The sequence below is a fragment of the Antedon mediterranea genome, chromosome 4 (genome assembly GCF_964355755.1).
Source record: "Antedon mediterranea chromosome 4, ecAntMedi1.1, whole genome shotgun sequence".
NCBI lineage: Eukaryota > Metazoa > Echinodermata > Crinoidea > Comatulida > Antedonidae > Antedon > Antedon mediterranea.
The window spans coordinates 18,099,792-18,209,718 of NC_092673.1; the positions used below are offsets into that span (position 1 = coordinate 18,099,792).

Consider the following 109,927-nt stretch of genomic DNA (forward strand, 5'->3'; position numbering starts at 1 on the left):
TTTAATTTCAATCAGGGTATCGGCAATTCGGGAAAATTCGTGGGACGTTTTAGGCTCTCTTTCTTTGATTAGGGAAGCAAGTGGGAAGGGGAGTTTTTGGATCGCCTGATCTAAAAGAAAAAAGTCAAGAATTTCCTTGGGGTCTTGTAGGTTAACTTTTGCACTTCGGAGCCACCTCGTCATGTCTCGATCAAGTTTTCCAACCCACACTCTAGTGGACATTGAAAGGGGTTTGGGGGTTTGTCTAAATTGTTTCCGATATGTTTTGGCTGTGAGGTGGTACTTCAGGATAGCATCTTTAAGGTCGTTGTATGTGAAGTTCTGTAAAGGCATATCGTTGTAGACCTCCCTGGCTTTACCAGTTAATTTTGGGAGAAGGTGTAGGGTCCAATTTTCAGGGGGAATTTGGCACTGTGCTGCAATACGCTCAAAGCATGACAAGTAGATATCAATGTCATCCTTCTGTGATTTTAGGGATCTTATTAATTAAGCAATCTCCTTCAGTGCGATCCTAGTCAAGCTAAGAAGCTAACCCAGTCAAGGAAGCCCTTCAACAGTCGGACCCAGCATATATTTGGATGCTACTGATGTTATACTCTCAAGAATCAATACCCAAACTAACTAACTTAACTACAAAACATATATTTATATTAAGGGGACAAAAGTATGACTAATTAAATGGTACCACATCCTGATTCCATTCCATTCCTGTTACAAGTTAAGTAGACATCGAGGAGAGTAAGGGGTGAATAGCCTGTGCGACTAATAGGGTTTGGTCCCACCATGTTACATTAATACTGAAATTTATTACAAAAATTCGAGAACTTGCAATGCACATAGAGTATGACCATGGACCTATCTAATTTATAGGTCCATGGTATTATAAAGAAATTGGTACACTATTTAAAAAGTGTAATAAGGGATCGCCTCACAGTGTGTTGATTGACTTGGTACTGTACACCATGCACTGTGGCTGCTGTGTACAATCTCACAGTGTGTTGATTGACTTGGTACTGTACACCATGCACTGTGGCTGCTGTGTACAATCTCACAGTGTGTTGATTGACTTGGTACTGTACACCATGCACTGTGGCTGCTGTGTACAATCTCACAGTGTGTTGATTGACTTGGTACTGTACACCATGCACTGTGGCTGTTGTGTACAATCTCACAGTGTGTTGATTGACTTGGTACTGTACACCATGCACTGTGGCTGCTGTGTACAATCTCACAGTGTGTTGATTGACTTGGTACTGTACACCATGCACTGTGGCTGTTGTGTACAATCTCACAGTGTGTTGATTGACTTGGTACTGTACACCATGCACTGTGGCTGTTGTGTACAATCTCACAGTGTGTTGATTGACTTGGTACTGTACACCATGCACTGTGGCTGCTGTGTACAATCTCACAGTGTGTTGATTGACTTGGTACTGTACACCATGGACTGTGGCTGCTGTGTACAATCTCACAGTGTGTTGATTGACTTGGTACTGTACACCATGCACTGTGGCTGCTGTGTACAATCTCACAGTGTGTTGATTGACTTGGTACTGTACACCATGCACTGTGGCTGTTGTGTACAATCTCACAGTGTGTTGATTGACTTGGTACTGTACACCATGCACTGTGGCTGCTGTGTACAATCTCACAGTGTGTTGATTGACTTGGTACTGTACACCATGCACTGTGGCTGCTGTGTACAATCTCACAGTGTGTTGATTGACTTGGTACTGTAGACCATGCACTGTGGCTGCTGTGTACAATCTCACAGTGTGTTGATTGACTTGGTACTGTAGACCATGCACTGTGGCTGCTGTGTACAATCTCACAGTGTGTTGATTGACTTGGTACTGTACACCATGCACTGTGGCTGCTGTGTACAATCTCACAATGTGTTGATTGACTTGGTACTGTACACCATGCACTGTGGCTGCTGTGTACAATCTCACAGTGTGTTGATTGACTTGGTACTGTACACCATGCACTGTGGCTGCTGTGTACAATCTCACAGTGTGTTGATTGACTTGGTACTGTACACCATGCACTGTGGCTGTTGTGTACAATCTCACAGTGTGTTGATTGACTTGGTACTGTACACCATGCACTGTGGCTGCTGTGTACAATCTCACAGTGTGTTGATTGACTTGGTAATGTACACCATGCACTGTGGCTGTTGTGTACAATCTCACAGTGTGTTGATTAACTTGGTACTGTACACCATGCACTGTGGCTGCTGTGTACAATCTCACAGTGTGTTGATTGACTTGGTACTGTACACCATGCACTGTGGCTGCTGTGTACAATCTCACAGTGTGTTGATTGACTTGGTACTGTAGACCATGCACTGTGGCTGCTGTGTACAATCTCACAGTGTGTTGATTGACTTGGTACTGTAGACCATGCACTGTGGCTGCTGTGTACAATCTCACAGTGTGTTGATTGACTTGGTACTGTACACCATGCACTGTGGCTGCTGTGTACAATCTCACAGTGTGTTGATTGACTTGGTACTGTACACCATGCACTGTGGCTGCTGTGTACAATCTCACAGTGTGTTGATTGACTTGGTACTGTACACCATGCACTGTGGCTGCTGTGTACAATCTCACAGTGTGTTGATTGACTTGGTACTGTACACCATGCACTGTGGCTGCTGTGTACAATCTCACAGTGTGTTGATTGACTTGGTACTGTACACCATGCCAACTCGTACCCACCAACTCGTACCCAAATTTTGGCTTACTCGTACCCAAAATTTTGGCTCACCCGTACCCATCATTATTGGCTAACCCGTACCCATCATTGGCTGGCCCGTACCCAAGTTTAATGCTATTTAAAGTATATTTATATAGGCCTATTACAGTTAAACCCAGTTTTATTACATTTTTAGATCATATGTTCGATATTATAATGGCAAAAACTATTTACCTAAGTATAATTTATGTACAGACTCATACGAAAAAAGCACAGCTTTCATCGTATTTGGGTCGTAGTTAAATTAATACTTGAGGGCGCTGTTTTACATGGAAGATGTCAGTGGTCGGCTATGCTGCATTCTATTTTTTTTCATTTATGAATAGTTATTGATCGATCTATTATTTACTACGAATAGCCTGTACACACTTTTCATTTTATTTTACAGATAATGAAGTAATGTGCTTTTTGAAAATCGTTTTAAAAATGGTTTTTGTTGTTTTGTTTTAACATTTCGAAAATATTTAATACATTTTTAAGTAGTCACTCGTATTTTAAAATCATGAAACTATTGTGGATACCAGCCTCATTTTTGCTGCTAAGGACCATTTTAGAATAATGAATCTAAGTAGATTATTGCCGTTTTTAAAACAAATTCCCTAGGACATGATGGATGTGAGAATAATAATAAAAGGTAACCTCCAATAATTTAACATTTAATTACAAACGACAACATTTGCTGTTATTACGTTTTCATTTTATAATGATTATTACTGTATTATTATGACTAAAAACCGAAATAAAATACTACTAAAACTAAAAAAAAATCATCTTATCGCTGACAGATACGTATGTACACAGACACGTGTAGGTAGGCCTTCAGAACGTTTATATTATTTTAGTAAATAAGACGACATCCGTTGCCATGGAAAAACGAGTGTGGGTCATTTATTTGTAGAATATTATAGAATGCGTATTTTTTTAAAAAAGGGAATCCCTCGTCAGCAAAAACACGTAGCTGTTATTGAGGAAACATCTACCAAAAATGTTTAATTGCTGTAAACAAACAGATAATTTTACTGAATTATTTAAGAAAAAAAAAAATAGAAAACGATCGTTTGGCGTTGTCTATTTTTTTTACACACTGTAGCTGTTATAGAAGAAAATCTGCCAAAAATGTTTAATTGCCTTAAAGTACGTGTATATGATCATTTCACTGAATTATTAAGAAATAAAATATATGGAAAACGATCATACGTCATTACTGAGTCGTCTCTTTGACGCCCTATAAATGCGTGTTTTTTTGTAATAAAAGGTTAATCCCGGTCAGCAAAAACACGTAACACGAAATCTACGCCCCATAGCCCTGCAGGCCTTACAGTACGTGTATATGATCATTTCACTGAATTATTAATAAATAAAATATATGGAAAACGATCATACGCCATTACTGAGTCGTCTCTTTGACGCCCTATAAATGCGTGTTTTTTTGTAATAAAAGGTTAATCCCGGTCAGCAAAAACACGTAACACGAAATCTACGCCCCATAGCCCTGCAGGCCTTACAGTACGTGTATATGATCATTTCACTGAATTATTAATAAATAAAATATATGGAAAACGATCATATACGTCATTAATGAGTCATCTCTTTGACGCCCTTTAAATGCGTGTTTTTTTATAATAAAAGGTTAATCCCGGTCAGCAAAAACACGTAACACGAAATCTACGCCCATAGCCCTGCAGACTTTACAGTACGTGTACATGATCATTTCACTGAATTATTAATAAATAAAATATGGAAAACGATCATACGTCATTTTTTTTATAATAAAAGGTTAATCCCGGTCAGCAAAAACACGTAACACGAAATCTACGAGTAATTCGACCCCATAGCCCTGTGGGCTTTTTGATTAAAACAGGGCGTCGTTACTTCAACCAATTTTAAATATACCAATACAATAGAAACAATAATTACTTGATCGAATCATGGAGGTATACCTCCATGATCGAATGTAATCAGGTCAGCATACAGGTCATCTTCATTCAGTATCACCATCATACAGGTCATCTTTATTCAGTAACACCAGCACAGGTCATCTTCATTCAGTAACACCAGCATACAGGAGTCATCTTCATGCAGTAACACCAGCATACAGGAGTCATCTGCATGCAGTAACACCAGCCATTCAGTAACACCAGCATTTATACAGGTCATCTTCATTCAGTAATATGCAGGCATACAGGTCATCTTCATTCAGTATCACCATACAGGTCATCTTCATGCAGACATAACACCAGCATACAAGTCATCTTTCATTCAGTAACACCAGCATACAGGTCATCTTCATTCAGTAACACCAGCATACAGGAGTCATCTTCATGCAGTAACACCAGCATACAGGTCATCTTTCATTCATTTAATGCAAAGGTTTCTGTCTGATGGAATTTATGTTTTACATTTCATACTTTCAGAAGAGAATGTGTAGGCTTACTTTTACACTAGAAGCTATCGGCATTAATAATTGTTAAATGAAGACACTGTATTTTTGCAATGGAAAGGTACGTTTTTAACAATTATTTCAAACAAAAATAACCAGCTCCAATATGTGTTGATATTATTGAAATATGCAACTATTAAAAACAAATTAAAATGTTTGAATAGTTATATTGACATACATATATACATAACATACTTTATGATCAGAATTTATAATTCAAACAAAAAGAAAACACTTTGATTTTAAGATATTCTTTTGAGAAAAATACTTCAAACTTTCTTAAAAGATTATAAAATCCAAAATTATGAAATCATAAATATTACAATTAAAGGGCTTATTCTCATTAAATATAATATTAATAATATTTCCATCAATCATCATTCTCATTAAATACACGGGTATAAATGGATTATTTCTTACATTTTGACAGGAAACATTTGGTAGAAGCTTTGTTAAGGAATGATTTGAAAACAATTAAACAAATCTGTAAGACGCAACCAGGTCTTCTGAAATCTATCAATGAGGTATAAAAACAGATATATTTTTATAATATTATCAAAGAAGAAATTCTTTTCATTAAAGTTTAAAATTATAGAGGATGTAATTTTATTTAATAGTTTAAAGCTTTTTTACTTAATGAATTACAATTCTTTTGCATTATCACACTGATGATGGAGGTATAACCTGCATGTACTGATTAACCACATTAGGCTAAAAATAATAATATAAATACACACTGATGATGGAGGTATAACCTGCATGTACTGATTAACCACATTAGGCTAAAAATAATAATATAAATACAAACTGATGATGGAGGTATAACCTGCATATACTGATTAACCACATTATACACACTGATGATGGAGGTATAACCTGCATGTACTGATTAACCACATTAGGCTAAAAATAATAATATAAATACACACTGATGATGGGGGTATAACCTGCATGCACTGATTAACCACATTAGGCTAAAAATAATAATATAAATACACACTGATGATGGAGGTATAACCTGCATGTACTGATTAACCACATTAGGCTAAAAATAATAATATAAATACACACTGATGATGGGGGTATAACCTGCATGTACTGATTAACAACATTAGGCTAAAAATAATAATATAAATACACACTGATGATAGGGGTATAACCTGCATGTACTGATTAACCACATTAGACTAAAAATAATAATATAAATACACACTGATGATAGGGGTATAACCTGCATGTACTGATTAACAACATTAGGCTAAAAATAATAATATAAATACACACTGATGATAGGGGTAAACCTGCATGTACTGATTAACCACATTAGGCTAAAAATAATAATATAAATACACACTGATGATGGATGTATAACCTGCATGTACTGATTAACCACATTAGGCTAAAAATAATAATATAAATACACACTGATAATGGGGGTATAACCTGCATGTACTGATTAACCACATTAGGCTAAAAATAATAATATAAATACACATTGATGATGGAGGTATAACCTGCATGTACTGATTAACCACATTAGGCTAAAAATAATAATATAAATACACACTGATGGGTATGGCAAGCCTCAGCTGTCTGGAGTATTCAAAATATTATATTATTATAATAATGATAATTATGATTTTATCACATTATTTAGCAGCAATTGTTGTTGTTTGTAAAAAAAAACCAATGTCTGTTGTCAGTATTTATAAACTTCATTATGATTCCTTTCCAGAATGGTGACACTCCATTACATTCATATCTGAAGAGTGGTGTATATGCACCTACCTTAGAAATAGTGACTTGTCTCATTCAGCATGGGGCACCAGTAGCATTGCAAAATAAGGTATTGTACAGGGATTTGCTAGTGTAATAGGCTAACATTGTATAGATATGCTGTGGTAAACCATTCTATTTTGTTCTACTCATTTATTAATAATGATAATTATGATTATTTACCACAATATTTAGCAGCAATTGTTGTTGTTTGTATTGACAAAAAACAAACAATTTCACATAATGTCTGTTGTCAGTATTATACACCAGTAACATTGCAAAATAAGGTAATGTACAGGGATTTGCTAGTGTAATAGGCTAACATTCTATAGATATGCTGTGGTAAACCATTCTATTTTGTTCTACTCATTTATTAATAATGATAATTATGATTATTTACCACAATATTTAGCAGCAATTGTTGTTGTTTGTATTGACAAAAAACAAACAATTTCACATAATGTCTGTTGTCAGTATTATACACCAGTAACATTGCAAAATAAGGTAATGTACAGGGATTTGCTAGTGTAATAGGCTAACATTCTATAGATATGATGTGGTAAACCATTCTATTTTGTTCTACTCATTTATTAATAATGATAATTATGATTATTTACCACTTTATTTAGTAGCAATTGTTGTTGTTTGTATTGACAAAAAACAAACAATTTCACATAATGTCTGTTGTCAGTATTTATAAACTTTATTATGATTCCTTTCCAGAATGGTGACACTCCATTACATTCATATCTGAAGAGTGGTGTATATGCACCTACCTTAGAAATAGTGACTTGTCTCATTCAGCATGGGGCACCAGTAGCATTGCAAAATAAGGTAATGTACAGGGATTTGCTAGTGTAATAAGCTAACATTATATAGATCTGCTGAAGTAAACCATTTAATGAGAGAAAAAAGTAAGCACATTAACAAAAATCAAATTTTATTAAAACAAACCAAATAAAAAAATAACTAAATAGTTATATTTGATTTATGATAACTGATTTAAAGTGTACAGTTACCTATCATATAACATAAATCTTTAATTTTCTTAATGAACAAAAAAATCTATTTTATTTTATATATTCAGTCATTAATTAACAATTATTGACAATGGTCTAATTAATTGTAAATATGAAATAAAATGCGACAACTACTAAACAACTAAAAATGTTTATGTTAAAAAAATTAATAGAATCTGATTTTAATAAAAAATAATTATTAATTAATAACCTGCTCCCTCCCTTACCTTAAAAAAATGCTTCTGTCATTCTATCCAGCTAATTATAAACATGGCCTTAAACTACATCTGGAGATCCTTTTCCAACCTAGGATCTTTTTGTTCAAACATTTTGCCACAAAATGAAGAGAAATGTACACAATGTTTTGTTAGTTTTCAAAATCTAAATTGTTTGAGTAATGCAATTTAAAAAGAAAGGTACAGTAATATGAAATTATTCTTTTCAAACTGAATGCTTTTAAGAAAAGTTCTGTCTCTTTATCTTATGACTTTTTTGGAAATATGATTTCTTGTTAAAATATAATATACTAGTAAGTGCTCACAGATGCTTTTTGAATACATGAACTTTGGTAGATAACTGAAAATTGCACTGTACACAAAGCAAATGAATACAGATATGATGGAATTTATGTAGTCAAATATAATTGTCATCCTGAGAATTACCTTCATTTTGTTTATTACATGGTATTGTTCACCAAATTCCTGTCTTGGTACATTTGATGATGGGATGGTATCAGGCTTCATGATATGATATGATTTTCATTGAGGCAAATGGTTTAAACTAAATTTGTTATCGTTAATATCTAACTTAACTTAAATGATATTGGTTTCATTGGGTGTTAAAAATCAGTACTAAAAGGATGTACCAACTTTCTCTACCATTGAGTATAAATTCTAGAAGTTGCACTTAATTTACTGAAATTTCCCATTACCTAAATTTATATATAAATTCATTTAACTGCTTATTGGTCTCATATTGTTAACATCTAAACATTTGTTTGTACAATTTTATGAAATATGTATTTTATTAATGTTCAAATTTTGTGATTGATATTGTACAGTAAGTAGATTTTAATGATTACTTACATTAAGTAATAGGCTAACAATCACTAGATCTGAACCATGGTAATATATTATATTTATATTTTGTTTTCATTTATCAATAATGATAATTAGGATTTTATCACATTATTTAGCAGTAATTGTTGTTGTTTGTATTTACAAAAAAAACCAATTTCACATAATGTCTGTTGTCAGTATTTATAAACTTCATGATTATCATTCCTTTCCAGGGTGGTAACACTCCATTACATTCATATCTGAGGAATCGTGGATATACAACAACTATACCTACCTTAGAAATAGTGACTTGTCTCATTCAGCATGGGGCACCAGTAGCATTGCAAAATAAGGTAAATGTACAGGGATTTGCTAGTGTAATAGGCTAACATTCTATAGATATGCTGTGGTAAACCATTCTATTTTGTTCTACTCATTTATTAATAATGATAATTATGATTATTTACCACAATATTTAGCAGCAATTGTTGTTGTTTGTATTGAAAAAAAACAAACAATTTCACATAATGTCTGTTGTCAGTATTTATAAACTTCATGATGATTCATTTCCAGTATGGTGAAACTCTATTACATTCATATCTGGAGAGTGGATATACACCTACCTTAGAAATAGTGACTTGTCTCATTCAGCATGGGGCACCAGTAGCATTGCAAAAGAAGGTAATGTACAGGGATTTGCTAGTGTAATAGGCTAACATTCTATAGATATGCTGTGGTAAACCATTCTATTTTGTTCTACTCATTTATTAATAATGATAATTATGATTATTTACCACTTTATTTAGCATTAATTGTTGTTGTTTGTATTAAAAAAAAACCCAATTTCACATAATGTCTGTTGTCAGTATTTATATAACATGATTTTGATTCCTTTCCAGGATGGTGACACTCCATTACATTCATATCTGAGGAGGCAATATAAACCTACCTTAGAAATAGTGACTTGTCTCATTGAGCATGGGTCACCAGTAGCATTGCAAAATAAGGTAATGTACAGGGATTTGCTAGTATAATAGGCTAACATTCTATAGATCTGCTGAAGTAAACCATTCAATGAGAGAAAAAAGTAAGCACATTAACAAAAATCAAATTTTATTAAAAGAAACCTAATTAAAATAATAACTAAACAGTTATATATGATTTATGATAACTAAATCAAATAACATTTATCTTTTTTCTTAATGAACAAAAACAATCTACTTGTAATTTGTTATATTCAGGTGAATCAGTATAATTTTGTTTAAATACTTTGTACCATAAAATAAATATATATTGCTCATATGTAGCTGTAAAGATAACAACAATTGAAAATGGTCTAATTAATTATAAATATGAAATAAAATGAGGCAACTACAGTATGTTCACAAATAATAAAATAGCAAACAAAAATGTTTGTGTTATTGTTAACAAAATTAATAGAATCTGATTTTAATAAAAAAGAATTAGTAATTGTTAATAACCTTGCTCCCTCCCTTACCTTCCAAAAAAAATACTTGCGTCAGTATATCCAGCTAATTACAGTTTGAATATGGCCTTAAAGAGATCCTTTTCCAGCATTTTTTTTTTTTGCAAACATTTTGCCACAAATGGAAGAGAAATGTAAATAATGTTTAGTTTATAGTGGTTTCCAAAATCTAAAAATGTTCGAGCAATGCAATTGGACATTTTTTTATATTCAGGTGAATCAGTATAATTTTGTTTACATATTTTTGACCGTAAAACAAATATAAATTGGTCATATGTAGCTGTAAAGATAACAATGATTGACAATGGTCTAATTAATTGTAAAGATGAAATAAAATAGGACAACTACATTGATTAATAATAAAATAACAAATAAAAAATGCTTATGTCAAAAAAATAATAGAATCTGATTTTAATAAAAAAATAATTATTAATTAATAACCTGCTCCCTCCCTTGCCTTACAAAAAATGCTTCTGTCAGTCTATCCAGCTAATTATAAACATGACCTTAAAGAGATCCTTATCCAACCTAGAATATTTTTGTGCAAAAATTTTGCCACAAAAGGAAGAGAAATGTAAATATTTTGTTAGGGCGTGTGTCTATTGAAAAATAAAAAAAGAATGGTTTTTTTTGGAAACCGGTTTCGGCAGTTGTTTATAAATAAATATCGCGTTGCAGCTCAATTTTTACTCCAATAAAACCGGTTCCGTCCATGTGCGTTATGAATGATGTCATTATACACACCACAATGCAGTTCGTTAGGCGGAGGCGCAATTGGATCAAGGTCATGTTTACTTTTCCAAGAATTGCATCCATTTCATAGAAGGAGGCAGGTAATCCTGTCATTATTACCTGAAACGTTATTGTGGTCCTTGGTTAAAGTATAGGTAGGCCTACATCACACCCTCCGATATTGTCAAGTTGAACTCGTCTAGCTTTCACACGCTTTACAATATTCCTAAAAACATGTACGCAAGTCTTTCTTCCGACTCTCGGCAAGTCCCCTCACCGTTTTTTTGTGGGGACTCATTTCTGCTGGCAAGAAAAAACCGTTCTTAAAAAGAACGGTATTCAAAACCGTATCAATAGAAACAGGCCCTTAGTGGTTTCCAAATTTTAGCAGTAATTGTTATTGTTTGTATTGTCAAGAAACAACACAATTTCACATAATGTCTGTTGTCAGTATTTATAAACTTCATGATTATGATTCCTTTCCAGGATGTCGACACTCCATTTTTCTCTTTTTACATGTAGCAAGTTGTTTGGATGTAAATATCAAAGTAGTCTACTATTGAACAGTTCCAGCTTTTTTTTTTTTTTTATTTCATTGGTATTTGAATAATATCCAAATATTATTTGCTGTGACATTTTGGTATTTATATTATTGCTCAAACATTTTAACAAATCTTCCTACTGTTCCAAAGTAAACTTGTATTCAATTTATCTCTCTCTTCCATCTTTCAATGTTGAAGGCGGTAGACGATAAACGGCAGCGCTCAAGTTTTGATACAGAAGTTATAGGTGGCGTTTATTTCTATTCACATCCTAATTTACAACCAATGTTAAAAAATAGTATATCTACGTGTTATCATGTGATGCTCTTTCATCCAATCGCTAGATGGTAAATGTTTGAGCCATGATATAATACTGTATGTATGTGATGCGTAATTGAAGTGTGTTATATTGTATATCAATAATTTCTCAAAACTACTAATAACTAAACCCATTTTTTTAATAGGATGGAAATACACCTGTCTCTATTTTAGAAAGTAACAGGCTGATAAGTGACCAAAGAAAAACTGAAATTTTAAACTTCTTAGAAGGTAAGTGAAGTTTTAATTATTGAAATTTTAGGATCAACTAGTTTCATTGCAAACGATAAAGATTTGATTTCTCATCAAGTGAAGAAGAATGTCCAGATAAAGAAAATTAACATTTATGATATATCATTCACAGGTTTATTATAGATTAAATGATTCAGTGGGATAGTAGTATACATGGAAGTTGTGATATGTTGCAAGATGTAAATTATTTTGCTATTAATACGATAAAAATAACACAAAAACGCACACTTTAAAATTCCTTTGAAATAAAAATATTAAATAAATCATTTTTCAAATCAAATCAATCTCTTTATTCAATACATCAAAACAGTACACATAACAAAAATAAAGAGATTTTAATGATGATGATGATGATTTTAAGATGAAAGGGACCTCCAATAAACCTCAAGGGGCTTGTGATAGGAGGCCCACTTTAAACTAGTTACAATAATCGTATAGACGAATAGGCCATGGATCAACAGGGGATGCGCATTGTTAAGGAATATTTGAACTTTATTAATTGCACATAAATGTAAATGTAGATTTTTTTTTTTTTAATGTAATCTATTTTATATATAATGCTATTGTACAATTGGTATTCGCATTCAAGGCAAACAATTTAAGATAGGAGGAGATAAATATTGAATATAAAAATCCAAATTTCTTGTTAAATCCCATTTTTTGTTTCCACAATGGATGAATTTCCTTCACACACTTTAAAGCCAGCTTAAGAATACTATTTCTCTGTATGTAAAATTAAACATCATGCATAATGTATTTTACCTTCACTCCTACAATTGTATTATCTTATACCAGGGGTGGATCTAGTCAACTTTATTAATTGCATATAAATGTAAATGTAGATTATATATTTTTTTTTAGATTGTCGATATGGGACAAACACATTTTTTTTTTCTTGACGCCCGGAAATAGCATCTGAAGCGTTTTGGCTGGTCGATTCTTGTCATATAATTATCTAAATATATGTTGATATAAAGTTTGCGGTACACCATGTATATAAGTTTTGAAAAGAACTGTTGAGTTTCTTGATGTTTCGATCAATATTCTTTGATCGTCCTCAGGAGAGAGAATGCAGAAAGTCCAGGAAACTGGGAATATAAGTGGAATATGATATATAAATATAGTTTGGTTTTAAAGCCTGTTTTCTTGTCGATGCAGCGAGTTTCGTTGATTTGCGTTGAATTTTTTTTTGTTAAAGTTGAAAAAAATAATAACGATGATCGATCCGGATAGGTAATATTTACACATTTTTACATAATCGCGTTCATAGTTTCTTGGATCTCGTGAGCGTTGAAGTGACACGCGGATGTGAAGTTTTGCAGAACCAAGACCGTCCACAGCAGCCGTGGTCGAGTGAAAATTGAAAAAGTTACAGGTTTTGATGCTTCAATCCAGCCTAGGACATGTTTTCACTTATTAATCTAGGCTTTACACTAAAGACACATTAAATTAAATTGTTTTTATATTTTAATTCACAAACTGTGATGACATAATTTGTGAACTATTTGATTGGTCAGTTGAAGTTGAATTCAGGTCAATGATTAAAGATTTTAACGTTTTTACCTCATCTTCCTGTAAAATTGTTGTATGTAAATGGGTGGCGTGTCAATGACATTTAAAAGAATATAAAACCCCCCACACCCCCCCCCCCCCCAATTTTCCCCTGTATATAACTTCCAAGCAAATTGTAAAGCAATACATAATATTTGAGCAGTTAAATTATTGAAAAATACACACAGAATAATAGAATATTATACAGGTATTGCCTGCTTAGAGGTTAAATATAAGATTTGACATCCCCGAGGGAATGTTCGAGGGAATATATATTTCCCGAAGCGCTAGTTCTCAAGAACATAATATCATTCCCAAGGGGTTGTCAAATCATATATTTTACCGATATAAAAGGCGATATCTGTTATATTACATAGCCAACAACAAGTTGAATATCTACTGCTGGGTCGGGGTTAGCTAGGCCTCCTTTGTAATAAGCCTGACTAGTTAAGTGTTGCATTCACCTTACCTTGCGAAGAATAATATAAAGATAATTACTAATTAATGATTCCTTGGCAATAAAATATTCACTTAGGCCTATGTCGTTTAAATTACCAGAAGAATTTTCATCAATAAGCCTACATTAATGATAATAATATTATTATCAGGTAGGCCGCAAAAATAATAATTCGTCTTCTTCGAGGAGCCGAATCACCGGATGTTCAGCGCGCCGTTGTATTGTGATGATGGACAAATCATCGCGAGTTCAAGTCTCAGTAGATGACTTTTGTTTATTTATCGCCAAACGCGAGTGTTGCCACACGAAAATTACACAGTCAATATCATCGTACTCAAGAATTTGCTGGATTTTATATGTTTAATGACAGGGACACGATAACTACGCGAAAATTACTCAGTCAATATCATCATACTCGAGGATATATACAATTTATGATCCTCGCAGCGGTAGTCATGTGATGCAGTTTCAACCAATCACGTGAACGTATTTACATAGGCTAATTAATTTCTTCAAGCAAGTTGCGTAGCGCTGCAGGTAAAACGTTGTCTCGTGATGATGTGGGCTAATCTTCGCGAGTTCAAGTCTCAGTAGATGACACGAAAGTTACACAGTCAATATCATGATACTTGAGAATTTTATTTATTTTATTTTTATTTTATTCAGTTGACAACCAACAGCAATGAAACCGCCACTAACAGGTTGAATCTAAACATGATAAACTATAATAATACTCAAATAAGCAACAATAACATAAACAAAGATTGGAACATTATAGAGATTGATTTTTAATTAACCTGCAAACAAAAATGTAACTTACTACGCCAATAAGGTTGATGTTTATATGCCACAACTCTACAGATCACACATAGACCGATGTAATGCGAATAATGTATTTTAATAACTGTCAATCACTCAATACAACAACATGGGAATCAAAGCAACAACGAACGAACAACGCCAGCCCATGAGGGCGCACTGGCGCTATCTATCAAATCTCCTAAATCCCTTTGAAAATTGACACGGATTTTATATGTTTAATGACAGGGACACGATAATTACTCGAAAATTACTCCGTCAATATCATCATACTCGAGGATATATACCATTTACAATCCTTGCAGTGCTACTCATATGATGCAGTTTCAACCAATCACGTTCACGTATTTACATAGGCTATGTAATATAAATAAATATTTAGCCTTGCCTTGGTGGTACTGTTACTAGTACTAACTAAAAAGGGAACCATACCTGAATGTGAAAGTTGACAAACTTTTATAGGCTAAAACCAATCATATAACACTTAAGTCCAATTATGCGCAATTGCAGTTGAGTTTTTACAAGTAGTGTTAAATGCAATTCAACTTCAGTGGAAATAGAATGTACTGCACTTAAGTCAAATGTATTGCACTTAAGTCAAATGTATTATACTTAGTTGAATACAATTGTACTTCAATGCAATGTATTGTATCAAGGTAAATTCAAGGTATTTGTCTTAAGTTTAACTTGGAGGTAACTGATAAAATTGCTTGCCATAGCAGTGATGCTTCATCTTTGGTTCGCATATTGTTATACTGAATTCTATGTGTATAATGTTAATATATGTTGTGAATTTTCAATTATGTATACAGTTCAAATATGAGTGGGATATTCTTGTTTTTGTATACTGGTCCCCCTTCCACAATACTTGACCCCTCTCAAATTTAGCATTAGATGCGCCCCTGCTTCAATAGGATCAAATCCCCCTTGTCATTCCCCCTCTCCAATGATCTGTGTCATGAATATTTAAAAGTGTTGCCAAGCTGACGTGACTTTTTATATAGTTCTTTTATTTTAAAAATTATATGTAATTGTTTTGTTTTTGGTAATTTTTCAGATTTACCAAGTCCTGTTAGTGATCAATTTGAGAAACTAAAGGTTGAAAAACAGAATGGTGAGTTTAAGAATCATCATCAGAATTTACTTTTCATTGAATTATAAAGTATTCTACTATCCTTCTAAACAGGACTGTCTGTATGTCAACCAATGCATATCTGTAGATACCTTGGCTTACTACTAGTAACAATTTCTCTCTGAAAGTTCATTTATTGGGCATCAGACATTTGCAAACACTAAGTAACTAATTGATAATATAATAATGTTGATTAAAAATCCAAAAAATCCAATATGCAAAAAAAATAAATAAACAAAGCAGAAACTGTTGGCCTACACTGTAGCTATCCACAGAATAATAGAGTATTTCAAAAAAGAGTTTGAGGGGAAAAAGTGCTTAATCAATTCAATTTCTTTTATTTCATTCTTAAATTTCATCCATACCAACAAACGTACAAACAGAAAAAAGAAAATTTGCAAACTCTAAGCTTAAATATATATGATATTTCTCCATCTACAATACATATGTTTGCAAACACAAGCAACAAGAATTTTACAACTATATTCAACATACATTGCATGAAACCTTAGATAGATTTTAGCATATACTCATTAAGGGAAAGGACACTATGTTCAATAAACATCATACTGATGGCACTACTGATTCTAGAGACATTCAGTATATGGCGCAGAGCATTATTTTAGCATACATTAAGAGATCTAAATGTCTTAGATGGTCACACCAAAGGGCAGCATAATAAAGATTAATACAATAAGATCTAAAGAGGCAACATAACATTATATTAGTAATTTGCGATTGAGTGAACCCCACCCTGTCTAACTCCATTAGATACTGTAAATGGAATATATATGTTGTACAGGAGAGGGGACATAACCCCACCCTGTCTAACTACATTAGATACTGTAAATGGAATATATATGTTGTACAGGAGAGGGGACATAACCCCACCCTGTCTAACTACATTAGATACTGTAAATGGAATATATATGTTGTACAGGAGAGGGGACATAACCCCACCCTGTCTAACTCCATTGGATACTGTGGATTGGAAACAGAGTTACCCCAATGTATCACAAAACTTTGTTTCTCATACCAACATTTGAGCAATTTAACAATACAAAGATTCATACCATTGTTAATGAGCTTACTATGAAGAGTCCACATTGATTGACTTGATCAAAAGCCTTACTGGCATCTAGAGAGCAGGCAAAAACTGGGCTACCATTTCTATTGTAGTAGTCAATGACATGTTTTAATACAAAGATACAAGTATCAGTCGAGTGTTTTGCTTTAAATGCAAATTGGTAGTCGCTGGATTCAAGTGAGTTACCACAGTGACTGATCAAAATAAATTAAAAAAACTTAGATAATACAGAAGCTAAAGCATAGGGGTATAGTTGTTGTTATTAGTAATATCACCTGATTTACTCTTAACAATCGGCACTAATAACTAGAATAACACATGACCATGACACAGCATATCATTAAAGCATATACTCAATAAGATATTAACCCTTTAAAGACATGGCTCGCATCCCATACGGGGTAATTTACTGTCCCAGGACATGCAATCAGGCGCAGGATTGGTTAAAGCAAATAACAGAATAGGCAAATTGATTGGTTTTTTCATTGGAAAGCAGCAAATAAGCCTATCCTACAACACTGCCAAAAGCAGTCCCACTGTCCATTTGACCAATCCTGCGCTTGTTTTAAGACATGGGGCCCGTATATGTACGGGTTGACTTTTTGGGGTCACTAAATTGCACTTTTTGAGCATTTGACCTTTGAACTAGGCAAAACAAAAATTTTTGGAAGGCTAAAACATTTCACATAATAAATCCAACAATTGCAGAAAGTTACAGCCATAAAAATGGATTTTTGCATTTTTCCTAAACCTATTAAAAATACCTTATTTATTAGCCTCTGTCACTTGTGGTAGAAACCTTGCGTCTTCAAATGGTTAAGTCCTTTACTAGCATATTTAATGTGTGCACAATAATAATTTATTATTATACTGTATGACACACACATCAATGTAAACAATTAACCATTACAGTGTGTTACATGCATGAATGCAGATGTAGAAAATGTGTAATGGAATAATAGGAATAAAGATTGTATGAAATTGTGTGTTAATCCTGGAAAGTTCAATTTCAATTTCAATATTATAACATAAAAAACATAAAACTATAGTTTGTTAATAAATATAATTCCATAAAAATACAATGAAAAGTAGTTCAGTCATGTGAAGAGAGTAATGTAAGTCGAAGATATAACATTAAAAATACAAAAAAGAAGAAAAAATACATGAACTAATAGTATATTTAAAAAAAAACAAAGCTACAATTTCTATTTAAACCACTTTATCCGATCTTAACTGGTATATTTAACGTTCATCATATCTAGAAAGTAAAAGACAAAACATTAATTTAAAAACACAGTGTAAATATCTATAATAGAATGAGTATTGTATTGTTCATATAATTATGAATAAGCTGGTGTGGTGTTGATACACAGCAGAAACTGGCTATTCTATAAATATAACCATTGAGAAGTAATTTCTTCATGATATAAATAAACACATGTGTATGATAAATCAGGTTGAAATAAAATAATTTGCATTGTGTAATGAAGACAATTGTGACAATGGCTATTTATCAAATACCATTAAGTAATATCTTACATTAGATTTTTATTTTTCAGATCAAATTATGGAAGTAATTGTGGGATTTGCTGGTGAAACACTTCATCTTAAGGATGAAGACATCAAGTTGGAGATACATTCTGAAGCAATTGAAGGGGAAACAGTTAAAGTATCGCTAGAAAATTTTTCTGAGGAAACAGGCATGCCTGTACTTCATTCTCATGAATCAATAATATCACCTATTGTTAAATGTGGACCAGAAGGCACCAGCTTCAAAAAGCCCATTTCATTGTCATTTCCACACGATGCTGTAAATGAAGAGAATTGGAAATTCACTCTACTTGTTAAAGATCGCATTCAAGATGAATGGAAACGTGATGAAAAGGACATACAGTTTACTTTAAAAAACGGTCGATGTTGTATAACATTAATTCATTTCAGTTTTTATGCACTAATTGGTCATATAAGAAATTTCTTTGGTAAGAAAAGAATGTTGTTAGGAGTTTTTGGAAAGATGCTTGCAAATGATGAATATCAACTTCAAACAAGACTTTTTAAGCCGTCAGATAAACAGGTAATTACTATTTGTTGTTAAACTGTATTTAAATAAAGTAGTTCTTAATTTACTTACATTAACAAATATTTTCAAAATATAGATATAATAAATAGTTGCTTTGTCATATTTGGTCAATAACATTAACCTAGAGTAGTTAATTTGGCATAATATTTATTCTCTTATTTTTATATCTATATATAAATTTACGTAAGGGCAAAAATCGGTAAATCGCGCGTTATTTCTAGAATGTTTACTCGATGGTATATACAGTTGGTTAGAATCTCGGTACTCATTTTAACCACCTGATGTAACCCTGTTTACTAATTAAATTGAGTTAGATAATTAGTTATTGACAATTAAAACAAATTTAGGTTCAACGATTTGCCCCAAATAGGGGTGTTTTCTGATCGTGGCATACACTGTCTAATGGATGTCAATTTGAAAAATACCCGCATACGATAATACAAGGACACTTCGCATTTTCCTATCTCCTCCTACGATAATTGTTTTTAATAGCTGAAAACCGGTTGAACAGTTCGAGTACAGTATCATAATGTTAAAGACAGGCCGATTTTCCTTAAAAAATGCTATTTTGATAGATTTAATATAGGTTTATATAAATGTATTGATTTGCGATGAATGGAACATTCCAATCTCTGTTCTACAAGTGTCTATTCCCTCAGGCGTCGTAACGGCAAATACTGTATACTCATAACAGAAATTCGATCAATTTTTTTTTCAATCTGTGCTGCAGAGGTTGGATATAGATTTTTTTAACGGATAATGAGCTAGCGTTTTCAGTCGCCGTATATTATGTACAGATCTTTATTATTGCAGTTAAACCACCCCGGGAACCACCCACATCATCACCCTTCCCTCACTGGCATGAGTAGCGTTGTTGTAAAGCCAGTAGAGGATAGGCCTACGGTGGTACGAAGGATCAACAACAACTTTGGTGGGTAGGGTAGGAACCAACTTAAGTATGAATTGGCTCTAGAAACAATTGAAAACCATTAGGCCTACTAATTAAGTTGAGTTAGATAATTTAATATTTATTAACGATTAAATCAAATTTATGATTTGCCCCGAATAGAGGTGGTTTTCACAAATTGTTTAACATTATATAAACATATATACGTCGTAGTGATGTATCGTTACATGTACTGTACTATTTCAATCGATTAGGACGGTGATAGTTTCAACAAAGTAATTACATCGCCGCAATGTTTTACTGTGTTTAGTGGTATATTATTTGTAAAACATGAAAACAATTAATATTTCGTTACTAAATGGATAAAGAATATATTTAAAAATTGTTCCTCTTTGCACCCATCCTCTTCCCCATCCCTCAACCATAATGTTACATACAAAACACAAATTAAGTTTGTTTAAATTTGACTTAAACAATTGGTTTCATTTTGTGACAAGTTTCTCTTTCGGAAGTAATTCCCAGGGTGCTAATTTTAGTTGAGCACATAAATCACAGTGTCTATTTATTTATTCGTTCCTGTAAACGACATGTATTATTGTCCTGCATTATTGTACATTTGAAATCACCAGTTTTTTAACGCTGAAATTATAATGTATTCGAGAACTATCTGTGGGCACGACCTAGATGGTTTGCGAGCGAAGCGAGCTTACCATCTAGTACCTTAAAATTATACAGTGTACAATCATGTATTGAATTGATTCCTGATCATTATAAAATATGCTGTAAAGAAGTAAACATGATGATTGCATTGTACACTTCCCTCATATAATTAATAAACTAATATACACAGTCACAAATAACAGTAAGTATATGTATTTCAGACGATAAAAGAAGAGCACAGTGAAATTGGTGAGAAGCCTTTAATAACACCAGTAGATATACTATCTATGTATATGGACATGAACATTACTGTAGCAGTATCAGAACAGGAATGGAAAGTTCATGAGAAAAAAAAAGTAGGAATATCAATATTTTTAGTAGATTGGCATGGTAAAGAATTATGCATTAAACATGTTTTTGCAGGAATACCACATAACTTGAGAATTCATAATGATAATTGATCAATAAATAAAATCTCTATTGCTATCCATATATTTAGCATACTGGATCACGATACTGAGTTAAGATCTTTAACTCTGTCTACACTGTCAAAAACTAGTTTGACAAAAAAAGTGTGATATATACAAATATGGTAGTGATATGCCCAAAAATGGTAGTGATATGACATCATCTTGTCCATATATAGGCACATTTTGTTTGATAGTGTAGACAGAGCTTTAGAATAAAAATGCTGTCTTTTGATTAGTCTCGTTGGAGGATGCACACTTTTAATTGCAGTTAGCCATTTTTGTATTTCTCATTGAGAGAAAAACTCTTTGAATGAAAGCATTATCATAACATATAACACATAACATTATAAACAAAATTATTTAAAAAAAAATGTATTCACCAAAGCAATCAATTTAACTACAGTGCCTTTCAGCTGTAACTTTTTATCTCCTGGCTCCTTTTTTCCCTTAGACTGTCACTGCTGAATACCTATGGCGTGGAACACCATTGAAGAATTTTCTTTTAAAAAGAGGTAATTCATCAGCAAAAGTCCTAAAGGCAACAGTATCACTGTCACAAGAGTCAAATGATATTGATCCAGTGGAAGTGAATTGTAAGTATTTAAAATGCAACAACAATTAAAGTCTAAATTTAGAATGATTGTAATAAATAAAATGTACTATTCAAATACGGTAATCAGACATTACCATCCATGACAATAACCACCCATTATTAACTGTACCATTGTTAGAATATGGGGTGGAATCAATATAGGTGTTGGCTTGTTTTTTATCTAGCACTACAATACACTTTGGTTACATTGCTAGTTCCTAAAACACCTTAATTCTTCCGCATATCAAGCAGAGGATTTTTATTTCGAATATCGGTTGGGTGTTTTTTTTTCTAATTCTTACAGATTTTCTCATCTTAATTTTTTTATATTATTTAATTTCCAGTATAATATTACTAGTCAAGTTTTTCTATATATATATACACTATATATAAATCTGGTTTCTTTTTTTATTGAAAAAATGATTAAATATTTTATTTGTTATAGGTAATGTTGAGACATCAGGACCAAATCCAGGTATGTTATATTAATTGTGGTAATGATTAAGTCTGTTTTCACCTTGACCAGAGAAAAGGCATAAGCCAATACGTCTGAGGCAGATACTAGATGCAAGGGCTGCCAGCAGTTCTGATTTTAAATGCTTGATGGGATCTCAACTCCCAGACGGTCTCCCATCCAAGCTCCAACCGGGTCCAACGTTGCTCAACTTTGGTGATCAGACAAGAAAACCAGTGTTTCAACATGATAAGGCCGTATCATATCATGTAGTGCATGAACAAACAAAAAAACAGACTACAATTTGTAGAATTTAATTCACCACCATTTCTATGGAAAATTATACAATAAAGAGTGCCCTTAAGCACTATTTTGTCTGGCACTATTAGCCAGATTTTATCAACTTTACAGGTTATATTCCAACCAATGTGAATAGTTTTATGGTAAGCGCCGGCAGGCATCTATGCCAGCATGCCTATGAACATTTTTAGACCATGATACATTATAGCAAATATATTTACTGTAATTTTTAGCTAATTTGTTCATCCCATGCTGGTACAGGTGTTCCTCCCAGTACAGGTGTGTCTTCTGGTACAGGTGTGTCTTCAGGTACAGGTGTGTCTTCAGGTACAGGTGTTCCTTCCAGTACAGGTGTGTATTCTGGTGCAGGTGTGTCTTCTTGTACAGATAAACAAAATTTTCAAAACTTTCTTTTATTTAAAAGTCGAAGATAGCCAGGTCTCGGGTCCATTCTGTTGTCGTCACAGATTGATATCTTCATCAGTACTTCTATGAATGGATGATTAGGTGGGAACACGAACGCTAGTTGATCATACCCAGTACCGTTTTGATCGTACGATTAATCGGGAAACCTCCTCACGATATATATAACATATTCTATATAATAACATTAAAATGTTTACTTTTCTTGTCACAGTTACATAGTAATATTTTTAGTTAATGGTTATAGTTACTCAATAATAGTATAATTGTTTGTTGCAGAAACAAGAAATCCATTGGAAGACAAGTTCAACAAGTTAAATTATGATCTCAGTGAAGTATTTATGAAGTATCAGAAAAGATATTATTTTTTGAGATGTTGTCTCTCTGAGCACATTGCATTACAGGTCCTTGGCAATAGAGATTGCATAGCAAATGATTATTTCAATGAACTCTCTGAGAAAGGATATATCAAACCAACTGATGTTGGTCTTTTGCTAAATATTGCAGAATTATCAGAAATTCAGGAAGCTAGAAATGTTGTAGCACAGTATATGAGAGACAACAATGTTAAAAATACTGATAGACATAAGTTGTCCCCATATAGGAAAAGATTGTGCAAGGCATTGAGAGAGTTTAACCCAAATGAAATCAATAAGATTAATGCTTTTTATCAATTGGAATTATCAACCATTTGGGATGTCGCATTTGAGTTAGAGAGGAAAAACAAATTAGTGAATAAATCACAGAGAAAAGCGTTTGCTAACATTCTTGGACCAACTCCTAAGAAGATACTTGGTATGTACAATATTTTTTGTATTAAAAAATTGTCTATAGAGTAGGTGTTGTTAATAAAAATATTAGTTTTTATGAAAAGATTTTGCTGGTGGCCTTTATTTTACACTGACAATCTGTATTGATAAGAAAATACTAAAAGTACAGTACATTTTCTCACATCAGATCAGACCATATGTTTTAGTATGTGGCTGCCTTGAATGAAAACTTCAAAACTATTGCAGAGAAATTCATTTTTAATGCTAATTTATTTAAAAAAAATAAACAACAGACAAAATAGCTAATAGTATTATTAAAGACACCTTCCCTACAATTTGTGACGTTTTGTAAAAATAATACATACATATTACTTTAAAAACATTAAACCAGGTCATTCCTTGTCGTAAATGTACGTTTTATGGTAAATTATGATAAAAAGTGAGAAACAATGCACTACCTAAGTAGCTCGCGGCGAGTGACCTCTCGTAGTCGGTCTTTAGGCCTAGCCTAGCTAGGCTTAGTTTTGTAGGCCTAGCTGGTAAACATCGGTAACGTACGAACATCGTACGCTACCTATATACCTAGCCTGACGTTGTATAGTTGCTGCATTAATTGTCTTTCTATTTTTGCCAGACTCCGTTGATACAAATTGAGGAAAACCCGGTATTTTCGCTGAAAAGTTAGGAGTCTTCCATTTGTTTTGGCCTCACGATCGATCGAAAAGTGGGTGAATTACATACGGAAAAAAAAAAAATATCAATCCGCGCGCAATGCATTTTGCGATTTATAGCGGGCCGCTATAATTATTAGAATCGGCTTATTTTTCACATTTTTAATCATTTAAAGACGAAAAAAGTTATCGCAATAGGACCATATAGTATTAACATTAAATATAGTTTGAGATCTTAAATTAGATCTAAAAAATGTAGGGAAGGTGTCTTTAATGTCACCAAGTTAATTTAATGATAGATGATACCACACATACTGACATGAAATTATTAAAATATTTAAAAAAAATCGTATCTCTTCACAGATGAGCAAGACGATACAGCGACTACTACACAAGCCAGTGAACAAGGTATGATCCATTGATGATACAGTCAAGTGTATAAATACTAATTTACATTTTGTCAAACCAAAATTGAACTGTTCACCGCTGTTAAAAAACCAAGCATTATTATTATTAAACTATCTGTTTTTTTTGGCTTAACTCTTTCACTGCGTGTACCCGGTATTACTAAGTATAAACAAATGTCGTTGAACTGTGGTATACTCGGTATTACCGGGTATGAGAAAAATTATTATTTATTTGTATTTGCCTATAATATAGCACCCTCTATAGTTTTTTGATAAACTTGAATACAGTATTTGCAATTCATTAAAACTAATTTTTAGCACAACATGCGCCCTCTATAGTTGTTAATATCGTCTTGAAATTTCTATTTCAACTTGCGCCCTCTATCACATGTTATTATTATTATAACCTTGTAATTAAAATTATTTTAACCATGGAAAGTTATATTATTAACTACAATGACACATAAACATTCTCCAGTTACCAATTTACCCACCCCAATAGAACAATATCATGTTCATTCTGCAAAAAGAATTCTGAATTAGTTGTTAGTTTTTCTGTAACAATGATTTGATGATTTTGACCAACAATTTATGCCTAATTTTTTATAAAATGATAAAAATAATTCAAATTTGTTTGATATTTTTATTCGTTACACATATCTTCATCAATATCCAGTGGGAAAACCATATTCCATAAAAACTATAGAAAAAATAGTTTTTATCATAAATTGATAAAAAAAACAGAAAATCCAAAATAGATGTAATGATGTCATTAATATGCAAATTAGCTTTTTTTTTACTTCTAACCATAGACCAACCTTTTAAAATAATTAAAAAATTATGTCATTTATTCTTTTTTGCACATTTCTTAAATGCATATGCACATAGCTGGGACTAATGCTTCAATGAAGTAAATGTTTGTGTATATTAAATAATTAATAATTTATTGCCATCTGCCACAACTTCCCATCTTATTAAAATAATACTAATGACAATGGCAGTGAAATAAGAAATAATACTTGGACAAAACATGCAAAATTGTATTATTTCACAAGATTCCAATAAAAACTACTTTTTCACAGATGTGCAAGATGGTTCAGTGACCTCTGCATTAGCACAGTCTGACATCCAAGGCAGTCAACAAGGTAGGATCCATTGATTACATTTAAAAATAAAACTAAATAGACATATTATAATAATAACTGTAGCACATTTTGAGTTATTCAAAATGTATACATTTTAGATGAAAATGTATAGTTATGTTACTCTCCAAAATGAACATAAAATGTATAGTTATGTTACTCTCCAAAATGAACATAAAATGTATAGTTATGTTACTCACCAAAATGAACATAAAATGTATAGTTATGTTACTCTCCAAAATGAACATAAAATGTATAGTTATGTTACTCTCCAAAATGAACATAAAATGTATAGTTATGTTACTCTCCAAAATGAAAATGATGAACATAAACAGTCATTTATTTGTGTGTCACTCATACAAAATAAAAAGCTTTGTCATTAATGTGTAATATATAACTGTCTTTTTTGTATTTTTGTTTGAACAGAATTAACAAAGCTATTAGCATCAGATTCACCAGTTACTGTTAATGAGGAATTAAAAACACAAATGAAGAAAGTGATGATTGAGGAACAGGAAAGAAAACTTGAAGCAGAGAGCGGTGAGTTAAGGATCATAAATTAATTTACTTTTTATTTCGTCACACTCAACAGTGACACAAGTCAAGTCAATTGCAAAGTTCAACAATAGAAAATGATGAACATATTTAAACATAATTATATAAACAAAATCCAAAGCAGTCTTAAGCTGGCCTTTAATATACTGTTCAACGTATACTAACAATAACTGTCTTTTCTGGATTTTTTTATTGAACAGAAGTGACAAAGCAGTTTCCATCGGATTCATCAGATACTCTTAGTGATGAATTTCAAACACAAGTAGTGGAACAGGAAACTAAACCTGAACCAGAGAGTGGTGAGTGTCATAAAATATTAGTTGTGTTATTATATGGTTAAAATAACTTTAAATGTAGAATGGATTTTAGCTACATTTTTTTTTTATTTCAACATTTATAAAAAAAAGAATGTCTTTAAACAGAATTAGAAAAAAATACTAAATTCATACATTTAAACGATTGATAAGGTAAATAACTTATTTAACTAATCTTTAAAACAACATGTCTTTTATTATTTAGTCAAGAATAAAAGCTGATACATTGAACAATATCTGCATAAATACTGTCATGATATTTATATATAAGTTGCTGTGACACTTACAGGCCACCGTACTTTGATCACACAAACAAAACATATTCATTATGGTCGGCAATGTATTATCAACAAACTTAAAAATAAGAGATAGTTCTCTATCCAATGTAAATAGAACAGTTTATATTTCATCAAAGAACATATTGTTATTGTTAATCTTATTTTGATATGCTTGCTCTATAAATTCAACAACAGATTAATTATGATTGGTCAAAGCTCTCTGTGAAGCTGTCAACATCTTTGAAAATAGGCTTCTGGGCTCAACTTACTAAGTATTTGCTGCCCCATATATCTGGGAAAATTGGCCGTTGGTAGAGACAAAATTTGAAATTTACTTTGTTATTTATAAAGTCGCAAATTAGCATGCAACATACAAATACATTGCAAAATAATAACAAATTGATATTAATTAATAATCAAATTAGGGTGTGTTACATTGTATAGGTCTATGGTACAGGGCTCAGGTGGCAGGCCTTTACTTTACTTGCCAACTAATGTTTATTTTTTTCTTATATAAATTTTCTGGTTTTTTATTGTAATAACCTAATGCTATTTTTTGTAATATATTAATAAACCATAAATCAATAAAAAAAAATGAGGTTCTGCACAGTAAATGAAGATGATAATGGATGAAAATGTATTAGAAATTTATGTTATTGTGGTTGATTGTGTTGAGTAATGAATAATCAAGTGCTGTTGCTTGTGATATTTAATTCTTAATACTAATACTCATTTCAGATCTGCAGTCGCCAGAAAATGACAGGTAAGTAGTACTGTATAATGAGTGTATCACAGTATCTATACTGTTTATTTATACTCTCCAATACCATAGAGATAGACCAACACCCTGCTAGTTAATTGTTTGCCCTGAGATGATAGTCTGGAAGGGATACATATTATTACTATCACTTGTGTGTCTATCAGTTCAGTTGTATATTAATAACATAACCTGTTAATACAACCATAAAGTTCAACCATAGAAATAGTGTTGAAACAATTATACACAAAATCAAGAATAACAAACATCAAAAGAACTTTTAAACCCAACAACCAAGTTATAATAATAATGAAACAATCCTGGTTTTATATAGAATTACATTCTGCATAAGCTTAACGGAGGATGACGGACCTTTTGTCCTACCAATATTTTTAATTTCAGTAAGATATATGCCACACTTCCGTTTTGGCCGACAGACTCCCATATTTATACTTGTCTCTTAGACTAACGTGCTCCTGGTTTTATATTCTCCCGTATTACAAAGATAACTGAACTTTGATGTATATGTGTTGCTTTCTGCAATAAAATATAAAAAAAAAAAGCTAAAAAAACATACAAATTTATGATATTTAAGTCATAATTTATTGATCACCTTATTGAAGGGGATTCTTTTCACATAGTCATTATGGTACCAATTGCTCCTTGCATTTCCTGATTTTGATAATAATACTGTAAAAAAGGGAGTGGGGATGGGTTGCTAGAACCATAAAACCCTCCTGCTTACGAGTCTGTTATCCTTATTATAGGGAGTGGGGAGGGGTTGCTAGACCATAAAACCCTCCTGCTTACGAGTCTGAATCCTTATTATAGGGAGTGGGGAGGGTTTGCTAGACCATAAAACCCTCCTGCTTACAAGTCTGTTATCCTTATTATAGGGAGTGGGGAGGGGTTGCTAGAACCATAAAACCCTCCTGCTTACGAGTCTGTTATCCTTATTATAGGGAGTGGGGAGGGGTTGCTAGAACCATAAAACCCTCCTGCTTACGAGTCTGAATCCTTATTATAGGGAGTGGGGAGGGTTTGCTAGACCATAAAACCCTCCTTCTTACGAGTATGTTATACTTATTATAGGGAGTGGGGAGGGTTTGCTAGACCATAAAACCCTCCTTCTTACGAGTCTGTTATCCTTATTATAGGGAGTGGGGAGGGTTTGCTAGAACCATACTTACTTACGAGTCTGTTATCCTTATTATAGGGAGTGGGGAGGGTTTGCTAGAACCATACTTACTTACGAGTCTGTTATCCTTATTATAGGGAGTGGGGAGGGTTTGCTAAAACTATAAAACCCTCCTGCTTACGAGTCTGTTATCTTTATTATAGTTTTACTAATGTGTACATATACATTTTTATTTTTAGCCTGAAAGAAAGCATACAGACATTTGTCAAAGGTAATTTCCTTAATCATTATTGATAATCTATACATTTTTACAACATGCTGCTATTAACTGTGATATCTTCATTCCTGTTACCTGTAGTAGTACTATCAGAATCATTATTGATAATCTATACATTGTTACAACATGCTGCTATTAGCTGTGAAATCTTCATTCCTCTTACCAGTAGTAGTACTATCAGAAGCATTATTGAGAATCTATACATTGTTACAACATGCTGCTATTAGCTGTAATATCTTCATTCCTCTTACTAGTAGTAGTACTATCAGAATCATTATTGATAATCTATACATTGTTACAACATGCTGTTATTAGCTGTGATATCTTCATTCCTCTTACCAGTATCATTATTGATAATCTATACATTGTTACAACATGCTGCTATTAGCTGTGATATCTTCATTCCTCTTATCAGTAATAGTACTATCAGAATCATTATTGATAATCTATACATTATTACAACATGCTGCTATTAGCTGTGATATCTTCATTCCTCTTACCAGTAGTAGTACTAGTAGAATCATTATTGATAATCTATACATTGTTACAACATGCTGCTATTAGCTGTGATATCTTTATTTTATGTCTGATGTTTGTCCTGACAACGTCTCATGTCCTGACCAATTGACTGATGCTCTATTCTCAGAACGTCTATGATGATCATACATCTAACATTGATCCTGATCAGAATTTTTTTCATAGCAACATTAATCTATATATAAATTTACGTAAGGGCAAAATTCGGTAAATCGCGCCTTACTTTTAGAATTTTTACTCGATGGTATGTAAAGTTGGTTCGTACTTTCGGTACTGATTTAACCACCTGATGCAACCCTGTTTACTAATTAAATTAAGTTAGATAATTAGTTATTGACGATTAAAACGAATTTAGGTTCAACGATTTGCCCCAGATAGGGGTGTTTTCCGATCGTGGTATACACTGTCTAATGGATGTCTATCTTGAAAAATACCCGCCACAAAAATGCGAGGAGGCTTTGCATTTTCCTATCTCCTCCTACGATAATAGTTTTTAATAGCTGAAAACCGGTTGAACAGCTCGAGTACAATATCATAATGTTGAAGACAGGCCGATTTTCTTAAAAAAATACTATTTTGATAGATTTAATATACGTTTATACAAATGTATTGATTTGCGATGAATGGAACATTCCAATCTCTGTGTCGTTCCACAAGTGTCTATTCCCTCAGGCGTCGTAAAGGAAAGTACTGTATACTCATAACAGAAATTCGATCTGTGCTGCAGAGGTTGGATATAATTTTTTTTAAACGGATAATGAGCTAGCGTTTTCAGTCGCCGTAATTTAATATTTATTACCGATTGGTTTTCACAAATTGTTTAACATTATATATAAACATACGTCGTAGTGTATCGTTACATGTACTGTACTATTTCAATCGACTACGACGGTATTACATCGCAATGCTTTGTGGTATATTATTTGTAAAACATGTTAATTAATATTTCGTTACAAAATAAAGAATATATTTAAAAATTGTTCCTCTTTGCACCCATCCTCTTTCCCATCTCTCAACCATAGGCCTAATGTTACATACAAAACACAAATTAAGTTTGTTTAAATTTGACTTAAACAATTGGTCTCATTTTGTGACAACTTTCTCTTTCGGAAGTAATTCCCAGTGTGCTAATTTTAGTTGAGTACATAAATCACAGTGTCTATTTAATCGTTCCTGTAAACGACATATATTATTGTCCTGCATTATTGTACATTTGAAATCGCCAGTTTTTTAACGCTGAAATTACTGTATATTCGAGAACCATCTGTGGGCACGACCTAGATGGTACGCGAGCGAAGCGAGCGTGCCATCTAGTATATCAAATTATTATCCTAGTGATTTTACCCACAAAATTAATACGAATTCAGACAATATTTTTTCATCCATCCACTTTAATGCAAGAAGTCTATTAAAAAATATTGATCCAATCGTGAGTCTTCTCTACATTTTTCTTTCGATGTGAATGCTGTTAGTAAAACATGGTTTTTAAAATTTGATAATCCCTTGGTTAAAATCCCTGGATTTTCTTTTGTCTCGAATCACAGGTCTTTTAAAGGAGGCGACGGTGTCGCCTTGTATATTTGCGATGGCCTTCAATTTTAAATAAGAGATGATCTATTTTTTAACCCCCTAGTTTGCGAATCAATATTTGTTGAAATCATCCACCCTAATACAAAAAATATTATTAAAAGAAGTATCTATAGAGCCCCATTAAATGATCCGCTTGTGTTTATTGATCAACTTGATTCAATCTTAGCCAAATTATCCAATGAAAACAAAATAAATTATATTCTTGGTGACTTCAATATTGATATATTAAAAAATGAATCAAATAATGATGCTTGTCAATTTGTTAACTCTCTGTTTAGTAATTATTTTCTCCCCCTTATTCATAGACCATCCAGAATGACCAAGTCCTCTTTCTCACTGATTGACAATATTATAACCATGGAGGTTTTATACCTCCATGTTATACCTAATAAATTTGATTTCCCTAGTATAAGTGGACTATTATATAGTGATATTTCGAACGATCTTTTTAATCCAATTCCTAAAAAAATACTTGGTATGTATTTATGCAAACATGCTCTAAAAAAAGTGTTGAAATAATTTACTGGTACTTAGCTGTTAACACGATCACATTAAGTTGAAGACAATTTTCCCTCCCTCCCGCCCAATAACAGAGTAGGTGTTGTTAGTAATATTAGTTTTTGTGAGAATATTTTGTCTTTATTTTACGCTGACATTCTGTATTGATAAGAAAATACTGAAAGTACAGTACATTTTCTCACATCAGATCAGACCATATTTTTTAGTATGTGGCTTCCTTGAATTGAAACTTCAAAACTATTGCAGAGAAATTCATTTTTAATGCTAATTTATTTTAAACAAGGCCAACAGCCATTAAGTCGCGTGCTACAATGCATAGTGATACCGGACCGACATACAGACCGATAGACCGACAGACAGACCGACAGACAGACCGACAGACAGACAGACCGACCGACATAGTGAACTATACTGACCGAAATTACTGAACATGTTTAAAAATGTTGAAATGTTTAAAAACATTTATATTTTTTTAATTTACATGTGCGTAGCCTGTCACTTTCGACGTGCTCGTATAACGTAATTTCGAGTTGAAAAGTAAGTCAAGAAAACAGAAATCGAGCAAAAAGAGTGCGTAATAACATTTAACACGCAGTGCGCGCGCAAAAATATGCGCACTCATGGCAATTTTGTAAACGCTTAAAATTGCCTGAAATGTACTCTTATTTCATCGAAAATAAATTTTGAAAATTTTAAGCGCGCGTACGCATGCGTTACATGCGCTACGCACGTAATTGTATTGCCATATGATGATTTATGCCCTGAAATTTATTAGTACCAAATTTTATTTAATTGTGATTCATGGTTGTGAAGATATGATTACAAACGTGATTTTGTTAAATCGTGCGTAGACCGCGTAATTTTTTATTGCGCACCGTGAAAACATAACCACATTGATTCCTGGCCATAAGGAATATACTGTGAAAAATTGACCTAGCTAGATTAAACTGATATCAAGATAAGGTCAGAAAGGGATAAAACGCATAGTGATACCGGACCGACAGACAGACAGACCGACAGACAGACCGACCGACCGACATAGTGAACTATAGAGTCGCTTCCACGCGACTAAAAACAGACAAAATAGCTTCTTGTATTATTAATGTCACCAAGTTGATTTAATGACAGATGATACCACACACACTGACATGAAATTATTTTACAATATTAAAAAAAAATCTTATCCTCTTCACAGATGAGCAAGTTGATACAGCGACTACTACACAAGCCAGTGAACAAGGTATGATCCATTGATGATACAGTCAAGTGTATAAAGACTAATTTTAATCTACATTTTGTTGAACCAAAATTGAACCGTTCACACCTGTTAAAAAACCAAGCATTATCTATATATTAAAGCATTATTATTGTTATTAAACTAACTGTTTTTTTTTAACTCTTTCACTGCATATACAGTACTCGGTATTACCGGGTACGAGAAAAATTATTATTTATTTGTATTTGCCTATAATATATAACACCCTCTATTGTTTTTTGATAAACTTGAAGATATTTGCAATTCATTAAAACTAATTTTTTAGCACAACATGCGCCCTCTATAGTTGTTAATATTATCTTGAAATATCACATATTATTATTATTATAAACTTGTAATTAAAATTATTTTGACCTTGGAAAGTTATATGATTAGCTATAATGGCACAAAAATATCATCCACTTACCAATTTTACCCACCCCATAGGGCAATATCATGTTCATTCTGCAAAAAGAATTCTGAATTAGTCGTTAGTGTTTCTGTAACAGCGATTTTTTAGAAAAATTTCATTTTTTTTTCATGATTTTGACCAAAAATGTTATGCCAAATTTTTTGTAAAACGATGAAAATAACTAGATTTGAACTTGTCACTTTGACGAGTTCGGGTTATCCGCTCAAACGTAACATGTACCACATACATTATATGAACGCCGACAATTATTATGCCATCCTATGACATGAATGAAAATATGTTTGGTAAGAAAGAAAGGTCATTGCGTATCATTTTTAATATTAATTGGAAATATATGTTTCCATTTATAGCCCTAAATTCGCTGGGTTGCATATAATATTCAATGGATTGAGTCACACTAATCGACCAAGCGCCATATTGGTTGTGTACATGTGAAACTGGTATACTGTAGGTCTAATGTTTGTTACGTCCTTTATTTTGGTGAAATAAGACCAACAAGGGAAAATAAGTGAGAAGGATCAGGGATGGCCTACTAAAATTGCTCTTTGTCCGGATACGGAATTTCAGCTTCTTTGATGTAAAAACGATAAACTAAACAGCATTGATGCACGTAGATTTAAAATTTAAAAAGAAAAGATTAGAATGTTAGGTACGGTCATTTTATATTGACTATTAATGGCAAATATAATATTTTCAGCGTTAATAATGATTACTTTTCATATACCTAAGCACCACCTCGGTTAGGGTTAGATTTGTTGTTATTTCTCATTCAGACAGAGAACACATTATTCTGTTCATCATGGCCTGAAGCATGATGATCTTAATTGATTATACTGTATATTGATGGTCCATGGTATATCTGATCCACTGAATCCAATTGAATAAATAGAGGCCCTATATGGTTATTGGCTCAACACTACAGAAAAGATTAGCTTCTAATAAATTAAGTGTTGTCCAAATTTTAAATTGATGTGCTTAGTAATCGTATTTTAAATAATGTTTTAAGATTATGAATTGTGATTTTGACATGTAAGTTAAATTTTATTATCATTATTTTTTTTTGTCGCGTTAAACTAATAATGGGTTGTTCAGGAAGTTACTTTTATAATTTACCTCCGCCAAGGAGGTATATGTAATCGGTAGCGTGTGTTTGTTTTTTTGTTAGCAGGATTACTCAAAAATTAATTACAAAATCTTTACCAAAATCGATATACAGATAGATATGTGGTCAAGGACCATTCCATTAAATGTTGGGACCATTTGTGACCATGGTCCCAATTCTGGACCACTTTTTAGTATACTTTTTTAGACCTGTTAGTGTTAAAGATAGGACAGAATTTTTCAAAAGCCGGCGACCAGTCTTAAAGTAACAAGTAAACTGAAATTGCATTTTCTCAAGAACTACTTGTCCAAAAAACTTTATTTTTGTATAAAAGGCAAGAGTTATATTTTGTGATTTGTAATTTTAAAACATAATTTGATTTAATGTGCACGTTTTTTGTTGCGAGTAGTTTAAAAAACCTATTTCTTTTCAAATTCACTCGTTTGATTTTCGCGTTGCTGTTCTATTGTTAGTCAACTGAAGCTATTGTTAATTGAAAGGCTTGTTACATAACCATTACACCAAACTTGCATACACATGCTTGTAGTGAAATTAGCCTAAATCACAAACAGCATTAAGACACACACAAATATATAAATATTATTTTTTTTGCTGGAGAAATCTTATGTATGAGAATTTTACAGTAGGCGGAGGTATGCACTCTCGGAGTGGCTTTCTAGTTTTCATTGTATTAAACATTTATATTGATATGTTCTGTGTTTAAAACACTATTGTTTGTTAGGCAGGATAGTCAGATGCTCACATCACTATGACACTTGTGAATAGATAGCTAGCTTGTCTTGACAAGTTAGTGAAACAGTGTGCCGTGGTGATGTGAGATTCCGTTTTTGGTCTTTTTTCTGTTGTCTTGGTCAATTTATTCGGTTTTCTTAGGCTATTTCGTGGTTTTTTTACATCAACATTTTTATTTTCAGACTTGTGCTAAACAGCGCATAGAGACTATTTGTATTTTGCGCTATATAAATTTAAAACCATTAAAAGTAAATAATTGTTCAAAAACATTTGTCATTTTTAATTGTAATGTATTTCTATATTATTACAATATGCATGTAATTGGAATTAGCCATTGGTTCATTATACAAGAGAGACATAAATTCAATGGACCAAATAAAAAGGTTCAGACTACTGTAGACTGGAAATAGAATGTTGGTGATCATTAATTATCCCAAATTACTCCACTAATAATACTTTAGCTAATGCAAATGATTATCAACAGCCATCTCGTCATTTATCGTTTACAGATTCCTTATTGTGCTCCATACGTGCTCAAACGGTTTATGATGAGGAAAACATCAATTATTTCCGAATTTGTTGTTTGCTTTTTGAGGAAGGTACAAAGGCAATGAGATGGTTTTTCCTCACCCATGCATCTGATGGTGGCCTACAACCGGAACAAGTACATGAATTTTTTAAGAAAAAAAAACCTGAACTGAAAAAGCTAAACAAAACACAAAAGAATTTGTTATTTCCATCAGAAGGAAAAGCTGATATAGAGGATTTTGATATGACTTTATTAAACATTTTGATATGTAATCTTTGCGTATGTAATGATGATGAATCAAAAACTGTTAATGACCTCAGAATCTTCAGAAATGATCAGGCCCACAAGAAAGACTATCGCATTAGTCAGCATGATTTCGACCGTGAATGGAGTCGTTTATCAGGTATCCTGGAAAAATTTGGAGTCAAGCAAAATGTAATTGATAGGTATGCTATTGCTACCGATAGTGACATACTGCAGTTTCTGGAAGATCGAAAAGATCTTAAAGAGCTGAAAGAAAGTTTTAAAGACATGGAAAAGAAACTGGACCAGCACTGTGAAAGTACTTCATTTGATTTGAAAGAACTACTACAGAAACAAGAAGAAACAAGCCAGAAACTAACTGATTTAAACCTAGTGATGATGGGAAAGGAAGAAAGGAAGGAACATACACTTCCCAGTGGTTAGTATTATTCTGTCGTAGTTGGGCGTAATATTGTGGAAATTCAATTATTTTAAATATTTATTGAATAATTATGTTTAATAATCATAATTATTTCTATTTAAATCATGGATTTACAGTGTGTAAATTTAAGGCATTTTATGAACAAATTAGTTGATCCGCAGTTTTATAAGTACAAATCTAAAAGGTATGGAGGGCTCATTTGAGAAAACAAATTTGAAAATCCGTCAACATGGTCCTTGCGGCTTTAAAATTACCACCTGAACTGTACCCTTCCAATCCTCCCCCTCTTTAATTGTGTCAATTAAAATGTTTCTGGTCCTGGTGCTTTCCTTCGTTTCATGTTTTTGACTGCATGCTGCACCTCCCAATATGTGATGTATGCAGTTTCTTCCGAGTCTATGGATAATTGAAGGTCTACTGACGGCTGCTTTGATAGAGTTCTTCATAAAATTCTTCAATCCTCCTCAAAATTATATCTTGATCTGTGATTTCTGTCTATTTTTTTTTTATCAAGTAATAATGTTATTTTCTGCTTTCCACTTTAAGTTTAAGTTTCTGCTTTGTTTTCTTTAAACTTCTATTGTTTGTTATTGTTTTTTGAATTTTAAGAATGTTGTATTTTCTGATGTCTTGTCGGAGTTTCTTTCGTATTGTCTTGCATGTTTCTGTATATTCAACATTTTGGAATCCAATTCCATCTCTCTTCATATTCCTCCTTTTCTCCATTAGCCATCTGGTGCTATCTGAGAATTTGGACTCTTGCATTTTCTTTTCTTTCCCTGCTGTTTTTGTAAAGCTCTCATGTACTATGTCGATGATTTTGTCATTGCATTCGTCAAGGTCGGAGGCATCTTCTACTTCCAGTCTTTGAAAGTGGTTTTGTAGTTAGTTGAAATTCATGCTTTCTGGCTTCCAAATTGATCATTCCGGGCTTTCTGTATTTTGCTATTTTCATTCTTTCTAGTCTTGTATCTACCTTCACTTTGCACCTAAGCATACGGTGGTCACTGCTAGTGTTTAATTTGTTGAATATGGTAACATCTTGAATTATCTTTGGCTTATTAGTCAAGATAAGGTCAATTTCATTTTTGGTGTTACCGTCTGGGCTTCTCCAAGTCCATCTTCTGGATATTTTCTTCTTGAAGAAGGTGTTCATAATTTTTAGTTTGTTTCTGGAAGCCAAATCGATAAGCATTTCTCCTCTGTCATTTCTGTGACCTGATCCAAAGTTTCCAATCACCTCTTCCTCCCCATCTTGCTTGATTCCTACTTTAGCATTGAAATCCCCTATTACTGGGTTAAAGACAAGATTATTCCCTATTACTAGGTTAAAGACATGATACAGACAAGCATATAAATACTAATTTACATTTTGTTGAACCAAAATTGAACCGTTCACCCCTGTTAAAGAACCAAGCATTATTATTATTTTTATTATTAAACTATCTGTTTTTTTTTAGCTTAACTCTTTCACTGCATATACAGTACTCGGTATTACCGGGTACGAGAAAAATTATTATTTATTTGTATTTGCCTATAATATATAACACCCTCTATAAACTTGAAGATATTTGCAATTCATTAAAACTAATTTTTTAGCACAACATGCGCTCTCTATTTCATTTTTCTACGATTTTGACCAAAAATGTTATGCCTAATTTTTTATAAAACGATAAAAATAATTCTAATTTGTTTGATATTTTTATTCGTTACACATATCTTCATCAATATCCAGTGGGAAAACCATATTCTATAAAAATTATAGAAAAAATAGTTTTTATCATGAATTGATAAAAAAACAGGAAATCCAAAATATATGTAATGATGTCATTAACATGCAAATTAGCTTCTTTTTTTTTTACTTCCAACCATAGACCAACCTTTTAAAATAATTACAAAATTATGTCATTTAGTATTTTTTTGCAAATTTCTTAAAACAATTTCAATGAAATAAATGTTTGTGTATTTTAAAGGCCAGGTACGGGCACAACATTTCTATTGATCATACATTCCAATAATCATCTATCTATAGTTTCCTCTATGTTTCATAATTTTTGGATTTTATTTGTGTTACACGAGCTTGTTGAAAATAAGCACTTTCTTATCAGTGGGGGGATAGTTCAAATTACACAGTAAAATCTGTATTCTTTTGTACACAAATTGTGTAAATAGAGAGGCATTTTAAAAAGCTATGAAAACTAAACGGTGTGGTAAAAAATGTTATCAGATGACTAAATATAGGTAATATAACTTGAATTTTAGATTTCTGGTATTTTTATTCAACTTCAGATTTTTGTTTTCATGCTATAGCAAAAATTATCCACCGTATATCCACCATCTTTTTTCACCTTCTAGGGAGTCACCAGACATGTTATTGCATTAGGTTAAACTACTGAAAAAAAATTCTTCCTGGTTTTTATGGCAGAATATTGCCAAATTTTGTATTTGACCATATAAAGGAAAATTCATGTTTTTTCGTCTTGATTCTTGTTACAAATATTTGATTTATGTACAATTAACCATCTGCCACAATTTAAATTCCCATCTTATTAAAATAATACTAATGACAATGGCAGTAAAATAAGAAATAATATTGATTATACATACTTGGATAAAATCATGCATAATTGTATTATTTCACAAGATTCCAAAAAAAACTACTTTTTCACAGATGTGCAAGATGGTTCAGTGACCTCTGCATTACCACAGTCTGACATCCAAGGCAGTCAACAAGGTAGGATCCACTGGTTAATTCCAGAGGTTAATCATCTAAGTGGTTACATTTTAAAATAAAACTTAATAGACATATTATAATAATAACTGTAGCACATTTTGAGTTATTCAAACTGTATACATTTTAGCTGAAAATGTATAGTTATGTTACTCTCTGCCACCATGTAACGGTGTCGTGTCGAGGGCCAAGACAATAACGATGGCACAAAATTATTCAATGTACAAAATACACTATTTATTCAATCAAAAGTAAGATATATATAAAACAATGTGACAATGTAGTGATTCTGACTGATGTTATAGTCTCAAGAATCAATACCCAAACTAACTAACTTAACTACAAAACATATATTTATATTAAGGGGACAAAAGTATGACTAATTAAATGGTACCACATCCTGATTGACTTTCCTTGGAATACCCTCCTCAGGAATGTAGTGTTCCAAGTTAAGTAGGCATCGGGGAGAGTAAGGGGTGAATAGCCTGTGTGACTAATAGGGTTTGGTCCCACCATGTTACAATGTATAACTCATAAAAAATCAACAGCTTTGTCATTTAAATGTGTAATGTATAAATAACTGTCTTTTCTGTATTTTTTTTAAACAGAATTAGTAACAAAACAATTAGATTCAGATTCACCAGCTACTGTTAATGAGGAATTTCAAACCCAAAAAAAGAAATTGATGATTGAGGAACAGGAAAGAAAACTTGAAGCAGAGAGTGGTGAGTTAAGGATCATAAATGAATTTACTTTTTATTTTATTTCATCACCACACAAGTCAAGTCAGTTACAAAGTTGAACAATAGAAAATGATGAATAGACATTTATTTAAACATATAAAACTCATTCAAAATATCCTATGTCTTAAGCTGGCCTTTAATATACTGTACTGTTCATACACATTATAGTTGTCGTTATAACAGAAGTGACGAAGGAATATCCATCAGATTCACCAGGTACTGTTAATGAGGAATCTCATACACAATTGGAACAGGAAATTAAACCTAAACCAGAAACTGGTGAGTTAAGTCTCATAGAATAATTTGTATATTATTATATGGTTAATTTGGCCAGTTGTTGTTGCACGCCCTTGTACACTCACTCCCGTATTCTTAAAGCAAACTTTGGTCGTAGTTCGAAGTTCGACTTGAAAAATTCCTAGTTCGAGCTATTACTTCAAATTCGATTCATAAAAGAAGTAGTCAAAGTTTCGGTATTTCGGTAGAATCTTTGAATCGTTTCTAACGACCTGGATCATGGAGGATATTGTTAATGATATCGATAATAAACAGTACGGAAGTCGCAAGAACTCGTCTACCACGCATTACCTTGTTGACCTTATTAACACTATCTTATCTGACATTGATTCAGGTGGAAAGTTTGTGAATCTATGTGCCATAGATTTCACCAAGGCTTTTGATCGTGTGGATCACACGATTCTGATTAGTAAATTAATAAATATTGGGGTTCGTCCGTCTATAATTCCAGTTATTAGTAGCTTCTTAACCAATCGAAATATTAACACCAAAATTTGTCAATGTGTTTCGTCCACCGTAGGCATCACGTGTGGTGTCCCCCAAGGGACTAAGTTGGGTCCCATCCTTTATTTAGTGCTTGTCAATGATGTCATCCAAGATACTACTAAGAGGTGGAAATATGTGAATGACTTAACCATCGGGGAAGTTGTTAATTATAGATGGGGAAATGATCAAAAAATGCAAACTATCCTTAACAATGTTGACACTTGGTGTTCTAGCAACAGCATGCTCCTCAAACCTAGTAAATGTCATATTATGAGAGTGTCCTTTTTGCAGGGCCACACACCGCAACCAATTTTAACACTTAATGACCATGTCATCGAAGTGGTTGAGTTTTTAAAATTACTAGGGGTTGTAATACAATGTGATCTTAAATGGGACATTCAAGTTAATGAATGTGTTTCTAAAGCATCTAAACGACTTTTTACCCTTTCCATTCTTAGGAAAGCTTTGGCCCCAGCTAACGACCTGTTAACTGTTTTTACTACGTACATACGTCCAGTTTTGGAATATGCGTGTCCCTTGTGGCATAGCTCATTAACCAATATCCAATGTACTAGAATTGAAAGGGTACAAAAGAGAGCTCTAAGATGTATTTACGGTGCTAATTACATCAGTTATGAAAATGCTTTATCCATGTCTGGATTATGTTCCCTTAAAACCAGAAGAGATAACTTGATGATGAAATTTGGGAAGGAGATACTACTCTCTAAACTCTATCGTGATATGCTTCCCCCTTATCATAACCGCGGTCGCAATTTGAGAAATTTTAATTTGTTGTGTCCAACGCTCTACCATCCCTAACATTATTGATAGAATGAATGAAGCTTCTAAAACTAAAACTTTGTAGGTTTATAACATTAATAATAATTACCGCATGTTTTGGTTTATCTGGGTCTTTTGGCATTTTAAATTTTAAATATTTTTAACGGCTTTTTAATGATCTTATTTTCTGTGTACTTGTATATATTATATTGTTGTTAGAGTCTTTTAAATTTTTTACTTTGTACGTTGTTTGCAGAATTTTTCAGCCGTTGACTGCCTTCTGTTTGTACTATTTATGTGTTTTTTATGAATAAATACCTATATATATCTTATGTCTTAAGCTGGCCTTTAATATACTGTTCAACATATACTAACAATAACTGTCTTTTCTGGATGTTTTTATTGAACAGAAGTGACAAAGCAATTTCCATCGGATTCATCAGATACTCTTAGTGATGAATTTCAAACACAAGTAGTGGAACAGGAAACTAAACCTGAACCAGAGAGTGGTGAGTGTCATAAAATATTAGTTGTGTTATTATGGTTAAAATAACTTTAAATGTAGAATGGATTTTAGCTACATTTTTTTTTTATTTCAACATTTATAAAAAAAAGAATGTCTTTAAACAGATTTAGAAAAAAATACTAAATTCATACATTTAAACGATTGATAAGGTAAATGACTTATTTAACTAATCTTTAAAACAACATGTCTTTTATTATTAGTCAAGAATAAAAGCTGATACACTGAACAATATCTGCATAAATACTGTCATGATATTTATATATAAGTTGCTGTGACACTTACAGGCCACCGTACTTTGATCACACAAACAAAACATATTCATTATGGTCGGCAATGTATTATCAACAAACTTAAAAATAAGAGATAGTTCTCTATCCAATGTAAATAGAACAGTTTATATTTCATCAAAGAACATATTGTTATTGTTAATCTTATTTTGATATGCTTGCTCTATAAATTCAACAACAGATTAATTATGATTGATCAAAGTTCTCTGTGAAGCTGTCAACATCTTTGAAAATAGGCTTCTGGGCTCAACTTACTAAGTATTTGCTGCCCCATATATCTGGGAAAATTGGCCGTTGGTAGAGACAAAATTTGAAATTTACTTTGTTATTTATAAAGTCGCAAATTAGCATGCAACATACAAATACATTGCAAAATAATAACAAATTGATATTAATTACGGTAATAATCAAATTAGGGTGTGTTACATTGTATAGGTCTATGGTACAGGGCTCAGGTGGCAGGCCTTTACTTTACTTGCCAACTAATGTTTATTTTTTTCTTATATAAATTTTCTGGTTTTTTATTGTAATAACCTAATGCTATTTTTTGTAATATATTAATAAACCATAAATCAATAAAAAAAAATGAGGTTCTGCACAGTAAATGAAGATGATAATGGATGAAAATGTATTAGAAATTTATGTTATTGTGGTTGATTGTGTTGAGTAATGAATAATCAAATGCTGTTGCTTGTGATATTTAATTCTTAATACTAATACTCATTTCAGATCTGCAGTCGCCAGAAAATGACAGGTAAGTAGTACTGTATAATGAGTGTATCACAGTATCTATACTGTTTATTTATACTCTCCAATACCATAGAGATAGACCAACACCCTGCTAGTTAATTGTTTGCCCTGAGATGATAGTCTGGAAGGGATATTATTACTATCACTTGTGTGTCTATCAGTTCAGTTGTATACTAATAACATAACCTGTTAATACAACCATAAAGTTCAACCATAGAAATAGTGTTGAAACAATTATACACAAAATCAAGAATAACAAACATCAAAAGAACTTTTAAACCCAACAACCAAGTTATAATAATAATGAAACAATCCTGGTTTTATATAGAATTACATTCTGCATAAGCTTAACGGAGGATGACGGACCTTTTGTCCTACCAATATTTTTAATTTCAGTAAGATATATGCCACACTTCCGTTTTGGCCGACAGACTCCCATATTTATACTTGTCTCCTTATGCTCCTGGTTTTATATTCTCCCGTATTACAAAGATAACTGAACTTTGATGTATATGTGTTGCTTTCTGCAATAAAATATAAAAAAAAAAAGCTAAAAAAACATACAAATTTATGATATTTAAGTCATAATTTATTGATCACCTTATTGAAGGGGATTCTTTTCACATAGTCATTATGGTACCAATTGCTCCTTGCATTTCCTGATTTTGATAATAATACTGTAAAAAAGGGAGTGGGGATGGGTTGCTAGAACCATAAAACCCTCCTGCTTACGAGTCTGTTATCCTTATTATAGGGAGTGGGGAGGGTTTGCTAAAACTATAAAACCCTCCTGCTTACGAGTCTGTTATCTTTATTATAGGTTTACTAATGTGTACATATACATTTTTATTTCTAGCCTGAAAGAAAGCATACAGACATTTGTCAAAGGTAATTTCCTTAGTCTTATGTTGAAACCGAATAAAATCAAATCAAGTCATGAGTCTTAAAAAATTGAAATGAGGCAAATCAAAGAAATGTATTTTTTTCACTTTTATAGCTATAAACAAAATAATTAAGTTCCAACAAATATAAAAGTTGTAATTGTAGATTTTGATTTTCAAATTTAATAAACGCAAAAAAAATAATAATAAAACTGTAAAATCTTGAAAGCTCACACAAAAATTAAAGGTGTTTAAATCAATTATTTTTTTTCCCTTTTTCTTTCAGAGAACTGTGGCTTGATAATTTGTTGTATTGTAGCTGTAGTATTGGCATATAAGCATTGGAAATAGTATTGGTTACTGTTGGTTCATTTATTTGGGCTCAATGTTTTGAGAAAAATTTATCAAGAGGATATATTGTGATGCATCATTATTGAAAAAATGTCTATTTTTTCAATGATGGAATTCTATCTTAGTACCACATATAGTATAGCCTGTTTCACTGCACACCAGGCCATATGAATACCTGAAGAAATCTGAGTTATGTTGTAAACCACTTTGATAGATTATTACATACCACATCTGAGTTATGTTGTAAACCACTTTGATACAGATAGATTATTACATACCACAATAAACCATACTTTTTAATATGCCATCTTTAAAAATTAAACAAGTGAGATCTTCTTAGTAGAATACTCTCAGCTTTAATATATCAACATCATTAAAGAAAACAGGTTAACGGTATTTCTTATCAAATTTTGTTTAAAACCTTTTCAGTACAATTCCTATCAATTTGATACCTCATAACCCCTGAAGGCCAGTATCTCTCTATACTCACCAACCTCCACCCCTCTTCAATCAAATCCTTCCCAGTATAAATTTCAATTCAACAACTTCATAGTGAGAGACCAAGCCGGCGATATATAGCTATGATGAGCCTATGGTTTAAGTACTTTGTAAACTGTGTAAATGAATAGGTGTAATATTGGCTAATGATTAAAATATCTAATTTTGAATTACCTCTGCCCAGCCTTCTTTATCCTCTCCCCATCCCAGCCACAATCAACAAACCTTAACGCCTCCCTAGGACAGTTAAAATGTAGTAACTGTTCCCAGTACAATTCCAATCATGTTGTACCTTATTAACGCCAGTATCTCCGCCCTTCCCCTCCCAACACAACCCGTAATGGGGTGATGTGTTTCCAGTACAATTATGATGAGCCATCATTCCCAAAGTTTTCGAATGTAGTTTAAAACATTCCCAGGATAGGCCTACACTCCAAACTCCCAACCGCTTCCCAAGGATAATTACAATACTTTAAAAAGTTTCTACTACAATTCATTGCGGTAATTTTGATACCCATATGTATGGTTACGAGCATAAACAAACATCAAAATTGCGGAAAAGTGAGGCATTTTCACCATATTTTGGCCCCTAACTTGGATCCAAAATGGCAGATAATGTTCAAATATAGTTTAAAACATTCCCAGTACAATTGAGGTCATTTTGTCGAACAAACATTATAAGTGGAGAAAAGTGAGGGATTTTGACCCCATTTTGGCTTCTAACTTGGATTCAAGATGGCGATTCAAGATGTTCAAAAATAGTTTAGATCCTTCCCAGTACAATTGCAGTTATTTTGATACCCCGCTATGTATGAAAAAATATTTGTATAATGAAACAGACAAACAAACATACAAACTCTCACTTATAATATAGATTTGTAGTTAATTTTAAATCATTATAAATAAATACTTATGTAATTACCATTAATTGTATATTGTAATAATATATTTGTAAAGAATTTTAATACATCTTAAATTATAAATATAAATATTGTTATACTGTATAAATTAATATTTATCTGTGTAAATTATTATTTTTTACATTGTTATGTTGAGGACCCCTTCTGAAACAACTATCAAGCTTAAAGAGGGTGGGGGTGTGAGAGTACAGTTATCAATTCTAACAATAATTGATAAAATGCTTTTTAATTTTTGAATTCAATTTAGCAATTATTTCATTCTGCCGTTGCGATAAATACACCCGTCCATACAGTGATGAAATATCGGTATCATTAAGCAGTAGGACAATCCCGCCGAAAACGAGGCAGTTGAAATCTATGGATCATATAAGATTCAGTTTAATGTAGGTTTGTGTTTGCTGATACAGACCAATTGCTCAATTTCAAAATTTAATGGAAAGTAGATGGACAAACAGACAGACATACATACTATTTTGTTATGTTTACAGTTTAGATACCTCAAGTTGTACACAATTAGCACACATATTTAAATTTTGTTTTCTTCAAGTATTGAAACACTGTACTGTATTTAGTTAAATTCCTCTACAATCTTATTGTGTTTTCATTAGTGTATTATATTGCAGCTATGTTGATAAGAATGTGTTAAATGAAAACATTTGGTCAAATATGTATTTGATATGTTTTGGTTGATAAGAATAGTACTGATAATGTTGAAATTGTTTGTGTTGTCAACAATGATAATAACAGTGTAATTTTAATCAAATCATGTAATAATTAGACACATGACAATCTAAGTGTATTGTGACCAAGACAATCATATTTTCTACTCAACAACACAATTTATTGTGGATAATTTAACCCACAAGCTGTAGTTGTTTAAAGGTACAATTGATAATGATAACTATTAATGATACAAATTTATCGATCTGTGTGAACTGTAATCTTAAAATGTCTGTTTAATTCATATTTTGCAATGTCAATGTTTTCATTCTTAATGCTGCATTTTGGGTAAAGTTTGACCTACTGTAATTAATATAATACATATCATAGTTCAATTCACAATAACATATTTGTCTTTCTTTTCTAAATACAGTAAATGAACAGAGTTTGAATAGTAAAAATAAAGAGGCAAAATACCCTGGAACTGGAAGTACTTTGGAAAGTCTTCCAATTTTATTTTAATTGAGAGAACCAGTTAATGATATAGTTTGTTAAAGATGTATTGTCCCCCAAAAACATGACAAATAAATGTTAATACAATCAGATTTTGAATAGGAAATTTACAGTTTTAATAAAGTTATTCACTTCTGTAGAAAAAAAATCATTACAAATAATTATTTCACTTATAAAAAGACAAAAGAAATGGTTAATTTCAACCAAAAACCATTGTCTTCCAGACAATTTAGGTATATTTTGCTTTAAATTAAATTTTTTTTGGGGGAATTTTTTTTTTTTTTGGTTTGTTTTTAGTCAAAGTGAATAGATATAAAATATGTGATATTAAAATGGCATACTCAAAAAAAAAATGTAAACAATAATTTTTTTAGGGGGACAATATATCTTTAATTAATGCTTTTTATATGCAGAATTACAAAAACAAAACGGGACAAACACATACGCAAATGAGACCAGGTAAACGGAAGTAAATAATTAAATCCTTGCAGCCTCTAATCCTTCCCCTTACCATACTAGACATAGACACAACTTTGTTGAATCTCACTGTGCTACTAAACACCACTTCTCTAGCCCTGTTCCATACTTGATCCAGTTATTAAACAAACAATGCTTAAATCTAAATTAATGTTTGATGAATGATTTTTTATAGTGTTCAATTTGTTTGTACAGTACTAAATTATATTGTTTATGAATGAATTTTAGAATGTCTATTTGGTAAATGAAATGTTCTATATTTTGATGCTTTTTCACTTTTAATTCAATTTTGTAAATTAAACTCAATTCAGTATTTATGCTGTTATGTTTTAATGTTATTCATATTTGTTAATAAATACTAATGAATGAAAAAACATATTTGTTTGTTTGTAAGGATAGTGTTTTTTTTTTAAAGGGGGAGATTTTATATCAAATTGTACGTGCTTAGCTATAATTCATTGTGTATTATAGGAATAATATTATTCATTTCACCATGGAGAAATAAGTTTCTCCATGATTTCACCAACCCAGAGATTGCAGCAGTGATAAAATTTGTAGGCAAATTGTGATTGCGCCCTCTATAAAAAATTAAGTTTATCACCCACCACATGTTTTATACAGAAGAATGTCAAAAACATGGAGTACTTATTCTTTACTCCATGGTCAAAAACAAGAAGTAAGTTTTGTTTCATTATCTTTATACTGTATTGTTTTAATAGCAGGGCTTTTTTTGGATCTTATATTCGTATTATAGTCTATAGGCCCTACCTAGCAAGCTAACTAGGCCAGGTCTAAGTAAGGCCTCTAGGCTAGGCCTAGCCAGCCAGGCCTACTACTAGCTAGGGCCTACTAGGCTAGGCCTACTAGCCGGCCTAGTCTAGGCTTCCTTAGCCATCTACGTACTATACTACTACTAGGCTTAACTTAGGGACGCTAGTTCCGTTTCGCACCTGTCTTTTATTTCAATTCCAAATGTGTTAAGGAACTTTATACTGAATACCACACCTTAGAATTTGGCCTCATAAGTACTTTTACGATGGAGAATCACAGAAAAAGTAACAAATAAATCCTTTAAATTGATGAATTTACAGACGTGTTTCTTGCACACAGTTTGTGAATTTCGCATTCTCAATGTTCAATATTGATGTTTCTATGAAGCGCCAAAAGAGCAACTATAATAATAGAGGGCTAAAAAGGCAGTGGGATGCGTATACGTACCGTAAAACCTCGAAAAGAAGCCCATGGGCTTAAACCTCGAAAAGAAGCCCATCTCGAAAAGAAGCCCCCCTCTACAGTTTGCAAAAGTACTCTCGAAAAGAAGCCCATCTCGAAATGAGGCCCCCTGGGCTTCTTTTTGAGATAGACTACTACAAGCGATAGGCGAATTCTTATTTAACAAAGTGGGTTGGCAATGCCTGGTCCATGATCATGAACACAAATCCATCGCTGCAAATTCGGTTGTTCATAAAGTGTGGGATAAATGTAGCCCTTGATGGTTCTGAAAACAAAACAAAGAAGTAAACGTCGAAGGGTTGGTTGGATATGAGATGCCATCATCGACAGACGACACTCTTAAATATTATTCCATTGTGATGACGACGATGATAACGAAATGATTGACGGTGAATCATAGGACTGTTTTTTGGCTTTTTATATTGTTTTTTAATTGGTATATTAAACATAATTTCATGGTTGAAAAAATGTCTCAAAAGTCATATTGTAGTAGAAATTCACAAAATTTACAGCATTCATTTCGAAAAGAAACCTCCCTCTACAGTTTGCAAAATCACTCTTGAAAAGAAGCCCATCTCGAATAGAAGCCCATCTCAAAAAGAAGCCCACCCAAGAGCACTAAAAAAAGAAGAAGCCCATGGGCTTCTTTTCAAGGTTTTACGGTATTTAATGCATCTAGGCCTATTGGTGAAAATTACGTTCAATTTCAATATATTTCGTCAATGTTAATACAACTAAAATGTTACTGTTGATACTGTACATGGTTTTCGACAAATTCATCATCATAAGATGTAGTGTAGGTTATATACCTCAATGATCTAAATCGCTGTTCCGCAACCTATGGGGCGCGACCCAAACAGAAAAAAATTTATGGTTCGCGAAATTGTTTCCGATACTGAAACTTTTTTATCAATTATACACTGATCTATATGTGAATATGCTTGGTTTGTAAGATCAAATACGCAATGTTGGGTCGCGAAAATTCCCAAAATAGGATCATGGGGTCGCGGTCAAAAAAGTATCCCTCTTAGTCTTAGTCTGGGTATGGACTAATAAGTTATGCTGATTTAGGGTCGGTTTTTTGAAAATAGCACATTATCAGCAGTAACATGTAACAACATTTTTATTGACAAAAAATTGGAAATTAAAACGTGTATTTCATAAATAGATGGATTAAAAGTAGACGCATTCCACTGAATTTTTAACCCTCTATTATAGTTGCTCTTTTGGTGCTCCATAGAAACGAAAATATTGAACTTCGTGTATGCGAAATTCGCTAATGGTGTGCAAGAAACACGTCTGTAAAATCATCAATTTAAAGGATTACTTTAAATGGTTACTTTTTATGTGATTCTTCTTCATACAAGTACTTATGAGGCTCAATTCTAAGGTGTGGTATTCACAATAAGTTTGGAGTCGAAATTAAAACAGCTAGGGCCAGGCCTTACCTTCTCTAGGCCTACTAATCTCTCTAGTCTCTTGTACTAGGCTAGACTAGTTATGGGTGTAATAGACGGTTGATCGGGATCACAGACAATCAGGCCCAGGCGATCGGGCAGCCCAATATTGTTGAAGATTGGTACAAAAGACGATCAGGCACAAAATAGAAATGTACGGGTCTAAATGACTCTCACAACTTAAACCAATAAACAATTTTTGTGCTACCGAAGCCATCTTGGTGAGATGACAAACAGTTGTGACCAACTGAGCGTAAAAATGGAGAATATAATTATATATCACAAGAATTAGTAATCTATAGAATAATAGAAATTTGTAACAGAGCGTGGATGCCCGCCCTCATGATGTATACAGACTAAAGAAGACTTGATTTGACAGATATTATGTCATATTAAATAGAATTATGATAATATATATAAATTTGATTTCTTTTAATTTAATTTATATTGTTACATGTTTATGTCTCGTCATATTGTATTTTGTGAGGGTCCCTAGTGATCAGCTTTGGCTGGATGGACCACCCTCATAAAATATTGTTGAAATAAAAATAAATAAATAAAACATTTTATAAAACATATTTAATAACAAACTAGTGTACATTCACTTCTACAGAAAATTATTAAATTAGTTCACAAAGAAAGACCGAACCACAATAACAAACATCTACCCAGCGTTACTCAGCATGGTCTATTCTTTGCCGCGTAATAATCTACGCCCGGTAAATTAAGTAATTTATGATATAAATGTTACATTTGATTAATATTTATTTTTTCTACTAGAAACAAGTTAAATAGATATATTATTAAACTATCCTTCATGAAAACAAGTCAACAAAAATCTATCTGCTATGCTATGCCAGGGCTAGGTAGTGCCAGGGTTAGGTAGTGCCATTGTTAACCCACTCACTATAGTTCATCCTCATTATCACTTTGGTAATAGTAGTGTACAATGACAGAGTATTGACTAAGTTCATTTTATTATCACTCTGTGTAAATATAACCAAAATGGTAATAGTACAGAGAGTTATAAACTGTTGTGTGTTCTATTTATTATCTTTGTTTAACATTAGAATTTACAATGTTAATATTAAATCTATGGTAAAGATTATCTGATAACAAATTGTATAACAGGAACTCAATAATCAAAACAAACAAATCATTATTAACAATTTCTACCCTGGTTTTCTGTATAAGTGTTATAATGAACTTGTTATCATATAAACTGTCCGACCAGAGCAATATGTAAAAAAATATATTTAGATTATAAATGCATAACTAACCAATTAGTTAATGATATGACTAGAAACCTACTTAAACAAATTAATTTCCAAAAAATAAAAGTTACAGTTATTTGGCTAAAAAATATAATTTGTTATAAAGATAATAAATGTTTGCTAAAGTATTCTGACTATATATAGACCCTGAACCAGACCAGATCAAATGTGAGAAAACAAATTACCTATCAGAGGTCCCTGAAGCCCATTCAAATAAGACCAATTTTGACAAATATAGTCAGGGCCGTACACAGGATTTTATTTGGGTAGATGCGGATTAATATATTTTGGACCATTTTCATAATATTGAGTGAAGACGATAAGACCCTATAAAATGTGGACCTTTTGCAATTTGGCGGGGTGGGGGGGGGGGGCCTGCGTACGACCCTGATAGTGACCCATGAAACCCAAAAAAGAGAGCACATCAACCAGATCTAACATGGGATACCACATAAGACTAAATTAAAGTATTCATTGTGAATACCTGTTTTAACACCCACTTAGTGTATGTGTATCAGAATGAATGACACAATTGCAGCAAATGCATAACTAACCAATTAGTTAATGATATAGAAACCTACTTAAACAAATTAATTTCAAACAAATAAAAGTTACAGTTATTTGGCTAAAAAATATAATTTGTTATAAACTAGAAATCTAGCTAGTCAACAGTAAAGTAAAAGATTAGGTCTCGTTAGAATACAGTGTGTGGTATTATGTTTGGACACTAAGAAAACCAAGTTTTTATGGAAAATCTTTATAGCCTAAATACTTCTGGGGAATTAGAAGGTGATCCACGCAAACTTCAGAAGTTTAGAAGAAAATAAAGTGCAAAGGCTTTGCACTAAAAAACCCTTATGACATTTTCTTTAAAGAAATTTAATTTCTTAATTGTAGAAACAAACCCATTTTGAGTAAGAAATAGAAAAATGTGAAACTAGAGAAATAAAAGAGGATAAATTATGTTTTTAAATAATTTTTCTGTATATAACATACTCAATGTTTGACAATTTCATAGCTAAAACAATTTTTGTCAGAGATTTTTCTTATCAAAAAAAGTAATTGTTCAGTAGGAGTTGATCAGGAATTGTGTTTTATTTCGGAATCCTTTTAGCCATGTTTGTTTTTTTACTTGAGAAAAATGTTATGCAGATTTGTCAACAAGCTTACATTCAGAAAAACAAGGGGCCTGATTATTATTAATGACCTTGTGTATTTGTGTTTACTGTTTGCCTGTTTCCCCTAGATACAGCCAAACAAATCCTATCAAAATCATTATCGTCAGTTAAATATTAACTTTGTATTTAAACAAAAGATAAATTAAATATCATCTGATTGTTTGAAATGTATAAAGGTTATAGAAATGTTTGGTTATTACTTCCAGGGCTGTTAGTCAGGGTATTTGTGTGGGGTATTGTACTACCTTACTTTATGATCCATTTATTAATAGACTAAAATGCACGGGTGTCACGAAAGCTCAGACCACGAAAGCTCAGACCCCCTAAGACCTAAGATCACGAAAGCTAAGACCCAACACCTAAGATTACAAATATTTATCTTTCGCACCTGCCTTGTATTTTAACTCCCAACAATTATTCTGAATACCACACCTTAGAATTGGCACTTTCATGAAAAAGAATCACATAAAAAGTAACAAATACATTTTTAAATTAAAGATTTTACAGACGTTTTTCTCGCACACAAAATGACTAGCCTACAGGACAGTAGGCCTACCCCATGGGCCATGTTCAATGTTTTTGTTTCTATGGAACGTCAAAAGAGCAAAAATTATATAGAGGGCTGAAAACTCTGTGGAGTCCATCTACAGTGTGGATGGAACAATGTAAAATTAAAATTGTAATGATAATAGTATAATCATGCAAGTACGAAGAAATAAATACTGGCAAATAAATTTTAATTTAAAAATCATGATAAGTTTTTTTGTTTCGTTTTCTTTCTGTTTTTATACTTGTACTATTATTGTTGCTCTTTTGGCGCTCCATAGAAACAAAAACATTGAGCATGGGGGGGCCGAGCTCGAGGAGTTACATTGTCATTACAGTATACAAAGAAACACATCTGTAAAATCATCAATTTAAAGGATTTATTTATTTGTTATTATGTGTTTCTCCTTCTGAAAGTACTTATAAGTCCTAATTTTAAAGTGTGGTGTTCAGGATAAAGTTAGTCAACAAATTTGGAGTCAAAATACAAGAAAGGCAGGTGCGTAAGAAAAACATCCTCTGAAGCAACACAATGGAGTAAATATATACCAACAAACAACCCGTCAAGTTTGTTTGTTGTAAAGAAAAAATATACATTTACTCAACGGGCGAAAATAATGTGAGTTTATCTATGTTTTGCGGTAGTATTAAATTATATTTATGGTAATAAATGAAACCTACTGTGTTTAAAATTATGTATGGATAAACAAGTATTGTTTTTAAGCTGTAGTATATCTTAGTATTTGTAATCTTAGGTGTTGGGTCTTAGCTTTCGTGATCTTAGGTCTTAGGGGGTCTGAGCTTTCGTGGTCTGAGCTTTCGTGACACCCTAAAATGCACTGCTTCCCCAGGGCTGTAGTGTTAGTCAGGGTATTTGTGTGGGATATTGTACTACCTTACTTTATGATCCATTTATTAATAGACTGTCACTAAAATGCACTGCTTCCCCAGGGCTATAATAGTCAGGGTATTTGTGTGGGGTATTGTACTACCTTACTTTATGATTCATTTATTAATAGACTAAAATACACTGCTTCCCAGCAGGGCTGTTAGTCAGGGTATTTGTGTGGGGTATTGTACTACTGTACCTTACTTTATGGTCCATTTATTAATAGACTAAAATGAATTGCTTCCCAGCAAGGCTGTTAGTCAGGGTATTTGTGTGTGGTATTGTACTACCTTACTTTATGATCCATTTATTAATAGACTAAAATGCACTGCTTCCCCAGGGCTGTTAGTCAGGGTATTTGTGTGGGGTATTGCACTACCTTACTTTATGATCCATTTATTAATAGACGAAAATGCACTGCTTCCCCAGGGCTGTTAGACAGGGTATTTGTGTGGGGTATTGTACTACCTTACTTTATGATCCATTTATTAATAGATTAAAATGCACTGCTTCCCCAGGGCTGTTAGTCAGGGTATTTGTGTGGGGTATTGTACTACCTTACTTTATGATCCATTTATTAATAAACTAAGATGCACTGCTTTCCCAGGGCTGTTAGACAGGGTATTTGTGTGGGGTGGGGTATTGTACTACCTTACTTTATGATCCATTCATTAATAGACTAAAATGCACTGCTCCCCAGGGCTGTTAGTCAGGGTATTTGTGTGTGGTATTGTACTACCTTACTTTATGATCCATTTATTAATAGACTAAAATGCACTGCTTTCCCAGGGCTGTTAGTCAGGGTATTTGTGTGGGGTATTGTACTACCTTACTTTATGATCCATTTATTAATAAACTAAAATGCACTGCTTTCCCAGGGCTGTTAGTCAGGGTATTTGTGTGGGGTATTGTACTACCTTACTTTATGATCCATTTATTAATAGACTAAAATGCACTGCTTCCCCAGGGCTGTTAGTCAGGGTATTTGTGTGGGGTATTGTACTACCTTACTTTATGATCCATTTATTAATAGACTAAAATGCACTGCTTCCCCAGGGCTGTTAGTCAAGGGTATTTGTGTGGGGTATTGTACTACCTTACTTTATGATTCATTTATTAATAGACTAAAATGCACTGCTTCCCCAGGGCTATAATAGTCACTGAGGGTATTTGTGTGGGATATTGTACTACCTTACTTTATGGTCCATTTATTAATAGACTAAAATGAATTGCTTCCCAGCAAGGCTGTTAGTCAGGGTATTTGTGTGTGGTATTGCACTACCTTACTTTATGATCCATTTATTAATAGACTAAAATGCACTGCTTCCCCAGGGCTGTTATTAGTCAGGGTATTTGTGTGGGGTATTGTACTACCTTACTTTATTATCCATTTATTAATAGACTAAAATGCACTGCTTCCCCAGGGCTGTTAGACAGGGTATTTGTGTGGGGTGGGGTATTGTACTACCTTACTTTATGATCCATTTATTAATAGACTAAAATGCACTGCTTCCCCAGGGCTGTTAGTCAGGGTATTTGTGTGGGGTATTGTACTACCTTACTTTATGATCCATTTATTAATAGACTAAAATGCACTGCTTCCCCAGGGCTGTTAGTCAGGGTATTTGTGTGGGGTATTGTACTACCTTACTTTATGATCCATTTATTAATAGACTAAAATGCACTGCTTCCCCAGGGCTGTTAGTCAAGGGTATTTGTGTGGGGTATTGTACAGTACTACCTTACTTTATGATTCATTTATTAATAGACTAAAATGCACTGCTTCCCCAGGGCTATAATAGTCACTGAGGGTATTTGTGTGGGATATTGTACTACCTTACTTTATGGTCCATTTATTAATAGACTAAAATGAATTGTTTCCACAGGGCTGTTAGTCAGGGTATTTGTGTGGGGTATTGTACTACCTTACTTTATGATCCATTTATTAATAGACTAAAATGCACTGCTTCCCCAGGGCTGTTAGTCAGGGTATTTGTGTGGGGTATTGTACTACCTTACTTTATGATCCATTTATTAATAGACTAAAATGCACTGCTTCCCCAGGGCTGTTAGTCAAGGGTACTTGTGTGGGGTATTGTACTACCTTACTTTATGATCCATTTATTAATAGACTAAAATGCACTGCTTCCCCAGGGCTGTTAGACAGGGTATTTGTGTGGGGTATTGCACTACCTTACTTTATGATCCATTTATTAATAGACTAAAATGCACTGCTTTCTCAGGGCTGTTAGTCAGGGTGTTTGTGTGGGGTATTGTACTACCTTACTTTATGATCCATTTATTAATAGACTAAAATGTACTGCTTCCCCACGGCTGTTAGTCAGGGTATTTGTGTGGGGTATTGTACTACCTTACTTTATGATCCATTTATTAATAGACTAAAATGCACTGCTTCCCCAGGGCTGTTAGTCAGGGTATTTGTGTGGGGTATTGTACTACCTTACTTTATGATCCATTTATTAATAGACTAAAATGCACTGCTGTAGTGTCGTACAGTTTATAAATGGGTTATTTAGTAAACACATCCTGGCAACGCCAAACTCGTGTAGAATACGCATGCGTGCAGGACACGCAGTAGTACCAAACAGGATATAATAAAAAGATAGAACTGCATTTATAGTGTCTACCGAATCGTCATTAAAGTCATCGTAAACAATATTACACTGGCGACGAGTAGGATCAAGTAAAAATGGAATCCACACTGGCAAACTTCCCGAACTTCAAAATACGAAATTCCGGCGACGATGCGCAAGAATTCGAAAAATACGCAGGCCGACTCGAAAATTTTTCCACGGCTATGAACATCCGGGACGACAAGAGGAAGAGAGCACTGTTGCTTCACTATGCAGGTGAGAAGGTATACGATATTTTTGGAACTTTGCAGGCAATATTTATGATGAGGCCAAACTAGCAATGAAAAACTACTTTGAGCCCAAGAAGAATATTCCATTCGCCATCTACACCTTCCGTCAGTTAAGCCAAAATGCCAGCGAGTCGATTGACGACTACGTCACACGCTTACGTCATGCTGCTAGGACATGCTCGTTTGCGGACGTTGATGGTGAAATAAAAATGCAAATAATATCTCACTGTTGCTCGCCAAAGCTTAGACGTGCGGCTCAACGAGATCCTACCAGTGGTGGCGCCAGCGGGGGGGCTACGGGGACTCTAGCCCCCTCGTCGGGGAACACGGGTACTTTTTGTCGGGGAATATAATATACAGTAAAAAACGTTCGCGTTCACTTCATATAGCTTCAGCGCCTAGAAAACCACGACGTTCCATTGACCGTGAGAGTACGTCAGAGGGCTATTATGCACTTTATATGCATTCATTATTGCCAGCGATCTAACTTACTACTAAACAATAGCTAGGTACGCACTTGTCTGGCGGTATCCCTTTGTACGAATCGTTCAACTTTGGGTCGAGACGCGTGATATCAAGTTCCATCCAGGGACCAAAATGTGTAATGTAGTTATTTTCCAGGCGAAGTTTACCGACGGTTACCGAAGGGAACACGGGTACTTTTTGTCGGGGAATATAATATACAGTAAAAAGCGTTCGCGTTCACTTCGTAGCTAGCTTCAGCGCCTAGAAAGCCGCGACGTTTCATTGACCATGAGAATACGTCAGAGTGATATTATGCACTTTATATGCATTCATTATTGCCAGCGATCTAACTTACTACTAAACAATAGCTAGGTTCGCACTTGTCTCTGGCGGTATCCCTTTGTACGAATCGTTCAACGTTGGGTCGAGACGTGTGATATCATGTTCCATCCAGGGACCAAAATGTGTACTGTAGTTATTTTCCAGGCGAAGTTTACTGACGGTTACGTCGTGTACTGCGTCGACGTACGCTACACTACAGCAAAAACGAATTACGTTAATTGTTCGTAAGTTCACCAGTTTTTTTAATTTACAAGTAACCTTCTGTACCGTGGGGCACCTAAAATAAATTTTTCATCCATTACTATAAACAAAAAAACATGCCATTTTTGCTTAGCCAACATCTTATTATAGCTAAGTTATTACATTTTCAATGTCCTGTATGTCATGAATTTCTCACCACTCGGAAGTCCAGATGGTACGCACGCATACACTTGGGAGGAATAAACTTATTTCCCCGACTGAAAAAGGTCTACGCTTGCGTTTTTTAAGCCTCTAGGCCTGATGTTTCCGAAGTATAAAATGCTATAGTTTTAAACAGTTTTTTAGCTCAGCCCCAACAATAAAGCTGGTCATATTTCGAAGTACAAGAAGTGCATTTTCCGGGACCTAACATCTCTATTTTTCAAAACATTTCTTAGCTCAGTCACAACCTTGATAGGGACTTATATATTTTGTTTCATGTTTTGAAGTATAGGCCTAATAAGTCCAATTTCCTGGACCTCCAACTCTATTTTTCTAAATTTTCTTTGAACTTCCAAAAGGGCAGTTAATGCTATGAATAGCGATGATCCAAAAGCTGAATCATCAGAGGATGAGTATTCTTTCTCGTTGAAAAATGAAACCAAAGCGAAGCTACCAAAAGCAACACTGAAGGTAAACAATGTTAGTTTACAATTGCTAATCGACAGCGGATCGACAGTCAACATCGTGACTGAAGACGTAGCCAAAAAGCTTAAGGTGAAAATAGGTAAAACGAACACGAAGATATATCCTTATGCTGCCGACACCCCCCTTAAAGTTTTGGGTGGATTCAACGCGATGGTGGAATCGAGCAAAAAGATTGTCCTCGCGGATTTTGTTGTTGTAAAACGTGGCCCCACTCCAATTATCGGATACATCACAGGGGTAGAGCTTGGAATCATTGACATAACATGTAGTATCCCACAACAACCCATGACGGACATAACCGCAAAATACGAGAATGTGTTCAAAGGACTGGGTAAGATGAAAGATGCAACAATCAAATTGCACATCAACCCCGACGCCAAGCCTGTTAATCAAATTCACCGCAGGATACCATTCCACCAACGCGCCGTAGTGGAAGAATGCCTTGACAGAATGCTGCAAGATGAAGTTATAGAGCCAGCACCTGGACCACACACCTGGATCAATCCGATCGTACTTGTACCCAAAAGCAATGGTAAAACGCGAATGGTTGTGGACATGCGTGAGGCAAACAAAGCGATAGGACGCGAGAGGTACTTAACGCCAACGCTAGATGATATAATTTGCAAGCTAACAGGCGCTACCGTGTTTAGCAAAATCGACATGAACAGCGGGTACCAACAACTACTTCTGCATCCTGATTCGCGCAACATAAGTACATTCTCTACGCACAAAGGACTGTATCATTACAAGCGATTATTTTACGGTATCAACGCTGCGCACGAGATCTTCAATGAAAAAGTCAAAAACATGCTGAGCGGAGTACAGAACCAACTCAACATAAGTGATGACATTATAATTTTTGGTAAAGACACTAAGGAACATGATGAAGCTTTAAATGCTGTATTTGAATGTTTGCGTGATTCTAATGTTACAGTAAACAAAGATAAATGTGAATTTTACAAGTCAAATATCACGTTTTTTTGGCATGGTTTTTTCCAAGGAGGGAATTTCCCCAGATCCTAGGAAAGTTACTGCGATCAAAGCATTAAAGGCCCCAGAATGCATTACAGAATTGCGTTCCCTTTTTGGTATGGTTAATTTTCTCAGTCGGTTCATTCCAAATTATGCCACTATTACAGCACCTATGCGTAAGTTGCTACAAAGTGACACCAAATTTGAATGGGGTGAAGAGCAAAACAAAGCTCTAGAAATGCTCAAGGATAAGCTCAATTCTGATCGTGTTATGGCATATTTCGACCCCACACAAACCACCGATGTTTATGTAGACGCTAGTCCAGTGGGTCTAGCTGGAATCTTAATGCAAGATGACAAAGTCGTTTTCTGTGGTAATAGGTCATTAACAGCCACTGAAAAAAGGTATTCCCAAATTGAACGGGAGGCATTGGCCATCGCATGGGCGTGCCATTATTTTCGACTGTTTCTAGTTGGCAAACCATTTAGAGTCTTTACTGACCACAAACCGCTACTTTCACTGTTTAACAACCCACGGTCCAAACCCTCTCTCAGAATAGAAAATTGGATACTAAGGTTGCAAATGTTTCAGTTTGAAGTACAGTATGTTTCCAAAAAGGTTCAACTAATCCTGCCGACTATATGTCACGGTACACATTAGATAAGTGTAATGAAGTAAATAACTGTGTGACTGACAGTGCCACTGCATATGTAAATAGGTGTATTGAACAAGCTAAACCTAATGCAATGACTATTGCCGACATTCAGTTAGCAACAGAGTCTGATAAAACGATTCAATGTGTTCTTAAGTTTATGCTAAATGATAATTGGGATATGGCCAAGTTGAAGCCAGAAGACCTAACTGATGTTGATCTAGAAGACCTCAAATCATATATGAATGTAAAAGATGAAATAATTTGTTCTGATGATGGCAAAATATTATTAAGAGGCAAAAATATCATTATCCCCCTTAGCTTAAGACGTAAAGTTGTTGACCTCGCTCACGAAGGGCACCAGGGGATAGTTAAGACAAAGAATTTATTGCGTTCTAAGGTCTGGTTCCCTAAGTTAGACAAACTTAGTGAAATAGTTGTAAAGGAGTGTATGTTGTGTCAGGCTGCAACTCCTCAGTCAGTACGAGCCCCACTCAAAATGTCTGGTTTACCACAAAACAGATGGGAGCAGGTTAGCATAGATTTTTGTCATGTTAACAATGAATATGTAATGGTTGTAATCGATGATTACTCACGGTTCCCTGTTGTCGAGCTCCTAACTTCAACTTCAGCAAATGCTGTGATTCCGAAAATTGACAAAATTTTCAGCATGCTAGGGGTTCCCAAGGTTGTCCGGTCAGATAATGGCCCACCCTTCAACAGTGATGCATTTGATAAATTTTCAAAATATCTTGGTTTCCATCACAGGAAAGTAACTCCATTGTGGCCCGAGGCCAACGGTGAAGTCGAGCGCTTTATGCGCACGTTCAAGAAAGTATTATATACCTCTGAACACTGGAAACAAGACATGTACGTCTTTTTAAGAAATTATAGGGCGACCCCACATTGTACAACGGGTGTTTCACCAGCAAAGGCCCTCTTGGGTATGGACCTTAATATTCGATTTCCATCTCTTAAAAGGGAGGAGAGTAGTAATGATGAGTCACTACGACAAACTGACAATCGAAACAAAATTAAGATGAAGCATGATGCTGAAAGAAGGAGATGCATCAGAATGTAATCTCAACGTAGGTGACACTGTGTTAGTAAAGCAAGAAAAAAAGAACAAATTTACCACACCTTTCTGTAAAACACCTTTAATCATTGTACATAGAAATCATGATCTAATTACAGCTAAACACCCAGATGGTAATAAGATAACCAGAAACTGGTCACACTTTAAAAAGGTAAATCTGCCAAATAGGGCACATGTAAATCCAAAACCGGTTTATAATGATGATACTGTTGTAGTGGGACAAGATCCGATCCCACAACAGACACGCAGATCTTGTAGACAAGCAAGACGGCCTCAAAGGCTAGTTGAGGAATAATGCTATGCATTAGTCCAGAAAGTGAAAGCGTTAAGTTGTTTGTATATAGCAGTTAGCAGTTTGTAAAAATAAATGTTAAAACAATAACTCTTATTTCAATATCACAGTGTGCATTTTAAATCTAGTAGAAGGGAGATGTAGTGTCGTACAGTTTATAAATGGGTTATTTAGTAAACACATCCTGGCAACGCCAAACTCGTGTAGAATACGCATGCGTGCAGACCGAACAGGATATAATAAAAAGATAGAACTGCATTTATAGTGTCTACCGAATCGTCATTAAAGTCATCGTAAACAATATTACAACTGCTTCCACAGGGCTGTTAGACAGGGTATTTGTGTGGGGTATTGTACCAGTGGCGGATCTAGCGGGGGGGCGTGTGGGGCGTACGCCCCCCCCCCCCTATTTTTTAAAGATTTTTTTTTTTTTTGAAAAAAATTAAATAGATTTTAAAAACACGTATCGTTTCTACGGTCATTTTCATAGTGAAAATAGTACGTCGGAGCACATCGTCCGCTTGATCGCATTCCACCAAGCATATAGGTCGACATCCTTTGTGTACTATCAATCTCTAGCGTTACCAACGATCATTCACAGTTAAGTGTAAAAGGAGCAAGTTGATAAAAGCCACGTGGTGAGCTTGGTCGCGTCCTACTAAGCAGGTCGGCATCCTTTGTGATCGTCACTCCCGTATTGTAGAGTAGCGGTACCTCCGCTGTAAATGTAAAGATGTAAAGTGCAGGCAAGTTGTTAGCTTGCTTTGGTACCCTAGGTAAGTATCAGCTGCATGTTCCACATGTCGTAATTTGCGAGCTTTAGAGTGTTTGGTAAATGACATTATGAGATGTTTGTAAATCGTTTTAAACGACTTACAATGCGCTAGAACGCCAAAATTTTCCCCCTGGCCCCCAGCCAATGTTTGCTCGCTTCGCTCGCAAAGCTACGCCACTACTATTTCAAAATCCTGGATCCGCCCCTGTTGTACTACCTTACTTTATGATCCATTTATTAATAGACTAAAATACACTGCTTCTCCAGGGCTGTTAGTCAGGGTATTTGTGTGGGGTATTGTACGGGTGTCACGAAAGCTCAGACCACGAAAGCTCAGACCCCCTAAGACCTAAGATCACGAAAGCTAAGACCCAACACCTAAGATTACAAATACTAAGATATACTACAGCTTAAAAACAATACTTGTTTATCCATACATAATTTTAAACACAGTAGGTTTCATTTATTACCATAAATATAATTTAATACTACCGCAAAACATAGATAAACTCACATTATTTTCGCCCGTTGAGTAAATGTATATTTTTTCTTTACAACAAACAAACTTGACGGGTTGTTTGTTGGTATATATTTACTCCATTGTGTTGGTTCAGAGGATGTTTTTCTTACGCACCTGCCTTTCTTGTATTTTGACTCCAAATTTGTTGACTAACTTTATCCTGAACACCACACATTAAAATTATGACTTATAAGTACTTTCAGAAGGAGAAACACATAATAACAAATAAATAAATCCTTTAAATTGATGATTTTACAGATGTGTTTCTTTGTATACTGTAATGTAACTCCTCGAGCTCCCATGCTCAATGTTTTTGTTTCTATGGAGCGCCAAAAGAGCAACAATAATAGTACAAGTATAAAAACAGAAAGAAAACGAAACAAAAAAACTTAACATGATTTTTAAATTAAAATTTATTTGCCAGTATTTATTTCTTCGTACTTGCATGATTATACTATTATCATTACAATTTTAATTTTACATTGTTCCATCCACACTGTAGATGGACTCCACAGAGTTTTCAGCCCTCTATATAATTTTTGCTCTTTTGACGTTCCATAGAAACAAAAACATTGAACATGGCCCATGGGGTAGGCCTACTGTCCTGTAGGCTAGTCATTTTGTGTGCGAGAAAAACGTCTGTAAAATCATCAATTTAAAAATGTATTTGTTACTTTTTATGTGATTCTTTTTCATGAAAGTGCCAATTCTAAGGTGTGGTATTCAGAATAAATGTTAGGAGTTAAAATACAAGGCAGGTGCGAAAGATAAATATTTGTAATCTTAGGTGTTGGGTCTTAGCTTTCGTGATCTTAGGTCTTAGGGGGTCTGAGCTTTCGTGGTCTGAGCTTTCGTGACACCCGGTATTGTACTACCTTACTTTATGATCCATTTATTAATAGACTAAAATGTACTGCTTCCCCAGGGCTGTTAGTCAGGGTATTTGTGTGGGGTATTGTACTACCTTACTTTATGATCCATTTATTAATAGACTAAAATGCACTGCTTCCCCAGGGCTGTTAGTCAGGGTATTTGTGTGGAGTATTGTACTACCTTACTTTATGATCCATTTATTAATAGACTAAAATGCACTGCTTCCCCAGGGCTGTTAGTCAAGGGTATTTGTGTGGGGTATTGTACTACCTTACTTTATGATCCATTTATTAATAGACTAAAATGCACTGCTTCCCCTGGGCTGTTAGTCAGGGTATTTGTGTGGGGTATTGTACTACCTTACTTTATGATCCATTTATTAATAGACTAAAATGCACTGCTTCCCCAGGGCTGTTCGTCAGGGTATTTGTGTGGGGTATTGTACTACCTTACTTTATGATCCATTTATTAATAGACTAAAATGCACTGCTTCCCCAGGGCTGTTAGTCAGGGTATTTGTGTGGGGTATTGTACTACCTTACTTTATGATCCATTTATTAATAGACTAAAATGCACTGCTTCCCCAGGGCTGTTAGTCAAGGGTACTTGTGTGGGGTATGCAGTAATACGATAGTTTAGTTTAGTTCTGTAGTTATAATGCTTTATATTTCACATGACAGAAGATTGTAAAAATCTGTTGAATCAGTAAGTTTGTCTAACCTGCATAACATAATGCCACACTCATTTTGGTAGAAATACACCAGGAGTAGATCCAGGATTTAGAGGGGACGGCTAATAATAGACTGGGGAAAGAAGCCTAGTCCCCATGGTTCTAATCAAAATTTTAAAATTTTCTCTTTCGCCATGCTTTTATAAAGTCTCCCACCATTTAATTTTTATGATTTCGGACCTCCACATACTAAAATGGCAGTGCGAAATAACACTTTTGGTTTTTAATAATAAATGAACAATAAATGATATCATTATTGAATAAAGAATTGTTTATCTCATAATAAATATATTTTATTCAAAATAAAGTTCTGTTCTTATTGTAATATCCATTTTTTTTATCCATAATTGTTATTTTAAAATATTTTGTATAAAGCTGGTAGACTGCTCACAATAAAATACAGACAGTAGTTTTTGTTTGATTATGCAAAATATGATTTTTTTTAAATTAATAATTTATAATTAGGTGATACATTTAATATCTATAGCTTCTAGTGCATTCTCCATACAAAACCAATTTCTGATAAATAAAATGAATGTGATGTGAAGTAGGATTGGCTTTCCCATGGATATCTTTTTTCCTTCTTGATATACCTGAGTACCAATAATTAACCAGTATATAGGCCAATAAATAATATTATCAATAATATTATCACAACATAAAATGGCATAGTAGGCCTCTATTAACCAAACAGAGCCTCCTAATTAGCCTTAATATAAATTGTTTTTTATACCTACAGTAAACAATTCCTGGTAATCAAAATACATATTATTATCCTAAAGCACAAAATATTATTAACAAATATATCCACGACACTTTATTAATTTTATTTAATCAGCAAAGCATCTATTATGAATTAAAAATATACATAGTTATGTGATGTTTTGTTCCAAAATCAATAATTCTTATAATGTACTAGCGCAAGCAAGTACTTCTGTACACTTTGCACATCAATAATTCACCGTCAAATATGCAATTACATTTTTTAAAGTATTTGTTGCTTCTAATCTATACTTTACATGGGTTAATGGAGATAATTTTGAAAAATGTTTGATCACATGACTTTTAAGTTTAACCCAATGTTGTAACTCTTTATATATATGGCTCTGGCTCCGCCCATAATTCGTTCGTTTACATTGGTTGAATATGAATTATGATATCTTCCTAACACTATCTTTGTTTATATTAAGTTTGCAAACGATAGATAGGTAAACAAGACTTATATTTTCTATTATAGGCTAGCATGCAAGACTGATTAGGAAGTCATGTGACGCACAGAAGCAGTGACAATTATAAACACCTTATAGTCAAGTAGCGTCTGTTGATGTAGAGCTGTTCAGTCGGACTGATTTACCAGTGGGTGGAGGATTGTTTCCAGGGTAGGGTACCAACAATTCTGTTGTTCAGATTCAGTTGTAGTGTGAGTTTTTATATTATTTATTTAATATTTCATTTGACTTACAGAATTGTGCTTTGTTTTATGACAATTACAGGAATAGCAATACTTTATTTGGAAATGTTGGTTTATGGCAACCAGTTGCATCCAGTGAAGTGTTTCTCAACTATTTTATTTTTACAGCAAAAATTGCAATACAATAAAATTACAGATTTTAATTCGAAATTCAGAGGCTTAAAAGGTAATCTTGGTGAACACTACAAGGGTGATCACTATCTTTTGCTCAAATTCTGCCTATGTTATCAGACTTTTCATTTAATAGCACATAAATTGTTCAATAAACTTGTGTTAAAATGTTAATATCAAACGTACTAATGTCTGTTGTTGGAGAGTACAAAGGTCACAGAAGTTAGGCTGCTGAATATCTTGTAGTACTAAGTATATATTGAACAAAACATGTCTGACATGAAAATAAAAAAAGGTGTATTAGCCTGATAGTACAGTGATACGCCCGTATTCTTAAACCGGACTTTAGTCGTAGTTTGAACTTTGACTTCAAAAAGTGTTAGTTCGAGCTACAGGCTCTAAAGGTCACTTCTTTTTAAAATTGAAAAAATGGATTGACACAGTTATTGCGCATCAGTTTTTTGCATGCAGTATTTTATTTATGCATTATGAAAAATGGAAAAAGTGGCTACCCTAAATCTGATTAAAATTGCCTCAAATGACGCTAGAACGCGTTGCTACCGGGGGCCCATGGCGGCCCCTCCCTGACACCCAGCCTAGAGAGAGATTAACCAAATTATTAACCAAATAACTGATACGTTTTTCTGATACTCACAATTGCCTAGAGGGATGTTTTTGCTGTTTTTTTAGGGTGTAAAGTATAGCGGCCAAACTGAATGGCAGCCATTTGTTGTGTATTAATTAAAGAAAAGTCATAATTGCCGTTTGGGAAAATGAATCCACAAAACAATGTTTCCAGTTATTATGAACAAAATAATAATCTTCATGTAGTAACACCAGCATACAGGGTTATCTTCATTCAGTAACACCAGCATACAAGTCGTCTTCATTCAGTAACGCCAGCATACAGGTCATCTTCATTCAGTAACGCCAGCATACAGGTCATCTTCATCAGTAACACCAGCATACAGGTCATCTTCATTCAGTAACACCAGCATACATACAGGTCATCTTCATTCAGTAACACCAGCATACAGGTCATCTTCATTCAGTAACACCAGCATACAGGAGTCATCTGCATGCAGTAACACCAGCATACATCTCATCTTCATTCAGTAACACCAGCATTTATACAGGTCATCTTCATTCAGTAATATGCAGGCATACAGGTCATCTTCATTCAGTAACGCCAGCATACAGGTCATCTTCATTCAGTATCACAGTCATCTTCATTCAGTAACACCAGCATTTATACAGGTCATCTTCATTCAGTAATATGCAGGCATACAGCTCATCTTCATTCAGTAACGCCAGCATACAGGTCATCTTCATTCAGTATCACAGTCATCTTCATTCAGTAACACCAGCATACAGGAGTCATCTTCATGCAGTAACACCAGCATACAGGTCATCTTTCATTCATTTAATGCAAAGGTTTCTGTCTGATGGAATTATGTTTTACATTTCATATTTTCAGAAGAGAATGTGTAGGCTTACTTTTACATTAGAAGCTATCAGTATTAATAATTGTTAAATGAACACGCTGTATTTTTTAAATGGAAAGGTACGTTTGTTTTTTATTTCAAATCCAACAAAAATAACCAGCTCCAATATGTAACTGTTAAAAACAAATTAAAATGTTTGAATAGTTAGCAATACTTTAAAACTTTCTTTAAAGATTATGAAATCATAAATATTACAATTAAAGGGCTCATTCTCATCAAACATAATGATGATATTGATTATTTCCATCAATCATCATTTTCATAAAATAGTGTCATTATTTCTTACATTTTAACAGGAAAAAATTTGAAGAAGCTTTGTGGTACGGGAGTGATTTGCAAACAATTAAACACATTTGTAAGACGCAACCAGATCTTGTGAAATCTATCAGTAAGGTATTTAAAACAAGATGTACATTATTTTTATAATATTATCAAAGAAGAAATTTAATTAAAGTTTAAAATTATAGAGATTGTAATTTTCTTTATTAGTTATTATAACATTTTTTTATATAATGAATTACAATTATTTTGCAATATCACACTAATGATGTTGGTATAACCTGCATGCACTGATTAACAACATTAGGCTAAAAATAATAATATAAATACACACTGATGATGGAGGTATTACCTGCATGCACTGATTAACCACATTAGGCTAAAAATAATAATATAGATACACACTGATGATGGAGGTATAACATGCATGTACTGATTAACCACATTAGGCTAAAAATAATAATATAAATACACACTGATGATGGGGGTATAACCTGCATGTACTGATTAACCACATTAGGCTAAAAATAATAATAAAATACACACTGATGATGGAGGTATAACCTGCATGTACTGATTAACAACATTAGGCTAAAAATAATAATATAAATACACACTGATGATGGAGGTATAACCTGCATGTACTGATTAACAACATTAGGCTAAAAATAATAATATAAATACACACTGATGATGGGGGTATAACCTGCATGTACTGATTAACAACATTAGGCTAAAAATAATAATATAAATACACACTGATGATGGAGGTATAACCTGCATGTACTGATTAACCACATTAGGCTAAAAATAATAATATAAATACACACTGATGATGGGGGTATAACCTGCATGTACTGATTAACCACATTAGGCTAAAAATAATAATATAAATACACACTGATGATGGAGGTATAACCTGCATGTACTGATTATCCACATTAGGCTAAAAATAATAATATAAATACACACTGCTGATGGCGGTATAACCTGCATGCACTGATTAACAACATTAGGCTAAAAATAATAATATAAATACACACTTATTGAAGGGGATTCTTTTCGCATAGCCATCATGGTACCAATTGCTCCTTGCATTTCCTAATTTTGATAATAATACTGTAAAAAAGGGAGTGGGGAGGGGTTGCTAGAACCATAAAACCCTCCTGCTTACGAGTCTGTTATCCTTATTATAGGGAGTGGGGAGGGGTTGCTAGAACCATAAAACCCTCCTGCTTACGAGTCTGAATCCTTATTATAGGGAGTGGGGAGGGTTTGCTAGACCATAAAACCCTCCTTCTTACGAGTCTGTTATCCTTATTATAGGGAGTGGGGAGGGTTTGCTAGACCATAAAACCCTCCTTCTTACGAGTCTGTTATCCTTATTATAGGGAGTGGGGAGGGTTTGCTAGACCATAAAACCCTCCTTCTTACGAGTCTGTTATCCTTATTATAGGGAGTGGGGAGGGTTTGCTAGACCATAAAACCCTCCTGCTTACGAGTCTGTTATCCTTATTATAGGAAGTGGGGAGGGTTTGCTAGAACCATACTTACTTACGAGTCTGTTATCCTTATTATAGGGAGTGGGGAGGGTTTACTAGAACCATACTTACTTACGAGTCTGTTATCCTTATTATAGGGAGTGGGGAGGGTTTGCTAGAACCATACTTACTTACGAGTCTGTTATCCTTATTATAGGGAGTGGGGAGGGTTTGCTAAAACTATAAAACCCTCCTGCTTATGAGTCTGTTATCTTTATTATAGTTTTACTAATGTGTACACATACATTTTTATTTTTAGCCAGAAAGAAAGCATACAGACATTTGTCAAAGGTAATTTCCTTAATCTTATGTTGGTGAGTTAAGGATCATAAATGAATTTACTTTTTATTTTATTTCACCACCACACAAGTCAAGTCAGTTACAACGTTGAACAATAGAAAATGATCAATAGACATTTATTTAAACATATATAACTCAATCAAAATATCTTATGTCTTAAGCTGCTATTAGCTTTGATATCTTAATTCCTCTTACCAGTAGTAGTACTATCAGAATCATTATTGATAATCTATACATTGTTACAACATGCTGCTATTAGCTGTGATATCTTCATTCCTCTTACCAGTAGTAGTACTATCAGAATCATTATTGATAATCTATACATTGTTACAACATGCTGCTATTAACTGTGATATCTTTATTCCTCTTACCATTAGTAGTACTATCAGAATCATTATTGATAATCTATACATTGTTACAACATGCTGCTATTAACTGTGATATCTTTATTCCTCTTAGCAGTAGTAGTACTAGCAAAATCATTATTGATAATCTATACATTGTTACAACATGCTGCTATTAGCTGTGATATCTTCATTCCTCTTACCAGTAGTAGTACTATCAGAATCATTATTGATTATCTATACATTGTTACAACATGCTGCTATTAGCTGTGATATCTTCATTCCTCTTACCAGTAGTAGTACTATCAGAATCATTATTGATTATCTATACATTGTTACAACATGCTGCTATATTAGCTGTGATATCTTCATTCCTCTTACCAGTAGTAGTACTATCAGAATCATTATTGATAATCTATACATTTTTACAACATGCTGTTATTAGCTGTGATATCTTCATTCCTCTTCCAGTAGTAGTACTAGTAAAATCATTATTGATAATCTATACATTGTTACAACATGCTGCTATTTAGCTGTGATATCTTCATTCCTCTTCCAGTAGTAGTACTAGCAGAATCATTATTGATAATCTATACATTGTTACAACATGCTGCTATTTGTTACAACATGCTGCTATTAGCTGTGATATCTTCAATCCTCTAAACCAGTAGTAGTACTATCAGAATCATTATTGATAATCTATACATTGTTACAACAAGCGGCTATTAGCTGTGATATTGTCAATCCTCTTACCAGTAGTAGTACTAGCAGAACCATTGATAATAGCTGTGACATCTTGTAAAGTGGATAAATATTTTTTATTTTATTTGCAGACGAAAGTTGGCCAAAAGAAAGGAGAGGAAGAAAAACGGATCAAGGTAATTGATTGAAATATGTTGGTAAATAAGTAGGGAGAGAGAGAAAATAAAAACAAATTTAATATTTACAACATCTCAAACTGGTTTTGATTAGAATTGGGGGAAACATCTCTTGGTATCTTTATTTTATTTTAATCCTTAACCATAAAACATACAAAACAAATAAAAATCCATAGCAGCCAAAAAAGCTGAATTGGGGATTTGTTACAAAGGCCAAATTTTTACAAATTATAAATTTCACATATTTTTTTTCAAATAAATATTATAAATATTAAACAATTTAAAAATTACACATAAAAGCAAGCAAAAGGCACAAAGAAGCGTTTTGCTAAGAAAAAAAACATGTAAAGTCATTGTTATTTAAGAATTAAGCAGACAAGTGAGATATAGAAGAAGCGGTCATTTATTATATCTGGATAATGAGACACCAAATTGTCCATATGCATTTTATCATATTTTAACTTTTAATCGCTTTTTAAAGATTTTGTGCAATAATGTGTGTGTTCTATATTTTAATTTTTTGTTTATATTTTATATATATATCGGTTTTTTATCGTACTAATATTTGCCAATCTTTAAGAAGAATTTCTATTGTTATTTTATTATGATAATGGACAAATAAAGCTTTTCAATATTTCATTAATTTTTCATTTGCAGGAATGGCAGATTCTGAAACTTTGAACAGTTTCCGAGACCTAAAAGGTGGTCTCAGTGGGTACTTTGATGGTGAAAGATACCATTGGCTGAGGTTCCTACTATTTGATCAATTGGATGTCGGGGACCTTACAAATAAAGATTTCAATGGACATGACTTACTCAATACACTTGAAGACAAAGGTTTCATCTCAACAACCAATGTTAATTTGCTGTTAGAGATTACAAATACATCTGAAATCGCACAGGCCAAAGATCTTGTATCAAAGTATATGACAAACAACAACATTCAGAATAGACATTCTGATAGAACCAAGTTGTCGTCTTACAGAAAGCGACTGTTTAAGGCCCTGAAACAAGTTGACCCAGATGCATTACGTAATGTTACTGCTTACTATAAATTGACAAAATATAACTTCTCCAATGTATGGGATGCAGTTCTCTATCTGGAGAATGATAAACAATTAGTAGATGATTTTGACAAAATACAGAGGTTTGCAGAACGTCTTGGTGGAATAGCAAGGAACATACTACTTGGTAATGGTATTTAATATTCTTACAAAACTATTCCAAAGTTAATTGTAATGTAACTATTCATATCTTTCATTTGTTTTAAAATTTTACATGATTTAATTTCAATCATTGTTTATATACTATACAAGTTGATAACGTATTGATTATTTTATTTATTAACTGATTATGTAGTCAGTCAATATTGGGAAGAAAGAGACTGAATAAGACAAGATAGTGATAATAAAGACATTGCAATACTAATATAGGATAATGTCATAAACACAAAAATATGTTGATGAAGAATTTGGAATTTTGTAATTTGGAAAACTGATTATAGATATAGAAAATGTAACTCAAAATTGTGTTTGAAAATTGTAAATACTGGACTAACTAACAACAACAAACCCCCCCCCCCCCCCCCCCGCCCCACCTTTGGCTGGCTGACCCCTCCCCTGGGGGTAATCTATAAGAAATTTAGAAAAATGAAGCTGCTAGGTCTCCGGAAATTGCACTTATACATTGATATGATACAAAATTACCATGGTTGGGGTTGTTGGGGGTGAGCTAAGAAAATTTTGAAAACTAGAGCTGCAGCTCTACAAAAATTACACTCATACATTGAAAATGGTGGAGGGAAAATTTGAAAATGTGAAAAATTCATATTATTAAATTATCTGTTTTAAAAACAAATTCACTGAAATAAATGTAAGTGTATATTAAATAATAAATGATTTATTGCCATCGGTCACAATTTAAATTCCCATGTTATTAAAATAATACTAATGACAATGGCAGTAAAATAAGAAATAATTGATTATACTTACTTGGATAAAACATGCAAAATTGTATTATTTCACAAGATTCCAAAAAAAACCCTACCTTTTTTCACAGATGTGCAAGATGGTTCAGTGACCTCTGCATTACCACAGTCTGATATCCAAGGCAGTCAACAAGGTATGATCCACTGGTTAATTCCAGAGGTTAATCATCTAAGTGGTTACATTTTGAAATAAAACTTAAAAGACATATAATATAACTGTAGCACATTTTGAGTTATTCAAACTGTATACATTTTAGATGAAAATGTATAGTTATGTTACTCTCCAAAATGAACATAAAATGTATAGTTATGTTACTCTCCAAAATGAACATAAAATGTATAGTTATGTTACTCTCCAAAATGAACATAAAATGTATAGTTATGTTACTCTCCAAAATGAACATAAAATGTATAGTTATGTTACTCTCCAAAATGAACATAAAATGTATAGTTATGTTACTCTCCAAAATGAAAATGATGAACATAAACAGTCATTTATTTGTGTGTCACTCATACAAAATAAAAAGCTTTGTCATTAATGTGTAATGTATAACTGTCTTTTTTGTATTTTTGTTGAACAGAATTAATAAAGCTATTAGCATCAGATTCACCAGTTACTGTTAATGAGGAATTAAAAACACAAATGAAGAAAGTGATGATTGCGGAACAGGAAAGAAAACTTGAAGCAGAGAGCGGTGAGTTAAGGATCATAAATTAATTTACTTTTTATTTCGTCACACTCAACAGTGACACAAGTCAAGTCAATTGCAAAGTTCAACAATAGAAAATGATGAACATATTTAAACATAATTATATAAACAAAATCCAAAGCAGTCTTAAGCTGGCCTTTAATATACTGTTCAACATACACATAACTGTCTTTTCTGGATGTTTTTATTGACCAGAAGTGACAAAGCAATTACCATCGGATTCATCAGATACTCTTAGTGATGAATTTCAAACACAAGTTGTGGAACAGGAAACTAAACCTGAACCAGAGAGTGGTGAGTGTCATAAAATATTAGTTGTATTATTATGGTTAAACTAACTTTAAATGTGATGTTATAGAATGGATTTTAGCTACATTTTTTTTTTATTTCAACATTTATAAAAAAAAGAATGTCTTTAAACAGAATTAGAAAAAAATACTAAATTCATACATGTAAACGATTGATAAGGTAAATGACTTATTTAACTAATCTTTAAAACAACATGTCTTTTATTATTAGTGAAGAATAAAAGCTGATACACTGAACAATATCTGCATAAATACTGTCATGATATTTATATATAAGTTGCTGTGACACTTACAGGCCACCGTACTTTGATCACACAAACAAAACATATTCATTATGGTCGGCAATATATTATCAGGGAAGAGTTAAATTACAATTTAACTCTATTGTAATTTAACTCTTCCCTGGTATTATCAACAAACTTAAAAATAAGAGATAGTTCTCTATCCATTGTAAATAGAACAGTTTATATTTCATCAAAGAACGTATTGTTAATCAATCTTATTTTGATATGCTTGCTCTATAAATTCAACAACAGAATAATTATGATTGGTCAAAGCTCTCTGTGAAGCTGTCAACATCTTGAAATTAGCATGCAACATACAAATACATTGCAAAATAATAACAAATTGATATTAATAATCAAATTAGGGTGTGGTACATTGTGTAGGTCTATGGTACAGGGCTCAGGTGGCAGGCCTTTTAGGGTGTGGTACATTGTATAGGTCCATGGTACAGGGCTCAGGTGGCAGGCGTTTACTTTACTTGCCAACTAATGTTTATTTTTTTCTTGTATCAATTTTCTAGTTTTTTATTGTAATATGGTCCCCTAATGCTATTTTTTGTAATATATTTATAGACCATAAATAAATTTTTAAAAATGAGGTTCTGCACAGTGAATTTATGGTTTTGTGGTTGATTGTGTTGAGTAATGAATAATCAAATGCTTGTGATATTTAATTCTTAATACTGATACTCATTTCAGATCTGCAGTCGCCAGAAAATGACAGGTAAGTAGTACTGTATAATGAGTGTATCACAGTATCTATACTGTTTATTATACTCTCCAATACCATAGAGTTAGACCAACACCCTGCTAGTTAATTGTATGCCCTGAGATGATAGTCTGGAAGGAATATTATTACTATCACTTGTGTGTCTATCAGTTCAGTTGTATATATTAATAACATAACCTGTTAATACAACCATAAAGTTTAACCATAAAAATAGTGTTGAAACAATTTTACACAAAATCAAGAATTATAACAAACATCAAAAGAACTTTTAAACCCAAATAATAATAATGAAACAATCCTGGTTTTATATAGAATTACATTCTGCATAAACTTAACGGAGGATGGCGGACCTTTTGTCCTACCAATATTTTCAATTTCAGTAAGATATATGCCACACTTCCGTTTTTGCCGACAGACTCCCATATTTATACTTGTCTCCTTATGCTCCTGGTTTTATATTCTCCCGTATTACAAAGATAACTGAACTTAATGTGTTGCTTTCTGCAATAAAATATAAAAAAAAGAAGCTCAAAACACATACAAATTTATGATATTTAAGTCATAATTTATTGATCCTCTTATTGAAGGGGATTCTTTTCACATAGCCATCATGGTACCAATTGCTCCTTGCATTTCCTAATTTTGATAATAATACTGTAAAAAAGGGAGTGGGGAGGGGTTGCTAGAACCATAAAAACCCCTCCTGCTTACGAATCTGTTATCCTTATTATAGGGAGTGGGGAGGGGTTGCTAGAACCATAAAACCCTCCTGCTTACGAGTCTGTTATCTTTATTATAGGGAGTGGGGAGGGGTTGCTAGAACCATAAAACCCTCCTGCTTACGAGTCTGTTATCCTTATTATAGGGAGTGGGGAGGGGTTGCTAGAACCATAAAACCCTCCTGCTTACGAGTCTGTTATCTTTATTATAGTTTTACTAATGTGTACATATACATTTTTATTTTTAGCCTGAAAGAAAGCATACAGACATTTGTCAAAGGTAATTTCCTTAGTCTTATGTTGGTGAGTTAAGGATCATTAAAATGAATTTACTTTTTATTTTATTTCACCACCACACAAGTCAAGTCAGTTACAACGTTGAACAATAGAAAATGATCAATAGACATTTATTTAAACATATATAACTCAATCCAAATATCTTATGTCTTAAGCTGCTATCAGCTCTGATATCTTAATTCCTCTTACCAGTAGTAGTACTATCAGAAGCATTATTGATAACCTATACATTGTTACAACATGCTGCTATTAGCTGTGATATCTTCATTCCTCTTACCAGTAGTAGTACTATCAGAATCATTATTGATAACCTATACATTGTTACAACATGCTGCTATTAGCTGTGATATCTTCATTCCTCTTCCAGTAGTAGTACTATCAGAATCATTATTGATAATCTATACATTGTTACAACATGCTGCTATTAGCTGTGATATCTTCATTCCTCTTACCAGTAGTAGTACTATCAGAATCATTATTGATAATCTCTATATTGTTACAACATGCTGCTATATTAGCTGTGATATCTTCATTCCTCTATACCAATAGTAGTACTCTCAGAATCATTATTGATAATCTATACATTGTTATAACATGCTGCTATTAGCTGTGATATCTTCATTCCTCTTACCAGTAGTAGTACTATCAGAATCATTATTGATAATCTATACATTGTTACAACATGCTGCTATTAGCTGTGATATCTTCATTCCTCTTACCAGTAGTAGTACTATCAGAATCATTATTGATAATCTATACATTGTTACAACATGCTGCTATAATAGCTGTGATATCTTCATTCCTCTTACCAGTAGTAGTACTATCAGAATCATTATTGATAATCTATACATTGTTACAACATGCTGCTATTAGCTGTGATATCTTCATTCCTCTATACCAATAGTAGTACTAGCAGAATCATTATTGATAATCTCGACATTGTTACAACATGCTGTTATTAGCTGTGATATCTTCATTCCTCTTACCAGTAGTAGTACTATCAGAATCATTATTGATAATCTATACATTGTTACAACATGCTGCTATTAGCTGTGATATCTTCATTCCTCTTCCAGTAGCAGTACTATCAGAATCATTATTGATAATCTATACATTGTTACAACATGCTTCTATTAGCTGTGATATCTTCAATCCTCTTACCAGTAGTAGTACTAGCAGAACCATTAATAATAGCTGTGACATCTTGTAAAGTGGATAAATAATTTTTATTTTATTTGCAGACGAAAGTTGGCCAAAAGAAAGGAGAGGAAGAAAAACGGATCAAGGTAATTGATAGAAATATGTTGGTAAATAAGTAGAGAGAGAGAGAAAATAAAAACAAATTTAATATTTACAACATCTCAAACTGGTTTTGATTAGAATTGGGGGAAACATCTCTTGGTATCTTTATTTTATTTTAATCCTTAACCATAAAACATACAAAACAAATAAAAATCCATAGCAGCCAAAAAAGCTGAATTGGGGATTTGTTACAAAGGCCAAATTTTTACAAATTATAAATTTCACATATTTTTTTTCAAATAAATATTATAAATATTAAACAATTTAAAAATTACACATAAAAGCAAGCAAAAGGCACAAAGAAGCGTTTTGCTAAAAAAAAAAACATGTAAAGTCATTGTTATTTAAGAATTTAAGAAGCAGACAAGTGAGATATAGAAGAAGCGGTCATTTATTATATCTGGATAATGAGACACCAAATTGTCCATATGCATTTTATCATATTTTAACTTTTAATCGCTTTTTAAAGATTTTGTGCAATAATGTGTGTGTTCTATATTTAAATTTTTTGTTTATATTTTATATATATATCGGTTTTTTATCGTACTAATATTTGCCAATCTTTAAGAAGAATTTCTATTGTTATTTTATTATGATAATGGACAAATAAAGCTTTTCAATATTTCATTAATTTTTCATTTGCAGGAAATACAATGGCAGATTCTGAAACTTTGAACAGTTTCCGAGACCTAAAAGGTGGTCTCAGTGGGTACTTTGATGGTGAAAGATACCATTGGCTGAGGTTCCTACTATTTGATCAATTGGATGTCGGGGACCTTACAAATAAAGATTTCAATGGACATGACTTACTCAATACACTTGAAGACAAAGGTTTCATCTCACCAACCAATGTTAACTTGCTGTTAGAGATTACAAATACATCTGAAATCCAACAGGCCAAAGATCTTGTATCAAAGTATATGAGAGACAACAACATTCAGAATAGACATACTGGTAAAGCTAAGTTGTCACCTTACAGAAAGCGACTGTTCAAGGCCCTGAATCAAGTTGACCCAGATGCATTACATAATGTTACTGCTTACTATGACTTGACAAAATATAACTTCTCCAATGTATGGGATGCAGTTCTCTATCTGGAGAATGATAAACAATTAGTAGATGATTTTGACAAAATACAGAGGTTTGCAGATCTGCTCGGCACAATAGCAAGTAACACACTAATTGGTAAAGTACTATCCTGAAGTTAATTGTTGATGTTATGTCCAACAAAAAAGTTATGTAATGATAATTTAATTTAAAGCTGAGAATATATTAACTGAATTTTTATAGGCAACAGATCCAGGATTTTGTGAAAGGGGGCGCAACTGTAGAGAGTCCTCACCAACTCAGCCCCACGATGGTTGGGGCTGAGTTGAAACGATTTTGAAAATTTGACGCCTCTAGATGGTCGGAAATGTAAAATGTATTAACAATTGATATTTTTAAATATGAAAACTGAGGTAGTTTAGCCTATTAAAAAGTGACATTTACCCCCATATGCCCCATTTTGAGTAAAAGCGTCACAACAGGGCGCTTCGCGCAAGTCAGCGTTTGTACATGGCGGAAAAGAGTGCTTGTCCATTCATGATAAATGGCACCTATAATTTGCAGGAAAAGGCACTCTCTCATATGTAGCATGCTACCAATGAGCAAAACGCTCATACTTTTTTCCTCCGGTAAACACACGTGGCTAAATCATTCACTCAGTATTTTGTTTTGATTGTGTTGCATTCAAGTTCAATGCAAACGTACATATAGGGGAAGACCCGAAAAAAGCGCAAAATTCAATGCTTATTATAGCTCAATACTTATTTACATCAATTTGTTGAAGAAATTAAAAATATAAATATAAATAGGTATTGGTACAATTGAGTACGACGTATCGGCGGGTGGCCTAGAAAAAAAATTGGTTGCTATAATGTAAACTACAGTACATGTTACCACGGTTATTTTGTGTACTATATTAATATTAACATATCCTCTACAATGATGATACACTATACTTCATAGCCACACGTACTGTATGTAACTTTATGCTTGCTGACTGCCAGCAATTTAAACAATAAGTAGGCCTACGCGGTTGTCTGGTGGTGTCCTTTGTACGAATCGTTCGTGCCCCACCTCGCTGTATGAGTATGATACACGCGTCAATATCATGTTACATCCAGGGACCAAAATGCGTTTATTTTTCAGGTAAAAATAGGCAATTCATTAGCAACTTCTGATCTGAAGTTAATCTGGCATTAATTGATCATGCATACTTGATTTTTTATTATCTGATTGTTTTAAAAAAAGTAATCAACAATTTTGTTTATGTCTACGGAAATATGACCTGTCATTTAGTATCTTATCATAACCCAAAAATATTGATTATTATAAGAATAATATATAATGGTGTTAGTAGTTTACATTTATATTACTGTAGTTTGTTTCTAAAGCCGATTATGGATTTAGTTGTGTTTCATGAATTTATATTCAGAATCATTATCTTAATACTCACTCGTACATGCCTTCTCCGTCATTGCCTTCAGTGAAACCTGATTAACCGAAAAAGATAGTATTAATCTATACCAGTTACCAGGCTACAGTTTGATTCACAATGATAGGAAAGATAAGAGAGGTGGTGGGGTAGCGTTCTATGTTACCAACAAACTAACATATATTATTAGAAATGATCTGTCATCTTGTATGACTGAAGCAGAGACTATTTTTATTGAGATTGAGTTAGAATCAGGAAATAATGTTATTTGTGGTATAGTTTATAGACCACCCTCACGTTCCTTGCAAAAGTTTGATGATGAATTAACATGTGTAATGCAAATGATTAATCTAGAAAAAAAGAAAGCTTACCTTGTGGGAGACTATAACATAAACTTACTCCAACAATCTACCGACAACACTATCCAATCACACTTAGACACAATATTTTCTCAGTCATTTCAGCCAATCATAAAAAGTCCTACTAGAATTTCCGATAATTGTGCTTCAATAATTGATAACATTTATTGCAACATCGATTCTTTTACTACGTCCCTTAAAAGTGGAATACTTATTACTGATATTTCTGATCACTTCCCAATATTCTGTGTAGATACTTTGGAAAAACATAATAAGCAATATCCTCGATTTGTATATAAACGACAATACTCTCCTCAACAAACGGAGTATTTTTTGCAAGAATTACAAAGCAATCAGTGGAATGATGTGCTATCCTAAAAAAATGCGAATGTTGCTTATCAAAATTTTACAAACACTTTAAATAAAACAATTGATAATTGTTTCCCTTTAAAACGAATTAGAAATAAGGCGAACAAGTTAAAATCTCCTTGGATCACAGCTGAAATTGCCAGAGCTATCTCTCAAAAACATAAATTATATAAAAAGTACAATCAAAATAACACCACTACTAATAAAAGTACGTACATATATTTTAGAAACAAGTTAACCACTACTATTAGAAATCGGAAAAAAGAATATTATATGGTCCAGTTTGAACAAAATAAACAAGATATTAAAAAAACGTGGACAATCCTAAATTATATAATGGGTAGGAAAAAGACTACCAATTTGCCTGCAAAAATAAAACTGGGTACTGAGACTTTCTCTGATAATGATGAGAAAGCTGATGCATTCAACTCTTTTTTTATTAATATTGGAGAAAAACTAAATAATAAATTTAGGCATGAATGTCAAAATGATCAAATCACCCACAGAACTTTCTTAAAGGGAAATTTTACCTCTTTAATGTTTTTTAAGCCTGTTACTGAACATGAACTTAACCACTATATTAAAAACACAAAGAATACTTCTCCTGGCCATGATGGTATAAGTGCCCAACTCATAAAATCTGCTTCCCCGTTTATTTTAAAACCTTTATTGCATATTATTAATATGTCATTATCATCGGGCTGTGTCCCGGCTGATATAAAAATTGCTAAAGTTATCCCGGTATTTAAGAATGGTGACATCTCCGATATAAATAATTATTGGCCTATTTCCATTTTACCATTTTTTTCCAAAATATTTGAGAGGATTGTGTATGATAAAACGATTTGTTACCTCTCAAAATATAACGTACTGAGTAAAACACAGTATGGATTTAGACAACACCATTCAACTAGTCATGCTTTAATACAATTGATTGAAAAAATCACAAACGCTATTGAGAATAAAGAGTTCACACTAGGAGTTTTCCTTGATTTATCAAAAGCGTTTGATACAATCGATCATGATATATTATTAGATAAGTTAAGATTTTATGGTATAAGAGGAGTTCCACTAAACTTGTTCTCAAACTATCTTAAAAAAAGACTACAATACACATGTATTGTTAATACTGCATCTAGTAAAATGACAGTAAACACTGGAGTTCCTCAGGGATCCATATTGGGTCCATTATTATTTCTTATATTCATTAATGATATTAGTCTACCATGTAACCATGTAGACATGATTATGTATGCAGACGACACAAATGTGTTTTATAGTCACAATGATATTACTCAAGCTTTTGATACAATGAACCAGGAGTTATCTATACTTTCGGACTGGTTTATTGCTAACAAATTAACGCTAAATGTAAGCAAATCAAAATATGTTATATTTAAGGCTAGAAATAAGTCAGCTGACACTACCTCACTAGAATTGAGGATGGGAAATGAATGTATAGTAAAAGCTACTGAAGTTAAATTTCTAGGTTTATTTCTGGATGAAACTTTATCGTTTAATTTTCATGTAAATGAGGTAGCAAACAGTGTTTCTAGAATAATTGGTGTCTTAAACAAAGTGAAGTCTATGTTATCAAGTAAAATCTTGTTAACGGTATACAATGCCCTTATATTACCTAGAATAACGTATGCTATCACAGTATGGGGTGCTACTTCTGCTACAAACTTAAACCGTATACATATTCTCCAGAAAAAAGCACTTAGAAATATTTGTCATGTTCATTTTATGCATCCTTCTCATCCACTTTTTATTTCGACCCAAACATTAAATATTTTTGACCTTTATAAGTTGATTGCGCAATTTCAAATTGCGCAAAAAAATCCTTGCGCAATTTTAAATTGCGCAAGAATTCTTTGCGCAATTTCAAATTGCGCAAGGATTTTTTTGCGCAATTTCAAATTGCGCAAATCGTTCAAATCGCGCATAACATTTGTATTGTATTTAAAACAAGCCTGCCTAGACACCTTACCTTGCGAAGAATAATATACAGATAATTACTAATTAATGATTCCTTGGCAATAAAATATTCACTTAGGCCTAGGCCTAGGTCGTTTAAATTAACAGAAGAATTTCCATCAATAAGCCTATTAATAATAATATTATAATCAGGTAGGCCGAATAAACAATTCGTCTTCTCTCGATCTTCGAGGAGCCGAATCACCGGATGTTCAGCGCGTACTAGTTACTAGGTTACTACCATGAATTTGACCAATCACAAACGGTGTTTCATCACATTTAGGGTGGACTTATAACAAATGAGGGCGCTATGTATGCATAGCTTAAATAGTTTAGAAGATTAATTTCTTCAAGCAAATTCCGTGGCCCAGCGGATGAAACGTTGTCTTGCGATGGAGTGACAATTCCACCCGAGTTCAAGATCGAGTAGATGACTTTTGTTTATTTATCGGCAAACTCGAGTGTTGCACACGAAAATTACACAGTCAATATCATCGTACTCGAGAATTTATATGATTAATGACAGGGGACACGATTATTACGCGAAAATTACACAGTCAATATCATCGTTCTCGAGGATATATACGATTTACGATCCTCGCAGCGGTAGTCATGTGATGCAGTTTCAACCAATCACGTTCGCGTATTTACATAGGCTATGTAATATATATTATTATTTACACCTATTCTTCTTAATTTTAATAATAGAAAATTATGATTTGTACTGTCAAGTGCACGTTTTAGATCAACGAAGCAACAAATATTCTACCCCTATATTTTTTAATTATGCTGTTAAGAATTAAAATATTATCTAATGTGCGGAATCCCTTGCGAAAACCTGATTGTTCTTGTTAAATAATGTTATTGTTTTCAGTATGGTTAGTTATTCAAGTGTTAAGGATGTTTACAAATATTTTGCCAAGAATTGGAATTAGAGAAATGACCCTATATTAAATACTAGGCTAGACTTACCAAATATTTATTTTGTTTTCAAATTTAGCGCCAGCTGAACCGCTGCTTCAATAGGCTAAAATAGTCCTTGGCTGTACTGCTAATAACTAATTGTACTGTATATTCATTACATTGGTGGTGGGCGGGGGGCGGTGTTCTTCTAAACACCAAGCCCTTCAAAGTATAACTAAGCTCGACCAAGTGTATAAAGTGTATATTTTACAAAATATTTGTATTATACAAACATTTAGAGTGTCAATTGCATTTTAAGCAATAAATACATTTAGAGTAATTATGACACATTGTACATTCTAGGCTGATGTTTAAATTTTTTATTTTTTTACAATTAATATTTACAAAAGTGTAGCGTACACACATAATGGGGAACTAACGACTGGGGACAGTGGGCACGTTTTCTGAGCGTGCTTTAGTAGGACCACAAAAGCACCCTTATTGTAAGCAAAATTGTTTGACATCAGCCTAAACCATGGTGGGGCTCGAGTTATCTTTATTGTGTTTTGACAAACAGGTATAAAAACAAAATTGGTTACTGGTCATAAAACAGAATATAAATAAAAACATTCAAAAAGTTCAAAGCATATTGAAAACTTACGATAGATGTTTTTAATCGCATTTCCTACTGCCTAATTCTGAATCATACCAGTTATTCATTTCAGGATTACTTTATTTTCACTTTACCCATTGAAACCATGCTAATCAACTGTATGTTGCTAGAATTTCAACGATTTAGATTCAGGGTCGCTGTCAAAAAATGTTGCATAACGTCTATATGTTTGGATGAGTTTGAGTTCCACAATTTTTTTTAGGACATAATTTAAATTAATAACTGTAGTTGTTAACTGTATACATTGTAGTTAAAAATATACATTATTATTTATTATAGTATATTCAGAATGAATGATTGCTTGTACACAGTCACCCACAAGTGTTTGTAAGGCTTTGTATCACACAGAGCCTTTATATATAACCTTATACCATTGAAAAAAAAAGACTTTTAATATAGTGTTTTTTATGAAAATATATAATATGTAATATTTTTGTTTTGTGCATTTTTTTAGATTTACCAAGTACTACTGTTGAGCAATTTCAAACACAATTTCAGAAACAGACAAGTGACAAACAGAAAACAAAACTTCTTAAGCCAGAGAGTGGTAAGTTTAAGAATAAGACCTGCTGTATGTTTTATGATTGTATCTATATATAATTTAACAGAATTGTGATTAAAATGGGATTTCAGTAAAGAGAGAATTAGACGCTAATGTTATTTAAAAAATCATTTCTGAGCGGTACTGTAAAAAGTCGAAAAAGTGTGCAACTGATAACAAATAACAAATGGAGAGATTTTATTTATCATAAATAAAACAAACAGTTGATTGTTTCCATTTAAAATACTGTAATAATGGAATGAAGCTAGTTTGCAGATTTATGTGGCATGCTTGCTTGATTTTTGCTTGATTGTTGATTTTTAGGTTATATGCATTATCATGCGATCACGCGATGTACGCGCGATTTAACGAAATCACGTTTGTAATCATATCTTCACAAGCATGAATCACTTTTAAACAAAATTTTAAAAATAATATAGATCGTCAGAATGCTCGGGAACACGTATTTTTTATTTCATTTTCTTGAAGTGTACAGTATGTATAATATGTATGATTTGTTATGAAATTAAGAGAACAAAAGTTGATAAAGTCATCATTAATTGCATTTTAAATTTAAAAAAATTTATTTCGACAATCAAAAAATTATGACATTTTCTTAGGCCGAAATAACAAACTTTCTTCTTTCAAAATAAAAGTTCATATATTAAAGTTAAAACTATATAGTTTGACAGTGCATCGTTTTTTAACATTTTTAAAGATGTCATCATAGTAAAACATTATAATTCATTGCGGTATGTAATAATCTATCTGCGCCAAAGTGGTTACTGCATAGTAAATACATGAAGGAATCTTTCTACAACTTTTAGTCAGTTGTGTATGGCTCGGTGGTCTGTGCTCGTGTCTATGGCATTTAAGGTACCGAGATCGAGTCTCACATTGGGAAAGGAAATAAGATTTTTTTTTATTATCCATATTGTTTGTTCAATTTTATTTTTTAGTGTATAGATTATACACATAATTTATAATGAAATCTAGATAAAAAGTAAGTAATGTCTTTATTATTATGTAAAAATGTGGTTTATGACATTATACGCAGAGGGATCTTTGATCGGATTGTGATACCGGCTATTGTATTCGCGTTAGCAAGATCCTATATTATAAATAATTAAAGATTCTGAGAAAAAATCAATCAATCAATATATCTTTTAAAAATCAATTATCTTTATTTAAATCAATGCATATAACCTATAATTCGTCATAGTGACAAATTAAATTCTATTTTTTTTTTTACTTTATTTACTCCAGATGTTTAAAAAATCTTGTAAAAAATTGATTCAATTTTCAGATATTGCTGCACGTGAATTAGATTTTCAGAAAGCATACAATGAAGCCTTGAAAGATGGATCCGTCCCAGTCAATCTTGGAATGCTTAAGGTTATTGGACAGGAAGGAGTTGGTAAAACATGCCTCATAAATGCGTGTCTTGGAAAAGAGTAAGTAGTACAGTAGTAGTAGGACAGTGAAATGAACATTACAAAATATTTGTGAGTCAACTAAGAATTACAAACCAGCCAACTTTTATTGATTTGTTTTTGATAAACTACCACTTTTTAAATATTGCAGTGATAGATAACAATAGTTGAATAAAAACGTCTATAAATATGTAAATTGGTTTCTACAATAATCATAACACCATCAAATTTTCTATTGATTATAGAATTTACTTTTAGGCTTGTATTTAAAAAAAAGATCATACGAATGGTCGGATAACTTTACTTCCTAAATGTATAATTAATGAATATATTAAAATGGTTTTGAAGTAAAAGGAGAAAAGTGCATGTTTTACAGTACCTGTACTTAAAGACCCCTTCCCTGCAATTTTGGACGTTTTTTGGAAAATAATACATATATATCACTTTAAAAACATTAAACCATGTCATTTCTTGTCTTAAATGTACGTTTTATGGTAAATTATGATCAAAAGTGAGAAACAATGCACTACCTAAGTAGCTCGCGGCGATCGACCTCTCGTGGACGGTCTTAGGCCTAGCCTAGCTAGGCTTAGTTTTGTAGGCCTAGCTGGTAAACATCGGTAACGTACGAACATCGTACGCGAGCTATATACCTAGCCTGACGTTGTATAGTTGCTGCATTAATTGTCTTTCTATTTTTGCCAGACTCCGTTGATACAAATTGGGGAAAACCCGGTATTTTCGCTGAAAAGTTAGGAGTCTTCCATTTGTTTTGGCCTCACGATCGATCGAAAAGTGGGCGAATTACAGGTGAAAAACAAAAATATCAATCCGCGCGCAATGCATTTTGGGATTTATAGCGGGCCGCTATAATTATTAGAATCGACTTATTTTTCACATTTTTAACCGTTTAAAGACGAAAAAAGTTATCGCAATAGGACCATATAGTATTATTTTTACATTAAATATAGTTTGTGATCTTAAATTAGATCTAAAAAACGTAGGGAATGGGGCTTTAAAATGACTGAAGTTCATTGTTGGTTTCAAATATTTTTGCCAGATTTGAGGAAAAGCATGTAGTTACAGATGGCATAGCGGTGATAAGAACAGCAAGCACAACATGGACAGAGGCTAAAGCTGATAGTGGTATTTCATGAATACAAATTAGCATATTACTCTTCCCATCATCATACGTTATGTAACCATATTTATCAATAATTATTATCATAGACACAAACAAGTCCACAATGAAATGGAGACATAGAATGGAATTCAATAAATGTATACAACCGTAGTATGGATTCAACAGTCATATTTTCACATACATTACAATTGTTACTCTATGATCCCTTTATAACGCACACATTCTTTGATGATGTACTGTAATTGTAATTTTACTTCGACAGTAGTAAAATATCCAAAGTATAGTCACATATGAACGTATGTGCTGAAATAATATGTACACACTTTCTCTTTCTCTACAGGTAATCCTTCAAAACAGTATGCAAAAATCGTCACTGACAAATTGAGAGAAAAGAAAAATGTAAACGTATGTCAATAATAGTGTAATGAATAAAGTAGCACCTACAGGACTATTGCAAACCAGTCACTTAGGCTTTCTTTCTAAATGAATCAATGAGGCATTATGAGCAGCTATTTCATTTTTTTTGCTTCAATCCTTTTAAAATTTACTAAAAAAATTTATTTGGTTTTGCTTTTGAGAGTAAATAATATTAGTTTTCTCTTATATTAAATTTTAAACAATACTGTATTTAACTTTGAATAACATTTATTTCTTTTTTATATCCATTTATTGTTTTTGTTTTATGTGTCAGATTGACATGAGACCACCTATAGATGATAATGATGACAACAATGATGATTACAAAACTGATGACAACAATGATGACAACAATGATGGTATGTAACTTTCCCTTAAATTTTAATTATAATTACACAAGACAAAAACATTTTAATTATTCTTACATTTTTGTAGTAAAAGCATTAATAAATAAGTTGCAATCATCAGTTTGCAATTTCTGTCATATTAAACATCTATTGTCCCCAAAAAACATGAAAAATAAAGATTATTAAAATCAGACTTTGAATAGATTATTTTTTAGTTCATCACTTCTGTAGAAATAAAAGGAAGCAATTAAAGTTTTCACTTATAAAATAACAAAATAAATGGTTAAATTCAACCAAATACCCATTGGATGGCAGTTAATTTGACTTTTTTTTTCAATCCAATTTTTTTATAGTGGATAACTATTAGGTGACATTAAAATGGCATATTAAAAAAAAAATTTAAGACTTATTTTTTCAGGGGTTCATAGTTATTTAAAATAATAAGATTATTAGTTAGATTTTCCAATGTAATGTAACTAAAGAAGTATAAAATTATGTTATCATATTTATAACTTAGAGGCAACCTATCTGTGTAACAATTATGGTGACGGTAATTTGGAGAAAACACGGCGGTGGCTATCCCACTCCTAGACATAGTCCACAGACACTGCACACGCAGGCTTGGTGGGCATGTTTCTTTGTTAGCAAAGTTAAAAAAAGATGAACTAAAACACCTAATTAAAACCTTAAAAGGGGCTTACAAAGATGCTTTTTTTTTATTGAATCTAGAAGAATTCACAGTCTACACCTACTATATAATATACATATACTAGCTTATACAAAAGTGCAGATTAATATTTTGTATATATTACCGTATCCTTTCATATTTACCACCCCCTTTCGCTTACCATCCCGGTGCGAAAGCTCATTATGATGATAATGAAGACAACTATACTCATAGTAACTTTTTAACTGACTGATTAACTATGATGATTATAGGACTAAAACAATGAGGCTTGTTACGCCGTTATTGGAATGACCAAACAACTTGTTCCCACTACAGGTGCTTATACAGTTACTGAAGCTATCCCATTTGATACAGAGCAGCAATTAGATAAAGATGCAATCAAGAATGTTGTTGAGGAGAATAAGGAAGAGACTTTTGAAGAAACATTTAACATCTATGATCATGGGGGACAATTGATATACCATGGTATTCATCGGGTAAGTTACAAAAGATGTATTTGCTTTGTATTAGTTGATACTTTTTTGACATTGTTTAAATACTTTCTACAAAAGTTTAAAGAGTTTTATTACAATATATTTAAAGTGGGATTCCGGATTTGAAATTACTATTAAAAAATATAGTTGTATAATGTCTCTTGGACGGTAACAATTTCACTTATTATAAGAGCCCGTTGAAGCAGAACGAAGGCTGTGAAGTGCAGCTATGCTAATATGTTACAGAGTATGAAAATGATTTGTACTCACTAAATATATAAATTACTAAATTTCAATTTTCTGTATTTTTAGTAATTCTTTCCATTCATCTATTCAAAAATTTATGAAAAAAATGTGTAAAATGAGATACGTTTGCAATTCTCGCACTTAGAGTAGCCTTCAGAATCAATGAAATGTAACGTATACAGACCTGCTGGGCGAGACTAACATGTGCTCTGCAAGCAATGTATCATAGAGGGAGCAGATAGAGTATATATTACATAAAATATACCGCAAACTGATCTGGGCAAGCATGCTCATCCTTAATCGCAACATGCACAATGTATTTGATTTGAAGGTGGCTCCACCTAACGGAATGGTATAGATAATATAGCTCAAGCGAGAGATTTGGAATAAGTTTGTAAATATGTACAGTATTGTGTGCTAATAGGGACTTTAGGGAAGAGGGTAAAATCAGAAACAGTCGACATAGCTGTTTTATTAGTTACGCACCCTTGCGCGAAGACGACGACCGGCAGTTTATCTCTGTCCCCTGCTGTCTCATGGCGCGGGGCGCTTCTGAATCGCTTGGCTCTGGTGATGCAGCATAGGCCTTTCTAGCCAGGGACCTTGCATTCAAACGCCGCTTTTAACACAGCCATTTTAACCCAATAAAAAAGTTATTTAGTAAACAATAACATTTGAGTGAAATTTGAACTGTATATTTGAGGTTATATATACATTATTTATAGTCGTTCTCCGGAAACGAGAAAATGGTTACTTGACTTTATCTTTAAAAAGTTAAGACGACGGAATTTCACGCTAAGCTCTGCCCACTTTGTTAAAGCTCATGCATAAATTATTCATGGCCATCGTCCTGTGGACGGTTGGGACACAACCATAGACGATTTCGACACGACCATAGATGTGCGGATGGTTGACGATCGGACCATGTTTTGCCTCGATCTATTTATGTACATTTTTAGAGCGTTAGGTTATTAGATTATATAAAAAGAGTTGTTAGGATAGGCATAGGTAGGAAGCAAAATGGGCCAATTGTCTCGGCAGCTGGCTGGGTCCAACTAGTTTACGTTATGATAGCCATTGTAGCAGGCATGGAATTGCCCTTTTTTTTAAATGCAGTTAGGCTATTGAAGGAGTGGAATTGTGGCTTGGTGGTTATGATGGTTGGCTACCACTCCAAGGGTCCTGGGTTCAAGTCCCGTCACATGTCAGGATTTTTTCTAAGGACAAAATTACAACTCCACTCCCAAAGGCTTGTAATAAGACTTTGTTTATGTAGAGCATCTTATATATGTTTGTCTTGTGAACCTCTGAGGGTCCCTAATGATCAGCAATTGCTGGATGGATCACCCTCTTTAAATATGGTAAAAAAAAAAATTTTAAAAAAAGCCAAGGCTACAGTAATAAACTGTACAAAATTTTGTATTTCATTGAGTGCTAATAAATACATAGACCTATTGTACTGTTACAAATTTATATGATAAAAAAATCTAATACAAAAACTGTATTTCACAATTATCTCACAACATTGGTAATCTCCGTTAACAACGTACGCAACATGAGTTTGGAATCAACTTGATCTCATGAATATTAATGGTTAAAGCCAATGAGCTTCCCTAAGCTGCTAAAAAAAAATTTCCATGAATTTACCCTGAATTGTATATGAAATTGTATTTTTTTTTATTTCTAGTTATTACTTCATACATGTTTATATTATAGACAATAATAGTTTTTTTGTAGTAATTAAATGATATTTAAAAGCAATTTAAAACCCAAAATCCCCCTTTTTAAATGCCGATCGTCAGCCAATCTAAAGGAAATGTTTCTGTATAAAATGTATACAACATGATTGCATGGCCAAGGTCATAGGCAAAATTTTTCTGGTACTGATTATTATTATTAAAATGTGTTTGGAGGATTGTGGGGTCACATGATATTCAATAGACATTTACTATTAAACTTTCAGATTGCATATTCTTATGTAATACTCAGTGAGGATAGGCTGTTAAATGTGATTCGAAAATCAACTGTTGTCACGCCGTCTTTAATTGCTGCCTTCTGAAATAGTTTAGGCCTTTATGTTTGTCATAATATATGAATATTTATGAGTGGAATGGTACAAATAATTACATGAGGTGAAAGATGAAGGACTATATAAAAAAAAATAGAACAACATTTTGATCTTTCAACGAATTAAATTATTTGTTCTACTGCACGAATATAAAACTTTCATTGTTTGTTTGACTGCACACCTACTTTTAACAAGAGGCTATGCCATTGAAAAGGCAGAACTCGGACTATTTAAAGACCCATTCCCTACAATTGTTGACGTTTGGTAAAAATAATGCATATATATTACTTTAAAAACATTAAACCAGGTTATTCCTTGTTAGATGTACATTTATGGTAATTTATAATAAAATGAGAGAAAAGTAGGTTGCAGTGAATGTCCTCTTGTGGATGGACTTTAGGCCTAGCCTAGCTAGACTTAGTTTTGTAGGCCTAGCTGGTAAACAGCAGTAACGTACGAACATTGTACGCTAGCTATATGCCTAGCCTGACGTTGTCTAGTTGTTGCTACGCACGTGTAGGCTAAAAAATTATGAAAATATGCCTATTTTTCAAATTAATTGCATATTCAATTTACAAAAATTAATTTCGACAATTAAACAATGACATTTTCTTGGGCCGAAGCTACAAACTAAACATTAACATTCTTCTTTAAAATTTTCATATATTAAAGGTAAAATACAGTGCATCTATTTAAAAATATTTAAAGATGTCTTCACATTTTAAAAAAAATATTTTATTGCGATATGTAATAATCGATCTGCACCAAAGTGGGTCTGCATAGTAAATACACAAACAGAGGAATCTTTCTTCAAATTTTAGTGTAGTTGTGTATGGCTTGGTGGTCTGTGGTCGTGTCTAAAGCATTCACGGTACCGAGATCGAGTCTCACCTTTGAAAATGAAACCAAACAAGATTGTGTTGTTTTTTTCCGTATTATTTTGTTAATTTTATTTCTTAGTGCATAAATTATACACCTGATTTATAATGAAATCTATAGAAATTATGTCTTTATTATGTAACAAGGGAGATTTGTGACATATAGGCCTACGGATCTTTGTTTCTATGCAATGGGCTCGATGTGCAGTGATGATACCGGCTATTGTACTTGTGCAACCAATATCCCATCTTTCATATATTATAAATAGACCTAATTAAAGATCATGACAAAATCAATATATCTTTTAAAAATCAATTATTATTTAAATCAATGCATATAACTTATAATTCATCATAGTGATGAATTAAATCTAATCATATTTTTAACCATTTAAAGACAAAAAAAGTTATCGCATTCTATAGGATCATATAATATTTATTTTTACATTAAATGTAGTTTTACAATACACTTGTATTACAATATATCCACTGAAAAGGCATTTTCTTTGGTTTGGTGATTTTTATTTTCAAGTACACCTTTTGTCATAAAAAGACAAGAATACTCGTGAATTATGGCTGCAAAATTTATGTCGCTGACACAGTATTCATGAACAAATTATTTTCAACTTCGTCTGACTGATGACATCACATACAGTCCTACAATCCTTGTGATTTGATTGGACAAATTGAAGCGAATTTGCAAGCGAAAGCGAAAAAGGTGCCCATGGAGCAACTCTAGCGAATTCACGCGCGGAGCCTTCGCTAGGTTGAGAATCGAACGACGCCTACAAGTTCAATTTGATATTTACACTGAAATCGTCCGTCGCGACAAAATTACGGTTCGGTTTGACGCTTGTCGCGTGTCACTTCGCGTGTAAATTGTTCAGTGTGCACCGACCTTTAATAAGATCTAAAAAACGTAGAGAATGGGACTTTAATCTTACTAAATCTTATTCTCATATAATACATTTACAATATAGAACAGAAGTTTTAAACTATTTCAAGTTCATCTACTTTGTGTGTATCAATCTATACAAAGTTGTTACACTGGAAAAAAAATCCAGTAACCTTTACTTTTCTTTTATTTATTTTCTGTTTTCAATCATCACTGATTTTCAATATTATCAAAGAATTTTTATATGAAAGGTCAACGTATAATTTAAAATATTTTTCCAGAAGGCTTTAATATTAATCAGTCAATATTTGATTAACAAAATTATTTTTGCAGATCTTCATGACATCACGATCACTTTACATTGTTGTGTTTGATCTCAGTAAACCCTTGGATGATCTTGCTACTTTCATTGATTCATCTGGAGTAAGTATTTCTATAACATGGCAGAAGTAAGGCATTGTGATTGAACAATTCTTCTAATTGATAAGAACATGCATTTTATGCATTAAAAACAGTTTGACTATTTTAAAAGATTTTATTTCATACCTTCCAAATAAGATGTAGTAATGAATGTTTTTAAAAACTAACCATTTCAAGTTTAACTTTGATTAAGTGTTCTTATATAATTTACAGGAAAAGTGTAAACATCATTGGACCAATCTCCAGTTGATATTATCTTACATCCTGTCAGTTTATTCTCATAGTCGTATTGTAGAAGAAGATAAAGGGAAGGGAGTTCACAAACCAACTATCCTTATTGTGGGTACACATAAGGGTAAGCTTGGTAAGACTGAAAAAAACCAGAAGTCTGAGGTAAATACTCAATGCAACCAAGAATACATTGCATGTCTATAATAAGCAAATGAGGAAATCTGTTGTAGTGTATCAATTAATTTGATTACTTAAGTCTAGTCAATTACTAGAGTAAGCCCATATCTATCATAAAGAATTTATTAATATTAATTTATACATTTTTTTATTATTAGGCAAAAAAGGTATTTAAAACGCTTCGAAATGCAATTAAAGAGAAACTGTATGAAGTACATGTGCATAATCATTATTTTGCCATCGAAAACAGTAAAAAAACAACAGATGAGAGCTTTAGTGAACTAAAAAAGGTTATTGATGAGTTTATGTCAGATTTAGAAAAGGATGTTCCTTTAAAGTGGATGCGTTTTCGATGTGGCATACATAATCTAAGGAGAGAAAAACACTTTTCTTTGTGTCCTGTTGATGAGGTAAATTTATGTTTTTTCAGAATAAAAATGTATTTAAAATAATAATATCGAAAGTAGTATAAACAAAAGAATCTTCCCATTATTAAAAACAATTATTGTTAGTAAATATTATAATGTTGATTGGTAATATGGCCCTAACGAATGAGCCAGACAACTTGACAACCTACAGTAGTAATATTACATGGAATATTCCGCAATGTTGCCATTCTGTAAGAACAATTGTATAAAAAAAAATTCTATTCCCCAGTGAGAGTAATGCTGTCCTTCAGATCCTACATTTTTAAGTAAATGACAAAAGTAACAGTATTTACGCAAAACTTTTTTATATGGTAATTGTACCTCAAAAGATTTTAAAATTAATAATGTTATAAATATATACCTACCAATGATTTCATATTTTATTTAAATTTGAATAGTAATAATATTTTTCTTTAGCTTAAAATGCTTGCAAGTGAGAATGGTATTGCAGATGAATCAATCCTCCTTAACTTCCTGTATGATCTTGGTGAAATTATTTACATGCCTGACAAGGAATTATTAAGAGATAAAGCAGTGTTAGATCCAATGCAGCTGGTAGAAATTGTGACTGCTTTTGTAACAGTCATTCCACCAGAATCTCCAGTAAGTAGGCTCATAAAAATGTTAATTCAGTGTTCCTTGAGAAATTAATAGGCACATGTGAATTCCTATAGGTACTGTAGTATGAAAAGCAATATCTGACATTACATTTTAGTTAGTAGGCATGTTAAGGTGCATATTTTAGGCAAATCCTTCAAATTGTGATAACATTTTGAAACTTTGCACAGTTATTCATTAGGGTGTCAAAAATATGAAATGGAAGGGTTGCACAAAATTTGGGTAGGGGAAAGCCGCCATTTTGGATTTCAAAATGGCGGACCTAAAATTTTCACTTGTCAGGTATATCTCTGCTAAAGAGGCACCTAGAGTTCTGATTTTAAATGCAAAATATATGGTAGTGGGGCCACCAAACATATTGGTATAATTAACATTTGATTGCATGGCGGCCATGTTGGAATTCAAAATTACGGACTTCAAATTTTCACTTTTCAGGTATATCTCTGCTAAAAAGGCACCTAGAATTCTGATTTTAGGTGCAAATTATAATTATGGTAATGGGGTCACCAAACATATTGGTATAACTAACATTTTGATTGCATGGCGGCCATGTTGGATTTCAAAATGGCGGACCCCAAATTTTCACTTTTCAGGTATATCTCTGCTAAAAAGGTACACAGTGCTCTCATTTTAGGTGCAAATTATATGGTAATGGGTCACCAAATATATTGGTATTTAACTAACATTTTGATTGCATGGCGGCCATTTTGAATTTCAAAATGGCGAGCTCAAAATGTTTCAGTACGGTACCTACAGTTATAATTTTAGGTACAAAATATAATATGGTATTGAGGTCAACAAACATATTGGTATAACGTCTTTGATTGCATGGCAGCCATTTTGAATGTAGCTCAAACCTGGTAACCACACAGCTCTGTACATCATAAATCACTCTTTCTGCATTTACAGCGTCCAAGATCACAGTCGGTGTGTCACAGCGAATTAAAACCTAATTTGTGACATCTGAAAGTTCCGGCAATGAACTCCAAACTGGACTAAATTTGTTGCCGTCCTTCCTCCATCCCCAGTTTGCTGGGTCCTGTTCAACCCTGAATGCATCCAGTTGTACCACTTTCTGGCTTGTAGAACAGACCGTTTCACATGTTCTCTTAATGCCGCAGATGTTGGGAGATATTTTCAATAGTCTGTAGTAAAAAGATATCGTCTTGCATCATTTACCTTCTTTCTACATAGTTACAACAAACTGTTCTAGATAATCTGTGTCACTAACATCCCCTACAGACAATGACATTGTCTCAAATTCCTTTCCTTGAACAGATGAAGTTGTATCACAACTGCTAAAGGAATGAAAGAACAAGTAAGCGGCTGATGCTTGTGATCCAAGAGAAGTAATCTTGTGTATTGAGATATACTTCAAGTGCTTCCCCACTCCAAACTCGATCCAAAGCTCGTGGATGCTAGGTATTCTGTGGAAAGTTGACAATGCAATAACAACCACATCACTGTCTAAAGTCTTGACAAGAATGCGCGGAAAAATGTTAATGTTTAACATGAACAAACATACGTTCATCTGCCTCTTCTATGTTACATGGCATCAGTGGTTGTATATTTACAGACTGGTTTGTTACAGCTCTGTCTCCAAAAGACCCTACAAACATTCCGTGATTTGTGTCAATGTTCTCTACTACTTCAGTTACAATTAATGAAACAACTCTGATTTGTTGTCATCATATCCCGAATATGTGGTCCAATTGTTGGGCATGCTCCCACTGGCTTTGACGCCCCTCCTTACACCAGAGCCGTGGTTTGAACGCGCACTAGACTTTAAACCGTCGTTAAAGTATCTATCGAAAACCAAATCTGGTCATGTCACTGATCGAAGTTGATGGTCTATATATGGTTGTACGACAAAATGAAGCACCATTAGTTGCTGCCAAGGTGTTAGATGGACCAGCAATAATCAATATGCTCAGGCCCAATGATTCGAAGACATTCATTGAGTATATACCAAGTGTCATACAACCATCAACTTCGATCAGTGACACGGCTAGATTTGTTTTTCGATAGATACTTTAACGACAGTTTAAAGCCTGGTATGCGTTCAAACCGCGTTTCTGGTGTAAGGAGGGTCGTTAAAGCCAGCGGGAGCATGCCCAACAATTGGACCACATTTTTTAGATTTGATGACAACAAATCAGAGTTGTTTTCATTTGTTGTAACTGAAGTAGTAGAGGACATTGGCACAAATCACGGAATGTTTGTAGGGTCTTTGGGAGACAGAGCTGTAACAAACCATTAAATATAGAATTGCTGATGTCATGTAACATAGAAGAGGCAGATGAACGTATGTTGGTTCACGTTAAACTTGCCGCTGAAATGTTCCACGCATTGTCAAGACTGTACACAGTGATGTTGCTGTCAGCTTTCCACAGAACACCTGGCATCCACGAGCTTCGGATCGAGTTTGGAGTGGGGAAGCACTTGAAGTACATCCCAATACACGAGATTGCTTCTTCTCTTGGATCACATGCATCAGCCGCTTACTTGTTCTTTCATACCATTAGCGGTTGTGATAGAACTTCATCTGTTTAAGGAAAAGATAAAGCTACATTTAACGAGACTTTGAAAAAGATGCCATGTATGACTCCAGTTTTTGAGAGGATGTCATTGTCTGTAGGGCATGTTAGTGAAACAGACACAGATTATCTAGAACAGTTTGTTGTAACTATGTCTACTGCAGAACATTTAATGATGCAAGACGATATCTTTTTACAACAAGAGAAAGACTATTGAAAATATCCCCCCAACATCTGCGGCATTAAGAGAACATGTGAAACGGAAGCCAGGAAGTGGTACGACTGTCTTGATGCATTCAGGGTTGAACAGGACCCAGCGAAGGACGGCAACAAATTTAGTTTAGCTTGGAGTTCATTGCCGGAACTTTCAGATGTCACAAAGCTTTTAATTCGCTGTGGACACACCGACTGTGATCTTGGATGCTGTAAATGCAGAAAGAGTGATTTACGATGTACAGAGCTGTGTGGTTGCCAGGGAAAATGTGACCTACAATAAGTGTCCTTGTTAAATGCATGTAATTATGAACATAAACAAATAGTGTAAAGCCAGTACGGGTTGAGCTACATTCAAAATGGCCGCCATGCAATCAAAGACATTATTCTAATATGTTTGTTGACCTCAATACTATATTATACTTTGTACCTAAAATTATAACTGTAGGTACCGTACTGAAACATTTTGAGTTCGCCATTTTGAAATTCAAAATTCCCGCCATGCAATAAAAATGTCAGTTAAATACCAATATGTTTGGTTACCCATTACCATATAATTGGCACCTAAAATCAGAACTCTGTGTACCTTTTTAGCAGAGATACCTGAAAAGTGAAAATTTGAAGTCCGCCATTTTGAAATCCAAAATGGCCGCCATGTAATCAAAATGTTAGTTGTACCAATATGTTTGGTGACCCCATTAACATATAATTTGAACCTAAAATCATAACTCTAGGTGCCTTTTTAGCAGAGATATACTTGAAAATGAAAATTTGAAATCCGCCATTTTGAAATCCAACATGGCCGCCATGGAATCAAAATGTTAATTATACCAGTATGTTTGGTGACCCCACTACCATATAATTTGCACCTAAAATCAGAACTGTAGGTGCCTCTTTAGCAGAGATATACCTAAAAAGTGAAAATTTTAAGTCCGCCATTTTGGAATCCAAAATGGCGGCCATGCAATTAAAATATTAGTTATACCAATATGTTTGGTGACCCAATTACCATATAATTTTCACCTAAATTCAGAACTCTAGGTGCCTATTTAGCAGAGATATACCTGAAAAAGTGAACAATTTGGGTCCGCCATTTTGAAATCCAAAATGGCGGCTTTCCCCTGACCAAATTTTGTGCAACCCTTCTATTTCATGTTTTTGACACCCTAATGAATAACTGTGCAAAGTTTCAAAATGTTATCACAATTTGAAGGATTTGGTCACTTAACAGGCCTACTATATTTATACTACAGGGATTGTAACAACACAATTTGTTGTGGATAAATCTAAAAGCTGTAGGAATCACTGTATTTATATTACAGGGATTTTAACAACACAATTTGTTGTGGATAAATCCAAAAGCTGTAGGAATCCCTGTATTTATAGTACAGGGATTTAACAACACAATTTGTTGTGGCAAAAGCTGTAGGAATCACTGTATTTATAGTACAGGGATTTTAACAACACAATTTGTTGTGGCAAAAGCTGTAGGAATCACTGTATTTATAGTACAGGGATTTTAACAACACAATCTGTTGTGGATAAATCCAAAAGCTGTAGGAATCCCTGTATTTATAGTACAGGGATTTTTACGAAAAATGACCAAAGTGGTGTTTGGCATGTTGTGCAGGTTGGAGAGGACAGACAATATTGTCACAAAATGTATTTATGAATTTGCTTTTCCTTCATCCAATCTACATGGTAGATGGATGAAGCTATTGTTCTAACCACGTGACTATGTGGCGTAGGTTTTTTTTTTTTATATATATATATATATATATATATATATATATGTTTTTGTTATATTTATAATAATGTACACTAATTTGTTATTGAGCTATGGAGAATTTTTTTTTTTTCCCAAAATAAAAGATGAATGAATGAATGAATGATAACTATTAATGATGTGCAATTGTCAGTCTGTGTTAACTGTCACCCTTTTTAATTCATATTTTGCGATATCAACGTTGTCATCCTTCATACTGCATTTTGGTTAAAGTGTGGCCTAACTGTACTTAATAAGCCTAACAATAAATAGAATAAGTCAATTCACATTAATATTTTGTTCTTTCTTTTCTAAGTTTGCAAAATTACAAAAACAAAACATGACAAACACATATGTGTTTGTTCTGTTTTGTTTTTGTAATTTTGAACATATTTACATTAATTATAAATAACTAACATGTGCATATTATGCAAATGAGACCAGGTAAACGGAAGTACAGAACAATGTTTGAATATAATGAATTGAATAAATTGTAAATTTTTTGTACGGAACTGAATTATATTTTTTATATGAATGAATTTATAATACCTATTTGTTAAAAATGAAATATTTTATATTTTGATATTTTGATATTTTAATTCAATTTTGTAGGCCTAAATTAAAACTCAATTAAGTATTTATGCTGCTGTGTTTTAATGTTTATATTCATATATTTTTAAATAAATAGGTGAATGAAAAGCTTTTGTTTGTTTGTAAGGATTGTGTGTTTGTTTGGAAAGGGGAGATTTTAACATCGAGGATATCATTATACTGTATCAAAATGTACGTGGTTTGCTATTCATCGTATATTATACAAAATATCCATTCCACCAATCCAGAGAGTAATAAAGTTCTTCGATATATTACACATATAATGTTACGTAGACAAATAGTGGTTGCGCCCTCTATAAAAAATAAAAGTTTATTCACCCACCAACAAACCACTCACAACATGTCGAAGAATGTCAAACACAAGAAGTAAGTTTTTGTTTCATAATTTTATCATATACCATATCATATACGGTATACGGTATATACTGTATCCTAGGCCTGCCTACTTAGTACTATATTATATCAGCCTAGATAGGCCTAGCTAGGCTAGTTCTAAGTAGCTGGGGCAGGCCCTACCTCTAGCTATCAAAAAAGGCTTTTTAGTTGGCCTAGGAGTAGAAAGCTGAGGGAGTCTCCACGAATACCGTCTCCACAACATGTCGTTAGAGAACAGATATCAACTGCATTGTGATTGGTCCTAAGACGAACATAAACACATGGATGGATGAGGTTGTTTTAAAGGGGGATTCTGGGTTTAAAATTGCTTTTAAATATCGTTTTTTATTAAATAAAAAGTATTATAACTAGGCCTAGGCCCCGGGGGGGTCACTCTTAAATATTTCGGATCAGGTGCCGTTTTCGGCCACCTCGACTTATATGGACTATACCATTATTATGATAGGGGTGTGGTGTTTTATGTAGAGAAGGGTGTCTATCAAATGGGAAGACAATACAATTGTTCTGTTATGTAACCTACAGCAGTACAAACTACAAGGAACAATACAAAACATCAACAACTAGCAAGCATGTACTTTTTATAAGGCATGTTATTATTAGGGAATGCCAAGATTTTGTAACAATATTACTATATTATTATTAAGTATACTTACTTATTATATATAAAAACCATGGAGTAATCTTTACTCCATGATAAAAACTAAACACTACAGTATAATCAAAATTAAAGCATATTAAATACTAGGCCTATGTTATGCCTATCTAGATTTAAACACATTAAATTTTAGTACAATCGGATTCAAAATTAGAATTAATCTTAAATACTACAATACAATCGGTATTAAAACATGTTAAACTACAGTACAATCGGAATCAAAACATATTTAAAACTACAGTACAGAACAGAATTCAAACATCCTAAATACTACATTACAATCGGTTAAATTACCTAAACTCTATAATGTTGTGAAATATTTAAAAGAATGTTGGCAAATGCATTCTAATCGGCCCAATCCTATCGGTATAGATAAACTATATTTTTTATTTGCAAGGGATAAATCCCAACAACATGAATTTGAACCCAAGAAATGGCATCAGTAAAACGAACATAATTGAAGATTCATTGACAGAAACGTTTTCTTTTTTTGTTGTCATTGTTTGGTCAGTTTTGTGAAGTTGTGAAATTAATAAATTTAAAAAAAATAATAACAAATTATAAAACAAATTCAGTTAAGTATGATGTTTGCACACCGAGAGACGCACCCCCTGGCGCATATACCCATGTGGTCCTTCGTCAGTATTCATCCAGATCCAGAAACGATTGTAGATACAGAAACAAAATGGTAACAGATTCATTGACGACATAATTATATGTATTTTTATTTTACAACGACTCGGCTATAGTTGGACTTATAACAACAATTATTCTCTGTACCTTTCTGAGATTATTCGATTTACCGATTATGGCAACAATTTTCTTGAACTAAACATAAATAAAACAAAAGAAATAAGGATTGATTTTCGAAAACATAATTGGTCTGACAGTACATCAATTAAATGAAAGGAGACTGTTAACAAATATAAGTAAATGGGTGGACATGTTGGTCATAGTTAAGAACTTAAATACAATTAGACTGTACTGCTTTAAAGGAAACTTGGTTCTTTGGGGTAAAGTAGGATATTTGTACTATAGAATGTTTATGTTTTACTAATCAGTGATGTTCTATTGGAATTTCGTTCTATTTGGGCATATTGTATATTGGGCTGGGAATATCAGTAAGGAAATGTAAGGGGATAAAGACCGAATTGAAAAGGTGTGCTACGTTGTTCAATTAGAACATGTATTTATACACACTACAGAAACGTTTAAAAACGTGTTTCAAACGTTTTAGAAAAACCAAACCTAAAAACACGCAATGTCAAACGCTGTGTTTTCTGGGAACAAAATGGTACAGATTCAATGACAAAATTATAATGTTTATTTGTTTTACTAATTACCTAATAATCAGTATGTTATAGATCTTGTTAAATGTACTACTGTCATCTTTATTAAATGTACTACTGTACTGTGTTATCGTTAGATAAATTATATTTTTTATTTGTAACTGGAATAAAAACTAATTTCTTTATATACTATATCTATAAATCCGTAAAAATTATTCAATATCCACCTTAGGGAATCCACCTAATATATTAAGAAAGGATACCTAAAAATGATATAGAAATAATTAGAACCATAATATACTGTATTAACTTGAAAACTGAAATTAATTCTACAGCGTGCAGGGCGTAGTTGTTTTCCCTTTGTTGCTAAAACATAATGCACTAAACAAAAGAACAAAAGAAGCAGTATTTTAACACATTAACACACTCAATTAATAAATGTGACACCCCTATTTTCCCATCTTTTTATAATGGTATAGTCCATACAAGTTGAGGTGGCCGAAAACGGCACCTGATCCAATATTTCCATACGGGAGGAGGTGCCGCATTTACGGGTATATTTTCGAGGGCCTGGTAGCACAAATATTGGGAGTTGGTAGCACAAGTGTGGGAAATGACAGGGTGAAATTAGTAGTTTAAGTCCCTGGCCCGCCCACCCGTGTCAAAATTTCACGATTTATCGCTAAATTTTGCAGGAATTTTAGCTTACTGGATGCTATAAGCCCGGCTATATAAGCCCATCGCGGGGCCCATCGCTAAATACCTTTTAATAGAGTTTTCCCCGAGAGTTTTCGCATCATCAGTATAACACGAAACATAGCTGGCCTAGGACAAAATCATTCAACTGTGAACGCTCTTGATCATCGGTGGTGTGCACCACCGCAAACGCGTCAAAATTTGCCATGAACGGTGGAGGTCTCTTTGGCTATGCGCAGATCATGCTGGGAACCAGTACAAATATTGCGCCCTCTCTGGCGTGGCCTTGATTTTGGTAAATGGTAGTTCAAGTCCGTAGTATTTTTCAGTAAAACAGGTAGCGCAAGTGCCTCATGTCTTGAAGTGACTGCGGCACCCCCTTGTTTGGTTTATATACAAAACCCGGGGCCTAGGCCTATACTTACTATATATACAAACTAAACTAAACACTACAGTATATACATACAATCGGAATGAAAACATGTTAAACTACAAAACAACTAAACTAAATATCACAATCGGACGAGCATAATTGAAGATTTATTGACATAATTATGTTTTTTGTTTGTTTTACTGATCACCTGATACATTTACATTAAATGTTAAGTGTAAATAAATGAAACGAATGTAGATACAGAAACAAAATCATAATGGTAACAGATTCATTGACGTAATTACCGGTATATGTTTATTTGTTTTACTGATTACCTGATACATTTACATTTAATGTTAAATGTAAATAAATGAAACGAATATAGTACCGTAGTTAAACGAAATTGTAACAGATTCATTGACGTAATTATTATGTATGTTTGCTTTACTGATCATCTGATAGCCTACATTTACATTTAATGTTAAATGTAAATAAATGAAACGATTGTAGATACAGAAACAAAATGGTAACGGATTCATTGACGACATATTTATGTATTTTTGTTTTTTGTTTTACGACGACTCGGCTATACTAGTTGAACCTATTTTCCCATCTTTTTATAATGGTATAGTCCATACAAGTCGAGGTGGCCGAAATTGTTTTGTTTTGATCCTATTGTTTTAATGGCAGGTCTTTCTTAAGAAGGGCCTAGACCTAGACTTTTTTTATTTAGCCATGCTAGGCCTAGGCCTAGCCTATACAGACAGCCAATACGGCGCTAGGCCTACGCCCATAATACTAGTAACTAGGCCTAGCCTAGGCCTACTAGCTAGGCCTAGTAGTACTGTACGTAGAGAGGCATTAGGGCCAGGCCTAGCCTTCTACCTAGACCTACTATTCTCTTTTAGTCTAGACCCTTGTACTAGGCTAGCCTAGTAATAATGATGTAAGACGATCAGAGAAACTTAAACCAATAGACGATTTTCGTGCTACGGAAGCCATCTTGCAGAATATGTACAAAAAATAAAAAATATATTTAGATTATTAAGATAATAAATGTTTGCTGATGTCTTTAATATGACTGTATAGTCCCCTGGACCAGTCCAGATCAAATGTGAGATAACAAATTACCTACAGTCTTTAATGACTGTGTATAGCCCCCTGGACCAGACCAGATTAAATGTGAGATAACAAATTACCTACAGTCTTTAATATGACTGTCTATAGCCCCCTGGACCAGACCAGATCCAATGTGAGATAACAAATTACCTACAGTTTTTAATATGACTGTCTATAGCCCCCTGGACCAGACCAGATCAAATGTGAGATAACAAATTAGGCCTAAAGAGATCTGTGGAGCCCAAAAGTCTTTTTAGTATGACTTTGAAGCCCCCAAAACATTTTTTCATAGCTTTCACTCAATCACCATACTACTGTACTGTTATTGAGATTAAATAGTAAAGTTCATTAATAATGGATACAAAAGAAACATATTGTGGTTTTGGTTTACAAGTTGAAATAATTAATTAGGCCAAACAAAATATATTGTTAAGTTACCACTCTTCCCTGATTTTTTTAGCCTCTTCTCTTTTTCTTTTCTGAGGGACAACAAAATAACTAAACAATTACGATAAATCATTACATTTTATTTTACCAACAGGAACGATTTTATTGCATTAAATAGTTTCTTAAAGTTGAAAATATATGTATAGTGATTCATTTGTTCATGTTTGAAGGAATTAGTATCACTTTATTTCAAGATGGTAGCATGAAACAATGTTGATGACCTATTAAAGCATAGTACTTTAGTAAAAAAAAAAAAACGCCCTTGATGCTTAACAATTTTGACCTTATAAAACAGGTATTCTAAAATGTGAAACCTCAATAATATATAGAGTATGATTTAAACACTAGCATTCGTTTCCTTTCTTTTTGAATAATTGAAGTTGTGAATATGTTTTAACTTCCTGTTTTTGCAGTTAAATATTTTGCAAGATTGTTTGAGGAAGTCAGTATTGTATTTGGTGAATATTCATTTATTTATGGTCAAACACAGTAAAATATTGTACATTACATGGTTTGAAATTATTTTCGTTTAAAAAAAAATATAAAAATCAGTTAAAAAGGTTAAAATTTGGTAAATACAGATAAAGCATATATAAATTCAGATAAAATACATCATTTAAAATACAAAATACAAAAGATTGGTGTGTGTAGTAATGGAATAGCATAAAATGACTACTGTTTCCATGTTTCATTAAATTGCCTCATTGCAGTAGGGAGAAACAAGTTTCTCATCCTGTTGGTTTTCCATCTTGGGTACGGTACACTAAACGCCTTGACAATTGCTAAAAAATCACTCACTTGAACCGCATGAGCGCGCAGTAAGCTCTCTATTTGTTAGAGAAAGAAGGCAGGGTTTTTAGTCACAATAACGATTTAGATTTATCTGCCAATAGTGATATCGATGTTTCACAAATATGTAGTATATTATGCTATTGAAATTAGTAAATTTTAGGTCATAATTTATTATTTCAAGCCCAGCTAGGCCTTCCTCTAGTAAGCCAGCCTTCAATTGGGCGAAAACATGCAGCCTGTCCACCAGGCTACGAACGAGATAGGCTAGTTTGTCTAGCCTAGGCCTAATATCGTCAAATGGTCATGATTAGCATGTCAAATGTCCACAAAATGATACTATTTATTTAGTATTCTTTCAAATAAATACAACTTGTAATGCAAACTTATGAACCAGAAAAAAAATGTTGTATTTTGTTTGTAATAGTCTCTGATTTCCTACATATTTAAATAACTGTACAGGAAGTAATATATAGAACATTACATTATTGTTTCAGGTGCTGAAGGGTTAAGGGGGTGATTTATTATTTATTATTTTATTAGCTGCCTTCACTATCCAATCAATGTATATGTCATCTACTATAGTGTAATTAATTGTATAAACAGCCCCTTTAATTTAATGATATATTCAGCTTTCATCATCTATGCCATTTTCATCTATTCTATTTTCATCATCTATTCATCATTGATAGAAATTTCATTGATGCAATTTTCATCATAACCAATAACTTGCGTAAGCGACGTTTCATAGATTCTGGTTTCACCAAAATATGTTCCGCTTGATGTTAATGAAAAGTTTTCAGTTATGACATCGAAGAGAGCTTTGTTGTACAATCTTCATGGTAAATTCAAGCTAATTTACTACTGATGTTTATACTATGTACTGTATGCTGGTTTTGCATAAAATTGCATATAAGCAAGCTGCATCACTTTAATCGTCCCTAGATAATTATACTAATTTATCAAACTAAATGATATTAAAGCTTGTTAATATTTTATTTATTATATGTAGTAAAAATTATTTTCACAGCATAGGTTTATAGTATTACTGTATGTTGACCAGGTTTATATAAGATGTTCTATCCACAAATTTTAGAGAATGGCAGGCACTAAATCAACAGAAACAAAAGTAACATTGATAAAAAAAAAAGATTCTTGACAATCACAACAGGTTCAATGCAGATCACTTAACCTTAAAGAAGGCAAGACTGATTGAGGAAGTAATGTAATTCACAAAGTAAAGAAATAGGGTGTTGGCCCTTGGTATAACAATAAGCATCTTATAATAGGCAGCTTCTATGATTGGACTGTGCAATTTTGAATGTAATGTTATTTTATCATGTATGTTTCTTTAGATTCAGTGTGTAAATGTGAGTTGTAATAGTATAGTTATTTATTTCATTTTATAATACTGTATTTTTACTTGTTGTAATTGTACAATGATCGTTTAGTATCAAACAGTATTTATACAAATAATTAATGTTTTATATTCTAATGGTACAAACAATCGCATCTAGTGTTAATATGTCAACAAATGACCAAACAATCCTAGGCCTATGCTATATGCTAAAGCACCTATAGGCCTAGCTAGTAATAGCAATTGGCCTAGCAAGGTAGAAAAGCAGCAATTCTATTACGAAATTTCGACAGGCAACTGAAACTTATCTACTAATTCTAAAAACTAACTAAAGGATTGACTAATTCTGGTTTTTTTCCCCAAGATTTCATGTCTTGTAGAGATTCAATTCAATTCAAATAAACATTTATTTCTTTCATTCATATTTGAGTAAAAACATTATAATTTCTGATATTTTATAAATAAATATTTTTTTTTTAGAGATATAATACAGTAAATCATAATGTATAAAAAAAAAAGATGATTCAGTTATAATTATATACAAAATGAAAGAGGCAAAAAAACCCAAGAAAGTATCGATCAATTGGAAACAAAAATCCAATTGAAACTTGTATGTTGGGAAGCCATGTAAGAAGATTATACTTAAATATATAAATGTAAACATATAACTACACATACACATCATTGTTGTCATCATTATTGTAGTCAACAACAATACCATCATTCAATTCAATTTAAAGATTAAGAGATTAATTAAATTAAAATCATAAAAACAATCTAAAGCTATAAATTGAATTGCTTTTTTTGTCTAATTTAATACATGTATCTCAAACCATAGAGATATTTCTATAATCTATGCTCAAACCTGCCAACTTTTTCAGTGGCCAATGCATGAGACATTAAATTAAATTGTATATAGCGCCCTCTATGTTATAATAACTTGAAAAACGCCCTGAGCTGTATGTTAAATTTTTCGCCGAATTGAGTTTGGCTTTCCTGTACTACTATCAATTCCAGTTGATAAAGTAAGTGTTAATAATAACTAAATATGAATATCAATCAATATGTTATTACAAAATAGAAAAAAAAATCATTAGAAGAATGTTGTAAACATTTAAAAATAAATCACTTTGGGAATTGACAATTTAATGATTATCATTGTCAAATTGACCTTATAATATATTTTCACATTTAATTTTTCCTTTTCTCTTCATGTCAAGCAATTTCTGTTATTTTCTTTATTACGTCTGTCTAATGAGTGAGTTCTCTCCTTTCAATTAGTTTAGTATGTCAACTTCAGATATTTGGGTAGTCTACAGGTAGGTTCTAAAATATGTTTTGACATAATGTTAGTAAAAAGATAAATATATTGCCACATAAGGCGTTTCATACATATAATGCTAATTGATCGATCATCGGAAAAAAACGCAGTAGTTTCCAAACAAAAATTGAAACGCTATCCGGTGGACTAACATAAAAAAGAGAATATAAACTACAGACTTGGGGCAAGTCGTCTAATATTTGGGCAACTAATCTTTGTTATGGATGATTTTACCAATGTACAGAAACAATTTTATTGCATTAAGTATTTTTTCCTATAGTTTAAAATATATGTACAGTATAGTGATTCATTTGTTGATGTTTGAAAAATGAAAGAGTTGGTGTCAGTTTATTTCAAAATGGTAGCTAAATCAATGTCGATGACCTATTAAATATAGTACACCCTTCCTCCCCTGAAATTGACGATTAACAAGTATATACTTATTTAAACTTTACAATCAGTTGTGTTAATAATTAATGCATTTTATGTTAAAGGCCAAAACCCGAATGGCGAAAGCTGATTTGTTTTGGTCTTTTTTGTCATAATTGTTAAAGTTTTTATATTATATTATGAGAGTGACAAATAAAGTATTTACACAAATATATATTTTGGCCTTATGTGTACAATATAAATGTTAAAAAAAGATATTCAAAGTTTACTTTCAAGTCGCTAACATTACAAAGAATCTACAATTTCTTTTTAAAGAATTGTAGCCAATTTTAAAAAAATGTCCTAAATAGGATAGTTTTTGCAGTTTAAAAATGTAATGTTGTTTACTACACCAACATGAAGGAAATAAAAAAGATTACATTATTTATTTCCTCCATGATATCATAG

At 32.9% G+C, this 109,927-nt stretch overlaps 2 protein-coding genes across 2 annotated transcripts; both read left to right on the forward strand.

The window, feature by feature from the left end:
- Window positions 1-9,608: 9,608 nt before the first annotated feature.
- On the forward strand, window positions 9,609-46,870 carry LOC140047637 (uncharacterized). Its single transcript, XM_072092673.1, has 25 exons — window positions 9,609-9,731; window positions 9,950-10,057; window positions 12,275-12,359; window positions 16,265-16,321; window positions 18,986-19,500; window positions 21,295-21,429; window positions 21,995-22,136; window positions 22,581-22,610; window positions 23,151-23,240; window positions 23,592-24,107; window positions 25,117-25,161; window positions 26,243-26,305; window positions 26,729-26,842; window positions 27,058-27,156; window positions 28,188-28,212; window positions 29,584-29,615; window positions 33,463-33,507; window positions 36,320-37,021; window positions 39,696-39,758; window positions 40,364-40,480; window positions 40,667-40,777; window positions 42,472-42,570; window positions 43,604-43,628; window positions 44,481-44,512; window positions 44,792-46,870. The coding sequence occupies exons 1-25, from the start codon at window positions 9,609-9,611 to the stop codon at window positions 44,854-44,856; spliced, it is 3,438 nt and encodes a 1,145-aa protein (XP_071948774.1). The 3' UTR covers window positions 44,857-46,870.
- Window positions 46,871-78,677: 31,807 nt separating this feature from the next.
- On the forward strand, window positions 78,678-94,502 carry LOC140047638 (uncharacterized). Its single transcript, XM_072092674.1, has 9 exons — window positions 78,678-78,942; window positions 84,972-85,064; window positions 86,365-86,512; window positions 87,552-87,637; window positions 87,976-88,040; window positions 88,327-88,411; window positions 89,403-89,563; window positions 93,981-94,070; window positions 94,281-94,502. The coding sequence occupies exons 1-9, from the start codon at window positions 78,678-78,680 to the stop codon at window positions 94,500-94,502; spliced, it is 1,215 nt and encodes a 404-aa protein (XP_071948775.1).
- The last annotated feature ends 15,425 nt before the right edge of the window (window positions 94,503-109,927 follow it).

What these genes read in the sequence shown, in the direction of transcription:
- LOC140047637 (XM_072092673.1), top strand. Translation starts at nt 9,609, where the DNA reads ATGATTCATTTCCAGTATGGTGAAACTCTATTACATTCATATCTGGAG. An exon ending in GACATCAGGACCAAATCCAG is followed by an intron (nt 22,611 to 23,150) that starts GTATGTTATATT and finishes ATGCTGGTACAG; the next exon opens with GTGTTCCTCCCAGTACAGGT. An exon ending in TAAACCTAAACCAGAAACTG is followed by an intron (nt 40,778 to 42,471) that starts GTGAGTTAAGTC and finishes TTTATTGAACAG; the next exon opens with AAGTGACAAAGCAATTTCCA.
- LOC140047638 (XM_072092674.1), top strand. Translation starts at nt 78,678, where the DNA reads ATGAGAGACAACAACATTCAGAATAGACATACTGGTAAAGCTAAGTTG. An exon ending in AGAGGCTAAAGCTGATAGTG is followed by an intron (nt 87,638 to 87,975) that starts GTATTTCATGAA and finishes CTTTCTCTACAG; the next exon opens with GTAATCCTTCAAAACAGTAT. An exon ending in CAATGATGACAACAATGATG is followed by an intron (nt 88,412 to 89,402) that starts GTATGTAACTTT and finishes TTCCCACTACAG; the next exon opens with GTGCTTATACAGTTACTGAA.